This window comes from Psittacula echo (genome assembly GCF_963264785.1).
Source record: "Psittacula echo genome assembly, chromosome: Z".
NCBI lineage: Eukaryota > Metazoa > Chordata > Aves > Psittaciformes > Psittacidae > Psittacula > Psittacula echo.
This window is the reverse complement of record NC_137742.1, coordinates 29,534,242-29,678,420: the sequence shown is the minus strand read 5'-3', so window position 1 is coordinate 29,678,420 and position 144,179 is coordinate 29,534,242. Positions and strand designations below refer to the sequence as shown.

At 43.5% G+C, this 144,179-nt stretch overlaps 2 protein-coding genes across 3 annotated transcripts in view; both read right to left on the bottom strand.

The window, feature by feature from the left end:
* DMRT1 (doublesex and mab-3 related transcription factor 1) overlaps nt 1-54,230 on the bottom strand; it is a gene marked incomplete at both ends in the record, with an annotated part of 56,318 nt that extends 2,088 nt beyond the window's left edge. Inside the window, 4 exons of the mRNA XM_080637622.1 lie at nt 22,243-22,405; nt 31,883-32,166; nt 51,144-51,327; nt 53,946-54,230. Of these exons, the coding sequence (XP_080493748.1) occupies nt 22,243-22,405; nt 31,883-32,166; nt 51,144-51,327; nt 53,946-54,230 (916 nt within the window). The remainder of the gene's footprint in view (nt 1-22,242; nt 22,406-31,882; nt 32,167-51,143; nt 51,328-53,945) is intronic.
* Nucleotides 54,231-69,568: 15,338 nt separating this feature from the next.
* On the bottom strand, nt 69,569-124,651 carry KANK1 (KN motif and ankyrin repeat domains 1; the record flags this gene model as incomplete). Of its 2 annotated transcripts, XM_080637646.1 has the most annotated exons (11): nt 69,569-69,631; nt 70,283-70,381; nt 72,721-72,921; nt 73,460-73,602; nt 76,109-76,328; nt 81,929-82,016; nt 83,960-84,169; nt 85,072-85,180; nt 85,975-86,193; nt 95,759-98,413; nt 124,615-124,651. In XM_080637646.1, 11 exons carry the CDS (start codon nt 124,649-124,651, stop codon nt 69,569-69,571), a joined length of 4,044 nt encoding a protein of 1,347 aa, XP_080493772.1. The 2 variants fall into 2 exon arrangements, with proteins under 2 accessions (XP_080493772.1, XP_080493773.1); XM_080637647.1 differs by lacking the exons at nt 83,960-84,169; nt 85,975-86,193; nt 124,615-124,651 and having other exon boundaries at nt 85,072-85,220; nt 95,691-97,997.
* Nucleotides 124,652-144,179: the final 19,528 nt, after the last annotated feature.

The following is a 144,179-nucleotide window of genomic DNA, read 5'->3' as shown; positions in this document are numbered from 1 at the left end:
ATTACACAAACAGTAGTGTGCCTTCCATGGGGCTGGCTGGTTCAAGGGCTCAGCCCTCTTGACTCTGAAGCCTCATTCTGCTCTGATTTAGCAAAACCCAATGTGTTAAGATCTAGGACATGCTGTAAGGATTCAGGAATCTCGTGTTCCCACACTGTGGGGCAAAAGTATGAAGGAAGCGAATTGAGGTTGAAAGCGGATAAATTTTTGTTTACTCCTGAGTAGCCAAATGGGCAAGAGGCTTATTTATTCTAAAGGATTTGTTAATACTTTTAGTGTGCATGTGTCTGGAGTGATGGAGAGGTCCATTTTAAAATACTGAGATCTATAAATCTCTGTGACAAACTTACAGAAAGTTTTTTTCTTAAATGGAAAGAATACACCAGAAAACCCACCCAACATGCTAGAGCATGTATGTTAAAATCCTACCACAGCAAAACTGCCACTTCATTTTCATGATCTATTTTTCTAGCAGCTGTCTATTAATTCAGTTTAAACCTGGGGAATGACACAGAGGGCAACTCTTTTGATAGACACCCACATCTGTTTTTTAGCACCTCAAGAGCTGGCTCCAAAGCCTTCTGGACAAGTGGGCTCCACCAGTCTTCCAATATTTCTCATGGGGCATCAGACATCCTGGCTCAGCTTCAAATGGGAAGTGTCATTACCTGGAAATAGTTCCAGCCACCGACTGATTGGCCTCACAAACCACCTCAGGCTCTCCGGGTCTCTTACCTAACAACATGGGTTGTTTTTCTGCTGACTTCCAAATTAATTACAGCTTTAATACATAGGCAATTTGGGATATATATGCTGGTCTCTGAATGTGCAAAAGGGCATATAGTGACAGCCACATAGATTTTAAAAACGATCTGGCACTACTGACATACTACCTTTAGCAAATGAGTGCTACTCCTGTAGCTAAACCTGCACTGCTTACTTGGATAGACTTTCACTGCAGTCACTGAAGTCAAGGAGCAGTGAGCAGGTGCGATGCTGATAATAAGAGCAAGATACTCAGACTGGGACTTGTAGCTATAAAAAGGCAGCAAAAAGGAAATGAGCAATTCTGTTCCAGCGTCTTAATCACACAGCAATAAAATGTAGAAGTTCCAAGTTCAAAGAAACAAAAATCATGTTCTTTTTGATTTAAATGTATGAGTTTCATCTGCTTGAGGCTTGTGGCTGATCCTCCCACTGTTGTTACACAACCCTTACAAGTGTAAATAACAGTACCAGAATTGGGTCTGTGACAGTTTTTAAAGACCATTTCTTGATCTAATTACCTTTACCCTTGGGAAAGCACCTGAATACTTTTGAGCTGCATGAATCTGAAAAATTTTCAGCTAATATCACACAGGAAAAGAAGCGAGAAGGGATTCCAACCATAAATACAAAACCTTACATCTTCTGACACTGGAAACCACATTGACTTTTAACGTGAGTGATCCCTGGAATTCAATGGTCTGAAAAGAATAATACACTTTCAGTGATGTGAGAAAGCAGAACGATATTCATGCTTGAAAAGTAAATATTTTCCCAAGTTTACATTTAAGAAACTATTAAATTCTCAATAAGAGGCAATTTTTAAAGATTTAAAGTTGAAAGGTACAATCAATTTTTTAAAACTCCTTCACCTTCTTTTCCAGGGAAAAAGAAAATAAGTAAGTATGCCAGTCACACATGCTGCTAAGGCCCATGCACTTCTTCCCAGTGTGCACACGTATGTGTGCGAGCACAGCCATGCGTGCAGGATGGAGCGAAGCAGAACCAGACTGCCACTGGCAGCTCGAGGGCACCAGAGCATCCCTAAAGTGTGCCTGGGTTTTTGGTGTGAGGGTGAAAAGGAACTGCTCTTCATGTCACCTTCTCCTCTGTAGCCAAAGCATTTTCCTTTGGCAAATGCCACTGGAAATGGATGCTGGCTAAGCAAGCAGTTAACCTGCACTCCAGACTCCATAGGTACCATATGAAGTGTCTCAAAAACCAAAAAGGCCTGGGAAACTGGTGACAGTCAAACCAAGAAGCCAGCCATGGTACCTGTGTGAATAGTAGAGTGAGAGGGAACACTGTTGGTGCTCTCTCCACATTACCATCTCAAGGACTGGTACCTGCCTTCTTGGTGCCACTATCGGACACAGTGTGGTGATCAGCAATACTCTGAAGGCAGGGTGGCTCAGTGGTGTGGGAACACTACGGGTCAAATTCAGTCTGAAAACGCTGTCCAGTTTCCACCCAAGTTAATGGTACCCTGCTACCTCACTGACTCTACCACCCTCTACCAGCAAACTGCCTGCCAAGCTACAGCAACTACTGTAACATATGTGGCAACTGCATGACAAAGCATTAGGTCAGAAAAACCCAAATCAAATACAACAAACAAACAAGCAAACCACTCCTGCTGCAAAACCAGGCACTAAGAACCAGAGAACCATCAGAATCAGCTCAGTTGCTGGCTAAACAACTCAGAAGAAGAAACACAAAAAGAGAGGGTGAGAGAAACCCACAATTTTCCTACTGTCGAGAAAGCACTGGAGTGGCAACAGGAGTGTCAGAATCTGTCCTGACTTTGCTGTAGGTTGTGGCAAGATGGACAAGATGAAATCTTGATGCAAACACATGCAGAAAGGTCAAGTTAAGTTATCTTAAGCAATCTCCATTCAGCTGTCTCTCATATTTGGAAGTGCTTAACCCTATGTTCCCAGATGTTTGGTCAACTCCTTAAGCACAGAGTTACTTAACAAAAGCTCAAAAAGAAAATCTATCTCCACTGAGTCTCTTGTGCAATTCAGTCCTGTGTGAACGCACTATTAGAAAAGATGGAGGACTACTGACTTTTAACTAGGGCCAAGAAACAAGTGTTAGTGGCAGGCTGTTTGTTCTTCATATACTAGCTATGCAAGGGGATCAGTCTCATACTCTGGTATCCTGCTCTGTGCAGATCTAAGACACCAGCAGTCAGGAGCCTATGGCTCGATGGGTTCCTGCTAGAAGGTCACAGAGAATCTGCAAAACCGTAAGGAAATGAAGAGACAAACTTTCATCAGCTGTGTTTTCAGTATTCCCTTTGAAGACAAAGATTTGTGCTTTGTAAAGCTGCAGTAACTCACGTTTCTGAAGGATGTTCACACTCGGTTAATCCCAAATATCTTTTAGTTCCTTTGCTTCTACTCTGTGTGAATGAACCTAAAAAAACTAAACCCATTTCTCACTCCTTCCTGTTGCTCAAGATGTATGTTGGGACGAAATGGTTCCTACTCACTGAGATTCTGTATTAGAATCACAGAATCATAGAATAGTCAGGGTTGGAAAGGACCTTAAGATCATCTAGTTCCAACCCCCCTGCCATGGGCAGGGACACCCCACACTAAACCATGTCACCCAAGGCCTCATCCAACCTGGCCTTGAACACCGCCAGGGATGGAGCATTCACAACTTCCCTGGGCAACCCATTCCAGTGCCTCACCACCCTCTCAGTAAAGAACTTCTTTATATCCAATCCAAGCTGTCTTGCTCCTATTCCTCAGGCCCTATCACAGACCTGGACCAGGTGATGGCTTCCATGGGAATGAATTCTGGAAGCCCACCTGTAGCCAAGGATTTCTGCTTGCTGCAGTTGGTCACCACAGCATAGCACAGGCGCAAGCTTCTTTGAAGCAGTGTTATGCACAGCAAAGAGTAGGATGAGACATTAGTCTAAGAGAAGGCTAATGCCAAATAGTTATAAGGGGCTAATGAAAACTCTGTTATGGATCTGCCTTAAAACTGAACTCCATGTATTACATACGCCAGCTGAGATGTCTTGTGATTTTTGCTTTGATCAACATGTTGTGAACTGTTCTGTGCTGACTGTAATGTGGAGCAACATAGGAGAAAATGGGAGTAGTGCTCCTTTTCTGCTTTGCATGTTACTAACACAAGGACAACCAATCCAGTTCTAGAAACATACATTCAAAGGTACCTTCCCACTGAAAGCAGTCTGAATAGTAACAAGCTTCTTTTCGATGCAAAAATAAAAACAAGACTAGTAACTGAAAATACGCCCCATCTGTGTCTCCTAACACAGATATACTATTTCATAGCTGAGTCCCTTCCCCCTTCTCAAATGCCTATCCTTCTCAGTAACATTTAAAGCAATTAGGATTATCTTGGATGCCCACAGTAGGGCTCATTCATTGTGCATTTACAAACAGCATTAATTCTTGGCATTAAGAACTTGGGATAAAAGGTAAAGACGTGAATGGAGATCTTTATTCAGCGTGCTTTACCTAAGATGATCTCATTCTTTTCCAGTTCATGCTTGCATTTTTAGCAACTAAGAAAGCAGGACTGTAACTGATGTAATTAGAAACCAGAAGCTTAAGAAAAAATCCTCCTGCTGACTCTCTCACCTCTGGCTTTAAATTCTCTTACAATAATATGTGAAACAATCAAACAAGGCTTTCCTCTTCTCACCCACCACCAGTCAGACAGGGAGGATACAAAGACGACATTTGGGAAGCAAAGGCTTTTTTTCTGAGACTCCAAAACCTACCTTGAAACTATACCAATTCATTACAAGGGATCACCCTACACGCTTGCAGAAGCAATTCAGAGCACAACAGTACTGGTGGACCAACACTCTCTGCTATCACCAGTGTTACATTCTGTGGCTAACTTGATTGATGTCTCTAAGCCACTGCTGCAGGATAGGAAAGGCAGAAAGTGAACCATCTCAGAAAAAGAGGATCAGGTGTGTTGATATGAGTACCCTTGTTTTGAATGATCAAAAGGCAACATGTGGAATTGAGATGGTAAAAGCTTGCTTCTGGGTGGGCACAAATGAATGGTTACCCACCTCGTGTGCATGGCATTCATCAGAAATGCTCACTCTGCTCAAGCTCAACAAGGTATAAATCAGCAGAAAGTTTCCCAGTTTATATTCCACCACTAGAACCCTGATGGCTAGTCCTCTCAAAAAGGAGATGTGAATGGTTTCACACAGATGTTTTCTGTTTTCAAAGGCACGAAGTGAAACGTTCTCCTGGAATGGGACAGCTCAATGTAAAGCAGACACTTTCCACTGCTGGGCGAAAAGGAAAATGTGCACTTCTGTTGAGGATTTTTTGGGTCATCTCTTAAGTGTACACATTCTGTACAATTACCCAAGAAGCCTGGTAACTTCAGTACCACAAAAGAGCTGAGCTGAGGTCACAGATTTGAAGTATTTTTAACCTGGCATTAATACTATGAAGAAAAGGCATCCTGATAAAACACTACAGGTATCTCCTTTTTCCCTCCCTACTGTTTTCCAGTCACTTATTTAAAGCTGCGTTGTCCTATGCACACATTTGCACAGCAACAAAGGGAATTATACTGGAGAACCAATTTTGCTGCTGAACCTGCAGTCCCTTTGGTTTTGTATTACCAGTACTGGAAAGATGCACATGCCTCTCCTTTGAGCTGTGACTCTGTGTTATGACTACCAGCAGAACTACTTTTGAATATCCTTACTTCCCACAGACATTCACAGTCCACTATGGCAAGGAAAACCCCATGGTTTGCATGGCTGTGCCCTTAACCAGAGGCCAACAACGAGACAATGTTGGGTGGGGGGGGGAATAAGAAGGAAAACAAAATCCCAACAAACCATTTTAAGCTTAGACAGCAGATACGGACACATATGAGGAGGCATCAATTTCCAGAAAAGGCATATAAAAACGTGGCTGTGAGGGACAGGGGTATTTGGAGATCTGCCATTAGCTGAGGAGCAGCAAGGAATCTCAGAGGAATGAAGCAATTTGCTTTATCACATAACAAGGCTGTGACAAAGCTGGGACCTTTCATCTCTTTATTCCTGGAAGTCATATACTACTTCTCTGTTCTACACACAACACTGGAGACTGATTCTCCTTTGAAAAAAAGATGTCCTCGGTGTGCAGCACTCAGAAGACTGGCAGCTATGAGAAGAAACTGACTTCAAAACCACTTTTTGGACTATTTGTCTTATTCCTACAGTAATTAAAAACTGTTCTAACAAGATTAAAACACACATGTATCAGTAATTTCTCATTATAAAAATCTGATCTTGCCACCTACCAGTGTGCATGCCCAAACATCTATTCTGGGCATTGTATCTTGCCAGGACTGGTTTTGCAAAAAATTGCTGTGTGATGGGCCAGGAGGCTTGAGACTCCCTAGGCTATCCCATTGCTGGGCACAGCAGCAAGGCAGGGATCTCCGAAAACAAACCATTCAACACATCCAGGTCAGGAGAGGCCATGCAGCCATGTGAGCACACAACAACCTCTGGTGGCAAAACAAAACCAGCAACAGTCTGCCTACAACTCCAATCTACAGACAGGAGTCACAGAATAGTTTGGGTTGGAAGGGAACTTCAAAGGTGAAGATCTCACAGGCTGCATATACATCCACTGCAACACAGGAGATAGCTAAAGAAACCTGACTCCTCATATGCTTCTGGGCATTCACTACAACGTAGTTGCCTTTGTTTTGCTTGGTATATGTATTTGAAACCTGTCTGAATGAGAAGTTCTTCGTGAATAACTACCTCTGGAAGAATCAGTTGTCCTATGTAGAAAATGCATTGCCATTTGCAGTAGCTGTGGCAAAGAAATGTGTTTTGAAAAACAATGGTAATTTTAAAGGAAAAAGTGCGCTCAAGGCTCAAGATAATGTTATCAAGCAGCAGAGTATGCGGAGAGACAAAAAAAGGCTCTAGGTTTCTTCCTTGTGTAGCTATACTAAAGGAAGGAAATAGGATCGTAACAGCTTTAATAATCAAGTATAACTTTTTGGTGTTCAGCACAGAAATCCAAACATAACACTGTTTTGGCTGAATGTCTCTTTTGGGTCATTTGGCTGAATGTTCTTGGGTCAGAAAGGCTATCTTCACCAGCATATCACAAAAAAAAGTATACCACAGTTTGTGTAACACCAGGACTAGCCATATGAATGCTAGTTTTGGTCTCCCCTCTTCTCATTTTTGTTGTTGCCAATGTCACTTTCAATCTATAGAACAAGGATGAAATCCATGCCCCCTGGTATCAGTCCTAATGCGCAAAGACTAACCAAACAGCTAATAATGATGGCCTCAGCTCTTTCAGGTTTAATGATGGTTTTAAATTTAGAAAACACTGGCTAAGTGCAAAAGTGTCATACTATACAGCTTAAAATATCTTTTTGGACACAATTCGCAAGCTTTTGGAAATCAAGAAATTACTAAACAATCAGAGAAAATGCTAACTCTAATGCAAGTGATCTGTTACAGTAGATAAACAGATTTTTCACTTGCAAATAATAGATTCCACCACCCCCCCCCCAACTGTTTCTGTAATGCAAGCTTCTCTGCTGGCAAGGGACAAAACAAGAGCCTGCAACTCATATCACACTAGCAAAAGCAGCAGCAGGTTTGAGCATGAGCGAGACACCAACCGCTGTGCTCAGAATTCAACAAGAGGGAAGAAAGAAGTGGCCTTACCATTTAAGCTTACAATTTAAGTGAATCTGCAGTTCAAAAAGCCCGTTTAAGTGACTTAGTATTACCATGGCATTACCATTTTTTAATATTAGCTTTAATTCGGAAGCAAGTCAAGCAGATTTGCAGTAAAATGGTTCAACAAGTATTGACGAAATATGCAGCACGAGATAGGTTTATGCATGAACAGAGTGAAAATGTTGCCACTTATTTTAAAGTGAGATTTATGCCCTCTGAAGTTTAGAAATCTCACTGCAATAAGTCACAATACTTGAGGAAATAGGGACAAAAACTGAACACAAAACATTTTTGAGGTAGTCAAATAAGTTAAATGAAGTTTCACACAACATTAGGCTTGAGACAGACCCGCTGCATTCTATTTATATTTATTTCCACCAACACAATAGGAGTATTAAATGCAGACTGTGAAAGGCTGGTGCAGCACAGAGGCTTGGTCCTGCTCCGAGGTGAAGGGCCACCCTCTGGCTGACCACGTGCCATCAGCTGGAGGGCAAGGGCTGCACCCAGTGATGCTGCCAGCAGCACTGCCTCAGACTAAGGAGGTCCTGCTGACTTCCTACAGCCATGGTGATGCAGACCTGCTGGGATGGTCAAGCCACCAGTGTCCAGTGCTTTCTTCAAGATCCTGACAGCAGCAGCCTTGCCAGGAAGGGCCAAACTCCCAAGATCACAGTTAACCATCTGCAGCCCGTGCGTCAACAGGGCCTTAAACCTTTGGTTGGTTCAGTTTCCCGCAAGGGTACTGGGTCACTTCAGTGCTCTTGTGCCATCCTTCCTTACCAAGGTTACTGGAATCTGACCAGTTTTCAACATGTACTTCCCTTGCCCTTGCTCACCATGGTCTCCAGTCAGGAAGGTGAACCTTAAATCATGTTTTTCAAGTGGCAGAAAAGTTCTAAAATAAACACATAAAAAATAGAAAAACAGAATTCTCTTATTGTCATCTGTCGCAGTGAAAATTTTACGACAGGTTCCTCAGGTCTAGTGGGCCAATCCAGCTACTGGTGGCTGGTTTGAAGGCTGCCTGCCTTCGAAAGGACCACTCCAATGCTATGCCTCAATTAATTTGAATGGGGCTGAATGCAACTCTTGTCAATACAAAACTGATTCAACACCATAAGGGCAAGAGAGAGAAGGGAAGCAAAAAGTGGAGCTCATCCTCTGCTGCATCATACAGCCCTGATGCAAACCAGCACAGACAAGGGGTGATGAAGGAGGGGAGAGCAGGGGCTGCAAGGAACCTGCACTGTGCAGAATGACTGAGTACCTGTCAAGGCAGGCTTTTTCACTCGCTTGGAGGACAGGGCAGGCAGTGTTCCTTCACACACGTAGCTGACAGACACAGCAATTGAATGCAGCAAGAAAAGCAGACGAAGTGATCCAAGCTGGACAGTTGAGAGTCAGAGGCAGAGGTCAGCCCCACGGTTGAGGAGCGGCAATTACCTTCAAGCTAGGGGCCAGGCCAATGCACATTCCTGTCTCCTTGCTCCCTCTTAACCACTTAGGTTAGGCAGTTTCAACTTCATTTGGGTAAGTCCCTGCAAAAGTATCCACGTAACAGAATACAGCAAGTCAGAGTTGGTTCACTCTGAATTCAGACTCTGTTTGCAAAAACCTACATACACTATTTATGCTTTGGAAAAACTGGAGATTAAATCCACAAAATTAAAGTCCCTGGGAACACTTGGAACTCAGGTAAGAGTTGGGGCAGGAAGTGTTTGACACAGCTGGTAGAGACAGCTTTATGAACTATAAGTTTGTATTTATCCAAGAGAGGGGACAGCAAAAACTGAGATGAGCAGAGTCCTGATTTAGAGTATTTAAGAAATTTTAAACTGTATTTAAGGATACACAGCTAGCTCAAATCCGTCTCAGACGAAAATTTATTGAAATATATCATTTTATATAGCCAAAAGCCAATGCAAAAAATTGCTAAAACAATCTAGCATAATCAGTTGTTCCAAGGTGGGAAAATAAAACACTCCCTGCAGTGTTTGCAACTGCTCTGAGACAGAACCTGAAAGGGAAAATGATTTATAAACAAACAGGAGAGAGAGCTCATTGGTTTTTCTTTTTCTTTCACATTCAGAAAAGAAACAAAACCAGTGACAAACTGGACTAAAAACATTCTTTCACTTTCAGCAGTCTTAAGACATGATTGGTGCCATGCTTGGGGTTAATAAACATGCTAGCCACAGCATATCGGGTGTGATTCAGGCCTTATGCGAACCTTCTACTTGTGAAACTTAACCAATTTAACAGATACTGCAAGACAAGTATCAGGCACAGAGTTTTAAAACTGACAGCGTAAAATTACAAAAAAGCAGGAAATAAACACAACGATGTAAATGCGAGCATTAAAGAACAAACAAAATCACAATCGTTTGCTTTATTTCAAAATGAAGTACAGGGAGTCCTATGTGGCTAACTTGGCTCCCACTCTTTACGGACCACATACTAAAATGAATCCCAACAAATGAAGTATTAAATTCTGAAGATACTTCACAACCAACCTCCAGGTATTTTTGGACTTTTAAGACAATCATATTTCAGAAATAAATGCTCCCCCTGCAATCCCTTTCAAATATTTTAAAGCGAGCTGTAACGCACCCATCTGAGCACAGATGCTTCCTTCCTGCTTTTCTCACTTCTTGTCCAACCTGCAGGTGCCAAGCTGGGTAGACCCTTTTGCAGCAGAGGTGGGGGTACACTGCAGGGATCTAAGTGTTAGGGAGGTGCTGTCATTTGCTTGTGGAAATCAGCAGGCAACCTCCCTGGCAGAAACCACTGAGACACTTCAGGTCTTCTTAAAAACCCAAGAGCAGTAAATGAAAATGATGACACCTTCCTAATTACAGAGGGGAAAGCAGAATCCCCTTCCTATTCTGATCATGCACAGCAAGCGTGAATATGCATTTGGATATGAATTTACTTACATGTGTGGAAGCAAATACTTTTATAGCATGCATAACAAGTTCATTGGCTTTGCATCAGTGTAGCAAGCTGAGTCTGTGAGTCTGGTATTTTTCCATTTTTTAAATAGCTCTTTGTGTGTTCTCGGCATGGCAGACTAACAAAATGTCACTTACAACCAGAAAGCAGCTATAACGCATGTCTGATCTACTTCAACAGGTTTGGAAGAAATGAAATATAATTTATTACAGCCTATTTAGTTCTGCAACAATTGCCCTTCAAAACCCGAAGCAGAACAGTGTAATTGAAGGTACATGCCTTCTGCAGGAACCTCCAACAGCCTCAGGCAAGAGCTAATACAGATGTAGTACAAGGCATTAAAAGAGTGCTGGATGCTGTAGCTAGCAATTATCCTGGTATTTAAACAAATCTATCGCTCATCAGGAAAGCGTTTAGTGCAGTAGTCAGAGCGAGACAGGCTGACAGGGAGCGCAGCTACTTAACTGTCCCCTCCAGCGATTACACTTTCTCAGCCTGAGAGTCATGTCAAATTAAACAACTACACATTGACTTTTCACTTCTATAAACATTAAGGTATGACTGACAACCCCTGGATGCTATAAGACAGTGATTATAATCAGCCAACATACTGCTAGCTTACTTGGGGTGTGGGTTTTTTTTCCTCTATTCCGAGCATTTCCTTCTGGACAATTTTTACAGCACTCTACAGATAAGTTTGCTGTGATTCCTTGCACGGCCACCGTAACAAAATGCTACTTCCCCCACCCTTAGACCTTTGTAAGTATGTGAGAAAACAACATAAATTGTGTAATTTGGCATACTAAGTACTTTTTTTTTTTTCCCTTAATCCAGGCCAGCACTTACCCATTTATCTCCGATTTGGAGATGTCTGGACAGCAACAACAGGATGCTAGCACTGCACTAAATAATAGTGTTAATGTGGCACCCTTCTGGATTATTTTTCCCAATTCCTGCCCTAACACCTGACAGTCTCTTTCAATCTATGTCTGGCAGACACTGCAAGAGGAGTAAGTCACCTGCAAGAACAAGCAATTAAATGACAAGCTCTACAACAGTATTCTGAGTACACATTCATTAAGACCTCAAGCTTCCTAAGGCTATTATAGCATCCCTATGTCAAGGCACTGCTTGCTATATACATATATATATGTATGAAGACTGCAGCTTAGTAAAGAAATTGAACAGATACATAAAGCAGTCAAGGTTGTGAAGAAATACATCCCACTGATTTTATATGCAACATTCTGGTGCCTGAAACCACTACATTATAAGTGATAGCTTTACTCTCCACCCCTCTAATTCAAGCCACAAGAGTAAGATAAAAGATGTCCAAATTTTCCCCTCTCAAAATAGAAGGATAAAGTTAAAAACAAAAAAAATATCGTAAATAATGCTTAACATTTCTACCCTCTCACCCTGCCATCATCCCTAAGAAACCGCAGCGGATACTTTAAGGCTTCTGGTACAGAAGCAAGAAAGATGAATACTGTATCATTAAGCTAATTATGAATACAAACAGTGTAGAATGCTATTGGTATGCCTGGAAGCCTCTGTATTTACATGATTAGTGGATCTGAAGCTTTACTTTTATACTGGCTGCAGCAGACTGAAAAGTAAACTTTACAGTGTTGGATTTTTTTAGAAAAACAGAGTAAATCAACTAAATAAAATCAGTAACATAAGCACATTAATGGAAACTGTTCTGAGCTACAAAACGATGATTTCTTTGCAGGATTAGCACTCAAAGCAAAAACAACTATCGGAGATGAAAACAGCTGAGGAGGACAAATGAAGTATAGCTATCTCTCCTCTCTGCTAGTATCAACTGCAGTCTTAGTCCTTTTCCACTTCTGAACTATATTTAATATGTGAGCATTGGTCTCAGAAATCTAAAAGCAAATATAACAGTATTTCAAACATCCCACATCTCCCTCTGGTTGAAAAGCCAGGCAACGATAAAACCAACAGACTCCAGCCCAGTGCATGCCAGCTTTGTTTCAAACACAGAAGACAAAGCAGTCACAGCACTACAGACAGTGACATATAACTTAATTTCCAGGTTTTGCAGTACAGCACTGAAATAACATCACAGGAAGCATGTAAAAACTTTGCTGGTCTATCCTGGATCTTTTCTTTCATTTCTTTTTAACCACTTAACTGCCACTGAAGTATGTAACATTCACTAAAGCAAGTTACTGTCCTGTGTAGGCCCATCAACACAGCGTGCTTTCCACTTCATGTGGCTATTGCTGTTTAGCTCCAGGGATATTTCTTAGACTACCAACTAGCCAGGACAGCAGGTTTTTCTCCCAAAGAGTCAGCCTCAATTTACTCATGGACAAAATGTAGTTATACTCTGCACCAACTTCCTACTTACGTAATTGGACAAAGGCACCTACTATTTTATCCTATTCTCAATGACTCCGTGTCCATGCTGCAGTTGCAGGGACCAAAACAAACAGAGAAAACATCAGCACACAGCCAGATGAACCAGCAGCTTCTCTAGCGTCTGTATTTTAAGGTTTATGGGTAAATTTCCCCCAGATTTTCAGCTCAGAGTTTCATGTTTCAAGCTCTGGGAGACGTTCACAGGAAAAGAAAAAAACCCAACAAAATCCCACCCAACCCAAACCCCAGCAATGGGCCTTAGCTCTGGTTTCAGTGGTTACCAGCAGGCTGTATCAGCTCTGCATCTCAGAAGTGACCTCCTCCAGCTGAGCTGCTTCCACAGCACCCTGCCTCACCGCAGCTTGTCTGCCCACAGGATGCACCCACATGCACACCCCTTCTCCCAAAGGCAGCACACTGGCTGTATGTAACACTCGCCTCAGGTCCTCTGGGTTTGCTACTGAGAAATCCAGTGTTAGGATCTGCCATAACAACCCTACAAAAAAAAAGAAAAACAAACAAACCCCAAAACAATTAACCTAAACCAAAAATCACTTAGGAAAATTCTCATTTTGTATTGCTAGCCTGAAATTGTAAAACTATGATATCCAAAGAACTGTATTTTCAAGAGTATGTTTTGAAAATAAAAGGCTACTTTGCTGAAAAGCTAATGTTAAAATGCCGCTCTTCAACAAAATAGTGAAATACTTCTTAAGAAAGAGCACAAAAATAAGACAAGAGTCCCACCACAGAAATCTGTATTTGAACATACGCAGTGTTTGTATACAGAATGTCTGCATAGCATGTGTGTATCCATATATCCATGTATATGTATCTCTATATCGATATAGGCACCCCCACACAAGTACAGGTATGTGTAGATTATATATATTATATATATAAAGCTAACTTTCAGTCCTCAGAAAACAAAAGCTATCCCCATATAACAGCCAAATTCCTACATAACTCAATTTCGACATCTCATCTGGTGTGAACTGCACTCATTCCTAGTGTAAACCCCAGCGCGCTCTGCAATGATATACTGTAATGTCACATCGCAATCTGGATTTACTATAAAGGGCTGCTGACGAGTTTCAGAGCAGTAAACATTGCTGCGAGGTGTATTTCACACTGAGCTGGTTTTTATGAAGAACACTTCACCGCCCAGCCACGGCACCCAGATGATGAATGGTGAAAGATGCATGACAAGCTTCATCATTGTTTGTAAATCTTAACTGTTCCTGCTCACTAACTCTGCAGGCAATTTTCAAAGACAGCGGCCAAGAGAAGGACAGCACAGCTTTCCTGAAGGTTATTCAACTTGTACTTGGCCTAAGCTATGTCTGCGAGGAGCACTGAAAATAAACTCATTGGTTATACTGAAGCATAGAATTAAAAACATTTGACGGGCAGGTACGCTAATGGTTGCTAAATTAAGAAAGCCCATTAAGTAGCCTTGGTATACGTCCCCTACCCTGCCCTACAGGGTTACACACATCACGTGCAGGCAATGTGTGCTGGTATTATTTACACATGCAATATAAATACGTGTATTTATAAAATGGGCAGAATGAGTGATGAGCTGTTGGCTCACACACCATGATTCCCCTGTATCCTTTGCAGTTACACACAGCTCTTGACTATCCCCTAGCTCCTCTACCCACAGCCTGTGGGAAAGCTACTTCTCTTCTGCGGAAGCTTACCCTTGAGACAGGGTATAATGCACAGAGAAAGGAAACTACCCATGGCATGCAAGCATGGCAGTGGGGAGACATGCTACCCTTCTCTGTTTTCCCTGCGATCATCCTGATGTGGGAGCAGTGCCACAGACTGCAATAACCTCTTGCAAAGTGTCACAGTTCAGCTCATTGCCTCCTTGCTAGAGGTGAAGCAAGTCTTCACTGCTCTACAGTACAGAGCCTTAGTAATGACTCTTTTCCTTTTTCTTTGTCAGCAGCAATTCTTCTTTTGCTGGAGTTTCTCAGAATCTGCAGAGGGTTGCTTTGGAAGCAGAAGAAGCTGCAGAAGAATTAACCCAATTGGAGACTCTCACCTGAGCTGCAAAGCTGGCATTAACTTTGAAGTGCCCTACAGAGACCCTCACACACACAAAAGATGACAGCTGAATAGAGTTCTCCTCTTAACAAGTCAAGTTATGAGGATGCACATCATCTGCACATCATTAAAGCAAAGCGAAGAGGCAAGCAGTATCACTGTTTGTTACAATTACAAAATCACGCCTGGGTAAGCACACTGTTATCCCTACCACCCTGACAAGAAGTCTTCATTTGTTTTAGCACTTTATGGTAAAGTCAGTTTTAATAGTGATTATTGCTAACAATTTCTGCTTCCAGTGAGAAAAATTCTGTGTCCAGAGGTAGCAAAATCAGAGTGTCAAAGCCACACTGGGTGTAAGAGGAAGCAGCGCAACTGACGGTGTGGATCTTTGCAGTGAAATATCCAACAACTTTTAAGGTGTGAGGAAAAATCCCCTACCTCCTCCATCAGCTATAGTAACATCCTCAATCCCACACAAACTGGTAGTGGTACAGGGGGTAAAAACCCCGTGTCTCTGACATGTGGCTCTAAAATGCTGATAACTGCAAGACGGACTGTTCTCCATTAGAGAACATAATGGAGAAGATGGAAGGTGTCTGGGGAAGGCAAACGGAGCTCTTACTTACCGATGGCACTGCATCCTGACAGAGTCTTGCAGAGAGATGCTGACACCCAGTAAGGGACCCAGCACTGCCACGTGCACTCTGCAGTGTGCTGTCAAGGTGGCATCACTTGCCCCACTTGCCTGCTCTCTGCTGCACCATCAGCGAGAGCCGGCAAGAGTCAATGAAGGCTGCACGTCACAACCAGTCATTTTCAAACTGGGACAGCTTGCACACCAGGAACTTCTTTTCACAGAAGACAACTCAGAAACATAGGGATTTTTGGCAGTATATGTACATTTATTGCTTTGGATCTGCACCTCTCATGGCCCACTATATTGCTGATTTGATTTCCCTCAAAATAGAAGGACTTTCCTTAAACTCCTGTTTTACCAACCCTATGCCTGCATTGCTTACCAAAACACAGGCTTGAATTTCAAAAGTCCTACATCTTTGATCCACACAAAATATTACAGCATGGATAAATGAAAAAAACCCTAACCCTTTCTTTGACTGCTTCATAACAGTCCAGGCTGACCTCCTTCTGGGTGGATGCGGTTTTGCTGGTGTGGGTGTATGGGGTCCCACTGCATCTCCTGAGGGTTCAGGCTGTCTCACTCTCTCTTGCTAGGGCACTGACAAATGAAAACATTCACACATAGTTTCATGACAGCTTAGCATTCCTCCTGGAAGATGCTAAGGCCTCAATCCAGAAATATCTGGACATCAATAATACAGCTTGTCCAGCTGCTCCTGCCGCAGGACCAGCAGCTTCCCCTACAACAAATGGCAAGGGCTCATCAGCCACCCTGGCATGAATCAGCAAAACTTATGAATGAAACCTGTAATTCTGCAACTGTTCAATGCAAAGTTGCTTTGCTGCACGTTTTAGTACGGTGTGCTTTTGAGTGAGCATAACATAAAAGTTACATTTAGAGAAGAAAATACTAACATAGGCCTTTTAATCAGGAACAAACTGCAGCAGAATGGGATGTAAGCAAATACTTACATTAATTTCTTTTCAGAAACTCCCTGCAGACCGTATAAATTTATTTTAGTTTCGGTCAAATCTTCACCAACCCAACCTCAGTTACAATACAGACCAATGAAGTACAGGAAGGCTTCAATATAGAGAAAAATGAGTTATCAGAGCTTATACTGAATATGCTTTCCATTCTCAAATGTATTTTGATAGCTACGGTTACATGATGAAATATGTAACATGAAATGATGAAGTATTAATAAGAATGTCACAAATCAGGGTTATCAACTTTCTTGTTTAAAAGATAAAAAGTGCTCAAGCCCAACAACTATCTAGTCAGGTAAGCCCAAAATTAAACTTTTTCTAGGAAATGAAAATGATATGTTAAAAGGGCACCTGCCTACAGATACCTGTAAAATGTTGCAATGCACAGGCTCAACAAGCAATGTAAACCACGTCTTGCAGAAGTGCAGTATAAAATCGGCTTGCCATCCTTGCAATGAGTGCCTAAGGGAAGCCACATACGGCACAGCCATCAGGACTTCAAGTGTATAAGGGACAATGTGAATACACCAAAAAACAGGAAACGGTTGTGCAAAGCCCAAGTGACCCCCTTGAACTGACTGTAAAAACCCTGCAGATTTAGATTACCCCTTCCTTTTTTTTTGTCTTACTTCAAAATTTACTTCTAGAAGTTCGGTATAAGGTGGAGAGTTAGTGGGAAATATAGTCTCAAGTATTCATCAAACACTGCTTGTTCCTTCTCCACTAAGGACAGCATACTCTTGAATACAGGTCAATTTTTAAACAAAAGATGCACAGATAGACACATATACAAAACACACTGACTAAATATTGCTTCACTGTATCAGTTCTGTGAGCAAAATGTTGTCCTCCCCACATACTCTGTGGCAGAAACCCCTCCAAATTCAAGATATATATCTGCTGGTGCTCCACTGAAGAAGTGTGCAAAAAGGAGTAGAAGTGCTACCTCTCACACTTCAACACCACTTGGACCTCTTGGGACTGAAACAGATACTCTATAGCTTACACAGACTGTTTCTAGCCCTCTGATGGAGGAGAATTTGGGCTGTTTTCTACTATTCTGTCTCAATTCCTAGTTGCTTTATTAGCATAGTTCTGTCAGTACATCTTCTCAGCTGGCTGCAAATAAAGTGCAGATAGGCACAAGGCTACCCTGCTCTACGGGGTTATTTCTTAGCCACACCAAAACAGGCTGCTCTGTTGAAGTGCCACCTGTATAACTTGAATGTTTGCAGAAAGCAGCTCAGGTTCAAAGACATGGTCTCAAAAACTTGTTGCAAACCAGGGCTCCTTGACCTCTCTGATCCTACAACTAGGTGCCATCTGTGGCCCTGAAGCATCTCATGTGGCATTTCAAGGATACAGGCTCATGCGAAAATACTCTATCTAGGAAACCTCAGAAAGCGGTGTAACTATGGTGCATGTTAACCTGGTCTGAAAGAAACATCAACCTCTCCTGTATGTTCCTGGCACACATGGCATTCCTTGCATTCCAGTGATGCTTTTGCCAAAATTAAACTTTTTGTCTTAAGCAGAGAGACAGGAGGCTGAGTCTTTAAATGCCGACCCTGGAAAAGTCTGTGCCATCCTGACTTCCACAACAGTAAAGCTGGGGATACCTGTTATTCACCTTCTAGAAAGGACAGTGAAAGTGTTTTGGAAGTGTTGGAAGCTGTTCTGCTGACAAAAATCCTGTTACCAGAAATGTTCTCCTTCATAAGATGATTTACACAAAACTGCTGCTTTTTCCGTATCAAAATGAACGCTTTTTTATCAGTTTTTCTTATTTGTGTTGGGAGGAGCTTCAGGCTCCAGCTTTATGTTCAAGCTGCAAACACAGCACGGCTATAGTGCTTTATTAGTAGTGTTTCCAACCATCCTCACACTTAAGACAAGAAAACAAAAATTCAAATCCATTCAGTAGCTACAGCAACATTTTCAATGCAAGCCATCTCCTTCACCACTGACACGGACACACAGAATAATTACCTCAACATTTCACATAATAATGACAAAGCGGAACTTTATTCCACGCCAACTTTAAGACAAGGTAACTACTTTAAAATCAAAGGTGTCTGCAAATACAGGGATATTCCTCTTTTGCATCCTTCCATTTGAATGTTAAATTTAGTGCCACTGTTCCAAACCTGGAAAACACTCCCACACACATAAGTGAATGCTCAACTTTTACTCAATGGAAAAAGTGGACCAGGAATGAGTGACCTAGTCCTTAGCTCTCTAAAGCTAAGGTCTTCTGCAGGTATTTCAAAAACCTAACTGCAGGATGGGCTGATCCAAAATCACTGGAAGGTGCTATCCAATTCAGGGCTGTGAGCAAATCCTGAAAAGGCCCCTTAAAAAACCCAAGCAAACAAACAACAACAAGAAAACCCCACAAAAACCCCAAAACCAAACAAACAAAACCTCCCCACACACAAAAAAACCAAACAAAAAACCCCCCCCACATAACCCCCAAAAAGCCAACAACAAAACACCCAAACAAAAAAAAGCCCTGTCCCACAGCAATCAAATCTTGGCTTTTGGAGATTAAATACTCTCTTGTGACCCCATTCTAATCCCTCCAGTTTTTGCACAAGGATCTCTCACCTTGGCTTCTTCCAAAAGAAAGACATGTTTTAAAGCATGCTTTTCATGCACAGGGATTGATAACAATGTCTCATACATCTTCTCCTCTCACTGGTTTTGCAGAAAAAGGGAGAGGAAAAACCTTTTCCAAGTAGAGAGTACAAAATCCCTCTCCTACCTAGAAATTACTATATAAAACTTACAATCTGGTGAATTAAGAGAGCCCTCTGAAAACATTGTTTTGCCATTTGTCATTGGTTTATCTTCTTTTTCTCCTCATTTTTTTCCAGTTTCAGCTGGAAGGGCAGCAGCTGTGCATAGTTGGAAGCAAAACCACTTTACTTAGAACCACTTCAGATTCCAAGGAGGTTGAATGATGGTGTTTTACCATTCAGAAAATGTAGCCTGTGGTACACTCTACCAGCTATGGGAGCAACACACTGTGACATGGTATGACCTCACGTACAAATGTCAGAAGCTTCATGAGAACTTTGCTTCATTCATAAAAACCAAGAGAGTGTACATCAGTGTTCTGCTAGCACATCTCCCCTTCAATATGACTGGTCTAAGCAAGCAGCTAAATTAACAGAACAAAACTAATGAAAGAGTCTGACTGGAATACTAACTGAGACAATACATAAGCTGACAAAACCTCTGCAAAGCTTAAGTTACAACTGAAGCATGGATAACAGACTGCATGTGTTGTCAGAGCATCCCAGATGTGTGCCTGGGAATTTAGTAACCATTTTTGTTAGAGATACACATTTCTAATGTTTTGAAAAGTTGACTGCGAAATGAACTTTTTATTCTGACCAGTTGCTCTCCTATACCTTCCTGTAAAATTTCTGGATTAACAATACGTAAGTCTTCACACAGATCTTCCTTAAAAAAACAATCAGTTATGGGCTTGCTACAGGTGTTGTCAGGTGAAGTTTTACAGTCTGCACTATACAGCAAGATCAGATGATCCTAATGTTCCCTCTGGACTTAAAATCTATGAACATAGAAGAGAAAAGGAAACAAGTGTCTAAGAATGGTTGCCACCTCAACCACAGAAAAGGAAGAAGTAGAATACATTTATTTAAAACATGCTAAACTCGTCTTCAGCAAGTAGCAACCACTAATCCTGCAGAAACATGTCACCAGGCTTCATACTAAGCAGTCTTTGTGTTACAGAGAAACTTCTGCCCAGCAATCAATGGAGAAATGCGTAAGATGTGTCTTTTGCAAGAGACATCACATGCAGCATGGACAGTCAGGACTTCGGGGAAATGGGCCACCCTCAAGACACAGGATCCACTGCTCACAGCCTGCTGGCTGACTCAGCCCTCACACCAATGACAACAAAGGGGTAAAAAACCTCAAACCCTCTGAGGATTGTGAAAAGCACCCAGAAAGAAAAATGTTATGGGAGTGTAAATCATTGACTAACAGCCTGAGAATATTGTTCTGTCTGTAGGTGGAAAAAGTAAAAGCAGCCATCTCCTTCAAGAATGTGCATAAGGAAAAAGAAGCTTCTAAGAAACCTATTAAATGGGTTCAGTTCTGCTCCCATGTTCAAGTTTCTCACAAAAATATTGGTGCCTCTTTCACCCACTAGCTCCCTGCTATGGAAAAACACTTCTTTAGAGTCTGGAAAATGCTGTTTGATCTCAGTAAATTACATCTCACTGCTTGTCGGTTTCTGATTGATGGTGTAACTTAGGGAACAATATCTGTGTGTGGAATACTGTCTGGAGAAGCAGTCAGGGATTATTGAAAATACAGTATTTATGCAGTTTAAAAATCAGTGGCACATTGCACACAACGTTTTCTAGAGTGATGAAAAATCACTGGAGTGCATTTGGGAACAAAGGGTATAAGGTCTTTTGTCTATTTGTAAGAACACTCAACTGGTAAGACTTCTTAGTGAGTTAGTAGTGATGGATGCAAGAAAAAGTGTCAAACACAGTTGAGCATAAAGCCAACTGCTTCTCTGACCAATGGGCAGAAAGAAAGACGTCATTGTTCAATGGTGGTCAGAGAAGAGGGAAAAAAATAAAACTGAAGAAAAGAGAAGGAAAATGAACCAAGGATCACTGATTTCTCCAAGCCATTTAGAACTACTGGAGAAGGAGGAAAAGTGTAAGGTTTCATCACACCACGAGTTGTTTCTTCATCTATCTGATATGTCACAGGTAGCTGGAAGACTTTCAGAAAAGAGGCATTCTGAAAGAGCAGCCACCTCCTCAACATAAATGGTTGGAGTTACCGAATTCAAGAACTCAGTGCCACAGGTATGACTTTATACACACCTAACCGTCCAAAACATATGAACATATGAAGTAGTATCCTTCTACTCTTCCTCTGTTTTTCTTCTTATTTCTCTAGCGTCAATTACTGTTCGGTTCCAGGGAAGCAGCTCAATGGAGCTGGTCTACTCCAGCAGGCCATGTTAACGCCTGCGGTACACTCTACCAGCTATTGGAGCAACGGAACAAGGTAGCAAGCGAACCATTCTCAAAACCAGAGGGTAAATTCACCTGGAAATTACTGCAGACTATAGTAATCCTTAGGAGAGCCAAAAAGCCCTGAACATGAAAGAAAAATTTATCTGCAGTAGTTTTAAATTAAGTAACACAGTGTGATGAGTTGGAAAGTGAACAAGAAAGCAAGCCTGCAAAGGGCTTCACGACATGGTTGAGGTGCAGGAATAGTTCCCATTCATGGCTCAGAAAGGACAGCAGAGGCTCGGCGGGAGCCTTTGTGGAAAAATCGTGGACAGCATTTTTGAGGAGAGAGAAAAGATAATTCTGTGGTTGGGGCAAAGACAATTCTTTGTTTCTGTGAGGCAGCCAGCTGGTGAGCACCAAAGGCAGCACCTCAAGTGACTCTTCATACAGCTTAGAGACATACACAGGAGCAGAAAGGTACAACTAACTACACTCCTGAACCACAAGACTTCTTAAGCAGAAAGTCTCACTACTGTACAGTAACAGCCCTACGTTGTCACAAACCTCCCAGCAAACAGCTACCACCTTGTAAACGTCTGCTCTCTGATGCCCTGCTTCCTTCCCAGCACAACCCACACCTCCTGGAAGGCTGCCCAAAGGCAAAGTGATCCCAGATGCCCTGGTGCGTGCACTTACCTCTCACTTTTGACTCCGAGTAGGAGGGTATGTCCTCAGAGGTCAGGATCTGGGGGAGGCATGTGGGAGCACCAACACCCTGCCCCAGGTAGGAGGCGGGCGGGTAGTAGGAGCACATGCGGTACTGGGAGCTGACAGCGTGGCGGCCCTCCATACCCTTCACCTGTAGAGAGAAGCCAACAGCAGCCTGTGAAAGCTGAGCCCCAGCACCAGGCAAGCACCTCACTGCCCCACAAATATACAGGGTGTAAATGGAAGTAAAAACCTGACATACTGGCTTTGAGTTTTCACTTTGGTTGTCTGACAGCGTGCCCACACTGCTGAGATACAGGCAAGCTGGTGTGGAGTGGGATGTGACCTAGCAACGACAGCAGCAGCACTGGCATACCTCTGCCTCGTTCACCCTACCTCAGCAGGAGCTGCACCTAGCACACTTCACTGCAAGGAGCCTTGTGACAAGTCCTCTGCTTATGGCACAGACAACACAACAAGAAGCTTTCTAGACCTGTTCAACTGCAGGTACCTGGCCAGCATCAGAGGTAAAGTGCCCATCAAATCCCTATATCTCCCCAGGGAACAACTCCTCTAAGAGTGATGGTAACTGCTCTGCTAGAGACCTACGGGGTGCCTAAGGACAGCCCTACCAACTGGCTCCCTCGGCACATGCTCCACAGCACCCAAGCAGTGACACATATACACAGATGCATCACTTGTTGCGATCCAGTAAGATGGAAAAATACTTTCCTGATTTACCCAGAGAAACCAAGCTGTGGACAGACTACATGAGAAGCCTTTAACAGAGCCAAAGCTGGAGACCAGGCAGCAGGACCGCTGTGTCACCACAGCGTCCACCAGACCAAACCTGCAGCAAAGCTGGCAGCACTCAGAAATCAAGGTTTATCCTACTCCAACACTCTGATATAATCCAACCTTATCTCCTTAGATTTTTGCTTTATGAAAGAACTACCATCTACTATTATTAGTTCCAAAGCCCTACAGTGTAATGTGGCTATAGCACTCTGAAAAAATGCAGTCAAACACTTCAAAAGATTAAGATTTTCAACAGGAAAGGTAACACTACCTGTTCTCCCTACGTCTCTTTGGCAGTGAATGACTGCAATACGGAAAGCTTCCAGGCAGAGAAAAAATCACAGGTATAAAGGCAGCAGTGCCAACAGTAATGTACATCCAGCTATGCCATTAGACATCATCTTCACAAGCAGAAGTGCCTCATAGCCTCTCCAGCCACATCACACCTCAGCCAGAGGAGCTCTGCCTGCTGTGGTGGGTAACAGCCAGCTGTTCATGAAGCCCTGCTTCTCAGGCCTTCCCAGGCTGGGAAGCTCAGAACCAGGGAGCAGTGAAGGCAGGGAGTGAACCTGCTATCCTGTGATGGTTGCCCCACTCCAGCAGACACCCAGGATCTGTCCTGGCAGAAGGAGCCACCAGCACCTCCAGTGAGAAGCCAGAATGCAGTCACCTCTTGTTTTCCTAGGGCCCTCTGAATAACAATATTCATTTTATTATGCCTAGCTGGAAATAATGTGGCTCGAGTCACATTAAATCCTGCTGGTGCTGAGACAGAGGGCAACATCCCACTTTCCATGTGGAGCCAGGTTTACAGCAAGATGAAGTGGCAAGAGAGAGGGGTGGCTGTTTACAAGGAAGCAAAGTACACCCCTGCCTGTCTTCTGACAGCAGCACAGTCACGTGTATTTGCACACGACTGAGGGATTGGCAGGACATGCTTTTTCAGCCTGTGAAAGTGCAAGTTTTTCTATTGTAATTTAAAGCAATAATTAAAATGTAATTTTTGTACCACCTGTACTCTATGCATACAGAGAAAGCTGAACATGCACTAAAGTTCCATTCATGATAGACAGTAAATTGCTTTTAAAAAAATGTCACAGATCATCCCAAGGAAGCCTGAAATTGAAAAAGCCACTGACATCCCTCTGCTGTTCTGAAAACGGCAGCCTTCTCTTGGAAACAGATATTCGTGCTTTGCGCAGACTTCTTCAACAAAACCCAGGCTGCCTCTACCCTGAAATTATGGACTAGCAACATGAACTGCCCAAAAACTCGGTCCAAAGGGCATTTTGCATCTGCACATCCACAAAGCTCAACAGCTCTAGAAGTACCTGGGGGAAAAAGGGTTAGCAAACTCCTCTCCGCCTGCTGTTCCCCACGCACTGTCTCCTCTCCCTCAGTGGGGCAGGGCTGCAGACAGCAGTCATGGTCCTTACATCCCCACCTCTCCCTTGTGCAAGTGCATGTGTGCACACGTACAATGGAGAGCTTTCCTACAGGAGACAGCATTATTTCTAGCTGTAACAAAATGGAGGGATCACTCCCTAGGATTTAAATGATCACATCCACATTTCCTCCCCTTGGAGTAGATGCAGTGCCCTGTGTCCTTTCAAACATTTTCTTAGGGTTTTTCTCAATTTCTTAAAAAAACAACCTACCTAAAATCTCTGGATGCAATGAATTATCACTACTATTATTATTAGTGTGTGGTAGCTGGCTAGCAAGAGACATGTTTTATAATCTTATTACCCACACCAAGCCTATGAACCACAGTTCGACCAACAGCCACAGACTTGGCTCTGCAAAGAATATGCTGTGTATTAATCGCTGAAGAAATCTAAAAGCTTTTGGTTTTGTTTTATTAAACTGTTTAGAATACACACTGCAGTAAATCTGAAACATAAGGTTTCCTTTTTATAGAGCTCAGCAGTTCTATTTTACAGTAACAATAAAAAAACAACCAGTTGTAAAAATTCTTGACCTTAGCACTGCATTAAAAAGGGGTCTTAGGAGATCACTACCCCAAGAGAAGGGGCATTTCCTCTGTATTAACTCCTGCAGCTCTGGACAGTCCTTGCACATTTTTGGGTGCCAGAAAGGGAGATAAAACAGCCATTGCGAGGCCATGAAATATTTGTATTATTTCTAAATCAGGGCAAATCAGCTTTCCAAATGTTGCAGCCAGGTGCCAGGTCCTTCCCTGGGTCTTGTCCTGGAGGAACACTGCAGTCATGCAGGGATCACAGGAGGAGATGCCTGGCCCTCTGGTGTCTCCTCCTGCTTCCCTTGCCCTTTCCAGCCCTACAGCAAGGCCAAGACAGGTAGGGGATGGGATGGTCCCACAAACCTCTCTGGTTTGTATCACTGCAAGCTACACACCAGAAGAACAAGGCATATTTTAGGTAAGGAAGTGCTGTGGAGGGGAAGGGCATGCACTTGCTCTTTGCAGACAGCAAGTTGAGCTCCGGAGTTGAACTCTGAACTGCTTACTTACAGTGCATCCCTGTCCAGCCACACATCGCTCGTGCCCTGCCCCAGGAGCAGGACTGATTCACCAAGTACCTCACTGACTTCAGTGGGAGAAACACATGTGGCCTATACAACATTTACAGGTTCCCCTAAACTTTACAACACAGTGCACACTCAGTAACTTCTTACAGGATGTACTTCAAGCAACAGTGGCATGCGTAGAACTCATCAGCAAATTAACATGGCTTGATTAAAAGACCATGCATGCAGCAAAAATTCTTTCTCCGTTCCCTTGAAAAGCCAATACGAGGAATCATAGAGGCAGCTACAGCTTGTCTGCAAACATGCAAGCTGGGAGCAGCATTTTCCCATCACTACAGCAGTGCCCAACAGTGACAAAATACATAGCAAAAGACAGGGAAGTACAAAGAAAAGAGAATGCTCTTGCATCAGTTCAGACCATTCCCACAAAAAAGCTTTCTCAAGAGGTGGTGGAAAAGCAACGTAAAGCTCCTCCTCTCCAAGCTCCTGGCAGCATCTGCATAACCTCTACATACCTTCTTCATGGAGGAAGAGCCGGGGAGGCAGGCACAAAGCTCTCCTTCCAGCTCTGAAGACTAGAAAACAGTCCTGCCCTTCCCAGGTGATTTAGTCAGACAAAATACCTCCCAGGTAGTTCTTTCATTTTCAGAAGCTGCCAGCTGCAATCTCCTTGCAAGCAAGCCAGCGTTACTCTTAGCAGTACATTCACATTTTGCAGTAGATCCGGACCATGTGGTGAATTCCCAAACACGACAAGTAGGAGGAGGTTGCAGATGCTAATCCTGGGTGAAAACGGCTGCGAAGAATTCAAAGCAAAGAAGAGATCAAAGTACTATCCTATGACTCTGCCACTGGGGTGCCCTATGGTCTGGGCCAAACCACTTCACCCAGGCTTTCCATCCTTCTGTCTCACCCATGACTCACCAACAGATGCTTAAACCAATACCAGTAACTATGGAAACATCAGAGAAACTCTGTTAAAAGTTTTAACAAAGCCTGCTCCTTCTGCCTTGATCTTAACAATAAAGCCAGCTTTAGGGGGCATAAAATTACATTTTGCATTTATGTGTCACTGACTGCAAACAACAGAATTCACAGGTCATTTTTTTTTGACATGAGGTGATAAGGCATCCACTGGGCACCAGAGTGTGAATCCACACATCAGAAATCTCCACTGTCATCTGCAGGCAGTGTGATGGTGGGCAAGTTATTTAACACTTCCCTGCCTCAGTTTCCCCAGCTGTAAACCAGGGTTGCCACTACTTTCCCACCTTGCGATGCTGCTGCCCATGAGCTGACCCCGTACAACTACTGCTGCACTCACGCTGCCCAAGGTGGCTTTGTTTCATTCCTAAAACCAGCTAAGCACATTTTCTACCATGAGCTGAAAATGAGTCTATAACACCCTGCCTTGACTTACTTTGATTCTAGCACAGAAAATACAAGAGACATCTATATCTGTCCCTCCTTGATAGACAAACTTAATTAACCTTTGCTATTCTGTTCCAACCTATTCTTTTAGACAAAGGCAGTGACCCATAAACAATATGTTACCATCAGAATCTCAACTGCGGTGACACCTAGAGATATAGCCCTATCAGCAGTATCGGAAAATAAACAGCTTAGATTAGCTCCTCCAAGAAATATGGATTGCATTCATGTCACACATGAGCTGTCAGAAACATTAGGATACTTTTAGCATAAATCTGTAGTGTGAAGGGTATGTTATGAATACAGTATATAATACACTACTTACACATAAAATTGGGATTGTGTCAGGTGACTTGTGTATATATGTATGTGTATATATTTACACAAACAAACATTTTACACCTATTTCTGGAGAGTTACACCACACAACAGATCTGTAAGAAGTCCAGGCTTATTGGAGGCAAAAATATGCCCAAAGCTAGAAATAGGTTGTGGAAGTTGAAAAAATTAATCTTTTTTTACTAGCAAACGGCTATTCCTAAGAATTCAAACTGCTAGCTGCCTATCACAGCCACACTCTTCCGGATCTAGTAAAAGACAGGTTTTTATGTTTGCTGCTTTTAAAGAAATCCTTCAAAAAAAGAGTTTTCTACCCCAGCAATGCTAACTCTTTCACTGCTAAATGGTGAAGAAAATTCTCGTATTAGAAAATATGTTAAAATTTTTCAAAATTTCTCAGTCTGACTCTCACAAATACTTATTTCAGTTGTTTGCTCTAAATTGGTTTAGGAACGAGAATACTGGTTTGTCAGGCTGCATTAAAAAAAAAAAAAAAAAAAAGTAAAAAACCCACCTCAGAGCATGAAACAGAAATCTCATGAAATTCTGAAATTCAAAACCTTTTGGCCAGCCTTAATCTTTCTCCGAAGCAGGATGCCTGGAGTTACCAAACTAACAAAGAAAACACAGATACTGGTCCCCAGGTGTGGGGCACATTCTGTATCTTGCAGGTTTTTAATGGTCATAAGAGTTTTAACATTTTTTGGGTAGGTCACGGGACTCACAAGGAGTCACAGTAATCCTTATGCTGTGAGTCACATGCCAGCAGTTTCATGGCCAGCTTGGAGAATGAAACCTGATTAGACTCGGGTATGTGCATCCAGGTTTCACTTCTGTTGTGGTAGAAAAGACTGCAGTCATCCCATCATTTTGCAGTTGCTGCCCCTAAAGTGGGTTGCAGTGAGACTGATTTCAGAAGACTGTATACCACAGTGCTCTGAGACTTGCAGTACTAATGTTGGTGAACCCATTTAACTGTTAATTGGACTGAATGCACAATTATGAAAGCTTCAAGGGAGGGTCCAGACACTCACACAGAACTTGAGTGAAAGGAGATGCAGAGTAATCACCACATCTGCTGCATTTCCTCTGCGACAGAGGATTGCCTTTTCTTCAGGTGTTAACACTAGATGTATCTGATTACCTGCTTTACAGCTGGCAAAAGCAGCAGGATATAAATGACTGAAGGGTTCTTGACCAAAAGTATTGTCTTCATTATGCTTACAAATCACAATGGATAGAATTTCCAGGATAATTGTATACCAATGAACAAAACTTACACACAAATGAAGTTGCACCTCTATGAATCTACTCAAATACACAAGCCTCAGCAAAGAACAAAGACTAATGAAATCTGACATTAATCTACATTAAAGATTAAGTGATTCCGTTTATTTGCCAAGGCTCAATGATGTATTAATCCTCATTCCATCCTTCACACACACACACATTTCCTCTCTCTCTCCCTTGCTCCCTGAGTTCTGAAACAGCAGACAGCTGGGTTGATTAAGGCCTCTGTCTGCATCCCCAAGTTATCTTACTTTATGCAATTCTCCTTGTCTGCTTAAAGTTACTCCAGGACAAGTGAACCTCTACCAAAAGAGCCTGGAAAAGGCAGAGGTCTTGTCTACCTGCCTTCAACTAGGATACCTTCCAGTGAGCACATGGGTAGCTTATGCAAAGAAACCCTCCTGTGACTCACAGCTTAGCCAACTACCCTGATTTGGTTATAGCAAACATTGTACAGCTACAATTTTGGTAAAGAAGCAAAAATCAAAAACCTCAATGAAAACAGTTACAGCACTACTGCTCACATGAGGAGATTCTCTTGTCCTGGAAGACTGGTTAAGAAATCCCATGCATATAAAAAAAAATAAACCCAGCCAGTACAAGCACTCCAACAAAAATCCCTGTGTAGATACACCTACATGTTTCCTTTGGAGAATCAGCCTGCATGGGTTTGCCACTAAAGCCCCCTGAAGGTGTAAGCAAGGTCTGATTCCTCTTTGTGGATCATTCTCTGTAACTACTTACTGTGCTTGACAGACAAACTGATTCATCCTTCTCCATTTAACACTCTATTTCTGTGATCATCTGTTGCTGGTAAACTTCCATGTGCAGAATTCATGTTTAACCACGTGCAGCAGCTAAGAGCTCGTTCCCCTTACAACACACCATCTTCAGTGCCACTCTGGTTTTACAACCTCGGCACCATTGCATCTTCAAACATTATCTAGCCTGGCTCTCACTAGAACTTTTTACGATTACTTGTGCAATGTAATGCTGTCATAATAATACGCAAACCCCATGATTTGTAACTCTTCCAACAACAACGATCTTTCTTGCCCATCAGCATGTGAGAAACAGTCTAGTTACACAACACCTTGAGCTACACTCTCTCTCTGAACAGGAGAGGCACATCCTGGTTTTAGGCTATTTAGAACCTTGGGGAGATATCACACTGAAGCCAGAAAGCCCTACCCTTAGTCTCTCTGCACAAACACCTCATCAGAACAGCACTGAGAGATGCCAAAAGGTTTGGCCAGGAGAAATTAAAATCTCAGGTGAGGCAAATCACTACATTCACTCAGAGGTGAATACTCTGTGATACATTCCACAAGGTATGACAGAACAAACAGCACTTGGAGCCTGATGGTGCAAGGGAAATGGTCCTTTTTGAGAACATTTTTTCCCTTAATTACCTTTTTGGTATCCCACTAATTTGAGTGGCACTTAAGCAGAAGATTCTGCCAGATTCTTACAGATTCTGCAGGGACTGAAGAGAAAAAATCCATGGAAAACAGACTATAGCTTTTATTTCTTTAATGCCTGTCAAAGGTCCCACAAGAAACAGGCGATCTCACAGTGAAACAATGGACCCTCTAGCCCCAAACTTCATACATATACAGTCTAGTTTCAAAACACAGACAGGAGATGACAACAGAACTGAGAGGACACCATCTTCATTCCAAGGTTTAACATCTTTTTAACATACCCTCACATCTCTCTTCCTCAAACACTATGTTCTAGGATAGTAATACCTTCAATTTACTTTTCTTTTTCTCAAGCAAGTAAAATCACAGACATCTCTACTGGCTGGAGGAATGGTGAAGTGTGGGACTACACGCCCACAAGAACATCAATTTCACAAGACAAATGTTGCTGCCCCTCATTTGTGTTGTGACAGTGTCTCCAAGCATCAGCTCTGCAGTAGTGCTTTCCAAGTTAGGTACCGCAAAAACTGCAGAAATAACTTCTCATCTGAAACACTCTGCTATGACGTGCCAAGTTAACCCAAACAGCCAAAACGAAAAAGCTGAAACAGCACTGGCACCTCACCTTATTATCACACACAAAATCCCATCTCAAGCTTGCCTTGACTAACTCTCACCCTGGTCTAATGATCAAATTCAGCAGCTACAGAGGATGCCTCTGCATTTTCAGAAGGACCTTTCCATGAAAAAAGTGTCTAATGATATGAAAACCTCACTGAAGGTGATGTGGACTGCTGCAGTACTTGTAATCACCCTGGTCTTAGTTCCAGCTCCTTGGTATCAGAAGTTAAAATGCTCTTTCAGTGTTGGTCCCTGTGCCAGAACTGCTAGAGGAATGCTCTGTCAGCAAAGGGGCCATCCCATCTGTTCCCTTCAGAAAGGACGTTTTGGTGGACATTTAATCTTTCATTGTTGAGTGATTTCGTAACAGCCTTTGTAGAAGGCAGCCTGCCTTCTCCTGCCCTGGACAAGGGATATGGGGCATACAGATTCTCAGACAGTGCACCCTCCCTGAGCTCAATCTCAGACAAAGAAGCAGCACCACTGCAGCCCAAGACCAACCAGCCTTAGGGTGATGGGAAATGGCTCCAGTTACTTTGACAAGAATCCCATTTCTTGGCAGATTTCCACTTTTTCCAGTCTCCAACTAGTAATAAGTTGGAAGCTACAATTATCAAGTGTTAGAGTAAGACAGCTCAGTTGGTTTTATACCCTAACTAATGAAGTTAGTTACAGGCACAGCCTGTAAACTGAGCTCCCCAAGTTGAAATCACAAGCCCTTGAGCTGACACTATCACAACACAACATGCCATGTCACATTCAACTGACAATGACCAGCCCACTGCACAACAGCATAGACTCCTGGCTCACTTCAGGACTTGGATAAGAATGACAGAAAAGAACAGGTTCCTGAAGAGGAAAGTCTCTCAGAAATGACACCTGAAGCTTCCAGGATGCTATTTTGGGTAATTCAGTTGGACTCCTTCTCCAGAAAACAGCTCATAATCTCCCATGTCATAACTCGAAAGACAAAATTAAGTGGGTGGCCTTTATCTGTGCTTGTGGCAACCTATCCATACCTGTATCATTGCTTTCATTGTGCTCCATCATAATTGCCACAGCTAATTCTCCTAACATGGGTCCTAATCCCACCCAGAAATCTGGTTTTGGTTTTGCACTGCCATTAAACCAGCAAACAGGAGGTTAGAATCAGGTCCGAGAAAGAGGTTATCATCCACCTCACTCTTCCCCGTAACACCTCTGTAACATCATACCTGCCACTGTTTTCCCGACTGGCTTGGCATGTAAGTTGCTGGGAGGCTTCGAAGGCTGTTTTTCATGGCCGACCCTACAATTGTACCCCCATTCTCACTTGAGGAAGGCTCACTGGCCACTGCCATTTGGTACTGGGAGTAGTTGTACAGGTTGTTATAGTAAGGATACAGGGACGGCTGGTAAAAACTGCTGTAGTAGGTGGAGTCCACAACCAAATCAGACGTGCTCTCCAAGTGCCCTCTGCTGGGGATGGAAGGGATGTCCTGAATGAGCATCCGCCCCTCTGGAAAAGAAAAGAAGAAGCCATTATGAGACAAGAGGCTCCATGTAGACCATTACATTTCACCTGCTGATGAGCTACTACTCCTGAAGGCTGGACAGAGAGTAGTAAATAGGAAGAGGTGGGAGCGGAAAGGGAAACACGGCTGGATGTTTCATAGAAACCCACATGGACTGACTTCCACACAAAGCCTGATACCACCACCTATATACACCAGGGACGGCAAAACAGGACACAAAGCCAACTGCAGGTTAAGATGACGTTGTGAGTCCTCAAGCGGCATCAGGTGACCTGGTGATGATTCACACCAGCTAAGGCTGCAGCCCCTATTATTCTTATATTGTAACAGTGTGCCAACTCTCTTTTAACCTCCTGGAAGTAGAAAGACTCTAGCTACAAAACCCCTCTCCAGCCAGCTTCCTGCAGGTGCGAAGACACTTTCTGAACATGCCTCTGGAAAAGGACAAACAGCCACAAAGCCAAAAGAAGCTGCAGTAGGGAAAGCAACCCATGATCAGCCAAGGTGTCTCAAAAACCCACATGCTACCTCTGAGTGAGCAGAGCAAGGCCCTGCCCAGCCTTCATACCCAAATTTAGCTTCTGTTTACCTACAGAAGCACAGAGCAGAACAAGTTCCCACACCACTGGCAAAAGAGGAGGAGGAGGGGATTGCTCACGACTTGCTGCCTGCCCTCTGGAGTGCCTCCAGACTGCAGGCCAGCCGTCTGCACTCCCCACAGGCTGTCCCCACAAATGTCTGTTTCTGTGCTGTTCCCTAGGGGGAGGGGGCTTCTCAGTGGATGTTTTAAGTCCGATTTTCCTCACTCTAGTGTCTAGAGCGACACTTGTGAGGATGAAAAAGGAAGATGCTTGTCGGTACCGCGTCACAGCCAAGCTCTCTCTGGCATGCTGCATCAGCTGCCTGGCTGAGCCAGCCACAGCAATAAACGGCCACAACCTCGGAAAGTCTAACTACATGGTGAATACACATTTACATATTTAACATGGGAGCAACTGTAAATCCTGCCATCCTTGCAGCTCTGGTTCTACCTCACATCCCTGTTACCCTGCCCTGCACCAACCCTCACACAGTGTTCGCAGCATAATGATCCCTTCTGCAAGGAGCTCCTGCTCTTCCTATGTTGTTGTTTAACTCTACCATGGAGAAGTAGAGGATGTGGCCTAAAGCATACTTGTTAGTTCTCAAAGGTTATCATGTGGAGATGAAGCAGCATGGACAATAGGCACATATGAAATAACACACCCCTAACAGGGATGCCAGGCAGGCATTGCCTGGTTTGTCTTGCATCTTTTGGTTTATCTGTACCTTGGTTACATACCTGAAAAATGAATACAGGCATTTACCAGCTTCTCAAGAGTCATGGTAACAGCTTCCAGTGTACTACACACTAGATCAAATGATCGGTTTTACCAGTTACTACCATTTACAATGCAATTCTGTTTCACTTCTGCAGCTGTAATGAAAGCTGCCTGCAATCACGGATCCTTCCAGGTCACTAAATTATGCAGTGCCCCCATTCAGCTCTTGCTGACATTTTGTTGACATCAATGAACTATACCCATTTATTATTAGCAGAATGTTTTAGGCCTCCTGCATCTGATTTTTCTGCCCCACAGCCCTATCTGAACGAGAAACAATCCAGCTGGCCTTTTTCATTGGGAGCACCTCTTAGATTTGTACATAGGAGTCCACAATGCCACAAAAAAACCTTCACAGTTTTTGAACTTCCATATTTTTACGAGATTTTATGATTGCTATTATTCTGCTTCTGGGCAGGCCTCTCTTCAAATCCTTTTGTCAGTGTCTTTGATAAAACCAGAACGTAGACCACTGGCACTGAAAAGCCAGCAGTTCTGATAAATCATAGCCCAAGCCTGACCCATCCCCAGACTTAGCTCCCAAATAAAGCTGCAGTCTAATTGTTCTGCTTTTCATAATGTAAAATAGAAGCGAAATGCAAAATACTCCAGCACAGATTTCACATGAGACAGAAATACACAAGACAGCCAGCCACAGAACTTTTGCAAGGACTGTGTTATGCTGCACAGATGTGCAATTTCTTCTGAAACCTCTGCAGTGTCTTTCCACTTGCAGTGCATCATAAGAAGTGGTAACACTTTCCGCTAAGAATGCTAGCACCAGGAACATCTACACACAAAAAGTGAGCCACCTTGAGGTGCGAGCAGCTCAGCTGAAGAGGAGAATGTAGCAGGTTCTGCTGCAACTTTTGGAAAGGTCTCATGCACTACACTTCCTAACATGGGACAAGATGGGCTAGGATGTAACAGAGACCTGCCCATAGCTACCCACAAAATCGTGAAAACATCCTTGATGTGTCTGTGATGTTCCAGTGGCTGGTAGTCCCACAGCTCCTTCCCAAAGAGCAAGCAGCAGCGACAGTCTTCTGCTGCATTAAATAGGTGCAAAAAAAAAAACCAACCAAAAACAAAAAACCTTTTTGCTCTTTCTTTTCCACTTCTACCTCTTATCTGTGGCTGGGGCTACCATGATTTGCCATGGATGTGCAAAGCAGTTGACCTGTTGCAACCCACTTCTCCTTTATCTAGCTACACAACAGCTACCAGCAGTTCAGTGATCAATGTTGTTATGAATCCACCAGAATGGTCCTCTGCTTTCCTTCTGCTGTCTCTCCGCTCTCCAATACCTTCTACAGTACTATCAGCTGCCCTCTCAAAACTCAACATTGAGTTTGTAGCGCCATTCACCTGTTCATTCAGACACCCATGCAGCCATACACATAAATCTCCAGGTGTCAGCAGGCTTGGGCATTTTCCTCTTACATACACAGAATTATGGAATCCATGGTCCTCGTAACATCCCTGTCACACAGTCCTCTGAGCTGCAGCCACACCACAGGGATGTGCCCCAGCAGATTAGCAATAAAAACAGGAGCCATGGGAAAAGGGAAAGTTCAAGTGAAAGGATAGACACAACCAACTCCATACAGAACAAGGACTCTTGCCACAGTGATAAAAAGACAGCCAGAAGAGTTAATCTTCCCTAAATCTCAAGCCACATCATGCTTCTGAAGATGGAAGGACTGGCAGCACCTGACAAAGAACAGGAGAAAGCTGCCACATGCTTCAACTCACACTTTCCCCTGCATTTAGAGGATGAGATTTTCTTTGATGTCACAGTTTGGGACAAGTCTCTGCTATTTTTCTGTGGCATCTGGAGATTTGGTGCTTCACTCGGGAGAAGACAGACGCCTCACACAAGACATACCCTTGTGCCATCTGGACTTTGGGCAGATGTCAGGTCAGACCAGGTCAAAGCACCTCAAAGGTTACTCTAAACTCCTTGCAGTCTTTCACCAGCCAGCCTGAGGGAAGGATGCCTCTGGAGAGCTGAGCAAGTCTTTGGTGATTCCAGCACACAACGGGTCAAGGGCAGGTCTGCAGACCTGCAGCTCTTACGCCATCCAGCCTGGCTTATCGTGTCACCTCTTACTACTAATGCATACACCATACCTATACAACACACATAAAATATACACAACTGTAAATACATGAAGGGCAAAGAGTTTTGCTATTAATGGAGAAAGCCCTGAAAGTCTTGACTTTTTTTTCTGAGCAATGAAAGCTGAGGAAGAAAAACATGTCCGACCAGCCAGTACCTACACAGAGTACCTTCAAAGAAGTGCTAACTGCCAATGGGAGCAGAATTAAAGGCCAAAGAACATGGATAAACTCTCCTAGCAATAAAGCAAGGCACTTGGAGATCTGCCCAGAGAAGACTTCATGTTTACTGTATGCCCAGGGGAATTTTTGCCCTATCTATGCCAGCTCTCTCCAGATGAAGTGTGACAGTCAGGTGATGTGCAAGCACACCACTCCTAGGCAGCAGCATCCTCAGGCACGATCACCATTTGCAGAACACGGCAGATCTATTGAAAGCTGTGGCTGTAACTAAATTTTAATTAGCTGGGGTTCCTCTCACCTCCTTTTGGAGTAATTCTTGACTCCTTCCTACAGGCTGAACCTTTCCACAGCCTCACCCCTGGTCACTCAGCAAGCAAGGTGTCCTCCTTAACGGAGGCTGTCAGTCTTTTTCAACCGCCAAAGAGAGAACACCAAGGTTAAGAAAGCAGCTTTCAGCTGCTGCTGTGGTTTGTTGCTTGGGTTGGTTGGTTGGTTGGTTTTCCCGTTAAGAAAGCAGCTTTCAGCTGTTGCTGTGGTTTGTTGCTTGGGTTGGTTGGTTGGTTGGTTTTCCCAAATGTAATTCAACACAGCTACATGGCTCTCCTGGCAAGGAGAGGGTCCTCCCCTGCCTCAGAACTTGCCAAGTTACAACACCTGCACATGGCAGGCAGCCCTGAGGTTCACTGCTCTAAGGGAAGCAATTTCCGAGAGGAATTAAGCTGTCAACAAGGCAACTGCTGCTGTACCATCAGGCTCCCACTCTGTCCCTCCACCTGCCTTTTAAAACCAGAGGGCTGCTGCAGGAGCCGGCTCATGCCTTAACTGTCTTGACCCTTTACATGGAAAAACTGGGAAAAGCTCCTGGGTCCTTCCCCTGCCACTACACACAAACTTTAACATTCTGCAAGTTGCAAACAGGACACAAAAATATGGGACTGAATATGTACAAGAAGGAACAGAATTAGAAGTGCAAAAAAAAAAAAGAACCGTTAAAATTCTCACTTGGTTTCTCTAACACCCGATCTACAATCTAGGGCCATCAGAGGCTCTCCATGTGTGAGCAATGCTCTTGCAGTGAAACAGTTGTGCCCTTGGATCTCTAAGCTCTTTCCTATGTCTTTACCAACTCCTGTAGAGAACCGATGCTACTTTTTTTGCACTATGTACATAGTGTGAAATATGTCCCACTCTTTCATAGAAGATCAATATGATGCACGACAAATACTGTTATTGATCTTGCAGTGTTGTAGATGACTCTCCAGCTCTATGGCATATTAATAGTAGTTAACCAGTAATTCGTTTCAGGATGGCTGGGATTTTCTTCTAAGGTGAGTTCTTGGGGTCAGTTACACACATAGGTCTTACACATTCAGTAACCTATGAGGAGCTCCTGTCTTCACTTAGCAGAACATGGTGAAAAACAAGTGGTCCAGTCCTCACTTAATGTAAACCAGTCTCAGACCATTTACTTCAATAAAGCTACAGCGATTTACATGAATTGCAGATACGCATGGCAAAATCAGTGCAGAAGCCAGTATATAGATCATTCTTTCCCTTCCTAGTTTTTGGGAGGAGAGGGGAAATGTCAGGGAATTTACAGGAATTTCCATCATCATCTCCATTTCACGATGCAAATGTGTTTTTAAGCATACGCACTAAGAAATGCAAACACTGAAGTCCTGTCTCTAACATTCACTCGCTCTGTATATAAGCATGTAGTATTTTCTATTCCTACTGGTACTGTTAAGGGCCAGTTACACATTTTATTATTTGTTGGTAACAGTAATTTAAACATTTAAATATCCCTGGGCAAGCCTCTAGTGCTAAGGTCCAATGGTACAGAGTCCGCATTATCAGACCTTCTCAGCATCTAAAACAGGGTGGTAGCATGCAACTGCCTACTCAGAATGCTTACTGGACCCCACTTGGCAATCTGGGGGAGAGTATTAGTCAGCTTAGGATGCACACACACCAGGAACAGTTGTAAGAATCAGGATAGCACATACAATCATGTATCAATGTCTGGGAGTATGCAGTGGCACAGCTCTATTTACTTGTGTGCCCGTAACAACTGATTAGTCTCCATGTGATTGTATATTTTAGGAAAGGAATTGTATATGCAGTGTGGCAATTAGGAGAATTTCACTGCCTGCATATACTGACTTGAGTTCTTATATGCACCTATGATTAGCAGTTTCCATTTCTTCTATGCCTACAGAGACTCTACATGTACACAGACAGACCATTGAAAATGCAGGAGAACTGTAACTATTTGAAGTAACACGTTTTCTCAAGGAGCAGGAAGGCATAGCCATTGCCCAGTGAGCAGTGTTCAGCTCCTGGTAGTTTACATTTCCTGTAGTTTTCAATTCAGAGTGACTGTTTTTATCACTGTAGTGTTAATATTTTCCTGCAAGCCAGCCTCTGTGGCAGGAGACATTAAAAATTAATTAATCAGTCAGGAAACACTTGTCTTCAGACCTCAAGAGTTTTGGATCTGTACCTGACAATTTCCCCTTGCTCAGTATGTAAAGCATCAGTACACTCGCATTAACTGGTCTGGCAATACTAAGTCTCACAATGTGTTAGTTCAATTTGTAGCTGGCTTCGACGCTGGACAATAGCCTTGAATGAGGCTGGTGTGAAATCACTCCCTAACACCATAATCAGAAACACTGGAACAATACGTTTCTCCCACCAGACAATCATGACAGAGCTATTTAAGATGTCAAAGAAAGCTGGCACCATTACTTACTTTCTGCTGAGACACTTTGCCTCCCAAGGAACAAAACCTGAATGCTTGCTCTGCCTTTGAGAGGAGTATTTCTGTTCTCTTCCTGTTAGAAGTTGCAGGTTATCTTCAGTTCCAGCATTGAACTTTTAGCTTGCTATAAAGTTAATGTGCTAGACAATGTTCATTCCAGGCAAGACTGTAGGGCTGTGTATTTTCTGCCACCCCCAAAAAAGGCCATTATCTGTAATTACCCATTACCATGCATAATTATTTCTTCTATTCTGGTCTACGGTCCCCAGGACTTTATGCTGTTACAGCTCACTGCACTATCTTATCAAATTTGTTAAGGAAGCTTTTTTGACCTTTTGAGCACTTGTCACCACACATACAAAAGCCAGCAGTAAATTGTCTAAGCATGTAGTGTTCGATTTATTTTTTGCACCCTGCATAGTGATACTGCACAAAATATTACACACTAGCACCTTCCTAATTCCTTCCCCAGAGGGTGGTCAGGCATTGGAACAGGCTGTCCAGGGCAGTAGTGGAGTCACAGTCCCTGGAAGTGTTCACAAACAGTGTAGATGAGGACCTCAGTGACATAGTTTAGTGGTGGCCCTGGCAGTGCTGGGGAACTGTTGGATTTGATGATCTGAAAGGTCTTTTCCAACCTGGTTGATTCTATGATTCTGTTCCCACTTCCTGCTTTAGCTAAAATGAGAAAAGGAAGGAAACCTCTTTAGTGAAAGAACAAAGGGAATGGGAAGAGGTTGGAGAATCTCAACAGTAATTTGAGGAACAGGACAGCAACACTTGGCTGAGCCTGAACATCAGGCTCTGGAGAAGGTCTCAGCTGCTCTTCTCTCCAATGCCACCTTTCATCTTTCTTCTCTCCCTCTCCAGAGTCTGATTCCACCATTTCAGCCGATTCCACCATTTTGTACCTGTGTAACTCTGCTGGAACATACTCTTTCACACAGAAGCCCAGTTACTGCTCCTTCAGAAAGCAGAGAGCGAGCTTTAAACACCTTCCCCTATCAATTTACAGCTTCTGCCACTGCAGTGCAAGTTCCTAAAAGGCACATTTGGTCCAATATGAGATTCACAGGGATTGCGCTTTATGGATACAGATGCGAGTGCACAAAGGACCAGGTTTTCATTTACGCTGCTCTCTGTCCCTCTGTGAAGGACCAGACACTGACTCTGCATCCCAGTACTATTTGTTTCAGCCTCACCGTACTACAAGTCCACACACTTATGTCCCTCTTCTTCAAACAGACATGTGATGTGTCAGACAGTAGCTGTAGCATCTGATTCCTTCTCAAGAAAACAAGAGCTGACTCCCTGAATCCTGATTTTCATTTTCTCCTTAGTCCTCTTTTTATCAATATTCTCCCAAAGGTGCTTTATCTTAAAACCTCTCTTTTGGACGTTTCTGTGTACAAAACTCTTAACCCACATCACTACCTGAAGAAATGTAAGATGTTACTGTTTACCAAATTCAATTAAAATTAAATTTTAATGCTTTTGAACTGTGTGATTAAAAAACTTTCCCAAACACAAGAAAATCTGAGATAACTTTCTTGCCATCATGACAAATAAAGGTACTCACTTTGGACTACAAGTGCGCAGTATAAATTACTATAGCACAAGGTATGCAGAATCAGGCCTTTCAGATCTGCCAGTAAAAGCCTTCTCCCTAAAAGCAGAGTGAAAAAACATGGACCCTATATTCCTGAAAGCATCCCTGAATTCAGACCCTAAGAGATGGCTACCTGAGCCACTGCTGTGAAGACAAACCCTTCCTCCATGTTTCTCTATTTTGCAGACCTTGGGCCATCAGTCCGGGGACAGCGGGGAGGTGGAAACCTTAACAGTGGTACAAGGAAGAGTCAGTCTGCAATTAGTCAGCTGAACCAGCAAGTAAAAGTGAAGAGCAGAGTCTGCAGAGAAGGGAAGCTTGCATTCATACCCCTGTCCCAGAGCCCCATTTCTGAGACATAACGGGGATGTCCTACTTGAACTCACCTATGGAAAACCATCTCTGCAGTCCTTTCAATTGTTTTGACTAGAAAGTTTTTGAGAAACGTATGTTTCTTCCTCCCTTCCCCAGCTGCCAACAACCCCATCTCAAGCTCAAAAACCAAATCCAGCAGTTCTTTTTCTTCCTTGTTTGAGACTGCCTGAACAACCTTGGATGCCCAGCTGTGCTCTGACTAACATCTATTAGAGGGAGAGGTCGAAAAATCTGTTATCAGCCATATCAATGCGTGGGCTAAAAGCAGCTGTGTCTCCAGGCTAAAGAGAATAAATCATAGCCAAAACAGCTTACTGCTACCACAGTCCACAAGTATGTCTCTGACCACACCCAGGGAACACAGCTGCTCAGCAGATATATGCCTTTCTTTTCAAAGCAGAAAGACATTTCTTTTTTCTAAAAAAAAAAAAAAAAAAAAAAAGGAAATAAAAAAGGAAAAACATGGAGTGCAGCAACTCTGATCCTCTTGCAGGCTCCTGGCCTCTTCCTTGCAGCTGAAGTGCACAAAGACTGATCTACCCCTCACCTTATCACAGCTAAGCCTCACCCAGGCACCTGCCATGTGCCAACTCTTACAACTCTTCCCACCTCTTCTCAGCACCTCAAGACAAAACAAGCAGTCATTGCACCTTTCCTGCAGCAGCTCTCTGACAGCCAGGGCAGAGTCCCCGTGCCTCCAACACCCCTCACCTGACACAGCTGCTGGACCATGAGTTCAGCTGGCATCATCGGGAAGGAGCAGGCATAATGGCAGCAGTGTCTGCAGGCACATGGCATGTGTCCTGGGGCAGAAGATGGCTTGTATCCACCAAGACACCAATGGCTGTGCTGTCCTGCTTCTTAGGGATTACTCCACTGCCAGAACAATACCCATTTTTACCCCAAAGGAACAGTATTACTCTTTTCTCCCCTCTAGGAATAACTCTGGAGTGGTCATGTGAGCAAAGCGGAAAAAGCCTTTCTAGTTCCACCTGCGAAGGGCTAAACTAGTCCTATGTGGGACAGCACGTGTTACCAAGAACAACATGTGACAGAAGGAGGCACTCTAGGATAAAAGTTACGCAGCACGGACTTCACATTTCAAGAAAATCTGTGAGACACTGGAATTAAAGTTATTGTTACCATCTTGCTTGAGCTCCACAGTGGATGCACCCAACACCCAAGCTTTCCACAGGATTCTGCATCTGCATGCCGCTTCTGCTCACATCAGAACCTATCCCACAAAATGACACAGAAAATTCAACTTGAGCTGACAGAAGCACAATCAATCATACTGGGCATTAATTAAATCTTAGATAAGCAGGTCACTAAAGGACAAAATAAACTGCTGTCTCTCACTCCAGGACATGTTTTCTGGTTTTCTAATAATTCGTGTGTCTCCTGCCTGAGCCCTTCAAAGATAAAGCCTAGGTGTGCAGGTCCAGACCATGGCTAAAGCCCCACCACTAGCTATAAAGAGAAACGTAGGGAATAGTATGAATGGGGCAAACAGATGCAATGCCTCCTTTGTCCCCTCTCCCAGCCTTCAATTGCTTTTTGGTTCAGTGATGCTCCAGAGCCTGGTGTGGCATGCCTACTTAATAACCACCAAGTCTCCTGTCCAATATCCATTTTGAGCCCACTCTCTGGTATGCACAATGTTCCCAGGGAAGAAGTCCCACAAGCACCTCAGCAGTTTCAGCCACAGACACCAAACCTCTTTCCCATCACCATAGATCTGCATGGAAGGGCTGTACCAGTCCTTGGTCATCCTATTCCACAGTCAGCATAGTGCCCTCCATGGATACCAGCTTCTCTGCAGTGACAGCGTTTCCTGGGGACAGACTCCTCTGTTTTTCACTTCTGGTATGCATTAAAGTGGCTCTTGTTTGCCCATGAGTGATCCTCCAACCAAACCTTCCTGCAGTGTACTTTTGTTTTCTGCACTGCTTGCCAGTCCATGCACCTTTCTATCACCTAGCAAGATGATCTGTGCCAATTCCAGGCTTGCTTCCAAGATACCAGTGGGAAGACCACACAGTTTACAGCCAAAAGCAGGTCCCTGTGAGATGTCTCCAAAAACACCATGTTGATTCTCCACTCAGACAGATAGGATCATCCTTCTTAAAACCATGTAACACATATCATATTGATTTTCTGTCAGTTCAGTTTCCTAAGCAAGATGTCAAGGGATACAAAAATCAAATGCTTCACGTAATCTGACTGCATCAATATGTCACTTTGTCAAGCAATTTTTGTAATGATTACTAACTTGGCAGAATCTTTTACCAATAAACTTCCATTAATTCACATTGTATGAGCATCCTTTAACAGCTGCATTTCTCCCCCTCCTGCACATTTCAGTTTGCTGTGCACTGTTCCACTGTTTTCATGAAAGCTGATGTCAGGCTGATGGATTTATAGCCACCCATCCTACCACACTCACTTTTCTTAAATACTGGCATACATTAGCTTTCCAGGCCTTGGGAATTTCTCCAGTGTTAAATGACTTAGTGGAAATCAGCATTAATGGACCAGAGAGATTCTCAGCCAGTTCTTCTGTTGGGTTTGGTTTGGGTTGGGTTTTGTTGGTTTTTTAATACTGCATTAACCGCATAAGTGCAAGTTATCCAATCCTGCTGATTTCAGTTAATGCTGGAAATGAAAGCAGAATGTCATCATCCCCTTTTTTTTCAAAGTAAAGGAAAAAAAAAACTAAGCATTTCTCCCTTTTCCTCACGTATAATTTTTTCCACATGAGGTCAAATTACTGTTAACTCTGTGTATATGTGCTTCCTAATAAAATTCCAAACCCTCCCAATTTTAAGATTTTTAGTTAATTATAAGCTTCATACAAAACACTATTTTTTTAAAGAAAAAATGTGATTTGGAAGGAAAAAAAAAAAGGAAGGAGAAAGCCCATCCCGAAGACTGAAGCTTGGCATAGTAAGTTTCACAGTTATACACACAATCCCAATCCAGCTCTAGCTAAGAAGCACTGAAAAACCACCCATTTCAGTGGAACTGGAGAAGGCGTATTTTGTTCACATTTAGCATACACTTAATAAAAATGATCTGCTGCAAACATCTAGCATGCAACTTAAAAATCGTCCTAATATGTCTGAAGAATAAAACTTGCAGAAAGTAATTTTTATTTCCACAATTACTGCAAGCTTCAGGCCCTCAATAACATGTCTACAGCAGCAAATTCCACTTTCAACATCTTCTGCCAGTGACTAGGGCAAAGTAGTTGATCCTTTTATATGAGCTGGGGAGTAATGCTTATTCTTTCCTTGCTTGCACTTTTGGTCTTTATTATACAGCTTTAGAGAACATACAAAAATATCAGCAAAAAAAGAATGGCTTTAGTAAAGAAAAAGCACTCAAAATCTTTGAACATGGCTTTGTATCTGTGAAGATGCAAGGTACTATTTCAGTGCTCTCGCATATGTTTGTCCATGCTGAACGGAGACAGCAGGATTATTTACATATCTAAAATTATTAGCATGCATTAACAGTTAATGGAATCAGAACCAATAAAATTAGTGCTTCAGAAAATTATAAGCATGAGAAACAAGTGCCATTTTCAATCTTCAGTATAACAGCTGGGAGTATGTCTACTATGTGTGCACATATATATACGTATACAAGTTATCTTTCATCTTGAGATAGAAATTTACAAACATTTAACTCCCTGCATTCAGACATCCAACATGCTACTCAAATGTGCAATGGGAGCAAAACTCAAAATCAACTTTGAACAAAAAAGTGGAAGAAATTAAAAGAGAAAGGAAATTACGAAAGGAACCAAATTTCTAGACAGTGATGGAAAACAGCTCAGACACCTGCAGGCGCAAGGAAGCAAACTGAGAGGAGGAGAAAGAAACTCAGTGTGGATTAAATGTAAGGAGTTTTAAGTCATTAACAAGAGATCAAAGAGAACACTACAAGGGAGGGAAGGCTTTACAAGTGTCTGAGATAGGAGACCTTGAAGGAAATATGACTGGGTTAAAATCAGTATGGCTTACACTAAAAATAATAGAGGGAGTAGGATGATGGTTGGAATTAGCTGGAGTCCCTGCTTGGTTATAAGCTCTATGATGACAGAAATCCAAAAGGTTTCTAAAAAAGACCAACTAGAAATAACAGGAGGGCTTTTCACTCATCTAACACATGATGGAAAAATGAGTATCAGGAGTGGTAAAGAACTGCTGCAGACATCCACTGGGTCTTGGCAAGTAAGCAAAAATTACATGCATTTGCATCACTTTTGTACACAATAGCCAGTGCTGCACGGATGCAACAGTATTTGCACTCATAAAATCTGCTTCCATGCAAATGCAAATTGATCACTAATGTATTTTTTTTCATGCACAGCTGACAGAAATGCACAGCAACCAGAAAAACAGTGGCTTACGTCAGCTGAGGTTCAGTTGTGACCAGAACTATAGGCATCCAAGTCAGCAAATTGTGGCCTATCCTGTAAACAATAGAAATAGTATGAATAATGACTACCGGCAGGAACTGAGAAAATATTAAATCATAAAAGTAATTAAGCATCCAGTCTCACCACAAACGAAGAGAAGCTCAGTGCTTAACTGACTCCACAAGCTCTTCAACAAAACACAGGAGAGAAGTGCATGAACGATGTTTGCACTTAAGTAACTGAGCTATTCACAACTATGACTTAGACTAGCAGTTACTAAAACTAAGGAGAAAGTTTAGCAAAGAAAGAAAAATAACAAAAAAAAAAACAAAAAAAACAAAAAAAAAAAAAAAAAAGAGGAATTAGAAGCAGCACGTGATAAGCATTCCTACAAAACAAACCTTCAAAACTGCACTTTAGCTACCACGTCATTAAGTGACAAATCTACTGAAAATGGAAAATGGGCCAACAGGCTGAATTAGGAAGTTATTTGATGGATAAAGTGAATGAAAGCAATATTCAAGGTATAAGAAAGCATGTGAAAAAAAGAAAACCCAAGAAATCATGTTAGTTAAGGAAGCATGCAGTACTCCTTCACTCCCCACACATCTTTTCTAAAAACAAAAAGAAAGCCCCACACATTCAGATAAGTCATAATAACTGTTTCAAGGACACAGAAGGAACAAGAGTTTAGCCGCAGATAGTGTAATAATGTGCCCACGGAGAGAAAATTCTTAGTACATCTTCTGTTCCTGCTCCATTCCTTATCTCAGTGTTCATAATGACAAATGGAAAGCACAATCCAGCACAGATAGCTCTCCAAACTTGAATGCCCATAGGCAAATGTCAGTGTGACGGAAGAAGAGCTTCCAAGGCACAAAGAACAATGGGGGCTGCCCACCAACTCCACTGGCCTTTGGTGGGAAGAGAAGCCCAAGCAGCTGGGTGCCAGGACAGTGTACACTGTGAAGTCCAGTCAGCACACAGCAAACACCACTCAGCAGGAACCTTGCTTAACCATTAGCTGTATGTCTGGAAATCAAACCTGGTGTGAAAAAAGTTGCACAGAATGATGCTGCGATCATGCAAAGCCCCAGGGTGGTTTTTTTTTTTTGAGGGGGGAACAAAATCTATTCTCAATTCTTTAGGAGAAAAAAGCTCTTCTGAAATGTGAATGGAGATACCTGCTGAGCTACCCGTGGGTTTTCACCTCCACCCCTCTGGCCAAAAGGTGGTCAGAGAAGCGCTGGGGCTGAGCAGCCCTTCTCTCTCACAGTATGCAGGTCTAAGTAGGTCACAGCTGGTCCCACAGCACCCCTGCTTCCCTGGTAACACTGCAGAAAGCTCTCCCCAGACACTGCATGAGCCTCGCACACTGCTTGCACAGAAAAAGAAAAGCAATCTTCTCTGAAGTTTTCCAAATCTCTTTTACACTAGGATTTTATTTTTAAAGTTCCACTGAAGCTCCAGACAGAACTGAAATCCTGAAAGGGAGAAAAACCACCTTCTTCATTAACTCTGGACTTAACTCTGAAAACTGCCACCAGTCCTACCTGCTTCACCAGCACAACAGAAATACCACACTTTTGGCAGAGTCTGTGCCCCACTGAATAAACACCTACAGCACTTCAGACATTAGTTCAGTTAGAACACAAACACCTACACACACACATACACACACATACATACACACATGAAGCTGCCAAGACAATGGATGAATATTGCCTGAAAGGAGGAGTAGGAAAATTGCAAGCTTTGCAAGCTGCAGGCCCCAGAACTACTGAAGAATTAACTGGAAACATTTAGCCAGGGATGCAGAACCCTGTAACATTATGATTTATTTAACAGTCCAACAATGGCCAAATGCAATGAATCACAGAGGAGATGACAAAGCTGCAGGAGATTTCTGTCATCTAGTTTAATCTGCACATTGATCAGAGTTTACCCCCATATTAATCACTCGAGATCATAATCTAACACACTCTTAAACACCTCTCCTGATTATGCTTCACTCACCCCCTTGTCCTTATACAGGTCACTCCATTGCTAATTGCACTTCTAGTTAGGAGAAAAAGTGTCTACTGTCTAATTTAATTTTGTATTTTAGTTTCAAGCCGTTGCTCCTTGTTATGCTGTCTCAAGCACTGTAAATAATCCCTCCCCCTCCTCCATATTATTACCTCTCAAATATTTATAGACTGTTATATCCACCCTTAGTCTCCTTTTCTACAAGCCGTACATCATTTTTGTCACCCTTCCCTCTATCCTTTCAGATTTATCTATGTCCTTTTATAATGAGATGCTCAAAACTCCTTTGCAGCGTTCCCAAGTACGGCAAAACCAAAGCAGCAGAGAGAGGCAGAAACAGCCTCTTTGCTTCTCAAGCAATGCCTTTTTAAACACCTCTGAGCAAAACTCAGGTGATTTCAGTAGGAACTGAAAATGACAAAGCCATGGCCGTTACACTGCAGAGTGCTTTGTTCATCACATAGCTATTACAGTTCAGAAATTAAAAAAGCCTGTTAGGAGAGAGTTTTATTCTAAACCAAGGAAGAACAGTTCAAAACGAAACACTCCCTGAATATTTACTTAGTCCAGCTGGAACAGATTTAACAACGGAGAAACCTGCCATACAGGCAGAAGACCATCTCCAGCAATGACTTCCCAATACAAAGTCTAACTTGTGCTGTGGAAATAGTGACAATGCAAGGGAAGTGAGGTTGCTCACAAACTCTTACAAGAAGCATATGCAAATGTGATTCTTCTGTCATTTTAACTGCAACCAACTGAAGAAAAACAGAGGATCATGAATGGAAAGGCATTATTCATTCACAGGTGAAGGATACAAAACTTGTTCCTTTGTCAGCTCTATAATCCAGTAAAGAAACCATGTTTGACTATGCTCTTTATTTTGAACAGAGATTTGTTGGCTGTGGATGAAGCTCGGGAAAAGTACCACGAAGCAATGGATGGGGCTGCTTGGCTCTTGGTATTGGAGGAGAGCTGGCAGGATGAGGAGGCAGCCAGCAACTTAAATCTGGTGAAGAAGCAGCAGTGGCACAGCAAAACAAAATCATCATTAGAAAGTAACAAGGAGACAAAGACAAAACGAATAAGCAGGATAATGGACTAGTAGCCACTGCAGACCCACCAAGAGCTCCAAGGACATGCAGCCTTCATGTTACTCCTGGCACAGGCAGGTAAAGCAGTTACCTTACTTGTTCTTACAAGTTCTCCTTACTTGTGCTCAGGCCTTCTGAAGCTGCTGCCACCTGAACTAGCAATCCTCTCCACCACCTGTTAACCCCCACGATGCTAATTTTCTGTTGAAATCTACTGCAGATGTAGCCATCAAGTGCTTTTAGACAAAAGAGTCAGGATTCCTTTCCCAGGCTTGCAAATACTGAGCAGCACTGAGTCTGGCTGAACTTCAAATTTCAATCTGCTGACTTAGTATCAATACAAAAATGCAGGAATTTCACAGATTCTCAGAAAAGTTTAGTTTGGAAAAGACCTCTGGAAGCTAGCTGGCCTGAACTCCTCACAGCAGGGTTGGGTCATGTTGCTTCCCAGTTGGGTCATCTTGCTTGGGGACCATCCGGCTGAAGTTTTGAGTCTCCCCAGCCTCTCTGGGCACACCATTCCAATGCTAAAGCACTCTCACACCAAAACGTCCATGGCAGATTCCTCATGTTGTCTATCAGTTGACTAAAATTAGACTTTTCTGACAAAACTGAGATTCTCATAGGACGTAACAGTATACTGTAAAGATTTAAAAGGGCTTCCTTTCAAAAAGAAAATTTATCCCCTTCTGAAAAACAGGTCATAGTTTATTCCAGTTATAGCAACTTTCTTTTTTGTACCTCATTAGCTATGCAGCATAACATCTACAAGGTCATGGCATCCATTTCTGAAATCACAATACAGTGTCACAGAAAAGGTCAATGCAAAAGGTTAACACCAAAAAAGCAAAGAAGAGTAAAGAAGGCAAGGTATAGTTTTCAGAGGCATCCAGGGCATTGCAAGTTCAAAGGGATCTCAGTACCATCACTCGTTAGGCATAGTTATTACTGCTTACCCCCGTATAGTCTGTATTTATAAGCAGATTAAAACCCCATCTGTTCCTCAAGGAGTTTCAAAGTGAAAGCAGCATCCACTTAAAGAAATGTAAGAAGAACACTATTTTGTTTCCATCACACATAATAAATGTAGCAAAGGGAAATAACAAGTGCAAGCTTATTACTCACAACTGCTGACAATGGTATGTTTACTTTGTCAACCAGTGTTACTACAAAGGCACTTTAATAACACCATTACTAATGGTCATTTCAAAGCCAATGGGAAATTGACCACTGCAGAGCATAGGAGCAGGAGCTGGCATTTAGCATCAAACAGTAATCCTGCCTATATGGGATGCTTCTAAATTAGGCCAACATGAGTGCAGAGCAGCAAGAAGACATTGAGGTGCTGGAGCGGGTCCAGAAACAGGCAACGAAGCTGGTGTTGGGTCTGGAGAACAAGTCTTACGAGGAACAGAGAAGAACCCAGGTTTTATAAACCTCGTATGTCTGAAAGGCATGTTTTAAATGCCTCACCATAGTCTTTTTCTGAGTTTTACACACTAGTTAACCTAACAAGATGTACTTACCCTACAAAAGGAAAAGCAATTACTTTAGATGCCCTGGGATCATGATTTTTTGCTGCTCTGTACAATTAAATGGCCTTTGTTCTCAGTAACCCACAAACTTTTACAAGCGTAAATGTGCAGGAACTGCAAAATCTGATTGGAAGAGTTTTTCTGGTAATGCCCTGTGATCATGATCTGCTCCCTTCCAAACAGCTTGCAAACTCCCAATTTGCTTTTGAGCATGGAAGATACGCTCCATCCAAAGTACAGATAGTTTCCAAGTTTTACATGGTAAATGCACAAACCCCTACACTGTGACAATGATAATTCACTTTTCCCCTTTTCGAAAACAGCATGTCATGAAGGGATCTGAAAAATTGTCTCTGGCTTCTCCAGGTGTCACAGTATTTCTGATCTGCCAATAAAAAGGATACAGTGAGGAAAGACTCTGTCTGGCACTATGTCTGATTTGTGTGACTCCTTCACACATTACTCCTCTGCTGGCAAACAATGCTCTGCATGATGGGAGTCCAAAAGAAAAACTGCTCTTGTGAAGCTAAAAGCTTACAGGAGGAACAGAATTACCACTGTCAAAACCATCTCTTGCACAGTTTAATGCATGTTGTACAAGAGATGCTGCACTCCCAGGAGCCACCAGTTCCCCTGGGGCTTGCAGGGAGCTGCTGACCTCCCTACCACAAAGGGTTTTGCTCTCTGCCTGCCTTAATGATTACTGTGAACTCTTGCAAAATCAGCACCTCTGCCTAACAAACTGAGACACTGTGATATTTGCTCCCATAGGGTCTCTTGCTTTGCTTGCTGAGGGTACCAGTAAAATGATAAAAACAATGATACAAGAATCCTTTGAGTACCTGGTCCTGAAACAACTTGACACCTAAACCAAGAACTTCATGTCACATCACACCCGGCAGTTTCCTATCTAACAAAGACCTTTATATGATAAATAAACCAAAAGCATCAGAATACTTAAGTAGTATTCCTCACTGAAAAATCAGACTTTCCAGCATTTTCTGTAGTTCATTACACCTGGACAGAACACACAGAAGTACCACATAAAGTCATGTAAGGTAGGCAGATCTCTGCTGCCGGGGTCAATCCTATTACCTACATACTTGGCTCCTGTACAGCGCTGAAAACTCCAGTTTTCAAGAGGATACACAGCCAGACGACTGTGGAAGGAGCACATGTTTTGGGAGAAAGGAGAAAAGCTCCTCATAAATCTCCACCTGCAAGTACACACCTTATTAAAGTCACTTACAGTGCCAGTCTGTACCAAACTAATTTTTAAGTAATCAGTTAAGATATGAAAGACTTATCCTGCATTATACCCTTTGGCTAACCCTACCAACACTGCAACACCACTTTTGGAGAGGGACTCTCCATAACATCAATGCTGCAGAGAGGGAAAAAAAGCAGGCATAAGCAGCATCAACCCTTGCCTGCAGCAGTGACCATCGCTCTCCCAGCACTTTACCTGATGGTGTGCTAGCTGCCGTCATGGATGTACTTGTGGAGTGCGCAGGGTTGCTGCTTTCCAACAAGAGACAAGAGCTGCCTCCACTGTTCTTCTTCACGAATGTCTCAGGAGCACTGGGCAGGGGCACTGGGTGGCTGATGCCCAGTTCCTCTTCCTGAGCTTGCTGCCTTCTCAACGCAACCTGAGAACAAGAAGATAAGACATAGCGCATGTTCTATGGCTTGAGCACAATTTATAATGACAACAACACATGACTCAAACTCAAGGCTGTTTTTAACTCTTGGTACTCTGTATGGTGTTAATGTTATTGCCAGTGGGTAGAGGAAGATATAAGGAGGTTAAAATCACCTGTTTTGGTTCCCAAACATACATGAACAAACCTATGAAATGTTAGTGTCATATACATTTTCCTCCAGTGACACCACATGAAGATGTATTAAAGCTGATTGCACTCATGCAATGCAAGTTGCTCTTGGGCAAAGCATACTGTGAAAAATGCAGAATTCACCAGCTTTCAGCACTCCACTGTGCCTCCTCACCAATATAAAGCAGCTCTTCGTGAGAGCTTACACCTGCAATCTACTGCTCTGTACAAGCCTGCTTGTCTTCCTCACTGGCCCTCTGCTAGAAATCTATGTGCATAGACAGACACCATGGAAGAAGCACAGCAAACATGGGGAACCATTCTGCAAGCATCTCAGCCAGCGTCACACATATTGCAGTTAATTGGCTGGTCCTGGAGCAGCGGGAGCTCCTCATTTCTTTCTTTCTCAGCACTGGTGATGTTCCAAAGCCTAGCAAGCACTGGCCAAGCTCACAGGCACCATGCAGCCTGGACACGGGTGCAGAGAAACCATATTGGTTGCTTACTGAATATGCAGAGGACCCCTTCTGCCTCATGTGAACTGGCAGATTAGTTTTGCACACCTGCAAGTTGTGATACATGTCCAGGGGGTGTACAGACTATGATAAGGGCCTTACAGCTACCTAACCTGCAACTTGCCAGGTGACTGATTTGCATGAGTATCTGAACATTGGAAATCTGTCCCAGATTACAGACTGGGATCATGTGCTTTTCTTGCTCGAAATTCTCCTGGGTAACTTGGACTTTCCTGCATTTCTGTGTTCAACAGCAACATCCTTCTAATACACATGTGCAATAAATACCATTACAAAAATTAATAATAGCTCTTGCAATAGAGACATCCCAAACACGAGGTGTAGACTTGCAAATACCATGGGTAACTTTGACTTCACAAGCCAATAACCTTGACCTGTAAAATTCCACCAGTGCCAAGGGGCTTACTGCAGAAATATATCAGAAGGGGGAAGACAGACTTTCAGTGTGTAACTCCTACAAAGATAAGGTTTAGCTAGGGAGGTTTTCAAAGACACTTTCAAATACAAGGCAGGGAAGAGAAACCCCCCAGTAGGTCCACCTCCAGAACCCACTAGCAGGAGGCAGTCACCACCTGACAGAAGCCGCTGGGCAGCAGCAGAACAGTCTGTGCAGAAGAGGGCACTTGTGTGGTGAACACCCCATTTTGTGCTCCCTCCCCCAATGCAGGCAGCAGAAGGATCCATGTTTATTATTCCCTGGTTTGCAGCAGGCAGAGAAGGTGCATGTAACTTGGGATATAATATCAGTTTCTGGGCTGCCATGAAACCGTCAAGGAGGAATTATTTAAATGAATGAAAGCTCCCAGTGGGTTCAGAGGACATTTAGCATACCTGCACTGAATAACTAAATAAAAAAGTACGGGAGGATTTAATGCAACGTTTCTAAAGGTTTTAAAGTCTGCCAGTGGGACACTGATTTTATGTGGGATCTCAAACTCTGAGCACACATTAACTGCAAACTGGTGGTGGGTCTGATACCACGCTTTCGCTCGCACAAGCAGTCCTAACGCCTTGCACTTCGTTTGCAAGGGGACTGACTATTCGCACGAACGAGAACGCCCAACCCCACTCCCAGAAGTCAAGCACACTGGTAGCCATTACAGTCCCGGGACTCCTCCTAATGAAGATTTCCAGATAAGGATCGTGAGGATTAATACAGCCGTCTTCTACCCTGCCCGGAAGAGTTGTGGCTTCAGCGGGACTACCTAACAAAAAAGTTATTCCTACACAGAACTGGATGCAGCTTGGTTTCTTGGCGAATGCTATTACGTCCTGAGTTGTAAGACCACCCAGCTACACAGCTGTTTACAGAGCCGCTCTATGCAAAACAAGAACAACGCCGTTAAAAGTAAAAAACAAAAACAAAACCAGCCAACCAACCAAACAAAAAAAACCCAAACAGTAATTTTATAGACGTATTCAACTAACGGATCACGAAAAAGCAGGTACACCGAATCTGAAACCACCACTGGAAAACACTCTGGCTAACCAATTATTTGGCTAGATTGTTCGTTATCTACTTAAGTTGAAAACCGGCAATTTAACGTTAGCACCAAGTTTTGCATGGCAGGAGCGCGGACACGCGGCCAGGCGTGCTCCCAGGTGAGCCTCACACGCCCGCCGCGGCCGCTATTAGCTCACCGTGACTTAACCCTACCCGCCTTCACCGCACCTCCTGTTTTTATTTAAAAACCCAATAAATACATGAACATTTTACTCCAATAACTGAGGAAGGCGGCAGTGTACCTCCGCCCGGCCGCGCCGCCCCGCCGCCGGTCTCCTGCGGGCGCCAGACCCCGCCGGCCGCGGAAGAGTCGACCCGCCACCGGCACCCTCCGGGCGTACAGCCCACCCCGGCCCGGGCAGACCTTGCCGAGGCGGCCGCCCCGCCGGGCTCACCTGCGCTGCCATCACCCGCTGCCGCTCGGCGATCAGGCTGCACTTCTTGCACTGGCAGTCCCGCCACATGCAGAACCGCTTGTGCCCCTTCAGCGGCGAGGAGTAGCCGTGGTTGCGGCAGCGGGCACACTTGGGCAGACGCGGCGGCTTCTTCCCCACCGCGGTGGCGACCCTATCCGCTGGGGCGGCCGCCATGAGGGCCGCCGACTTCCCGAAGCCACCCGCCTTGTCCCCCGGCCCCGCGGCGTCCGAGGGCTTGCTGAAGGACGGGGAGTCACTGGACATCGCGGCGGGCTCGGGGTCGGCGCGCCTCTCCCCTGCCTCGTCCCTTCCCGCCACCCCGCGCGTTTCGACGGGCGGCAGTAGCCCGGCGTTTCCCCTCCCGCCGCGCCCCCCACCCCACTGCTGATCGGTGCGGCCGCGAAGCCCTCTCTCCCCCGCGGGGCAGGCGCTGGGGTGGGGGAGCGGCCACCCGCATCTCCCCGCTCCTCCCTCCGGCCAGACCGGCCTGCGCGGCCCCACGGCGGGAACAGGCAGCTCGTGGCCTAGCCGGGCGGTGCACAGCGGGACGGTGCAGGTGCCCGCGGGGCCCGGCTCAGCCGCGCTGCTCCGCATGACGAATCGTCACCGGTTGGAAGCGGCTCCCCGGCCGCCCTGCGGCCCCACAGCCGTCCTCCCGCCTTGCCGGGGCAGGGGTAGACCTGGGCCCTGTCTATGGCGGTGGCAGAGCAAGCCGGGGTCCGTAGCGGCCACGTTTAAACCCTGTGTTGGCCTGGGTTGGGCAGGCTGCGTTCACATGGCGTGGCTCGGGGAGAGGTGTGACCCCCAAGTGAAACACCCGAGTCGCCGCAGCTCAGCTGCTGTCCTTCGTGCGACATCTGCCTCCTCGCTGAAGCGGGTTACCGTGCACTCGTGCCCCTATTCGGGTTTAACACACTGCGATAGATAACCTGGGTGGGCAGGTGATCCCAGCAAATACAGGCAGTGACACCGCGGTGACAACTCGGTAACCAGCTCCTCTGGAGCAGGCCTGGGTGGCTGGAGCAGCCATGATCTGCAGAGGAAGACAGGGGAAGATGCTTTTTCTTTTCTTGCTTATGTAGGCTCTCTTTCCAACTTAGCACTGTGTGATTTATAGACCCATGCAGCTCTACAGATATTATTTACAGTATTAATATTTTCTCTGTTACACCTTTAAATCTTTCCAGGCTCAACTTCAGATGATGCTATCTTCATGCTGAAATGAAACTATTAAATTACATCGCAATCTAAGATGAATGACAACTGTCAAATGAGTGACTCAACAGAGATGAAGCAGAAAGCGCCTGAGATTATGTGAGGCTGATTTATAAAGATTGCATAAAGATTTCTATAAGCCTAGCTTCATGACTCAGCATATCAGATGGTAATAAGTTACAGTAGGTAGAAATTTATTTCTGCTGGAAAAAGCCAAGGAAAGCTTCTCCCTTCTTGAGATCAGCTATCTCCCAGCTAATTCTGCTCAGACTGAGCCTCCTTGCCAGAAACAATCAGCGCCTATCCCAGCCTGAAGAAAGCTCCAGGTCCTTGCTGCCTGATGCTTTGTGTTAGCATTCAGTAAGTTACATTTAAAGAACTTTTTCCTTCATTACAGCTTTGGAGACATTTGTGGCACTTTCCATCCTCCAGAGAGACTGCATTAAAATTCTCCTGTTAAAGCCCAGTCTCAAGCTGTCAGATGGTCCTCAAGTGAGGTTTGGCACAGTGTTACAACAATCATTCAACTCGCAGAAACTGAAAATCTTCCTTTGCATTGCTTTGCTGGGATTGACATTTCTGCTGTCCATGCCTGCACGTTTATCTGCAGAAGGGGAGAAGATGAATACAGTATTTAGTGGGGGAAAAAAAATGTGATTTGCGTATACACTTAACGGTGCATATCACTGATACGTAAGGTAGTGAACAATGCAGACTGGCATGCTTATCTTCCTCTATAGAAACATGAAATCCCTCACTGAATGAAACCAGTTGAGATTCTTGCAACTCAGAGGGGCGTTGATCAGGTGCTGAAGTTGTCTAGGAGTGAGTCTTGAAAGTGAAACTCTAGTTTGTGCAGTTCTGTGTGTGGTTGAGCACACACACAGGGATGTTTTCAAGTGCTCGCATGCAAAATGTCTTGAAGACAACTGAAAATGCAAATTAAAATGGAAGTGAAAGGAAGCTAAATGGAAAGAGTAAGAAGGGGAAAGTAAAATAAAAACCAACAAACAGGTATGAAAAAGTGAAAGAGAAAGCACATCAGAAATGGCTTGAGGAGGAGGAAGAGAAAAACTGGAAGGAGTGAAAAAAGAGAGAAGAGAAACACAGTGCATAAAGCAGGCAGAGACAGACAGAGGAGAAACAGTAGCAGTCACCAGCTGGTTATATGGTTTTTCACTAGAAACTAAATGGGACAGGCAAGCTCAGAGATGAAGCACAAGGTGCAAAAAATGCAACGTTTCTGAGAAGAACATTAATTCAGCTCTCTTTTACATAACTAGTATTTTCTACTTCTACTTTTCAGGCTAACTGCACCGACCCGCATTATCCATAATGCAGGGAACCTGTTGGTGAGGAACACAATATTAATGTTGTTAGTACCTATCTAGTATTTTGTGTTGTGGATGAATACCACCAAAATACCTAAATGCCTAATGAATACAAGTACATGATCAATCCTTTAATAATTAATTGCTTTGGTTTTGCTAGCTTAAGTTGTACTTCAGGTGTGCTTTTAGTGTGTAATGTTTGTCTCATTTTTTTTAATGGATATTTTGTGAGGATAGCAACACATTACTGGATTTGACATCCACTGGAGTCACAAAGGGATAGGAGATGGTTATAAACTTCCAGCAATTCTAACAGGAATCAGAGCAATCTCACTGCAAGTCTTCAGGAAATCATAGTAATTAATTTAATGTAAATCTGGGCATCTCTGAGTTGAATCCAGTGACGATGTCAGTGAAAACTGTACTGCAGTTTGCTGACGCCTTTGGAAATAACTGTAATTAATGTTTCTGATTAAAAAAAAAAAAAGAATAATATTTTTACTTTCTTCCTGGGTAGCTGATACTTATTCTTTACCTTTGGCTTTTTGCACGACTCTTTAAAGTACACAATGTCATCCGTTAGTGACAGTCTGTTCTTTGCCAATGCATGCCTGTGGCTCATCCCTTGAACCTTGCAAAGATGTTTTGTTGGCTAAAGAGATCATTGTTTTGAGGGACAGATGTGAGCAAGCTGTGTCCCCACCACGTTTGGCATGACTGAGCATCTCAGTAGAGAGGTCACATAATAAAGAGGGTTTGGTTCTGACACCATTGCCTGGAAAGCAAAGACCTTTAGCTTCACAGAAGTCCGCAGGGTTGAGTGCATTTAGTAAGTCCGTTTTAGAGATCTGTTATGTATGATTCTGGTTTGTTGGCTTTTTTTTTTTTTTTTTTTTTTTTGGGGGGGTGGAGTGTTTTGGGTTTGTGTTTTGTTTTTGTGGTTTTCCTGTTTGTTTTTTGTTTGTTTGGGTTTTTCGGGGAGTTGTTTGGGTTTGTGAGTTTTTTTGGTTTGGTTTGTTTTCTGTTTGGTTTGGGTTGCTTTTTTTTCTGTCAGTGGGTAAAGCTGGAGGGTTTTTTGCCCCTCTGTTCACAGAAGATTTTTTTTACTCTCCCAGGTGATTTTACAGACTGTATCACCAAGGCTGGTTGTGGATTCCCAGCAGAGCCTCAGCTGCAGGAGTAGTGAGGGACAGAAAATAAAGCATTCACACTGCAAGCCTGCATTGTTTGAAAACATCAACATGTCCATAAACACTCTGGACATTTAGAACTAAATATCAAATACAGCCAGAGGAAGTCAAGCAGAAGAGGGAAACGGTGCCAGCATGTTCCCCTGAGGTACTGACAGGGGCTGGGAGACTCCTCTGTGCTGGTCTTGAGTGCTTGCCTGCAGCTTTGGGTGTCTTGGCTGCCCTACAGCCAGCAAGTTAGCAGAATAAACAGGTATGCAGCTGACCCCATCTACCCCATCTCCAGTCCTGGAGCTACGTTAGTCCGCACATGTCATTTACTGATGTTAAGTCATCAGACTGATAATCAGCTAGTCTGGTTGTGCTAGTAGCCTCCCATGCGAACGTAGGTGTTTACTGGAGTGACAGGCATGATCGTGACAGCTAAAGGGATTGAACGATACTTCAGGAAAAATCCAGTAGGTGGCATAAATAAGCCGTGCATTTTTTGCAGTTTCACTTGTGCAGTTCTCTTTCATTCCTTCCTTATTTTAAACTTCCTTTAATTTACATGAAAGCTGAAGCTTTGTCCACTGACTCTTAAAACAGCTCCACAGGCAAAAATCTGTATCACAGAATGAGAATTTTTCTCAACATTTTTTGGCAGCATATAGTTAGGATGGTTTTTGTTTGTTGGTTGTGGTGGGGTTTTTTGGGGTTTTTTTGGGTTTTTTTTTCTTTTTGTGTGTGTGTGTGTGTGTTTCTCGTTCAATATTAACGTTTTTACACTTTGCGTTTCCAGGTTATACCTCTAGAACTGCCTGCACCGCAACAAAAGTTAAGGGTTTCTTCTTAGGACAGATAGATTTGAACCCAAACCTTGCCTTGAAATGCCCAATATTTGCAAGAGTTTAAAGTCAGTCCTAGAGTTGCTGTCTCAGTCACTTCTCTTTGATACTATAATAGAGTATTGGCACCAGCGGCATTATTCAAGATCAATAAAATCTGATAAGCTACTCATGACTTTTGCTAAAAGGCCATTCAATCAAGCTGAATCTTTCATTCAGACATAAGATTTCAAGTGCTTTATTCTTCCTTACTCAAAAATATGTTTCCAGGGCATGGTACCTTCAGGTGTAGGGAGCCTTGATATGCTACTTGGTTCTCTTCTCCTCAAACTCCTTTTTCCTTTGCTGTCTTGGGCTCAGGGGCTCATTTTCATTAAACAACCGAACAACTGAACAACTGAAGCGGTTTATAGTGCTGCCACCACTTGGCTGTTTGCTGGTTTTCCTCGGTAAGTGTTAGGAAGGGGGACTCACAGCCTCTCACCAGTGGGCTCCGAGATGTCTTTCTCTGTTAGCCTGCAAAGATCCTGTGCCCAGCTCTGCTTGCAAAGACCACTGATTGTTTGCAAGATGGGTTAAAACGTGTATCCTCTTCAGCACCCTCAGTACAGGTTCTCTTGATGCAAATCCACACCCACTGGGAAAATAAGGTGTGACACTCCATCCAGGGGACCCTTCAAAGGATGTGAGAAGGGATGTTGTCAGGAGTGGAGAGAAGCGTCAGCTGTACACCAAACTAGAGAACAGGCTGCCACAGCAGGTAACATGCCTTAATGACCATTGAAATAGGAGTTTCATTCACACTCTGCTTGCTGGTGTTCTCCTAATAAAAGCAAAGGAAGAATGGGAGCCTCCACATCGGTTAACTGCAGATGACCTACAGCTGAGAAAAGCCACCAGAGATTCCTGCCTGAGCAAATGCACGTAACACCCTAGTCAGATACGCTTAGCAAGATGCGCACTAGTCAGAATCTAGAGTTTAATGGTCCAAATGTCCAGGTTATGGTAAAAATTATTTATGTAAAACTCAAGGAAAGCCTCCCTGTGACAACAGGCAGCTCTTCCTCTTCAGAGTTGTGAGCTAGCCAGTATGAACCCAACCCACAGTGCTCAATAAACCCATGATTCACCAGAAACAAAATTCATTCTGTTACATCGTGCCAAGTACAGTACAAAACCAAAGCAGTTTTCAAGTACAATGATGCAAATAGAATGGAGATATTTAAACCAAATGCATATATTTGCCTTATCACCACTGTAACTGTTTTTACTAGTGAAAGACATAAACAAAACAATAAATTGCCATTTTTATCACTAACACCTATGTTCTCTTTTTCCCCATTGGTTCATCCAAGTTGTAGTCATTTCATTGCACATTCAAAGGCCTAAGAGAAAACACTATCAGCCCCTTGGAAATTTCAATCATAGTTAGTAATTTACTTGAATAGCTATTTGGAAGCATTATTAGGTCTGACTTATAAAATAGAAGTAACAAAGTGGCTATGGGGAAAACCACTGGACTGCTTCTTCTCAGTCTTCATTGTTCATTTTAGGCACACTTACAAATTAATTGGATCCAGTGACTTAGAACATTGAAGACTCTTGCATGACTCATTAAGCTGACATTTCCAACATTTGTAAGAATAATAGAATCACATCAGCCATCTATATGTTCGAGCTCCTTCATCAGTGTAGGACTAGTGAAGAGAATGCCCTCAGTTTTGAATATCCTCATCAATTGAGCTCTGAGACATCTGTAATGGAGCTGAGTTTGATAAACTATCAGAGTGTGAAAAACTAAGCTCCAACCTCTTAAAAATAGGCAACACAAGTAATTGCTACTTTTTTGTTTATAGTATTTAATCTTTTAATGAATACAGTTAAATTTCCACCTCATTGAGCAAGCTGATTGGTATTTAAAGGAACAAACGGATCACTTCAAATTATGAAGCACTTGCTTTATTACCTACACTTTCTTTTAAATTGTGCAAGTTTTCATCGTTTTGCATTCTTGAACTTCAGTAACTTAAAACTGCTGGAGGTCCATGATTGTGAGGCATGTTTCAACTGAGGTTAACAGAAGGGGCAGGTTTTGTTGTGGAAATTTATTGGCTGCCCAATTTATTTAATTATTTGTGCATTATTATTTGTTGGTCCTAATCCCAGTGCTTGACAGAATCAAAGGTATTGTTACAACAGCTCCTTCTGGCTTTATTTCCTTATTTTTTGTCTTTAGGCCTATGTAAATAGGAAGCAGTTTTTCACATAATATTCTGCTGTCAAGTGAGCACATTTCATCCTGTGGGATTTCCATCAAAATCAGTCAATGTAGCACCTGTATTTAGGAGCAAAGTGTTGTGCTGCTGGTTCTGTATTTTTTCCTGTTTCCCGCATGAAGTCTTTCAAATCCACTGAGGAGCTGCAGGGCAAAGGGGACAGGGATGTTAGAATTGCCTCCAGCCACAGCTGAGCTCTTCCAAATATTTTAATTGAAGTCAAATGACTGTTATTTAATCAGCCATGCTGTGAAATGACTTGATGTGAGCCGCTGACCTTTCTCATATCCCAAGCTGAGAAAGAGCATTTCTTCTTCCCTGTCGATCTGATTCTTTTCCTGCAGCCTCTATCTCCACTCAGTGCCTCAAAGCAATTGGGCAGTTTAGAGGCAGTTCCCAAATGCTGCTGACAGTGTATTGAGTCCCCCCATTTTCAAGGGCTCATGGGCTCTTCCTTTCTCCATGCCAGGAATCCAATTCAAAGGAAGGGCCTGGAGATCTGAGTCTCAGGAGACCTATACCTCTTAAGTAAGGCTTTGCTTAGTGCTATCAAGATATGGATAATCAGATCACTTAGTTGGCTTCCTTAGATAAGAATTTTCTTCTATCACTTTTGTGTCGGTCAGCAGTGTTGGGGTTGATGATCTCGGTACACCTTATATGCACATTGTATATATATGCACATATGCACTAATTAGGAGTAATTGAATTTCTCTAATTCTATTGGCTAGAAGGTGCTAAGGAAGATGACACATTATTACAAATAATTTCAACTGTCAGGCTATTAATTCTGATTAGGTTGGCTTTGTCTATACACAGAGATGCCTTGTCAGATGATGGGAACATTGTATGGAAATTAATTAGTCAGACATCTTAATTTTCTGTCATCTGTATGCAAACAGTGTATCTCACAGATGCCAGAAAAAAAGTGTTCTGAGCCCACCTTAGCCATTCCAGCTAAGTGCATGCAGATACTCAAATTGCCTGAGTAAAATATATAAATACCCTCAGATTTTGAAGTTATAACAGATAACACGCAGTAAGGTTGAGAATGAAAACTAGATTTGCTTCATAGTTGTTTAAGTTATTATTTTCTCTTACCTGTCTTTAAGAAACTAAGGCATGGAGATTGTCTTTTTACTACTGAAAGGCAGCTTCTGTGAATTCACAGTAGCAGTGTCTTAGGAGATTGTTCATTAGGCATGTGAAAATAAGTAGGGCACACATCTAAAATTGCTCAAGTATCTATTTAAACAATAGGCCATAATTCTTCTTTGTAGGATTCACAGTGTTCCACCAGCTGAATTGTACATACCTTGAACACCTGCCCAGATGTTCACTTTACTTGATAGCCCATCAGCCTGTTGATGTTTTGGTCCACTGGATGAAGAACACATGCCTTAAACAACTTCCAGTAGCTATTTATTCAATGAGATTCCCTCCTATCATTTTTTCAAAGCATACGTTAGGAATAAAATGAAAATTACACACACACAACCTTTTTTTAAAAAATATAATTGTACTCATCTGGTCACATCATGACACCCCTTTTGTTAAAATAGGAGTTGTTATGGAGCCTGGCAGTGATGTTACAAGGAATGTCTTGCACTTACCTTTTCTCCCTATTCGAAGAAGATGTCTAAAATCATTGCTGTTATCATTGCTACAAAGTTCTAAGGGGCACCGCTTGGCCACTCATGAAAGATAGTAAAAATAACTGAAGTACCAGACTAAGCCATATGAGTTTGCACTGTTAATTATAGTTTGTAAGTGGGCCAGTGAAGGTGATGGTGGGTAGAGGAAGACAGTGTTAGTTCTAGGACTTGATCCTCAGCTGTTGCAAGTTAGGGCAAGTGTCCCTTTTGGTCTTGCTGCTGGCCGGGGGCAGGGGTTGACATATTTGTGTGTTTATCGCACTTTAGCCGTAAAAGGCACTCCTGGACACCAGAAACAGCAGGTTGCATGACAGGTAATTTTTCTGTTAGCATCCTCAAGAAAATCATCCTGTAATTTGAGGGAAGCCTTAAATTCTGGAGCAGAGGCGGATCTCAGAGGCTGAGTGGCCATCCTCACACCTCTTGCTCCTGGGTAGACCAGTTCCTCACAAGCCAAAAAATGCCACCTCTAGAGATTTCCTAGAAGGTTCCGTGCTGACCTTGTAGAAGAGCTGTTGTGGTTTTGCAGTTTAGCACAGGGTGACATGGCAAGGTTCTTTTCTGTCTGTGGAGCTTACATTTCTGTTAGTAGTTGTTTTGCAGCACTTGCCACTCCTTCTGAAGGCAGTGCAGGTGTACAGACCACAGCATTTTTCTGTCTTCTGACCCCAGATCTCAGGAGAATGCTGCTGGACCTCCTTGCACTCACAAAACTTGTGTAGGAAGCAGTGGTCTACTGAGTGATGTTAGAGAAAATGATTATCAAAGATGAAGACTAGCATATGTTGGCTTGTATGTCAGCAGTTGAAAGGGAGTTATTAAAAGGGGAAGAAAATGAGTGAAACAATACCAGAACAAATACCAGAACACTAAAAACCCCAAACCAAACCAACCAAACACAAAAAACCCCAACCCACCAACCCAGCAAACCCCAGTAACTAACTGCTCTGTCAGAGTCTGGTTATTTTCCTCTGCATGCTTGCAGCAGTGCTGGGTTCATTCTGGCTGTAGAGGTCTCCCAGCTCCACAGAGAAGCCACCGGGAAGGCCTGGGTGATGAAAGAAGGATGGCCACCGTGCTGCTGCGGTGCTGCTGGGCTCTCCACCAGATCAATGGGGCACATCAGCAGGGCACAGGGGGAAGGCACTGGGTGATTTTCTTCACACAGCTTCAAGGAGAGATTGACAGTCTTATCTGTGGCATGTCTGCAGAAACTCACACACATGCTTTCCATTTCATATATCTACATGTGTCTCCTTTCCCACCAATTCTTGACACAATTCTGACCAAATAGGAATTGTTGTAGAAAGGCTAGAGTGGGCAGTTATCTTGTGACACAGTGGATGGAAATGGTGACCAACTCATGTTCACTTAAAAACTCACCCAGGCTTCCCAAGAACTAAAACTTTGTTTTCTGCAGAGCTAACCTGGAGGACTTTCTCACCTACAGCGTCTCTTTTTCTGCCCCTTTGCAAATCATTTGTGCAGCTTATTATTTGTCACATACTGTGGGATGTTTTAAGTTCCTTATTTACAGGATTTGTCTCTTAGCAAAACAAAACTATCCTCTTAAACTTACTATTTTCAACTTCCAATTTGTTAACAGATGTTGTTTAACAGGGTTGATGGTCGCAGCCTTTGGAGCTGTGTGCCTGGGGACACATTGACCGTCAGTGGTGTCAAGTTGTATTATGTCTTCCAGTTTCGAGTGCCTCTCTTCCATCTGAAGTGGACAAAAACCCACACAGACCATTTTTGCTCTCATCACACTTCCAACCTTGATCTGGTTTTTCTCTCCTTGCACTGCCAACTCTTATTTGCTCAGTCTCTGGCAACTTCTCTTTCAGCATTACAGATTTCTAACTTCCACTCCCACAAACATGTATAATTTTTCTCCAGTTGTTTCAGTCTAATTTGCCTAAACCAAATCCCATTTTATTATCATACCATGTTTCTAATCTCTCTCAGTCTCTTTGTACAGCTGTTCTGCTCACACTTCTCCGAGATCAGCTTATACTGCAGAAGGCATTAACATGCTTCTTGCTCCTCCTGCCATGCCAGTGATGCAGATTAAACCACCACAATAAAGGGCCTATGAGCAGATATTTGTGGTTTTGCTGGAAAATTCCTATGACAGATTTGCAAGAATAAGTGCACAGTGAGGGGGAAGCCTTTTCCTGGGCCAGACCCTGCCCGTTCACACCTCCCCACTACCAAGGGGTTATAACTGGCTGGCTCTAAGTATCACTCACCCCTAGGATGGGAGAAAAGTTGCTCTTCTGGCCCCAGAAAATGCCCAAGAGCACCACAGGGACACTGCAGGATGGCTGCCAGAGACAGGAGGTGGCTTTTCATGCCTCAAAGAAAGGTGTGATACCATGGCCAGGAAGTGCAGAAGGATGTTTATTAATCTTGGTCTTCACCATGGTATGCAAATGAAATGGCATATCTCCATCTCTGTGATGTTAATGTGGCTGAATGAGAAAGGACAGTATTACTGGGGGAGCATGAGCTACCCTTTCACACAAAGTCTGTTTCTGCAACAGCAGCTAACGCCATTAAGTGAAAAGCTGAAGAAAAAGATTACCAAAATATCTCCTAGAAATATCTTTTTGCTACTTCATTCAGATAAGCACAAAAATACATGCACTGCTTTGAAGAAATGTTACCCCTTATGTTTCTAAGTCATAATCCTGCAAATGGCAGTAGTGGTGTTCAGAGGACATGGAGATTGATGTCTGCAAATCATAGCTGAATGTATTTAATAATACCCTGCTAAGAGTATAATGACGCCTTTATTTACAGGTCTCTACTGTAGAGGTCTTTGAAGGGCAGTTTTGTATAGCAAGAGTTATTTAAAAGGCAATTTATCTTTGCTGGTGCTGGCTGTGTTGGCTAACCAAACAGAAAATAGACAGGCATGCTTACCAGTGAGAACTGGCCAACGGGAAGGACTACCATTCACCCAGTGGCACCAGGTGAAGGAAGAAAGCACAGGTTAGTAGAATAGTAGAGGGGAAAAAGAATCTGCACTAAGCTTGTCTCCTGTGCCCCTTGCCACTTCCTTTAAGGCTCCTAAAGCTGAAGTGCACACAGCAGGTACCAAACGCCTGAATGCTCCCATTTTCCCTGACAGTGTGATTCCTGAGATCTCTTTAAGGATTGTGCATGGTGTGGGTGCATGGAAACATGCTTAACTTTTTCTTTCAATAGGAAAACTTAACGTGTGTATCATTAAGGAAGCAGAACACTTACATCAGAGGTTTTGGAGCACTGATTTGTATTGGGTTTGCATGGCACTTCTGTTCAGTGTGTGCAGTCACAGAGACGCAACAACCAAAGTGAAATGGGCAGGAATTTTTTAATTGGCTTCCCTAGACATTGCATTGGGCTGTGAGTAGGGAAGGCTAATACTCCTGCAGTTCCCAAGTGAAATATGAAACAAACCAGAGCCTGGGTACCCCTTTCCTCCAGTCTCATGGTGGCTATTTCTATGAGTGTTTAATGCAAAATCCAACTTGTGTGTCTTCCAGCATCACTTCTTAAGCTCCTGCCTCAGTCCCTTGCACCACACTGGGCTCTCAGTGGCAGCCTCAAGCATCCCCATGTGAACGGAACATCTGAAAGCATCTTTTTTTTAGCGAGGAGATGCTTGTGGTTAAGCTTTCAGTTGATGTACCTGGATGCAGGCACAAGAGCAAAAAGAGATGAAATTTACAGACCTGCGTGCACACAGAGCCCACTGAAGAGGGTTGCTTGCAGCTGCAGTAAGAGCGTGAGCACTGTTTTGGCCAGATCTACTTTCAAAGGCAGGAGAATGTCTGTCGCATTTGGGCCGCTTCCATCACAGCAAACAGAGCCAGTCCTGTGTGTCAGGGATTGATGCCAAGGCTTGCATTATGCACACCATGGCTGAAATGGACTTTGCAACCGGACTTTGCAGCCAGTCTTTGCAGCCAGAAGTATGAGACACCAGGAGAAACAGATATAAAAGCTATTTCTGGCATAACTTGAGTTCTTCCAGCTGTATCAAGATGAAACCTCTGAAAGTGCATCTTGCAAGAATGACTTCGTCAGTCATTGTTGTTCAGATTAATATTGTGTTAGTTAATTTCCATCATTTTAAAATGTGCCACGAAGGTTACCAGTAACACTTGCCTTCTATCTCTTCAGGTGATTCTAAGTGGCAGCTTCACTTAATGTATGACGGTGTAACTGGAAAAAGACAGTGTTATATTTTACAGTCTTGAAAAGGTGCCAGAGCTTTTATATATTCACTGACAGTCAGAGTTCAAAGGTGATGACAACATTTACCTGCTTGAACATACTGAGTCAATCAGCATCTGATCTGAACTGAAAAACAAATGCCGGGGAGTGAGTAGGGGGAAGCTCAGTTCAAAGCTGGTATGCATGGTATACCTCTTAATCCCAGCACCTGTGATAAATCCTATCCAGCATTAGCAGATGGAATTAAACTTGGCTTGCAGGGGGCATCAGTGGATACAAATGCTTTTGAGAACCTCTTAAGTATTTCCTAAGGAAGGGCCTGATTTCCAATGAATAAACTGCTACAGGTGTCAGCCTCTTGGAAACAGAAAGGCCATCCAAGATAATAAAATGCCAAGGGGAGTAATTTATGTTTCTCCTTTTCTTTTACATTTTTTTTTTTTTTTTTTTTTTACAGCTCAATCCACGAAATCTCTAATAAGATTTTAGGCCAGAAATTACATTGACGGACTCCAGTAAAGTAGTCAGTTTCTGTACTTTTCATCTATATCCACCAACACATCCAAGGATTTGGTTGCTTTTGGCAATCTTCCTGACTTGGCATACCACAATGCCCTACTTTACCATACAGCTAAAACTGGGGGCACTTTGCTTGAGCATTTTAACGGAAGACAATGAGCCTTCAGGAATAAACTGAACCTTGCACAAAAATGCAGAATCCATAGCTTCATATAACATTTTGTAAAGCTCTAGGAGGTGAGTTCTGGGCCAAGCCTTTTGCTTACCAGGAAAGCAGCACCTAAATAAATCCAGGAACTTCAAGTTGCGTAACCTGACTCTTGCATGCTTTTGGAAACGTCAGATTCCTCCCCAGAATTGTGCCAGTCAGAGCTGTTAGAAATCAGTGCAATCACATAGAAAAGTTTAACCCCTTATGTGCTGGGGTTTGATATACCAATTCTCTATAGGGGGGAGGGAAAAAAAGAAGTATTAAAGTACATCTTTACCTAACTCTTCTTGTGTTGTTAGTCACCTTAACCACTGGACCACTTTTTAAACCCTTCTATGATGGTTGTGTGCCCAGGCCTTCCATCACACCCAGAGCTCCCATTGACTTGTGGAGGGAGAGACAGGGTCCTGTACTAACCCAAAAAATACCAGTCACGGCTCTCTGACCTCAAGATGGAGGAATGCTTGTGTGCAACTATGCTAAGACATGTGCCACCCAGCAGTTAGACTTCACCTGCCCTTTGCTTTGGGACACTCCCAAGCACTGTCAGAGCTCACGGAAACTTCATGCAGTACAAGCCATCAAGTCCATGTAGGCCAAATGGGATGGGGATGGCTTCAGTGGCCCCCTATTTCAAAGGGACTATGTAGGAAAAACTGTTTGGTAAGGACATAGAGAGGGAAAGAAAAAGGACATAAAAGAACAGAAGTGTTTTGGTCCCTTGAAGGAAGGCATTGCGGTGTGTTTCTCTGTCTAGTCTGGTAGGTCTGAACTGACAAGGATACAGACTAGCTTAGGACTTGCTCTAATGCCATGTAAAAAGCATCCCCTTCACCAAGCTGCCATGATTGTTTGCAAGGTAAAGCTCAAAGGTTTTTACTGCAATTCAAGCAAGCTGCCTGAACACAATCCTTCAGTGGCTTCCTATGATCCTCACAGCCAAGAGAGAAGCCACTTCTCTCCCAAACAGGAAAGGGTCCAACCTTTGCATCACGTGCAAGACTAGCGAATGCAGATCATCTTGGGCAAAGCTTTTTACTCTGCCAGTCAGCAGGAAAAACCTAGTTTGGGCACTGATGCTGCTCATATCAGCAGCCCCGAAGGCTTGAACCGCCCGGTCCTCCCTTCCCTGCCTTAGCAATCTACCTCGTTTTGCTGCTGTAGTTGTTAATTTGCAGCATTTCTGGATGGTGACAAATCACATGTAAAACAGGAGAGGAGTAAAACAGCATAATGAAATTTTATTCTGAAAATATGGCAAGAGTCTAAGGCACTTCAAACATTTCAATACACATGACTAAAGTGAATGTGACAAGGTAATAGCATTCCATAAATACGCACCAAGAACTACACTCAGTTCAACTCAAGGGGAATATACAGCTGGTACCTCTAATTTTACTTCCCAATAAACATGTATGGAGCTTATAGACTGACACAGTTAATAAAAATATGGTAACAGGACATGTAATTCTTCATGTAGTTTTTAATTATTAAGGAATATAAAATGTTGAAAATACTGTGTGAGTTAATTTTATAGATACTAGTATCTTTCATATAAAAAGTTATACATTATCCCCAATTAGCAACAACTTATTTAATGAACTTCAGACCTGATGAAGGGCGCTATCCCCAACACCTACCCACTCACCCACCAGCTCAAGATCAATGGAGCTGACTATATAAGCAAATGCAACTTCTGAATTTCAGAGTAACTGAAAACATCAAAATAGTGTTGGAATGAAATTTATGAACAGGGTACTGTAATAAAATCTAGGCACAGTAAATACATTTTAGAATGATTAAAAACAAGCCACCGGAACACCCCTGCATGGATAGCTTTAGAAGTCTTAGGTTGCACATAACACAGGAAAGGATAATCTATAGCAAAGAAAACCAGGATTTATGCCAGTGTATAGAAAGACAAGTAGGTGAGCAAAACAACAGTTCTGGCTAAGGTTCTCAGCTGAGCACTACTTAACTTATATGCTTGCTTCAAGTTTACAGTTTTCTACCTTTAGCACTAGATCTCTGCTTTCACTTTGCTGGTGAGTTCAGGCACAAGACAATTACATTCAGTATCTGTCTCAGTAAAACAGTAACATTTAGCAGCTTAAAGACGGCATAGAGATTTTTACAGATACTCATGCACTACTACTCAAACGTGGCTCTGTGGGTGGGACCAGGAGATGTCCTTCTGCTAAGCCTAGGAGTGCCCTAGAAAAGAGGAATGAACAATTAATCAAAGGGAAATTATTTCGGACAGCCAAATAAGTACACTCGCAAGAACTCTGTTCAGTCCCTTGCCTTTAATTGCACAGATTAAGCTTGCTTTCTTTCTTTTTTTCCTTTTTTTCTTTTTTCATTTTAGGACGAACAGTACCAGCTATCATACAGCCTACTAACTGAGACTCGTATGTTGTTTAGACAGTGACATTTAGCAGCAGTTTACAGGAGAGTGATTCAGGGCTCAGAGAGCAGGTAGATAGTTGCCAGAATACCTAGGACAGCTTTACCTCCAGAAACAGCTGTGTTTTGGTGACCAGGTCAATCATTAGCTTTACAGAGATGCAACAGCACCTATGCGTAACAGCCAGAGTCAGTGAACCCTGATAGTGAGCTATATATACCCCCAGATAAAGGGGAGGAGGAGGTATCCTTCAGCCAGGGTTCAGCCTTCTGCAGTGACGTGTATTTAAAAATACACATTTTCACTTACCAGCATAAAAATAATCCTGTGAATAAACTTGAAATTTCACATGCTGTGCTGCTGTACAGCTGCTGAAGGGTTAATTTTTTGTTTATATTTTACTATTATGTTCAGGAGTAGCAAGTTAATACATAAACCGTAGGAGGCTGTGTACTAACCGGTGACTGGGTTTTGGAGAAGTTGACATGGGCGTAAAGGAGAACAGCTATGTCCTTATGTCCAGCTTCCAGGGCTATTGAAAGTGCTGTGCTGCCATCCTGAGAGAAGAAAGGAAGAAGTGAGAGAATTAGTGCACGTGTGCATTAACAGATCTCTTAAAAGCCCCATCAGCCCACAGAGAAGGGAAGTTATGGAGACCCTACTACTCCAACAGAGTTGGGTTAGTTCAGAGTCTTGATTGATTTCTTTTATTAAAATTAAGTGACAGTAAGCCTTGCACTGCTGTTTTATGAGGCAGTCCAAGTGTCAGAGGCCTCATAATTTCTCTTAGCGAGAGAAATGATCTCTCGATCATTGCTGAGAAAGAATGAGAATGCCATTATGACAATACCGATACATGTAGAGATGTGTAAAACCAGTGATATCAGAAGACTAGGCTGTATGAAAGAAACTGCAATGTCAATGAGCAGTGGAAGAGAAGATAAGGGAGGGATAAATACTAATCAAAAATCATTATAATTGCTGTTTTACAATGATAATTGTTGTGTTATAGCTTCCATTAACACTAAGAACGGTTGCATTCATAGTTCCAAATGCTCCTTGATGGAAGTCTCACTACAAACAAATGGACATTCCTTATCAAGTACTGACACTTTTGTTTCTCAAAAGATATTATTGCTTTCAGAAACCATAGTTGTTGAGGCTGCTAGAAACAAAGAGTGTTTTTGCTGAAAGGGTAATTTATTGACCTGTTGTTTTCCCATTATACCATGTTTGGTCCAGGAAGAAGTAGATGTGATAACCTGTGATATGATAACCTGTGATGTGGATCCCTGGCTTGCTGGTCCACAGCCTGACTTTTGCCTCTTACTCACAGAAGTTTCCACAATAATGCCAGTATTTGAAATGCCCTTTCATAGGGATCACCTCTTACATTGTTTGTCTGAATGGAGCACATTTTCTTGCACTGCTGTAGCACTGGTACTGGAGAAGGCAGCACTAGTTTAAGGAAACTGAAAATCCTTTTTCCAGTGCAGGACATGATGGACAGCACTGAAGTGGAAAGTCTTCTTACGAGACTACAGGCACAATTATACATAGTCTCTACTAACCATCCTGAGCAGACAGGGATCTAGAAGAGTTGTTCACTCCAGTGCAATATAATGCACACACAACAAATGCTCCACAGTCAGCACCAGGAAAAGCCAACTTCTTAAAGACAGGTGCTGAATCACTATCAGAGTGGCATACATCAGTAGAACTAAGCTCAGCTTACTACTGATCATGCTGACTGGAAAAGCATCACTGTCACATTCAGAATAGCTAGAGGAATGCTAAAAATCTCATAATCTCACTGCACAGACAAACCCATTATAAAATAAATAAGCAGCAGAGAAGCTGTGCTTGGGAAACAGTATCAAACTGCCTGTAGGAATAATTAAGTGTCACTTCCCATAAAGACTTTAATTATTGACTTGGTGAGTAACAGTGCTAACAGCATCCAGGCTGCAGTAACCTAGAGTGCCCCTAAAAGTATTTGTTATACTGAGGCCTCCTTACATTCAAGCTAGCAGTTACACACTGCTAGAACCACCAGGCAATTGAGCCTCCTCCTGCAGCAGATGATTGAATGAACAGAAATGATGTCTCTGCCCCTCTGCAACAGCTTCAACAAATAACCACCCTCTGCTCTCCCAAATCCCAAACGCAGACTCCATTTCAGTGCTCAGTGAGTAAAGCAGTAGGAAGATGTACCTGAGAAGTCATGTTGTTAATGAGAACATACTACTGGAAGAAATAGGCTAAGTCAGTATTTTGCAGCTTAAGAAGTCTACAGATCAAATTGTCTGCTGGCAGTGTCTGCAAACAAGAAATGTGAGCGTCGCATGTGCCACTGAAGTTACAGCCTGTATCTGTTTACTGTCAGAACAATGTGGCTTCACGACTGAGACCAAACCAGTACTCTAAATAAGTCATGATGAAGATGTTGTGTGAACATCCTATGAAGAGAACTGTAGGGTTGATGTTTGCCATGGACAAGGAAGAGCAACATAGCAAGGTTGTGAAGTCACCAGATAAGGTCCTAACTGAAAATTGGAAGACTTCGGAGAACAGGGGAAGGAATATGAGAAGAAAAGGTGTTTCACCGTGAGCTAGAGAATGTTATTTTCTGTTCCAGTTCCTGCACACCTAGAGCTAACCATAGAAATTGCTACTGGGTAGGTCTGTTAGCAAAGCAAAAATACTAGCCAAATAATCACACCTTTTGCTACCACTAAGCAGACCATTCATGCACTTGGTCCTTTGGCACTGTGAGTCAGAGATTCATGTAACTAGATTTCAGCAATTCTCCACTGAATAAAGAAAACCTGAATTAGAAACACATTCTGGAATGGAGAAGCTGTCTGATGAAGCACCAGCTGGAAAGGTGACTCACATTGTCCTCCAGGGTGCCATTACACCCAGGCTGAGCCAGCAGAAGTTTGACAATCTCTACGTGTCCATGTTCACTAGCACACATCAGAGCTGTCGAGCCCTCGTCGTCCTGGATATTGACGTCTGCACCACAGGCCAGTAAAGCTCTAACCATGTCTATCCGCCCATGACTTACAGCTAGCATCAGTGCAGTCTGACCAGCCTGCGTGGAAAGAAGAGAATGAAATAACTACATAGATAATCAGTGGCAAAGCATGCACACTTATTTTTCGGCAGTGCTTCTTCTGGGGGGAAAAAAAAAAAGATTGTTATTTTATACAGCACAGTCAAGGCCCTGCTTGCTATTATTTAAATACTTTTTATGCACAATCTATCCCATATTCACACAGCTATTTATTAAATTAGTGGAAGATAGCGTATCCTTTTCCAAACATCTGGAGTTCCCTTGAAGAAGCTAAACGGTGCAGAATTTGTAAATGCATCCCAAAACTCAATAATGTTTCTTTCACATAATATTCAATCTTCATTTTTAGAAGAGATCCAGGTCTGAAGCTCAACTGTTTTTCCAAGGCTCCATTTTGTAAACAGGAATCAAAACCATATACACAAACATCAAAGACTGCAGAGGATAAAAGTCGACAAGTACGAAAGCTGAACCAATGGAGCAGGGATGAGAGCATGGAAGGAAAGATATAAAGACACCGGAGTGCGAATGGTGTCTTGTGAACCATTTGACTGACCTGGCTGGCTTTAGCATTCACATCCCCGCAGCTGAACAGTTCCTCCACTATCCTCATGTCCTTCTCCGCTTCCACAGCTGCAAGTGCGGCAAGCATGATGGGGGTATAGCCAGCCTTGTTCTGATGATTTACATTACAGACATCTGCAGAGGGATGAGATAATTTTTTTGGAAAGCAGAAACCCAAAAAGCAGCAATTGTGCTAACAAACTGAATAAACTGTTAGTAGAGAGCCTATAAAAAGAAAAAGGAGCGATTGCTCTCATAATGGAAGCAATTCAAGGGAAAGTGGGGAAGAGAAAATATAAACAGGGGTGCTCTTCAGCCTGAGAAAGAAAAGGGTTCTCTTCTATGCATACAACACAAAGGAGAGCACATAGCCATTTTATACATCATCATTTAGGGCTTTCTTTGTGCATTTTTTTCCTTTCGTATGAGCAAGCGGTCTGAAATTTGACATGAGCAATGGGGTCCCAGGAATACCATCAGGAGAGTCTTAAGCTCCTCTCCTGAGGGGATCCACACTGCAAAACCAAAATGGTCCAGCAACATGGTCAGTGGAAAAAGTTGCTTTTCCTCAGGACAAACATTTTCCTGTCATTGGTGTTGTTTTAAAGATCTACAAATGTACTTCAACACGTTTTAGAGCTGCAGAAAAAACCTTTCAATTAAAGACTGTTTTCAGCTGTACAGAGTATCTGTGAACAAAAGTGCTCCGGGAACAACTACAGTCAAGTCCTCTGACTAGTGCAAGCAACTGACAAGAGTTCTCCTTTTCATTCGAGTCTAACTCCCAGTATGTCTCTGTTCCTAATATTCTGCAGAAATCCAGCAGGGCTTATTAGTTTACCAGGCAGCAGGGCTTTCAGTGTGCTCATCATATTTGAAAGCAAAGACTCAGAACTAAATCAGCATTACCTCTAGACTTGGAGTTAAACTGGACCAGAGATATCTTAACAAGCAAAAATGTTTCAGGAAACTCTTCAAATTTATTGCCAACCACTAGACCAACTTTACTTTCAGAAGTTACTACTGTGAAGCCACTGAAGCCACCAAACATGACACTGCTACATGCATTACTTCATGAGTAATGAGCATTTATTGAAAGTGATTCTCTCCTACCCTGACTAGACTACTTCATCAGAGCTGTGTTTTCTGAGGTCACATTGTGACTCCTTTTCTGTATGGCTAATGAGTGAAGCTGTTTTTCTATATGTCCTCTTGGTAACACTGCATGGTGATACAGAGGAGCATTTTGTTCTTCTCAGTGGACACACAGACACAGAGACCTTGGACCAAGAATCTGCCTGTGATATAACCACACTGCAAACAGTGACTGACCACTTAGACATGGTTCAGAGGAAGACTGTTAAAACCTGAAGGAATTTGCCTGTTCATAAATATTTCCCAAGTACTGTTATGTGCAATGTGCTCCTGCATACCTGGCACTAGTCATGGTTTTGGATTTTACAGTCAAACCCCACTGTGTACATAGGCATATACCAGCTGCTGTAAGCTACAGGCGTCCTGATTTGAAGCAACAGATGAGCATACTCCTGCTACCCTGAGATAGCCAGGGAAGCCCTCCCACCACTGTGCTGCAGAGCCAGCCTGCTGCATTTCACTGCGTTCCTGACATTCCCTGCATTCCCCCGCCATGACTCACTCTTCCCAACTGGCTGCCTTCAAACAGGACCAGAGATTTCAAAGTGCTTGCTTTCCTGCACAGAAGTCTCGGCATGTGCTGGGTTATCAAACTTGAGATTTGTATCATTAATATCCTTGTTTACCTGATGCTACCCTTCTGGATTTATAAATATTGCTAGGCTTACCACTCCAGACATGTCCTTTGCCTAAAGCTTCACGACCTTAGATTAGAGAAAGAGACTTCTGTTAGTGAGCAAAACTAGGCCCACACAGAGCACATCCTGCCTGGGACCAGCTCCGAAGTGTGACACCTTCTGTCTTAGTGCATGTGGGAAAGAGCAGAGACTCTGGAGACTCCCCTCTGCCACTACCCTCTCTGCACCTGTATGGCAAGGTGATTGACAGAAAGATCAACGACAAAAGCAACCACATGAAACATCACCACGTTGCTCATGGATCAGGAAAATGCTCCTATGTGGCAGAATGCCATATTGCTCCAGTTTCAGGAAAGCAGCAGAGACATGTCAAGATGGTGGCCAGAAAAAGCTTCTGTATTGCTTTAGTAAGATAAAGCTAGTCTAGTTTGAGTGTTTAACATGGACGTTTATACCTCAGTGTGTCTTCCTCCACCAGTATCCTCCTACCTTTGGCTCAGCAGCAGCTCTGCTGCCTCCAGAGAAAACTGCTGGACACTAGTGCTGCTGAATTTGGACTACAGTGCAAGAATCAGGATCCACCCATCTGTCCCAAACACTGGTCAACTCTGTATATAATTTACGTGAGTGGTTTTGGAAGTTCTTCAAGAGCCATCACCACCACCACCTCCAAAGCTGGCACTAAAACAAGGATTCTAGAGTACACAAGTGAGCCACCATGTAACTGTTAACAGAACAGCTGCTGGAGGAAGCCAAGACTTGACCTCTTGCTTATCAAGAATTTCACCCACGAGGATTGAAAACCCCAAAAATAATAATAAAAAACCTATGCAAACGAGTCAACCTACTTGCATCCAGAAGCAACTTTACAACTTCAAAGTTAGAATGTGAGACGCTGTAATGCAGAGCTGTGTTTCCATTTCCATCTGCCATATTGATAATATGTCTGAGGACAGCAGGAGAAATCTCTTCAAAAGCGGTTATGTAGTCTCCAACCATTTCAGGGACAGCTGACTTCTGACTTGAGACACGAAACCACTCATGCTGGATAGTATTTAAACAAAACCTCTGCCAAAACCAAGACAGAAAAATTTACATATGGGCAATCTATTTAAAGGATTTTCCATCCCACAAGTCGGCCATACAGCAGGTCAAGCCTTTTTTAGTCAAATGTGGGAAGAAAGCATTCAGCTCACAAACAAGTTGTACAGATTGAAGCTAAACCCTCTGACTAAACCCCTCTTTTAAAACACCAGTTGTTTAACTCCTCTCATTTAATCTCATTTTCAAGAATGGTTCACCTCTGAGGACACAGTATTTTAGGATGAGATTACTCCCAGGGCACCAAATACTGGTGAACTATCTCCATGAAATACTTGACTAAGTTTATAAATCACTGATAAACCAAGGCTAATAGCAGTGGGAATGCATATTTCTTGGGGTCTTAAACCAGCACCATGCTAAGTCAATTAGGACCAATTCCAAAGCATGAATTATCAAATGCATGAAGAACTATCTGGACTGCAGTTCCGAAGAAGAGCTGGGCAATACAGAAGATCACAAGCTGAAGCAGAGCCAACATCACGTTGTAGTGAAAAAGGCAAATACTGTTTTAAGCTGAATAAACAGATCTGTAAGTTCCATTGCATGTGATGCAGTCCCTTCTCACTGCCCAGCACCATGAAGGAAAGAGCTGGACAAGGTTGTCTGGCCTAATACTGAATGACATGAAAGACTGGGCTGAAATTGTTTCAAACATGAGCAGTGAGAACAATTACAAGTCAAGGAAATCTGACCTATGGGACATACAGGAAGGACTGGAGATGCTCTGCTGAAAGAACAGCTGTGGAAAGGAACCCCATAGCATTTTCACAGGGCAAAAGGCTGTTGCAGTAAGAAAAGAAATAACCTGTTCTTCAACTGCAGGAGGGATGGCTGTAATAGTGAGGGATTTCAGCTGCAATGAGAAGATGCAGGCTAGACATTCAGGAAAAACTTTCCCATTGGTATGGACAGGAGAACTGGCTACCCTGGATTTGGAGAAGGCTGAGGTTCTTAATGACTTCTTTGCCTCAGTTTTCACTGGCAAATGCTCTGCCCATGCCACTCAAGTCTTGGAAGGCAGAGGCAGGGACTGTGAGGATGGAGATCTTAGGCCCACTGTAGGAGAGGATCAGGTTCGAGACTATCTTAAGAACCTGAACATGCACAAGTCCATGGGATCTGATGAAATCCATCCGCAGGGCCTGAAGGAGCTGGCAAATGAAGTTGCTAAGCCACTGGCGGTCATATTTGAAAAATCATGGCAGTCATGACTTTTTCCCCGATGACTGGAAAAAGGGAACTTCCATTTTCAAGAAGGGGGAAATGGATGACCCGGGGAATTACAGACCAGTCAGTCTCACCTCTGTGCCTGGCAAAATCTTGGAGCAGATTCTCCTCGAAATCATGTCAGGGCACATAAAAAACAATGAGGTGGTTGGTGGCAGCCAGCATGGCTTCACTAAGGGGAAAGCCTGCCTGACCAATTTGGTGGCCTTCAGTGATGGGGCCACAGAACTGATGGACAGGCGCAAAGCCTCAATGTCATCTTCCTGGACTTGTGCAAAGCGTTCAACACTGTCACAGTATCACAGTATGCTAGAGATTGGAAGGTACCTCAAAGATCATCTAGTCCAGTCCCCCTGCTGGAGCAGGAACACCTAGATGAGGTTACATAGGAATGTGTCCAGGCGGGTTTTGAATGTCTCCAGAGAAGGAGACTCCACAACCCCCCTGGGCAGCCTGTTCCAGTGTTCCGTCACCCTCACTGAGAAGAAGTTTCTTCTCAAGTTTAAGTGGAACCTCTTGTGTTCCAGTTTGTGCCCATTACCCCTTGTCCTATCATTGTTTGCCACTGAGAAGAGCCTGGCTCCATCCTCGTGACACTCCCCCTTTACATATTTAGATACACTAATAAGGTCACCCCTCAGTCTCCTCCAAACTATAAAGACCCAGCTCCCTCAGCCTTTCCTCATAAGGGAGATGCTCCACTCCCTTAATCATCTTTGTCGCCCTGCGCTGGACTCTCTCCAGCAGGTCCCTGTCCTTCTTGAACTGAGGGGCCCAGAACTGGACACAATATTCCAGATGCGGTCTCACCAGGGCAGAGTAGAGGGGAAGGAGGACCTCTCTCGACCTACTGACCACCCCCCTTCTAATACACCCCAGGATGCCATTGGCCTTCTTGGCCACAAGGGCACAGTGTTGGCTCATGGTCATCCTGCCGTCCACTAGGACCCCCAGGTCCCTCTCCCCTACACTGCTCTCTAACAGGTCGTTCCCCAACCTATACTGGAACCTGGGGTTGTTCCTGCCCAGATGCAGGACTCTACACTTTCCCTTGTTATATTTCATCAAGTTTCTCCCTGCCCAACTCTCCAGCCTGTCCAGGTCCCGCTGGATGGCAGCACAGCCTTCTGGCGTGTCAGCCACTCCTCCCAGCTTAGTGTCATCAGCGAACTTGCTGACAGTACACTCAATTCCCTCAGCTAAATCATTGATGAATATATTAAACAATACTGGTCCCAGTACTGACCCTTGAGGCACTCCACTAGATACAGGCCTCCAACTAGACTCTGCCCCATAGACTACAACTCTCTGGCTTCTCTCCTTCAGCCAGTTCACAGTCCACCTCACTACCTGATCATCCAGACCACACTTCCTCAGTTTAGCTATAAGGATGCTGTGGGAGACTGTCCTGCATGACATCCTTGTCTCTAAACTGGAGAGACATGGATTTGATGGATGGCCCACTCGATGGATTAAGAATTAGCTGGATGGCTGCAGAGAGTTGTCCCCATGGAGACTGGTGATGAGTGGTGTCTCTCAGTGGTCAGTGTTGGGACAGATCCTGTTCAACATCTTTGTCGGTGACTTGGACAGTGGGATTGATGCTCCCTCAGCAAGTCTGCCAATGACACCAAGCTGTGTGGTGCAGTTGACACACTGGAGGGAAGGGATGTCATCCAGAGGGACCTCGACACGCTTGTGAGGTCATGCCAATGACAATCTCATGAAGTTCAACAATGTGAAGTGCAAGGTCCTACACCTGGGTCGGAGCAATCCCAGGCACAGCTACAGGTAGGGCAGAAGTGATTCAGAGCAGCCCTGTGGGGAAGGACTTGGGGGTGCTGGTCAATGAGAAATTTAACATGAGCCAGCTACAGTGTGTACTGGCAGCCCAGAAAGCCAACTGTATCCTGGGCTGCATCAAGAGGAGCGTGACCAGCAGGTCAAAGGAGGTGATCCTGCCCCTCTGCTCTGCTCTCCTGAGACCTCACTTGGAGTATTGTGTGCAGTTCTGGTGTTCTCAACATGAAAAGGACATGGAACTGTTGGAACAAGTCCAGAGGAGGGCCACGAGGATGATCAGGGGACTGGAGCACCTCCCGTATGAAGACAGGCTGAGAAAGTTGGGGCTGTTCAGCCTGGAGAAGAGAAGGCTGCGTGGAGACCTCATAGCAGCCTTCCAGTGTCTGAAGGGGGCATACAAGGATACCAGAGTGGGACTCTTCATTAGGGACTGTAGTGACAAGACAAGAGATAATGGGTTTAAACTTAAATAAGGGAAGTTCAGGTTAGATATAAGGAAGAAGTTCTTTTCTTCAAACTTAAACAGGGGAAGTTTAGATTGGGTATAAGGAGGAATTTCTTTACTGTAAGGGTGGTGAGGCACTGGAATGGGTTGCACAAAAAAGTGGTAAATGCTCCATCCCTGGCAGGTTGGACAAAGCCTTGGGTGGCATGGATTAGTGTGAGGTGTCCCTGCCCACGGCAGGGGGGGTTGGAAATTGATGATCTTAAGGTCCTTTCCAAACCTAACTATTCTATGATTCTGTGATTCTATCACTGAGTGTGAACGGGTAAGAGCCTCTTTGGCCAGGTAACTGCCTGTTGGGAGTGGATTTAGCTGTGAGCCAAGGAAGCTCCTGCAGTCACTGTTAGTTCTGACCTTCTGAGACAATTTCTCTAACCTGGAGGGACCACCATGTCTGCCTTCTCTTCTCATAAACCCCTACCTGCAAAGTGGCTAGTAAGTTCAACGACAATTTTGCAAAGAAGACAGCACATTTCTCTAGCCTTTGGGGAAAGCATAGAGGACCTGTACCAGTAGCTCTAGAGGGGGCCCATGTCTGCTAAAAGAAGAATATACTACATACGTCAGTACTACATATATATCTGTACTATATACATATACAGAGAATAGTCTACATCAGTACTACTATAATAAAAACTCACAAGGTCCGACCATTTGAGTTAAGAGACCACGTGTCTTGCAATCATACAGAGTTGAAACACGAAAGTGGTCATAAAATGGCACAGTATAAATATAGTTTTTATTTTAGGCACTACTAAGTGCCTAAGAAATTATTTACCAAGAAATTATTTTTACAGTCACAGCATCACATGTGTTATTAAGTAAATGGTACACTTTTTTAATCCAAGAAATCCATCACATCCCAAAAAAAGCAGTCTGCAGCCCCTTCTGATGTAAACAGCAGCTACAAGAGCTGAGTATGTTGGAAGAAGTTGGGACAATTTATACAGATCCCTAGCTTTTTTGGACAAGACTTGTTTATCACAGACAGAGAACAAGAGGTGATTAGTCTGCAGTTTCCAGTTACAAAGCACCACTTGCGCTAGCAAACATTTTAAGCACAAGAAAGAAAAATGTATATTCAAATTACACTTCCAAGTCAGAGATTATCAGATGGTTATACCATTTTTGACACTATCAACTCCAACTGGACCTGAAGTGTTAGTTGTTTAAATGCCTAAACTACACTCCCAAAGCACTGAAACAGGATTAAAACTACCTATCACAACCGTATTAAACAACCTTTCAAAACATTCCCTGGACCACAAATGTCAGAACTGGACTCAGACAATATTATTGTCTGTGTGTTACAGACAATATTATTGTCTTTAAGAAGCTGCAGATGCTTATGGTAAAGGAGACTGGCGCTGGATTGTTGCCACATCACCACACAACTGTAACAAATACAGAATCCAATTTCATATCAATAAGCAGTGTTCCTTTGATTTCAGATTGCCCTCACAAAGTAGCACAGGTAAGTCCTATATGAGGTATACAGGCAACTCCTACATGAAGCAAACCCAACCTTATTTCTTGAGACTGAATATAACACCTAATCCTCCTTACTCCCTGCTGCACTGATAAAAGCTGCCAGTGTAGTGAGACAGAAACAGTATTCCTGTGCTCAGGAGACAGAGCACTTTCAGTTTAAGAACAGACTCTTGAGCTTTTGTCATAGGAATAAACAGGCTCTTCACCCCCATACAGTCTCTTAATGAGAGCTGCCCAGACCCGTGCTAAAGCAGCACTTACAAAAATAACACAGGAATGCACAGATGTTTTGAAACTGCACTTCTATGTTATTATTTTTACATGTGTGCCGCAGGATGACAACACCCCAGCACACAAAGCACAAGTATGCTTTTGGGAAAGAAGTCTCCTGACAGAAAAAGCACTTTATGACTTTTCCAGGAAAGATGAAATGCTCTTCTGCCTAGACACTGCAGTGCTGGTCCTGCAAAACCACAAGTTAAGCTCCTTGAAGTCTTCCTGTTAAAGCTCAGAGAGAATTTTGCCTTGCATTGCTTACCACATCTTTGTTGGTCAATGCCTTGGGGTCGTCAATGTTGTTTCTCAGCAGGTGACAGGCAGAAAGCATCTTTTCACTTAGTTCGTATCTGAGAAAGACAGCAAAATACATGTCACGTTTCAATTTTTCTCTTGATGTTTCAGCATAGAAACATTCACTCTTCTGAAAGTTGTGTGGGAATGAATGTTTCCAGGCAAGCCATCAGCTGCTGCAATGCAGAAGCTGCTCTGGCAGCTCTTCACAGGGACTAATTCCACAGTGAGCAGAGATGTACCCAAGAGCAGCAGTGGGAATGGAGAGAAGGCGACACATCACTTCTATGCTTTAGACTTGGCAACGCTTCTAGTGGAAATTCTCACCTACTGCTGTATGACTGCAGAGCATGTATTACATACCCAGTGCTTTGATTATCTGATTAACTTCAGGAAATAATGATAGTTCTGATGGAAACTAACTGGTGGGAAAGGGCACAGTCAGTGCCTCCTGCCAGCTCCTGCTCACCAGAACCAGCCTTTTTCATCCCTTCCACTCTGGAAATTCAATCTCTTTCCTCAGTCCTCTTTCATGTTTTCACTTCTGCCCCCTTTCTATCACAAATTTGAAAACTCAAGGAAAAGCTGAAAATGAGAAGGCCCATGCCCATGCCAGTACCAGGCTGCGGCCAACCATTTCTGCCTACAACCAGCCATAAATAATGGCAACCTTCCTGGAAAAATCTCCCAAGAAACAGAGAGGCTAACATACTCATGTGTGGATGGCAGGCATTTTAGCCCTCCAGCGTTACAAGCCAGCTGCTAGTGCTTCCAGAGCAATGAAATGCTCCACTGTTTCATGGATCACACTCAGTCCCACGTGGCCATGCGCCCTGCCTCCTCCCCTTGGAAGGCAATGCCGGGGCAGCCAGCTTGCAAAGAACATGCTCCCCAGGTATACATGGCTATCTAAGCTGTCCTGCTGCTCCTCCTCACACTCACCTCTTTCTAAGATAAATACAGAGAGCTCCTCTGAGAAATTGACCATCTTTTTATGTCACCTGTAAAATAACAGGCCATCCTACAGTACTGTACAAATAAAGCTCAGAGCACTTCAAAACTCAGAGCTCCAAGGCCTATGAATGGCTCTTAATTATTAATTTCTGCGTCTCTTTTATTTAGCAGTTGATAATTACAGATAAGTTTGATAAGTTTATGTCCAGTGAAACATGACATATTAATTTTGTCCTAGCTATTTTACTGCTATAATTCCACTTACATAATTTTCTAAGCTAACACACTTGTAAACATTTAGCAAACCCAGTATAATATCCCTTCATTATCTTTCTTCATACTTTCTTTAGTCCGTTCTCTAATCAAGAATCAGTAAAAACTCACCACACTACTGCTTTCCATGCACAAAAAGGAAAATGCCTGTCATATGCTACCCTACACAGATCATTACCATCAATGTGAAAAGTAACTTAGACATGAAAAGCTGAACCAGTGGTAGGACAGCAGCCCCAAAGTGTACCATAGTATATGATCTTGTATGAAGTATATGACCTCAAGTGTTGGATGAGCTCCTTGCGACTGGTACCCCACTGTCTTATCGAGCAGCACCAGCCATGTGGAAGGTGCAAATGCAAGATGCACTTTCAGCAGGCTGCTGACCTGGTGTGCATGGTTCAAGGCCCATTTGCTTACTTGTTGTTTTACAGACCAGGCATTGCCTGCTTCCAGACGAGTGCTGTTCGTGATCTGTGACAGCCTCTGCTGGAGGGAGCCATCTGGATCTCCCTATAAATGGGCCATTTAAAGCTGCTAGGGCCAGCCACTGGAAAGGACACGCTTTGACACCTTCTCCCTGCTCACACATGGTTGTTCTAGCACGAAACTACATCTGGTTACCTGTCTAAGGAGGAGGGAAGCAGGCAGCAGACAAGCAGTGATGGGGCTGGTGCTTTCTCAGCCAGTATTGGCACACCCCATGGTTTGCCCCAAGCAATGAGGCATCGTAACAGCCTCAGAGGCACTCGGGAGATGGTTAGCAGCCTACCTCTCTCTGATTTCCACCTCTTCGGGCTCACACTCTTGGGAGGTGCTCTCCTCCTCTGGCCCCATGGTGCAAACCTCGGGAGCACGGGGCGCAAGCTGCCCCTCCTCTGTGTGCTGGCTGTGTGGATACTCGTGGCCCTCGCACTCCTCCTCTGAATCTGAGGAGGAGCTCTCCTCGGAGCTGGAGTCATCGCTGGACGTCGTCTCGTACCTGGGGGGAGATTGGGTAGGGGCAGGGTGTTTGCTCAGTGGCATTCAGCAGTGGTTGGTACCCACTTGCGCTGGTGCAAGTTGAAAAACATCTTGCCAAGGCTTAGTCCTGCTATTTTCTACTCAAGAGACCTTTTCTACTTACTGAACTCAGTGTCAGTGCCAGCTAACACTGATTTTTACGTGCACAGTGTGTAGTGAGAGAACAACCTTTTTTAAACAGAACTCTGAACATTCTGTACCACCTTGCCTTAGCTCCAAAATAATATTACTTTGTTCAGAGTAATTGTGTTTTGCCTTACTAGGCAGATAAAAGCAGGGAAGCTAGCAGACCTATCTAAAGGTAACAGCCACAATTTTAACATGTTTTCCTGCGACCATCCAAATCACGTTGGTATTTTAGGTCAATGTAAGTGATCTGGACAATGCTGATTCTAACGAATTGTCTTACATCACCAACCTCAGCAGCTGATGAATTAATGAACTAAGCTTATTCTTCTCATATACAACTGTGATTTATATGAATGATAACATTCCCCCATTGTAAGTAATAATACTTTTAGTCACTATGTATGAAATGAAGTAATTGTGGTATTTAGGCTATATACTGCACAATGCATTTGTACTAAAGACAATCTAATCTGAGTAAAGGGCTTGAAAAGCTATGTAAAAACAATTTGGTGACACCATTTTTGAGTTACGTGCAACATTCCTTAAAGGTAAGTAACATTTTAAATAAGATAATTTTCCCTACTGTTTTCTGTATTTGTGTAGCAAAGTTTCTGTATTTATCTAGCGGAAATCTAGAAAAGGCAGAAGCTATCCATACGATCCTGGGTTCCTCCTATCCTTCCCACTGTGAAAAGGCTACTGCAACAGATATTCTGGAAGCATGACTCTTACCCGCCATTAATGCCAACGAACTGGAGGTTCTTCTTGGTGTTGCTCAAATCCTTCTTCCCATCCCTTTTCTTCATGATAGATTTGAGTGTGTTTTCAGTATTAGTACATACTGTTAAAAAGGGAGACAAAGCACATATACCAGTAGAAATCTGTAGCTGGCTTTGACTGCAGCAGCATTAGACAAACAAGCAGGTTTCTGTTTAATTTATGCACTGAAGCTGGGATTTCCGACCTTTTTATACATGCAGTCACGTTATGAGATGCACATTAGAAACACAGAAGAACACTTCCAAAACCAACTCCAGAAACAGAAAACTAGTCTTTCAACATGCTGCTAATCTTTATGCTTTAGAAAACTCTAAGAAAACACATGTTCATTTGTTTTGTGGGTTTGGGGTTTTTTCTTTGTTATTTGTGAAAAGCTTCTAATGTTGAAATGGGTTACTCTGCTCTGTTAAAATCTTAATTCTTGGTGTTAGATGACAGCAGCTCATTGCCAGAACTAACGCATTAGTACAGACGGTGTATTTAACAATAACCTACTCAACAGCATGGGAAGGTTCAATCAATGCTGGTCTTTTAGACTTTAGTATTCACTGAAACAACTGTTAAACCAATCTTTAAGCATCAGAAATGTATAACATTCATATGAATTTAAGTTTTAAAAAATTATTAACCCTTTCTCTCTCAGTACAGTTTTCTCATGAAGACACTAAATGGCACTTCACTGATGCGCTACAATCTGCCATTTAAAAACTAATCATGGTCTTGCACTGTGAATTTCCTCATAGCCACATCTTTCCCTGATTTCACAATTTTGAGAACCCCGAAAACCTCTTTTAACTGTATTTCATACTCAAACTCCATCAGCATGATGAAAGGTGAATGCGAGCCAGTTATTACCATAGAGGCCAGAGGCAAGCTGGTCATCTGTCAGGTTAATTGGAGTGAGAGTTTTATCCTGAGAAGAAAAGGACTTCCTCCCACGAACAGCCTCCACCAGGGGAGTCTTCTTTTCCTCCTGTGCGAGCACAGTGTCCTGCTCCAGCTTCAGTGTTCTCAAACTGGAAGTTAAGTGGGAGTTTGCAAGTTGGCCGTGAGGGATGTACTCCAAAGTAGCACCTGCCAGAGAAGGCATCACGGAAGAGTCAGACCAAAACACATCCGTCAATGGTGTAATACCAGGGCTAATAAACAAACTGGAAAGAAAAGGGCTACACTTGTGCTTTACAATACTCTTTTCTAAGGATCCAATAGGAAAAGGGTGTGATCGCCTTCAGAAAATAAGAAAAAACCCCTGTGAGTTTTTCTTTCCATGAAAACATACAATACAAGGAAAAACCATAACGATATTTGCTTTAAAATGGATGAAATGAATGGTCTTTCCTTTTCCTTCTCTTTTGGTTTGTTCAGTGACCCCAGGTCCTGCCACCCTGGCTCAGTGCGGACTCACTGACGTGCTTGAAGAGCACGTTCATGGGCTCCACAGGTTCCTTCTGCCAAGCACTTTTTATCTCTAATTGTTTTTACGAAACTGCATTTCCTGAGAGCAGAAACTTTTCAGGAAACTTTCCTTTTTGTCAGCATTCCACTAATTTTGCAAGTTACACACTTTATGCAGTTACTGAGACAACTGCAATAAACTACCACTCACTTTAGTTCTTTTTATTTTCTTCTCTCCTTTTTCCCTTTTTTACAGGATTGTACTGAGCTAGTAGTTGTTTTTAAATCAAATTCCAATGTTTGGGTTATTTTTTTTTTTTCTCCTTTACTGGCGTCCACTCATTTCTTCCCATTTTATGTTTAAAACGCAGTGCTAATTACGCACAGACTTGTACACATTCCCCTGGAGTTCCTCCAGCTGTGCTATTACAACTGCTCTACAAAGCTGCACGAATGCTTTTGTTTGTGGAACACAGTGGGGATTTTTTTCACACACACATCTTCCTCAAGTGCTAGCATTTCAAGGATAAAAAAAGATAATGTCTAAATTTAAACACTATCACTTCTTTCTTTCAAAGCTGGCTTCAATCACTTGTCCCTCCATAGGTTGGGTTTTTTTTTCCCTTTGTATTTATCAAGAACTAAGCCACACATATTCAAATAGACGAGTGGCACTGCACAGGATGCTAACACAGCGTAGTAAGGTAAATTGCAAATATTCACATTTAGAAATACAGCTGACATCTTTACTGCTCTTGCTAGACTGCCTTTCTCCCTTCTTGCTTCACCTCAGTACTTCTTTTTTCCTATAATAGGACATGATGAAGCTGATTTTTCCAAATGTTGCCACTTCCCAGCAGCTTCCTCCTCTTTCCTCCTGTTCCCACCCAAGTATCCAAGTTTCCACCTGCGTCTCACCCCACATCCATTTCCAAGTCGCTTTCTCCAGCAATGAGACCTATTGCTCACTTCCACCATTACTTATAGCTTCTCCAAGCTACAGGGGGAAGCTGCCTGCTGGGAAAGGCACACAGCAGGGTACTGACAGACATGTCACTGTAGATACAGCCAAAACCTTCCTCTCAGAGAAGCAGAGGGTGAAGGCAGCAGCCACCCCAGTGCCTCCCATGCAGAAGCAACCCCTCTAGAGAAAACCTGGGATGAAACATGCACCCCTGGAAATCAAGAGAGAAGTCCTGCCCTTGCTCCCCCATCTCTCCTTGCTTCACAGCAGTGACCGATTTCAGTCGGTCTCTTCCCAACTGCGAGTGCCCTCCCTCATCCGCCAGCCAAGGAGTAGAGGGCTGCCAAGGTGATGGAGTGCCGAGCCAAGAACAATGATTTTTAAACTCCCTTAGCTGAAAAACAAGGAAACCGCCTCTCCCTCCACTTGCGTGAAGTGGTGACAGCTACAATTAAGGAGTACCAAATGGAGTAACTGCTTCCAACTGCAGCTGGTGGTGCCTGCCTCAGCTGGTTTTACCAGGTCACCTCTTCTATTCCTGCCTTGCCACTGTGGACATGGGGAGAGAGCAGAGGAAACCTGCTCTGGAGGAGCAGAGACATACCAAGCCACCAAAGCTGCCTGGGTTTATGGTCAGCTTTACAGTCTGTCTGTCCTCTGCCAGGTATCACAGCCCTCCTCTGAAGGAGCTGCAATAACCACAGTGTGCCCTGGGGACAGGAATGGCGTTGTGTGAGGCAGCAGGGCAGAGTGCCGGTCCTGCCTCACTTGAACTGACAGTACCATCATCCCCTGCCTTCAGCAATGCTCAGCCACCCAGAGCCAGAGTCTGAAACTCCTCAGGTGTCTCCCTTTTGCCCTGGGACACAGCTGGGGAAGGAGCTGCAAGGCAGGACAAAGGAAAGAGCAGCACTTTTCTTCCCTGCCTCACACCTCTCTCCTAGCTAAACCTGCCACCAATGTGAGAAGATGCCATCTCAACAGGTTATCTCTCCGGGTTCATCCAACACACTGAGTTCAGGGTCTGGGGCATGTGGTCCCTGCCTTCAAAGAAAGAAAAGGTGTGCCTTCCTCAGCCCCCAGAACCTGACAGAAGAGGATAACTCCTCTTGTCAGGGCTTGAGAACCAGCACGCAACAAACAACTGTGCCTTAGACAAACTGGCCAGTACTCTCATTCTCCCAGTACAGCTGTTAGATACTCCCATTTGCTGTGTCTACAGCACCTGAGGTTCAAGGAAAGACAGCTTTGATCCCAATACAGCTTGTGGCATTAATGCTGTGATTAGCATTTAACATCAGTTCTCAGGCATTCCCTTTTACAAGACAGTCAACATAAAGATGCTTGGGGAGCAGCAACCTACTGCAAATCACTTGGAAAAGCGGATGAAGGAAGCAGCTGTGCTACCCAACACTATGTTCAGTGATTGAGCAGGTACATCAGCTGCTGCCCAATCCAAAACCCTGGAGGAGCCAAGTCCTCACATCCTTCAACAAGGCTGCAAGGCTGCTGTCAGGGCTGAGGTGCTGCATGCTTCTCAAGTGTGGAAATGAAACCCTGGCTGAAGATCACCACCAGTCTACACAGACCTTAAAATAGTCTCTTCATCTCACTTCACACAGATCTCAAGTATGCTTGCACAGGATCCTTCTCAGTGACACCAGGTTATGGGGCACAACACCAACACTAAATCAGCCAACAGGTTCAGCACTTAGCCAGCCACTGCCTCCAAACAGATCCACTTGGGTAGACTCACCCTGCTGATTTTTGTTAGTTTACTCCTGCAGGCAAATAATGCAGGCTTCTAAGTATTGATACAGTGTAGTTTAGCACAAGGTGGAGCTGCAGAATTTCTACATGTGTTTTGCAATATAGAAGGGGATCTTGGAAAAGTTTATTAGTAATTTAGAAGCAGGAGTACGGTAAGACAAAACAAAAAACTTACAGGCTTAACTGTTCATAAATCCTTATGCAGAAGGCTACTTTCCTCAATTTCAGAGTGAAACAAGTGACTGGAGCATCTTCAGTAGCTTAGCCCCAGTGGCTTGAGGGAAGGAGAGCATCTGGTTTTAATTTTTTAGAAGGAAGCTCCTCTCCTAAATCGCTTGTGTTTCTTTTGAAATCTCACCAGTTTAAAACGGTGACAGCAAAGCTAGTGTACACCAGCAGCAGATTACCCATGCCATTTGTGGCACCTATTAAATCCATTCATTGCTATTAAGATGCTATTACTCTTCCCAACCGCAAACTTTCCCTCCCATTTATGAGTGCATGAGTAGTCATGTAAATTCACTGGGCAAGTTTTAAGCAGTATTTTCTTCCCTCGAATTTCTGCTGAACTCGTGATAACAGAAGCCTGGCGTTTTTTACCTGCTTTTGAAAAATGCCATTAATCTGATAGAAGCAAACCTAAGCATACTCTAAAAATTATTTAGCTTGACAATACTTTTAAACCACTGGAAACAGAGAAGTGAAAACAATGTCAGAGGAATTAAATACCATCAGGATGAGAACCTAGCTCTCTGGCTGGAACATCACAGGCTTCTAGCTAAAAAAAGGGCACAAGATCGCTGCCCACGTGCTAGCTACACAAAGATTTTATTTTTAACCTCTTGATCAATGCAAGCATTTATTTGCACAATATGTTCATAACAGCGAACGATACAGTTTATACACTCCTTATTAAAGACAGTGCATCAATGTTGTCTGGAGCATATACAGCAAGGAAATACTTCTTTCACATTGAATGGTAGCAACAAGCTCCCTAGAAATTGCTGTAATTGAAAAACACAAACTGTTCTTCAGTGGTCTTAAATCTTGCTAAGTTGCTTTACCCTTAAAAACTTATCTTCTTCATCTAGATAATTTTTAGTCCACTTTCCATTTGGTCTACACATCAGAAGTATTAAAGGAAAAAAAAAAACCACATTCTACCAAGGTAAATAAAAAGGCAGCGATGAGCAAACATGTTAAGTTTAAACATTTACAACAATTGATATTAACCCATCCACCTGACAAATGTGTCACTTGCAAAAGACTAAGCATAGTTTCATTTTCAAACGTACTTTTGAACAATTCCAGGTCAGAAGACAGTGAATTTAAAATTTCAGAAAAAAAACCTGCCACACACAAACCCTTTATATGATAAGCTGACAGAAGCCAGATTCACTTGGCTGTTTGGCTCCAGGGAAAATGCTCCTTCTAGCAGGACGGCTCCTTTAATCGGATTGCAAGAATAATCTCAATTTGATTTTCACTCTTTCTTTAACCGATTTCTTTGTGTTGAGAAGCTGCTTTCAATCCCCAAACTAGCTTCTGAAGCCAGTTTATTGAAACTGGAAGTCAAAACTAATTCCTCCAATTGAACAAGACTGAATAAAAAAAATTACATTTCTGTGAAGCACTTATTCATCTTATTTATGAAATGTTCTCCTTTCCAAGACAACTGCGTGTGAAGCTCAGTGAAAGCCATCCTTAATTTCCCTGATGAGTGATGGATCAAAGCAACTCATGGTGCTGGGCAGAGCAGGAAGGTCATCTCAGAGCTTTTCTTTCTTTCTCATTTACGAGGAGTTGATCTCAACTGATGCTTCGTTGTTGCTGCAATACGACAACACTTCCATTGAAAAATGGGAATCTCCTGACATTAAATATTCATAGATGTGCCTATTACCATGGGAGCTGAACTCTGAACAAAGCTCAGTGCCTGAACGTCATGTCTCTGTGCCATAGCACTGGGAAAGAACTGGGGTTTTACTAAAGCCACTCTAACAGAGAGGCTAGCAGGCTGCAGCTCACCATCCTAAGCACCAATAGATTTGAAACAAAAAATGATTTAAACTGTGGCAAACAATGCTCTTTATTAACCTAAGTAGAAGTGAGAAGATAGGTGGCATTCCATACAGTGCTGCCACAAAATGAAAGCAGCATATATTCCAATGATAATAGTGATAATAGTAATAAGCTTGTGTTAACATATGGAAGGTATGTCAAACTTTTTTGAATAGGTTTATTGAGTTTCACTTCAATAATGTCTTTATAGAACAATTACTGATGAGGATTCTGCTTCTCTTTTGATATAACTGGATGGGTATTTAAAACTGAACACCCTCTTCTCCCCCAAACACCTCAGCTCCTAATACAGAGGTTGCTGCCATTTTTGAATGACATAAGCGTTTGAGATTTGTAAGATGTCACAAATAGCAGGTCAACAAATACCACCTGCCATTAGAAAAACAGAGATGAGGCACTGTATTCTTTGATGCCAGCCAGTCATGTGCATGAACAAAATCTGGCACACAGATGGGACCATCTGCATGACCGTTCTGCATCAGGCACTACCTTCCAGGAAGTATGAAAAATGCTTCACATATGCCAGCCACTAACGGATCCTGTTTGTTACACAAACGAGCACATCTGTACAGAAACTTAACCTGGTGATTAAAGCATACATCTGGGGCAGAGCTGAAGCTGAGGGCTTCATTCACGCGCCTGGATGTAGACAACCAGTGTGATTTCTAGCAGCCCAGAGCTCTACAGGGTCCACCACCTCAAACAGCACTGGCACTGAACATCAGGCAAGCCTCAACTCTGAAGAGGCACTAACATGGTCCACGTTGCCAGGTGAGGGGCCAACCCACCAAGCAAACAGTCTTTGAGAGAAGAGGCTACAAATTTCATAACATAGAAGAGCTCTAAAGAAAAAAAGAGCTTTCTCCAATTCCCTGCTAGTTTTGCATTATGAGTGACAACACAGAGAGAGACAACCATGGCCACAATATCTCATTAGTCTCACACACCACCAGTGGACAACCAGGGGCTCCTGGGATGACCATGATTCCTTCGGTCAGTCCATTGTCCCTCAGCCTGCCATCCCAGATTGAAAATTGAAAACCTTGAAAGATCTTTCCACCACATCGCACATCATGTTTTTCTAACCCATGAGACTTTCCTACACCACTTGCTTCCCACTTCCTTTCACTTCCTCAAGTCTTAATTCAGTAAGTTGCCTCCTTCCTCATGATGATTAGTGTAATGCTTCCACTGGGGTGCTCAGTCAGGATTGCTCCAAAAGTGGCTGTAAAACTGATACTCCAAAGATCCCTGAGGCCAAATAACCATGAGTTTTCAGGTCAAACATGCTCAGGTAATTTTTCAGGGCAACAGCAGAGGAATTGCTTCTAAATACCACCCTTGCAAACTCCTTGCCTATGAAAGGCATCCATCTACAAGACTCGTGAAAAGTCCATGTAAGGAAAACCCCTACCAGTGACATTAGGCCTCTGGCTGATACTTTGCAAAACATATCACACGTGCACTCAGCTGTAACTTTATGAAACTTCCCAAAAATTCTGTGATGATAAATGAAGAATCTGAATACACTTGCCTCTCTTAGTCCTCCTATATGCTGTCTGGTCTGAAAATAAGGATTGGTTAGCATCTAGGTTTGTTGCCCACATCCATACAATCCAGCTGGACACAGACAGGGTGCCAGTGCTGGCAAACATGACTTTGCAGATCGGAAACTGGCCTGTCTGACAAGCAGAGTTGATTTCCCTGACATCACTAGGGCTTCTGAAAGACAGTGCTTATGTAAATAGGAGTTGCTTAGTTACCTAAGTGAAAGTGTTTATTTTTCAACAAGCAATATACTCATTGCTGACGGACCCAGTAGAGAGATCATCTCAGAGGTCCACTTGGCTTGCACCTAGGGATGTCAGCGGCAGAGCCTGTCCACATCCTATGCAGCAGGCTCCAGCTCTCATGCCTGTGTTTCCATCGCCTGACACAAGCTGCACTGGGGCTGTGAGATACCCCTGCAGCATGCCTCCATCTCCTCAGCATAGGCAGGGATTTCAACCTGTAAAGCTGAGAATGTGACTGATGCGCTACCTCAAGTACCAGAAGCAGCATGGACCACTAACCTTTTAACACAGCAAACTGGTACCCCAATCACACGCCTCCAAGCCAACTCAGGTATTTTTGCTCTAAAATGACCTGACCTATAAGAGGCACTTCCTAAGGGTGCTGTTTGAATAAAATATTAAAGACAACACTACTGCTGCCAACCTGAAACCAGACACTTCTGCATCTATTTTCAGCCTGTTTTTCTAAGAAATCGAGGGCTGTGCGAGGTCATGTTTCTTTCAATAACTTAAACCCAATTGTTCATTTTAACCATACCAGAGCTATCATGAGGCACTGATCCATGGAATAAAAGCTCTTTATTAGTTCCAGTGCTTACAGACTTATTTAAGTTAGTGCTTCATTCAGCAAACATCTTTCTACAGAATAAAAGTAACACATCATCTGTAAAACCACAGGAACAGTCAGCACGACCAGCAGATAAATGCAGTAAAGACAATAATTTTGAGATTAACAGAAAAAGAAGGAGAAACATTTCATGCTTATGACCTCCTTCCCACTCCAGTTCTCTATGGGTCTAAACTGTCATAGCCTAGAGCTTGATTTATGCACACAGTCCTGGCATGCAGTTCTCACCAGGGCCTAAAAATAAAGAGATTTTACACTCAGCATCCACAGCTAAAGAGAATGGCATTACAAGTTAAAATAAAATTATTCTAGAATAATTTTATCAAGAATGTGAAATCTGAATCCAAGTAAGAATGTTTTTATAAAATATGATCCGCTGCTCCACCTGTGTCTAAATACTTTAAGATCTCTAGACTACACATTTGATACTGTGTAGTAAAAGCAGGGAAAGGAATTGAGAATTTACAGCTAGTAAAATATCTGATTGACTGTTTTTAAGGACATTTCTGGTGTCAGCTAGATACTCTTTATTATTATAGTACCATTACTTGTAAGGAGCCCAAAACACAAAGTGCATACCAGAAAGATAATAATATTGCATAAATAGTATCACACTGCATGTATGCAGACAGGACGTCATCTGTTTTCTTTATCACTACATAAATGTTGCTTATTGCTTTACTATGGGAAGCTAAACTTTTTACTTCAGCTTATTTAACGGATGGTTCCATTTAGGGCATGAACATTGAAAAGAATCAGATTTACCAAGCTGCCTTTTAACAAAACCAGGTAAAATTTAAGACCGTAAACAATCTGCAAGAGCTTTCATATAGCAGCTCATTAGCAAATAATATTATAATGACATTAAATGGTATTTACTCAGGATTTTTTTTTCCCAATTCAGCACCCATGACACAGATGAATTTGCACAAGTTTTTCACATTTCCTTAATCTCTTGTTTCAGTCACTGTATGGCAGGACCAAGAAGCCAGTATCTAACATTCACGGCTCGAGCATTATATATTGGTGTCCACTAAGCCAACATTTCTACATTTAACAGTAATGTGCTTGGATTCACCAATAAGGTATTAGAAAACATTGCTAAGTTTTGAACTAGACCATCAGACACCCAAAATTAGTAGTAATTAAAAAAAAAAAAAAAGTAAGCAACTTTACCCCAGGGAATAAAGAAATCCCTCAAATTAATTGTATTAAAAAAAATTAAAGTTAATAAATAAATGCAAGGAGTACTTAAATCTCAATTCTTGCCTTTTCTGACTGTCACCAAAACCTCCAGTAGTAATTACAGCTCATGCCTTTCAAACATAAGGCTGTAATTAGGCATTAGGACAGTTATTGGAACAGAGAAGATGCAAGATGTGGTTTCTGTGAAGTGCTCTGGAGTTGCCCATTATAAAGCAATCAGACCTGCTGGAATGGGGAAAGCACTCCACAGGTCTCTGGCACAAAGAACGAAGGTAGTGGAAGAAACATTACAAGACCCAGGGAAATGTCTGTGGAAACAAGTCAGTTTGATAGAGATGCTGCATGCGACTTTCAACTCTGTCAAATCTGACACTGTAGATTTAAAAATTGCATGCCAAGTTTAAAGGAAGGACAAAATTCCAAACCAACAGGCATTAACCTTGAATATTCTTGAAGTTATAAGTGAAGTCAACATCTTACACAGTGGTCAGACCCTGCATACTTTTAGATACCTCTCTTGCACAGTCAGAGCCACCATCATCATCATCATCATCATCATCATCATCAGGTCACTCAGAGTCTGCTGGACTGGGAGAGATTAAACCACTTGTGTTTTCCTCAGTTACCAGTGGTGGGCTGGACACAATACCCAAACAGACACATCCAGCAATGACGTTATGTTCTGCATTTCACTAGGGATGATCACACACCTGCTTCTATTTCAAGCGAGAGCCGAGGAGGCGACTGATCTGTGGCTCTGGCAAGGAGCTGACCGAATGCCTGCCCAGACGCTGAGCTTACCTGACGTGGTGCTTCTCTCCATGCACTGCTTCTGAAGGTCCAGGCTCCGCAGCTCCTCTGTGCTGGCGTATTTCATGACGGAGTTGATGGAGCTGAGGGTGCTGATGAGCTGCGAATTGAGAGATCCAATCTGGGAGTGGGGCTCGCCAAAGGCTTCTGCCAATTCACTGTAATTTTCAGCAAGCAGCATCTGCTGTTCCTGCAGCAACTTCTGCACACGCTCGATGTAGTGATCCAAGCCTGTCCTCAGCTCAGGTGGAGGCAGAGGGCTTTCCAACAGACCACTCACCGGCTCGCACACAGACTCCCCACCAACTCCAATGCTCCTGGTGCCAGCCGGCACAACTGGCAATGGAGGGGGTCCGCAGGCAATGCTCCTCATCTTAAGGCCAACCAAGTAGTTCTCATGAATGTTTATCTGCCCAACGCCACAGTCTTTGGTTTTTACTGTACAGGGTTTTTCAGAGCCAGGGTAGCTAGAGAGCAAGGTGCCCACTCCGACCGAACGTGTTTTAGCAGATGTGTGTATGTCCTTCACCCGGCCATCTCCTACTGCCACGCTCCGTGTCTCCATGCTGTCTGTGTTGGTCTGTTTATCACAGCTGCTCAGAGCAGTGTTTGTCCCACAGTCCGCCAAGGAGGCTACCTCTGTGCTGGTGCACTGGCTCACCATCTCCAAAGCAGTGCTGGTTTCTTGGCTAGCCATAGAAGGCACGGCCATCACTGTTGCCTCCATGCTGAGCACAGCCTCTGTGGCCGTTTCACGGGACACGTGCTCCTTGGGGGTGCAAACCACCACGTCCACCGAGCAATCCCCGCAGCCCACAGACGTCACCGCTGCGGCTGCCTCTGCCACCCAGTGGGGACTCGGCATGCCTGCTGGCTCCTCTGTGTTGATGCCGATCTCACAGACACTTGTCTCTACTCCCACCGCCTTATGGCACAGCTCAGTGGAGTTCCCTGTGCCCTGGTCTCTCACCTCTGCCCTCTCTCTCACCAGCCACCGGCTCATCAGGAGCTCGGGGCCCGCAGCCACACTCTGCATGGCAGGTCTGCAGGAGGTGCCAATGCTGCTCATCTGAAGGTGGTCTCCCACTGATGAATTGGCAAAGTCCACATGGTCTCCCACCATTTGGTCTCTTGTTTGTACAACGGCCTCCACCATCCTGCTGATGACATGGGGCTGAGCCGTCACGGCTTTATCTACTTTTTTCCTAGACCCGGCCGCCTGCAGCTCCTGTTTCAATTTGGTCATTTCTCTGTCATGGGTTGTTTCCTTTAACTGAACCTCTAGCCTGTATATCTTCTCCTTAAGGGCTTCGATGGTCTGCTGCTGAAGCTCTATCTCCTTCTCGACCTCCGTAGACAAGCCAAGCATAGCCTCCGTCACCCCAACCCCACACTCTCTCATTTCTTTCTCTGTCCCCACAGCTATGTCTTTGTGTTGCCTTGCAGATCTGTTGTATATAACCACATCATTCATGTTCTCATCAGCACCTACAGCAACAGATCGGGCTTCTTTTGTCAGGCTTTCTCTGTTAACCTGAAAGGTTGCTGGACTTTCATAGTTGCTATCCTGTATTTTTTTCTGCAGAGCTTGCATCTCAGCAGTCAGCTGTCTGAACTCCTCTATTCTTTGAGAGCTCTGCTCCACACTCTCCACCTCTTCCTCACAATCTATATACAGTTCTCCACCTCTTCTCACCTGAGACATGTGTTCCCACTGCTCTGCATTTCCTGCGCTGTAGGATCGCTTTCTGAAACCATACGTGTCATTCTGAGTGGCTTTCCTGTGGTTTTTGAGCTCAGCCATCATGTGCCTCTTCTCTTCCTGTAACACTGAAATTTTGACCTGCAGCACAGGAATGGTCTTGACTTGCTCCTCAAGCTCCTTGAGACGCTTGAGGGCAACTGCCATTTGCTCCCTGATGTGCTGCAGATGCACTGGGCTCACGTTGGTGACCGGCGTGGATATTCCCGAGCTCATGGGGCTGTGACGAATGGAACTGCCCAAGGAGGAGCTGAAGCAGGCACCGTAGTCACCATTCCCCTGATACCCATTCTGCAACTGCTGAGATACGTGACTGTACCCGCTGGATCCCACAAAAGAGGGGAGGGAGCTTGTGGAGCCCATGCCTCCAAAGCTGGAAAGCCGGGGCCTGCGGACATCTCCAGGTATGACCTGCATCATCCTCTCCTGTTCAAGTCTCCTCCGCGTCTCCATGAGCGTTTTTGTTACAAGGAGGTTATGCCGAGGAGGCTGGGGGGAGGGAGGAGGAAGCTGCTTAATGTCGGGAACAGTTAAGTAGGAAGGAGATGCTTCAAAGGAAACTGAGGGTCTTGCAGAGACAGATAAGGTTACTTGACGCTTCGTTGTCAAACAAGACTGCTTATTCTCATCACTATTTGATGAAGAAAGAGACTCTGTGGAGGTCCAGCCACTGCACTGGCTACCAGAGTTCTTGGTACCTGCCAAGGCTGGTATGGCTTTCCTCTTCTTCCGGATGTTTAGTTTCTTAATGGTATTCCCCTTTTGTATATCATCCACATACTTCAGAAAATCCAAGTCTAGCTGGTAACCGTAAGGTGTTTCCACAAAATAGGGGTCCTTCCGTTCTTTTTCATCTTCTCCATTAATAACAACTTCCTCTTTTTCTGGAAAAGAAGAAACAAAAATCATCATTGGGAAAGAAACTATGTACCAGTAAACTGCACGGTGAAACAGGGCAGAAAGATGGGCGCTCACAGCCAACTGGAGGCAGAAACTGCTGCTGCAGCTCAGCAAGCAGACCAGCTTTCTGCTGACATTAAATCCCGACCAACTTAAAAAGTTAATCAGTAGGTTTTCAAATGCTGAAAAGCGCATACACACATAGATGTGTCCACAAGAATACACAGAGAACTGTTAGCAAAAGGGCACAAAAGTGGCACAGCTAGTAGCTCAAAGCTGTCCTTCCCCGAGTATTTCCACTCTTCTGTGTCATACCAAGCTTTCATACACACTATGCTGGCACACAACGACCACAGGATTACAACGAACCTCAACAAATCACCAGGAGACCAAGTTCTCTAGAGGGTGCATTGGAGCAGTCGAGGGGAACTCCTACTCTGCTTCTTATGCAACCAGTGCCCTTAGACTGTATACAGCTCTGCAACTGGTTTATGGCGCAGGGAACTGCTGCTTCAGGAGCAGCGATGCCAGTTCGCTCTCACCCGAGCTCACGTTACTTCCACCAGTGCCTCTGCCTCTGTCATTTTGAACTGCAGGAAACCCCCAGCCCCAAGACAAGCAGCGGGATCCCCTTCCAGCGGGGTCCCAAATCCCCCCCTGCGGAAGGAGACTGTTGCCACACACCTGAGGAACACCCGCCTGCCCTCCAGAAGCGGCACTCGCCTCTCCGCACAGCAATCTGAACAAAACTCCACCGGATCCGCTGGGCTCCCTTGGGCTGAGTATTTATATACAACGCTGCTATACAACCTGCTCCTACCGTCCCACTTAAAGGAAGGAAAAGAAGCCCAACTGTTGCGAGTTATGAGCTGGAAGAATAATAAAAGCCAGCTTTCCGGTTACCTGAATTAGCCACAAGCCTCTGCCCCCACACTGCAAATTTTCCAGCCACGTATGGCTGCCCCAGCTTCATGTGTCACACGCCTCCCGCCCGGCTTTCTCCTTCTTCACCCCATAACGAAGAGCTGCCCGCACCCGCGCAGCCCCGGCCGGCAGCGCACCTCCGACACACTGACCGACCGACCGACCGCCGTCAGTCCGTCCGCTCCCCCCGGCCCGGCCGAGCCCACCGACCGTGCCCGGAGCGTGGCCCGCCTCGCCAGCCGGGCGCTGCCGGCTGCTGCCGTGGCTGGAAGTGAACTTAGCTCTCCGTTTCGTTTTTCAAAGGCGAGTCTGGAACCCGCTCCTCTTAAAGGAATATAAGCCTCGGGAGAGCCGGGAAAGGGAGGGGGCGGGGGCGAGGAGGGGGGAAAGAGAAAAGAGAAACTCTCGATTTACTGCAACTACAGGAAGTGACTTAACGTTGTTCTGAAAAGTTTTAGGAGAAGGGGGACAAATAGCTCCTGTTTTTCCAGTTTCCTTGGCACGCTTAAGAAAAGCTTTGTCTACAGACAGTGTAACTGCTTTCATGGTGATCCTTTATGCTTTTGGCTACCACAGGACACCCGGAGCAGTAGGTAGCAGGAGGATGCTGCCGAGTGAAAACCCACCTTCCCCAGCACGGGAAAGGAATAGGATGGAGACACAGACACAGGCAGATGCATGTGAGAGCCACAGAAGTGGGACCGACCTAAGCACATTGGTATTTTGGTTCTGCAGCATGGACAGTCTGTTGGGCAGACACAAACATAACCCACACGCACCCCTCCCCAACCACATGTTTCTGCTGAAAGACCAGAGTCTCAGTATGCTGTGGTATTTACTTATAGATGTATCCAAAATAGCCATCTAAATGCCGCTGTGGAAGCAAAAATACATGCATACACACACACATATTTAAGCACATAAGCACACAGCTCCTTCCAGCGAGACTGCCTCAATGTCAGGCAGAAAAAATCTCCAGGACTCCCACTGACAGGGAGAGAATGACACAGAGCATGCTGTCTGAATTACTTCTCTTCCTTCCCAAATTCAGTATTCTGTTCCCAGATTCTCATCCTGGCTCCGTTCCCTGCAGGCAGAGAACTCCCTCCCTCACCCCACAGCTCTTTGCCCTAACTTGGTCACTTTCCTGCCCACACCCTAGGTTTGTCCCCACTCTCACACTGGCCCTCTTTCACTGTAGTCTTCTAGTCTCTCTTGGCCTTCTTCCCACATTTTGGATTTCTCACCCATTTTCTATACCTAAATCCATTTTCTTGCTCCACCGATTCTAATCCAAAATCTGGTTATACTCTTGCCCCTCACCTCGGGCTTGCTTTTAGTCACTTCACCTTGTAAATTCAAGGTACATCAATTTTACCTGTTCTCCTCTTTTTCCCAGTTCCTTTCCTTTGCTTCTCTTGGTCCTTCTCTTCTACCCAGCAACATCTCTGATTCTCCCATCACTACACCAGTGAAGTCAGGCAGCTCCTCTAAGCTGTCCTTGGGCACAATGCACAGAAGTTGGATGGGGGAGGGAGGAACAGACTGTTTGGAAGCCCCAGGACTTAGGAATTAATGCATCATTGGAAAAATATTCATAAAACCTCTAAGAAGACATGCAAATCTCATGTTAAGTCATGAGAGCCAAACTGGAAGCTCAGGCATATTTTATTTCTTTTTCATGGGGGAGCATTAAGATTGCTCAACACAAACCTATAAAAAATAAATAATGGTAATAAAATAATCACACTGGCAGTGAATCCCTCACTAAACCTCTCCATAAACACCTGCAGGCAGCTCAGTGTCTTCACAATGAAATCCCTTTGCTCCTCAGCTGAAGCTGGCAGCACTACCACAGAACAGTTCCTATCTGCCACTCCACAAGCATGAGACTGTGTGCGGAGCTGGCTGCCTGCAACTTCCCCTACACCAACACAATCCCAGCATTATGAGTTGCTCTCCGGAGACGTTTCTTGATACGTTAAGACAAACGAGGGTCAGGCATGCAATTTACCAACAACCACACAACACCGATGCAGCGTGTAGGAGCTGCGCCAAGCCTTTGTGCATTTTGCTGTCTCAGAGAAAGGGCCAAAATGGGTGTGCCTGTTGAGCATGGAACAAAGCAAAATGAATCGCTGTTTTCAAGCAGTAAAAATGGTTTTAGTGGTTCCAAAAGGAAAAAAGAAATATATATAATAAAAAGGAAATGAATAAACCCCTGATAAAAGTGTGGCCTTTCTTCTTTTCAAGCCTTAGGTCCTGGATGAACCATGGATGCCTTACTCCCTAGCACTGGTGGGTGAGTACGAAGTGCTACACAAGCAAGTACCTCAGATTAACCTCAGAGGAAGCTGTATCAGTTTACCTGTCAGCCAGAAAGGCAGGCCTTCATCTCCAGAGACCTCAAGTGCGCCAAAGATTCCTACTCCATTCACCCCGGCACACACAGAAGTACTGCAGCAAATCCTGAGCAGTACAAACACTCCCATTGGGCTTCTTGTCTCATCCTTGGCCAGCTGATCATGGGCACTGCTAAAATTAGGAGAATTATTCCCCAGTGTCTGCTGTAGCTCAGGCAAATACTAACCATGGCATTGTGTTGCACCGAAACAGTATATGCAGATGTACAAACACATACACTTTTGCCTGTGAAAATGCTGCAGACACTTCAGTTTTCTTTAAATGTGATGAGACACAAACACATCATGCTTTTAAGCCGGTACGTGTGAAGTAAAACACTCTTGTGAAGCGCAGAGGCCTCGTTGCGGTACTGTCGCTATTAATGAATTTCTCCAGAAGTATAGAAAGACTTAATTTCCCTCTCCCTGCTGCAGGATCACCACGGGCAGGACACAAGCAGCATTTAAAAGATGCACTCTTCAGTTCTCACCTCCTGCGCTGGAGGACCGGCTCTGTCCAAACAATCCAGTCTTGCCAACTTCTACTAAATTATATCCTATCCAATGCACTACACAAGAACATCAGCATATTAACATTTTGAGTCAGTCCTACCTGAGTCCACACTAATCATGTCTGCTCCCAGACCAGGAGAACTGGAAAAAATAGGACATTTAGTTTATGTGCTTCAAGACTTCTGAGTGAGTGAAAAGCAGTGGAAATGTGGGCAGACACAGAGTTGTGGTGCTGCAAGCCAGGACAACTGTATTGTAAAGCTGCTTTGGAGAGTCCAGGAAGCACAGAGAGAAAAAAGTGAAGAGGTATTTCTAAAGCTAGATGTCTAAGGTGCCTTGAAAAATACAGACATCACATCTAAAGCCTTATCTCCCCATCTGGTTATGATATCTGCTCAGAAGCATTTTTATGTTGGATCTGACTGCTATTAAAGAAGTCTTTTGCGCTGAAACAATGGTATGAGTAACAGTCTCCTTCCAGAGTTATGGCACAAGACAATTCATAAAGAATGCTGCAGAGGAAAAACACAGAGGCAATAGCTAGCATAAATGGTGTCAAACCAGTATTTTTATATGCTCAACTTCAGTTTGAAAGGTTTCTGGGGCAGCAAAAGAAGGGATTAAAAAAAAAACCATCAAACCAAACCAACCAAAAGAGAGTACTGGGTTTTGATATTCTACTACAACAGAAGAAATTAATGCTTTTCCCCTTCTCCTTCCACTCCAATACTACTTTTGTTCTTTCCTCTTTCTGTTCTTCAGAACATACAAATGAGAATCACAACCAAAATACATGAGGCTGAGCACTCATTTGAAAAGAAAAAGCAGAATGAAATAATTAACCATTTTTCTTTCATTTTCCTTTTCAGGTGTTGGGAGTTGGATGTAAATTAAAAAAAAAAACAAAAACCAACCACAACAAGACCATTTGGAAAACAGACGTTACCCTTGCAGCACACTCATTTGATCAGCCTTCTTTCAGCTAGCGATATACAGAAGGTGCCATGAAATTACTAGCTCCTCAACAATTCAGCTTGGCTCTCCACTATTTTCAAAGGTGGGGGAAAGCCCAAAATACAGTCAATCAACCTACCAGATTTTTATTTTATTTTTCTCCAAGAACTGAGAGGGGGAAACTTACAGAAACAGAAAGTTGTTTCTGTACTTTGCCAGACCCAGCAAGAGCATCGAGTGTGTTGTTTTTGTATAAGTAATGGCACAACTGCCCAGCACACACTATAGTGTAGACATGGCTGATAACCCTTCCTCTCTTTCTCTGCTATGGAAAAACAACCACTAAATACCACCTTCTAAGAAAGGCCATCTCTTTTGCTATTACTCAGCTACAGCTATGCCTGCAGCTAAACAGGATTTAAGTCTTGATGCACCTAAGGCGGTTGGGTATGGAGTACTACAGTCTAAACCAAAATGCCCTAGCCAGAGAGACAGACCCTGCTACCAACTCTGCATTTACAGGTGTGGAGGATTCTCCTCTTAAAGAGGAATTCCATTTGCTACAGGTTTTACTACATAAATAAATCTCCGATGTTTGCTGCAAATTTAATCTCAAAGAAAAATGAGCAGCAGAAGAATGGTTAAATATCTGTATAAGGTTTTTAGATTCTTTTTAACATTCATATGTCAATACCGCAGCTGGGGAGCTCACTTTTAAACCTGACATCTAAATACTCAGTGCTTTGGGATAGGGGTTGTACTAAAGAAATAGAGGATGGCAACTTCCCTGATATTAATAACAGAGAAAGGCTGAAGCTACAACACTGTGTAATAAATAGGTTTTATTTCAAGATGTAGAAGCTCCCGCTCAGATACCTGTAGTGGTAAACCTCACAGAATTGAATTAAGGACACCACCTTAAGCCAATGAACGTAAGCAGCAGCAGTGTTGAAGAAAGATGGTTCAGAGGGCTGCTGTCCTTTTGTTGCACTTGAGCACAAACACTAGGGCACTAGACTACAACACCACATTTACCAGACAACACTGGTAAAAGAAGGCATTTTAAGAGTGGATCTGCAATCTTAGTACCATGCTCTTTCTAGAAGAAGTAGGACCATTACAGCGATAGAAGAAAACCTCAAAACAACCACAGCCACAATGCAGTTGCCATTGAAAGCATCAAAAGTCTTTCCATTGACTTGATCAATCCACAGTGAAAACAGTCTCTCTAACAGCTATGTTACTCTGAACCTGAAAAATCCTAGTTGCTTTGCACCATGTTAGAATTATCATTATAATAAAAAACATAATAAAAATTTTAATTGTTTAGCATTATAGCAAAACCAATGAACCAGCTCTCACCTTGGTACTGGTGATCAGATGCATGCACTAGTCTGCATGTCCCACTCTCACCTCCTCCTCAAAGGTCAATTCATAAACCACAGAGCCATTTCTTAACCTTATAGACAAGACTGGCTTTTCTTATTCTTTTCCCTTTGCTGCATATTTATTAACTACACACTGACTACTGTTCATAGATACAAAAACCAGAGCATTTTGGTATCACACAGAAAATACTCAGAATGCTTCCCAGCCTGTACCCAAAGGCATATATATAGTAAACAGTCTTTTTGATGTCTGGAAGAGGGTTTTTCAAGGTCACTTTATCTTTTTTTACACCATTAAAGGTCTTCTTTCATATGGTAAAAAAGCTACCTACAGAATTAATCTGAACTTCATATAACCACAACTAAAAATTACTTCTGTGAGCTGAAAGTGAAAACCACATTTCAAAAACCACACCTCCTAACCCTCTGCAGTCTTTTTAGTATCTAAAACTTTTACTTCTAGAATCTCTGAGTGGAAAACTTGCAGCTCAAACAGAAGTTCATTTAAAAGATAAAATACAGACTACAAGCAAGTCATGCAAATTAATTAGCCCTGAATAAAGGATTAATCTTGTTTATGAGAAATACATTCCTGGGGAAAAACAAAAAAAGCACAACCAGCTGTCCTGAGAGTGATTGCAATATGCCCCCTTATCAAAATGCACAAAATCTGCTTTATATTCTTCACACCTCCCTTATTTGAGGCAAACAATAAAGCTCATTTTAAACTGCTCTCATTTTCTGGGAATAGCTCTAGATGTGGAAGTTCCGTGGTGGAGCAGCTTGTATGTGCACCACCCCAAGGCCACTAACCACGGAAACTCAAAACTAGGAGACTAGTCTGTTTTGCCTCCATCCCAGTTTCTGACTCACAGGTCCCAGGGGAAATCAAACTACAGCTGGCAGGAAGCAGGGCATGGGTGGGAAAGGATACAGTCATTACCTTATTCTGCCAACTGCCTCACCAACAGCAAGCAAGAGCAGAGCAGAAACCATAGTGGGGGCTGCTGCTGTTGTCAACAGCGCTGCCACCTCTGGGTAGAAACTACTCTAAAAACAGCGGCCACTTGGGCAGACTGTTGTCACAAGTCAACCTGCGAGTACACTGTGGCTTTAAGTGTGACCAGCAGGTCCACCATCAAGCAAGTCAGAAGCAAGTGGCAGCACTGGTTGCATTGCACTGATGCATTTCCCAAACATCCCATGCCACTTTAACCAATGTGCCACATCAAGAAATGTAACTCAGAAAGAGCAAGCTTGCCCTGCATTGAAAGAAAAGCACTGAAATAGTGATGGGGGCTTAGCAGGCTCAGCCACAGAAAATCCTCTCCGCTGAAAGATGTTCATTTACTCATGGTAAAGTTAGTCTGCTCTCTCAGGTATCCCCAGAAGAGTGACATGATGTCCTTGACTTCTGAACTTGAAATGGGGGGCAGCTCAGTCCTGTTCACTTACATTTGAAAACCAGGTGCCAACAAGGCAAATCCAAATCAGAATGAATTTATTCTTTCCAAGAACCTCATTCCATGTGCATTTTTTATATCTTACAGTATCTGTCCACTTGGGAACTGCCCTTCATCATTCCCTGAAACATGCATTTCATTCACTTTCTACTGTGTGCACACATCCTGGCTCAGGGCACGTTTGTGATAAATTAGGATAAAGATAAATTAATTTAAAGATACTTTCCAAATCAGACTAACTTAAGGCCTGGCAAAATAAGTAATGGCAAACAGTAGATACCAATCACAATCTCGTTGCAGCTGAGGAGAAAGCCATGTGATGCCATTTACTCAACACTATTGTAGAGCAGCTGAGTTTCGAACCACTACAGCCCAACAGATCTGTGCTAACAATGTTGATGACTATGAGGTTGAGCCCCAGCGTGGGTAAGGCACCTTGCTAACCTCTGCTTTGTAGGAGAAACCCTGAAGCTCCCCTACCTCCCTTAACCTTTGAAAATGTGGGATACCTGCCCCACTCTTCCAACAATACGTCACCCCCTGTTACTTTACACCACTGCACTGTCACAAGAAAAATTACAAAGAAAATAAATACAAAGACCAAGGCTTGCATCCACATAGAAGGATGGGCTTCACAACACCCAGACAGAGGGCTAGCAAAGCAGAAGAGGAGTAAATCCACAAATACTTACCTTTTTTCCTCACTCATTTAGATCATCTCCCCACTTCCCATGTGGGCCAAAGGAGTCACGGATGCAAACCTGGTGTTTGCCTGAAAATGCCTTTTAACGCAACTGTGCATCAGAGTTACTTGCTGAAGCCCAAGCAAAGAAGGATATGTTTGCTTTCTAGCCAAGAAAAACTGAATCACAAACCCAAAATATTTAAATTTATTATGTCATTACCCTTCTGTGACTATAAATCTCTGAAGAGGTGAGAAGTGGAGAACAGATACATAGGGCTATTGTAACAGAGGTAACCATCAGGAAAGAACCTGGGCTCCTGGGATATAAACCTGCCATGGAGTATTAAAACTGATTTACACTTTGCTCTTACAGCTGTGCACAGGGTGGAAAAAATGGAAGAATTGTCTTCTGCAAGAACGACTCTACAAATATTTGTATTTATGAATTCTGTAAGGACATTATTTTGTCACACGCTTACCTCCATGAAGAATATGGCTTATGCTGCATAATCAGTATAATATTTCAAATACCAGGAATTGTTGCCTCCTACCCTTTTTTATATTAATTTAGTACTGATTCCTTCTGTGAGATAAGATGTGTGTTGCCTCCAAACTACAAAAGCATAAGCAATTTGCATTATCCAAAAACACTGAAAGCTTTTTCTCAGCACTTAAAAAGAGTTCAGACTGCTGAACTGTTTTCCTTCAGAAAGTTAAAAAAGCAATCATTAAGAGAAAATATGGAAAAGGTCGTTATTAGAATTACCTCTACATGCACATTCTAAATAGCTAAAACCAGTGGTTTATAATTGAAAGTGTATGAAAAATATTCAAAATCAGCAACTTTAAGAATAACAGCTACCTTTCTGCCGTTGAAACGATGCCTTAAAATAAATAGGTGCAGCGCTCCCTTCATTTGAGTGTTCACAACACCGATCTCCCACTAGAAGACCTGCGTTTGTTGAAGGAAGGAAGCTACTCTGTGTGTAACAACAAAACCAAAGAGGCTGCCAGAGGTGCGTGAAGCTGCAAGTGCAAACTCCCGTCGGAAAGCAGCACTTGTGAGGCAGCCCAGCTAACCAGGCACTGCTAAAAAAATAACTAAAACATTAAAAAAATTCCAGCTTAATATCCTGTAAGAACATCGATGGCTGGTTTCAGCTCTGCTACCCCAGGGTGCCCCCATCCCTCTTGACTGGCCTGCAGAGCTAGCAGAGCCAGCCACTTGCATTTCACCTCTCCCCCCAGCCTGTTCAAGGGTGTCACTCACCAATCCACCCAGGAGCAAACCCTCAGATGTCGCTGCATTTAGTTTTTCAGGAAATTAAGTCTGAAGCACACTTTCCTTTGCCTTAAAGGGAGTGCGTATTCCTGACACATCAGCAGGCAGGGAGCCCAGAGGTTGCTACAGAGCATTTATTTATACTCATTCGGAATTTCCTGAGACTGGCCAGCCCAGCACAGTGCCAGCAGTTTCTTTCACAGCACTTCGCATGCTGCCCAACACCTCTAGCTCCCCAAGGGTTAATATGCATTAAATGGGCAGCAGGACAGAAGGAACTGCACCAAATGACACACTAAGAAGGTGTTGGTTTTTTTTTTTTTTCTCTGATGAAGACAGATTTAATTCCCAAAAGTGAATTAAAAGTTCAGGTCACTTCTCTTCCGCCTGCTCCCCCTTCCTCCCCAGCCTCTCTCATTTCTCACTCCCACGTGTGGACTGAGAGTACAGAAAGGTTCATTGATATAATTTGGGCAGAACAATTACCTCTGTTGTAACCACCACCGCTTGCAATTCTGCCTCTGTTACATTCAATCTTGTTTTGTTTACGCTTCTCAAATGCACCTTATAATTTGAAGGATAAAATTAAAAACTTTTAGTATAAAGTTACAGACACAAAGATTTCTTTCTTTCTGAAACACAGCCAAAATACACAAGATATCCTTTATGCTATTATAAGCACTTCCAAACTGATGCACAAACATATTTGACTTTTCCATAATCAACTTTCTGGTTTCCACATAACATCAAGTCTTAACTTATGTAAAGATAACTGGGATTCCAGATACAAAAAGGGTCATTTCTAAGCATCATAAAGAGACCCTCAAAAGCCTGAGCTCCATCTCTCTTCATCTCTGCTTACAGTAACTGTTGCTGTAGTATAGCCAAACAGGGACCCTAAAAAAGAAAATGGGCAAGGGGACAGGCTACGTGAAGAAGGATAATGGTCATTAAGACTTAGCAGGATTGAAGGAAAAGAGTTTTATTACCATGCCTTCCACCCAAATTCCAAAGAGCAGCTAAAAGGATAGAAAAAAAGAGACATGAATTGTTAAAATAATTTCCAAGGTCATTGCAGATCAGAGGAGTTGTGTTTCAAACAGAAGGGGAATCTTGTACTTGAATGACAGGAGAGAGCTCCAAGTCCTCCACAGCGCCTTCAGCTAAAATGGCACAGACTTGCAGTAAGTGTTTCCTGAATGTGTCTAGTGGCTTCAGTGGTATAAGATAACGCAAAATAATATTTCATACTTACAGGCATCAGCTCTTGGACTATAGACTATGTCCTGCCCTCTAGGTAATTTTACATTTATTTCCTTGAATTACAAGTCATTGATGTGTAACACTATAAAACATGAGCTCACAAAAAAACCCTAAAAAGGTTTCTAGATGTAGCCAACTCATTGCATCTATGGACCATGAAGGTACTGAATTTTAAGTGAACTTAATTTGTTTTGATCTCTGCTCTAATCACCCCATCCATAAAATAAAGCAGCTCTCCATTGAAAACACTTTGGGAACAGCTTCTAACTGTATTTTGAAGTTTCTTCTAGAAGACGGAAAAACTTTAGGGCAACTGAAACCCAACCCACTCTTTCTTTTCAGGGAAACAAAAGCAAAAATTCGGTCCTTGAAAAGGCCCATGGAGCCTGAAGCCACTGCTCTGCGGCCCATCTTTCAACCTGCAGAGCAAGTGACCAGCAAGGGAAGGACAAGCAGTGCACAGCAGCACTGGGTGTTACTAGTGGGCATCTCTAACTCCATCAGTAGAGTCTTCACATACCCTTCTAGTTTTCTGCTGTGAAAATGACTGTGACATCTGGAATGAAGTATTAGGATAGAAAGTATGGCCAAAACATCCTTCTCAAGAGTTAGGATTCTACTCAGAGAAAAAGAAAAAACCTCTAACATTGTAAGATACTAGTCTTCTTCAAAAGACAGCATGATATCCTGTTTAGAGAACAAAAAGTTTTAGCAGCTGTCTCCACATGCTCCATCTGTTTATCATTACTCTAAGGTTTCAAGCACTTGACATCTGAATGAGCCCTGAATCAAGTCACGCACCTTTAGTGGACTCAAAGCTTGGTCAGCTCAGCAGGCTGAAAAAGACCTGCCATGGATGCAAGCAATAACCCATAACATGTACCAGTACTTTGTCCCTTGCCCAGCGAAGCAAACATGGAGGCACACGTCTGGGTTGGCACCAGTAAAACCAAAAGGCAAAGAGCACATGCATATTTGTTCTCTTGGCCTTTGAAACCATTATGGTGCCAAATAAACTCACTCAGCTACTGTTTACAGTAGAAACAAAACTGTGGTCAGAGCACAGCTCCACAGGGACCAGAAAACCTGACTTGTTCCAAAGCAGAGCAAATGTAAGATTTGGTGCATGGGCAGCCATCCAGCAGATAAATTCTTATCTAAAAAGGAGGTTATTTCACACCCCTTTTGAAAACAAAAGGCAGAGAGGGCACAATGGATCTGTGAAGGGTGATGGATGAAACACAGCTCTTTAAAACACATGCCTTCACCATACCATTTCCTCAGCACTGGAGTGGATGTGCTTGGAAAGAATGAAATAAACTGCCCAACTACAGCAGTCTGGTCCAGGGAATCTTGGCCTGACCTACCACTGTCAGGTTTATATTCCTATCCCAAAAACACAGCTCCTGCATTTTGGTGAAGGCTGGATATGGTATTCTTCTTGGGTTTATTTTTGTGTATTTTATTTTGGGAGAAATGGGTTACATTGCTATGGGCTTGTTTTGTTTTGCTTTCTTTAATGTCCCTCAGAATTCGGCAGCCATTTTCTTTCCACAGAATGATTTAAAACCCATATAAAACACAATCAAAAACTAGCCATTCAGGTCAAACCTGAGACTGATCTGGCCTACCCACCTTCTCCTCCCTAGCAGGTGCCTCTGGAAAGGCAGAAGAAAGCAAACATACAGCAACATTACTCCTCTCAGCTCCCAGAAACCTGCAACTCAGAGACTTCCTGATCCAGGGGTGGTCCAGGGTGAAATCACAGTGTCAAATGTATATTTTCAGGGTAATGGGGATGTATTCAATAACTGCATTTAAAATGTAAGACCACAGCTGACGTGATAGTATTGTAAGGAAATCTTTTGGTCAAATGCCTGCAGATACACTTATGGATGATTAATCTGACCAATGACTACGTAACACTCCAAAACCCCATATGAGAGACTTTGCATGTTACAGTTTGGTCCCTCATTAGTTAACATCTCCATGGAGAAAGGATGCAACTGAAAAATGTACCTCCTATTTGTCCAACTAGTTTAGCTTCACATAGAATGAACTTCAACTGCTTGGTATTTCGTGTATCGTGAGGCAAATCATGATCTCTAGTGTTCGGGTTGGAAGGGACCTTAAACCTCATCCAGTTCCAACCCCTTGCTATGGGCAGGCACACCTTCCACTAGACCAGGTTGCTCAAAGCCCCATCCAACCTGGCCGTGAACACTTCCAGGGATGGGGCATGTCTGCTTGGAAAAGCTTATAGTACAAAGTCTTGCTGTGAGAGTGAGTAGGCCATTCAAGCCTTCACATTTGGTGATTTTTTTTTTTTTTTTCTTAGAATCACAGAATCATTTAGGGCTGAAAAGACCTTTAAGATCACTTAGTTCAAACGCTGAACTCAACAGTTAAACTCACTGCCAAGCCCACCACTGAACCATGTCCCTAAGTGCCACATCTACACATCTTTTAAATACCTCCAGGGATGGTGACTCAACCACTTCCCCGGGCAGCCTGTTCCAATGCTGGACAGCCCTTTTGGTGAAGACATTTTTCCCAAGATTCAATCTTAACATCCCTTGGCACAATTTGAAGCCATTTCCTCTTGTCCTATCACTTGTTACTTGGGAGAAGAGACCAGCCACCTTGCTCCATCCTCCTATCAGGTAGTTGTAGAAAGTGATAAGGTCCCTCCAGAGCTTCCTTTTATTCCAGACTAAACAGACCCAGTTCTCTCAGCTGCTCTTCGTAAGATTTATGTTCTAGACCCTTTACCAGCTTTGCTGCCCTTCTCTGGACCCCTGCCAGCACCTCAATGTCTCTCTTGCAGTGAGGGGCCCAGAACTGAACACAGGATTTGAGGTGCAGCCTCACCACTGCCCAGTACAGGGGGATGATCACTGCCCTGGCCCTGCTGGCCACACTACTGCTGATACAGGCCAGGGTGTCGTTGCCTTTCTTGGCTGTGGGGGCACAAACTGGCTCATGTTCAGCTCCATCAATCATCACCCCCAGTTCCTTTTCCACCGAGCAGCTTTCCAGCCACTCTTCCCCAAGTCTGGAGCGTTGCATGGGGGTGTTGTGGTCCAAGTGCTGCACTCAGCACTTCACCTTGTTGAACCTCATATCATTGGCCACAGCCCATTGGTCCAGCCTGTCCATATCCCTCTACAGAGCCTTCATACCCTCCAGCAGATCAACACTCCCACCAAACTTGGTGTTTTCTCCAAATTTACTGGGGGTGCACTTGATCCCCTCATCCCTATCACTAATAAAGATATTAAACAGAAGTGGCCCCAGTGCTGAGCCCTGGCATACACCACTAGTGACCAGCTGCCAACTGGATTTACTCCATTCAGCACCACTCTTTGTGCCCTGCCATCCAGCCAGTTTTATACCCAAGGAAGAGTACATCCAATCCATGAGCAGCCAGTTTCTCCAGAACACTGTGGGAAATGGTGTCAAAGTCTGTACTGAAGTCTAGATAGACAACATCCACAGCCTTTTCCTCATCCACTGCCTGGGTCACCTTGTCATAGAAGGAGATCAGGTTGGTCAAGCAGAACCTGCCTTTCATAAACCCATGCTGACAAGGCCTGATCCCCTGGTTGTCCTGTACATGCCACATGATGGCACACAAGGTGATCTGCTCCATTACCTTCCCTGGCACAGAGGTCAACCTGACAGGCTTTTAGTTTCCCAGGTTCTCCTTTCAGCCCTTCTTGTACAGGGGGGTCACGATTGCCAATCTTCAGTCAACTGGGACCTCCCTGGTTAGCCAGGACTGCTGATAAATGTTGGAAAGTGGCTTGGTGAGCATTTCTGACAGCTCCTTCTGTACCCATCCAGCCCCATAGACTTGTATGTGTGTTAGTGGCGTAGCAGGTTGCTGTCCATTTCCCCTTGGATTCTGGGCTCTTCGTTTTGATCCCTGTCTTTCAGCTCAGGGGACTGGATACCTGGAGAGCTTACTGTTAAAGACTGAGGCAAAGGCATTAAGTACCTCAGCCTTTTCCGAATCCTTTGTCCCTGTGTTTTTCCCCGCATTCAAGAAAGGATCTAGTCTCTCCTTAGCCCTCCTTTTGTGCTAATGTATTTATAGGAACATTTTTTATTGTCTTTTAAGGCAGTAGACAGATTAAGTTCTGGTTGAGCGTTGGCCATTCTAATTTTGTTCCTGTATAACCTCATGACATTTTTCTAGTTCTCCTGAGCTGGCTGTCCCTTCATCCAAAGGTAGTAAACTCTTTTTTTAACCCTGAGTTCCAGCCAAGGCTCTCTGTTCATCTGGGCTGTTCTTCGTAGCCTCCAGCTCATCTTCTAGCACATGGGGATGGCCTGCTCCTGTGCCTGTAGGATTTCCTCTTGATGAATGTCCAGCCTTCCTAAGCCCCTTTGCCCTTCAGGACTGCCTCCCAGGGGACTCTGTCAACCAGTCTCTTAAAAAGGCCAAAGCCTGCCCTCCACAAGTCCAAGGCAGCAGTTCTGCTGATCCCCTCTCCGTACCTCCTGAAGAATTAAAACTCTATCATTTAGTGATCACTATGCCCAAAACAGCCTCCGGCCGTAACATCGCCCACAAGTGCTCCTCTGTTCACAAGCAACAGGTCCAGTGGGGCACCTTCTCTGGGTGGCTCTCTCGCCAGATGAGTTAGGAATTTATCTTCCATACGCTCCAGGAACCTCTCAGACTGTCTCCTGTCTGATGAGTTGTATCTCCAGCAGACATCTGGTAAGTTGAAGGCCCTCACGAGAACAAGGGCTGGTGATTGTGAGAATTCTCCCAGAATTCTCACAATTCATACTTACAGAATGTTCTGTCTGCCTCTTCATCCTGGTTGGGTGGTCTATGAAACACAGAATCACAGAATGGTTTGGGCTGGAAGGGACCATTGCTGCTGAAGTGAGTCAAGTCTGCATATTGGGCCTTCTGTTCCTTTTGCAAGGGAGTCTCCTATGGCAATGACCCATCTTTTTTTCTTTATGGAAGCATTTTTGACGCCGGGCGTAGGCTGACTCAACTTCGGAGATGAACCATCATCCTAATTATTGTTCAGTTCCACTTGCAGAGCCTTGTACCTGTTGTGCATGGGCACCTGGGCAAGTGGGGTAGTAACAGAGGAGACATGCCCACTGTACTGGGCAGGAACTTGTTGCCACTGCTCCCTATTCCATAAGTCATGGCGTTCAGCCAGGTGGAGAGACGATAAGGAATTCTCCATGTCATGCATCCTGTCTGCTTGTTGCGTCTGTCTCAGGGAAGGTAGGGTGCAATTGCAGTAGTCTGTCTCTCACTCCCTGACACTCCTCAACCTATTCAACAGCCCCCAGAGCTCTGTCAGTAAGCGGAGGAGCTCCTCTATCTGAGCACACCTCCCTCAGGTGTGCTCACTGCTGCTGTCCACTACTGGCATAAGAGCAGCTTTTATTTTCCTTACACAGATGCCTAGGCATACTTGCTTGTTTCTGTTCGGGTGTTAGAACTGAATAAGCTGGCTCACAGCAGGATTTTATGGGCCAGCTTCTCTCTCCTGTTTTGCAGAGATGAAAAGCGACACTGAACACAAGAGTGAGGAAAAATTCATGGCTGTAAAAGAAAGATATGCATCCTCAAAGCTGGAAATACATGTATGCCACAGACAAGGATGCAAAGTGAGTATCTGTTTGTTGGGAGCTCAGGTGGAAGTGTCAGCCTAGTGACTGTCTTCTGGTGCACTTGAAAAAACCTGACTGAATCATTTGGGGTCAGGTGGCAAATCCTGCCAGCCTGGAAGGCATCCCGTGTCCTTCAGTCATCACCCCAGCTGGGCAGAGGCAGGGGATGCAGGAAGGAACTCGCAGCTTTCCAAGGAGAGCATACAGGCTGCAGATTTAGGCATCTCTTTCCTCCTTGGATCAAGATTCTGCAATCAAACACCACGGATTTCTAGTAGTAATTACTAATCCAGAGATACTGCAGTTCTACCCACAATAACATAATGATTACGCAAAAGGCTGAGGCAAGGAGAAGTGCTACACAAACTGGATTAAAAAACCCAACTGCCATGCGTAACTAAAGGAACCCATGGGCAAGACTACACATCCATTTTTAATGTGCCATGTAACTGATAAACAGTGCGTGCAGTACATTATGCAGCAGCAGGACTGGAGAAAGATGGTAAAGCTGGAGCAGAGCAGGAGATGCTACACTCAGTTTTGCTCAGAAATGTCTCTCCCACTGCTGTGGTACTGGCTGTACCCAGTGTCTTGTCTCACAGGGATATGGACTCAGATGCCCTGGCTGAGCCATGCATGTGCCTCTAGAGTTGTAGCTTTACAACTGTTCCCTGCAAAGGGATAGGGAAGTAATTTTCCCAGAATGTCAACAGTGCATTTTCCATTGCACTGAAGATGAGTTGCGAGGAAGCCTCTGAGCGTTGAAGGCAGAACAGGGGGTGGAGGAGGGTTGGATAGCAGGGGAGAGGCACAGGCTGTGCTCCCCAGGGACTGCACCCAAGAAGAAGTCCCTGCACGTCCTCAGGGAGAGCTGGGATGAGACCAAGCACTGGAGAAGGGGGCCAAGAAGAATAGCAGGGAATCAAAAGGAAAGGCGAGCACCTTGGATGAAAAAATGTCTGAGAATGGAGAATGGGAGCAGGACTGCTAACTATGATAGCAAGGGAGAATGTTGAATGTTTGAAGGACAATGCAGTAGATGCACAGCCATGTGAGCACATTTGAGTACTGGCAAGCTTAAGCTGTCTCCCTCCACACAGAAAAACAGAGGACAGGAGCAGAATAGAATGATTCTAAAATACACTTTTTTTTTCTTTAATCCTTTACCATAAGATACAAAAAAACATGCCTAAAATTTAAGAATCACAATTTCTGCTGGAGGGAGGGAAGAGAGGAAAGGGCTTAGCCATGGACTTCTTGAAATGAAAAAACACAGCTGAACCTTGTAATCCCATAGAACATGAATACTCTGACCTTGTCGTTATGCTTCTATCATATGCAAATGTCAGTCTGTTTTTACAAACACAGCAATGTGTTTTACTGTATTTTCTTGCATTATACTTCTTTTTTAGAGCTGCATGCTTCAGATTTACCAAGCAGTGTACATAAAGTGTTAAAACTTGACCTATTTGCTAGGATTAGACCTGAAATTCCAGAAACAGCAGCTAAATTGCACAAGTGTTTTCTTTGTATTATTTGATCTTCTGCAACCCATATGACAGCACTCCAGGCAGAGAGGTTGGTTATGTGAAGAGAGGGTAGGAGAGGGGCTGGGAGTACATCAACAAACATGCCCCTCAGCAGTAAGAGACTACTCCAGACCAGTGATGTCTGGTTTAGATAGCAAAACAATCTGTTCCCAATTATCAGTTAATTTGATCCTCACCCTAACCTGACCAAACCTTCAAACCCAGCTATTAAAAACAGCTTCATCACAGATGGGTCCTGTATGTTGGAGGAAAGTAACATGTTGTTATGAAGAAAAAGATATACATGAATACATTAACAAAAAGATAAGACAATTACATAAAACACTTATTACAGTGTGAGATAACTAGGGAGGAGAAGAGCAAGAAAAAGGGATGAGCTGTGAGAGGGGTAAGGGTTGCATTACTTAATTCTACAGTGAAGAAGGCTTTACAAGCGGAGAAGGACTGACCAAAAGCATGAAAGAGTACGATGGGATGGCACACTCACCTACCTCTCTGACCATCTGAGCACTTAAGTCTTGTCAAAGTCTATGTGAAGAATAGGTGAAGAAAAATCTCAGGAGACTGTACTTTACACAGATCGAGTATATGCTACAAAGAGTTTTAAAGAGTTAGAGATGGGGGGGAGCCCTATTTGGAGCTGGTTGATGTGCTCCCCCCTCAGCACTGCACCCTGCAGTGTGCATCCCACAGCGAAGGTTAACCACTGCTTTCATCCAATATTGTAATTGTGATTTCCGGATGAAATCAGAGGAGGGAATGGGAGAAAGAAAGAGGAGGATGGCCATAAGCACACTTCTGTCTTGGAGCTCAGAGCTGGTCACATGGGGACATCCTGGCAGGAATCTGTACTCTGCCACCAAAGGGATTCGTGTTTCCAGAGGAAGGAAACGGAGATAGAGCAGCAATGCCAATGTGGGCAGCTCAAGCACTCCCTCAGCCCCTAAACCTGCTGTGAAAACATGATACGGGAAGGGCTGCCCTTCTGTCACCTTTAATCCAAAGCCTTACAAATGGCATGGAAGGGGGAAGGGCAGAGGTAGCCATTACAAGAAGCTTCCCAAGGACTTCTGCTCCAGGAGCAACCATTCTGCAAGGAACATGTCTAAATGCAGTCACTCAGTGTTCACAAACAGAAGACAACGAGCTGTAATAAGGCTATTTCCATCCAAGCTGTTTCCCTGGGGGACTGTATCCTTTTAAATGCAACAAAATACCATCCCTTCCCACAAGGAGGAGATTCATACACGTTATTCATAAACTCTTTTCTGCAGAAGAATCTGGGAAGGGACTCAGGAACACTGTAGAACAGTTTTTTTGGGAAAAATACACTCTTTTGAGTTACACAGCCACAGAAGATTTTGTGGAGTTGTGTATCTGAGAGTGGGGGCAAGGAAGAAGATGCAGAAGGTGTAATTTTTCAAGTCTGAACAATGTTTACTCTCAGTGTTTTTCCTGTGGCACATGCCAGCCCTGCTGCATTTCCTTGCCCCTCACCAGTCCCACAGGCTGCTCCTCCATACAGGCACCTCTCACCAGACTGCCACCAACTCAGTGCGAAGCAGTGAGTTCCATAGCAAGGTCTTGGGGGTTTAAGGTCTTCCACCACAAGACCATAGGGATTTAATCACAGTTAATTGCCACCAGTTCAGTGAGGTTGCAGGGTACCATAAGCAGCAAGGCATGCCTGTTTAGACCCTAGAGCATTACTGGTTTTAAAATACAAGATCAGCCTCCTCAGCTGCCTCCGAGGGCATAGAGGGAGCAGCAGCAGGCTACCTGAGAAGGTCTCGGTGCTGCCCATGGAAGTGCATCTCAACATCTCAGACAAGGAAAGCATGCATTACTCCATGAGCAAGCCTGTGTCCCAGAGGAATGAATGCAGTCCTCTGTCTAGGTGAGAAGTAAGAATTTCCTGGGGAGCTGCATAAGATAATCCAGAACAAGACACAACTGCAGCAATCTCTGAACAAAAGACAGACCAATTAAATCTGTTCCCTATCTCAGGGCACTTTGTCCTTCTGCAAAGTGACTGCACCTTACATGGCTTTGGGTCTTGGGCCATCTGCTTCCCACTGCATCCAATTTTCATTTTAAGGACTGGGCCATCTGGGCCCGTGCTGCTATGTCCTCAACTACTGATGACACTGTATTTACTGTATCCTTTCTAACTTCTTCCTGCCCCTTCCATTTCCAGCAGATTCCAAGATCAGACCTGAAGGGCATTCTTCAGGCAACAAGTGTGTAAAAGAAGGTGCATGATCCCTGTGATCCTCTTTGTTCTGATAAAGGCCTCTCACTTGGGCAAATGCAAATCAGTGTGTTTTCAGGCTTCCTGCTGCAGTGGCAAATGCACCCTTGGACTATAGGTATCAACAAACAACCGCAGCAGAAACAAGTATTAGTTCAAGCAGAAAGCTGCCATTGTCTGTGAGATCCTCCATCTCCAGCCATCTGTCCTTAAGGCAGATCTGGCATCACTGAGTGTACTACAGCATACTGATGGAAATTTGGATACGCCTTGTGATAGAGCTGATGTGAAATCACTGGAAACTCACTCACCCTTCGCCCTGCAGATTTCAGGGTCCCACCCTAGCTTGTTCTCATACAGTGGGCACCACCAGCATGACTCACTAGACCACTTACGGGTGAGGCAGGAGCAAGATCCCAGTGACAGCCCTGAATGCCATCTGCCCATCCAGAAAGCACAGGACTATGTGGCAATTCAGCAAGCTCTCCCAATGGCAAGAGTCTCCCACTACCTGCCAGAGCACACCTTTGGCATACACCCATCCCCATTAACTCTGACGGTTATTGGATGGAGGCTCGGAGCAGGGAGCACCATAAGGAAGCAAGCCCAGGCTTAAATAGCCTCTCATCACACAGCCCTGACTCAACCAAATTACCCTTGCTTGCATGGCTGATTCGATAAAAACACAAGCTCACCTGAGCCCTGGTCATTTGCATTTGCAAAGCTAAGCAAACTCAGTGCATTTAAGGCTGCTAAGCTCAGAGCGCCGGGTGTCGGTAGCACCACAGTGGTACCTCAATGGCACCTACCCTGCAGGAAAACAGCAGAGAGCAGATGTTTGTTGGGCTCTTGTGGCAGGCACTTGCAACACTCAAGGCGTAAAGGCTCTATGGGACTGACTACTACCTAGCAATCAAATACTTCCAATTGCTAACTTCTTCATGTCTGTGAATTTCCCTCTACTGACTGAGGGTCTGTAATGATATTTTCCTGTAATGATATTTTCCTAAAATAACAATGGTGGTAATATTCTGGAGCTCAGCACTTTCTTCTTTAGGCTACACTTCAGATCATTAGGCTGGAAATCATGCAAAACTCCATGAATATTGCTTAAGACTGTATGCATCAGGAAAATGAAATCATAGGAGAAAGTCTAGCTCAGATAATCCAGTAACAGAAAGGAAAGCGTGTCTACAAATGGTTGGTACATTTCAATAGTTGTTACAAATCAGTGCAAAAGACATGTATGATAAAAACCTTTTGCTCTAAGTAAACGTGTGTTCTATTTTATTGGCTTCAATAAAAAGGGTTAATAAGTCAGCACGGGTTTTCATAATACTTTACAACAGTTGCTTAAGCATTTACATACCAGCAGATGGAAAACACATTTATTTAACATTTGGTCTTTAAATCATGCTGATGTTAATATCTCAGACAACATTAATTCAGGCTACAGCTTCTTGTAATGGCCTCATTCTCTAACTTGTTGCATAGTTGTAACTTTACTTAGGAGTCAAGAACACTGCTCAGATACAAAGAAAGTCTAAGGAGAGGCCCATGGGGTACTGCAGAGTAACTGTGCATATATAGAATAACCAGAGGGACATCAGGCTGCTGCAGAGGACTCAGTGCTCCAACACTATTTGTATCTGCCATCAAACGCCCCACTGTCCCTCAGCCCTGGCTCGCTCTACAGGGCAGATGCAGATGCTCAGGTCTGCTGGCGGTGACATCTCCCTGTCCTGGGAGGCTGAAAGTGAAAGGAGTAAACTGCAAGCAACAACCCTTGATGAGGGCACACTGGCTATTACAGCAGCAGTTCCTTGCTTTAAGGGTGCAAAGATGCCAACAGTAAAACCAATGGTGACTCCCTAGGATGCCACTGCTCTAAGAACAGTGTAGAACTCTGAAGGAGGTAAAGCATATAGCAGAGTTAAACACTCAGGGAAATAGTCCAAATCAATCTGTATAAGATGTAGTGCTCCTGTAAGTAGAAGCATGTTAGAAATGAGATGGGAAGGCAGGAAAACACAATTCTTCAAACAAAAGCGAGGGGGGAATGTGCAGACAGAAGGAAGAAAACATCAACGATCATAAGGAAGAAAACAGAAAGGATCAGGGAAATCTCAAACACCATGTATAGAAAACTACGCATCTGTGCTACAGCAAAGGAAAAGAATTGTGCAACAGCCTTGCTATACTGACCCCTGCAGCCCATCCTACTCAGGAAAACTGGAAAAGCTTTACTTCTGTTAAAAAACTTTATGTCCCTGTTAAAAGAGATGACTGACAACTGCGATCTCTGGATACAGAGCATGAGGTGCATAGGAAAGTCAAATAAAACACATGTTTTCATTATGGTTAGAAACAAATGCAGTTTTTCACCCTTTATCTTTTTTAATCAGACTCCTATGTTTGTTTTGCTGCTTCCTTGTTTACTACATCAGAATAAAGCGCACTGGAATTTCACACCGTTCAGTGCCTTTTCAGAACATGTGTTTTGAAAAGAAAGTTTCAGCAGATCAGGTGTTAGTGAAAGGAATGAAAACCCAGCCAGAAGCATTTCCAAACTGCCTGCTAAGTTTTAGGCTGGAGTGCACTGTGGTTTTTGTAGCTGACAGGAGGACGTTTCTGCACATATCACTAAAGCAATGTTTGCAGAGCCTCATCAAATAGATTATTTATGCCTCAGTCGTAGCAAGCGCAGAAACTAACAATTACTGGAAGTTTCACCCAGCAGTTAATGGAGACGCTAATACTATTTCAAGAAACAGTCACCTCTCTTTTTTTAATTGTACCATGCAAAGAGAAATTAATTTGTATCATGCACCAAACCAACTCCAGTCTCCTAATAGCTCCCCACAGACAAAGGGCATTTTCCAGCTCCTGCTGCAGCTTCTTGGACGAGTGCTCCACATGCTCTGCACTTCCACTGCACTCCTTAACCCTGCTGAGTTTACCAGACTGAGCAGTAAGCTCACATGCCACAGCAAACAGTTCTGACTATTCAGTACCCAACTGATAAAATAAAGCAAATTTTTTCTGCGAGACCAATTATAGTCTATCACAAGCATTAGAGAGACTTCAGCTACTTTCTGAGCCCAGTCCAAAATCAGTACCAAGTCTCTAAACCAATTTCCAAAATGTCTAAAACTGAACAAATAAGCTTGCAGCTCACAGACCTCTGTGTGATGAAACTGGGAACAGAGTGATAAAACTTTAAGTCAGTAACAAATGAAACTATTGACAAACAGTACTGAAATCTAAATCACAGTCTTTGCTATTTATTCACCACATGTGAAGTTCATGACTTTAACAAGATAATGCAAGAGGCACAGAAATTTATGATAGGTACTTTCATGATAAAAGTCATCACTTGCTTTGTAGGTTATCTTGCATACACACTCACTGAAAATATTTACAGCAAATATACTTCTAAAAAAACCCTCTATAAAAATGCAAAATCGCTTGATCCTTTCCTGGAAACAAGTTCTGAATTCAAGCATTCCTCTACAGATTTTATCACAGCAGCAGGAGTCCATATAGGCTTGTATACTGAGAAAAACTACCGAAATGGCGCATAGGCATAATCATTTAATAGTGCAAGTACTTACATTCTTGAGTTAACCAAAGCAAACCACTGCTCCTTAGTCACCTCATACTTGAGTGCAGCTGATGTGGTCACTCTTGCCAAAATATTCAAGTAACATAAATGCAGCTTACTAGTCCATAACAAGTCTTTCTAGTTCTTTTTCCTGTTGCTGATTGATTCAGAGGGTGCAGAAAACACCACCCCTGAAGTTTGTCTTTCCACTGTTAGAGCTCCATGCAATTAAGAAACTTGCTTCAATTCCACCAACGCCCAAATCAGTTCCTGCTCATCCAAGCGCAGGATAACAAATCACAGATCTCTGCAGCCCAATACTCTGTCCATTATGAACTGCTGAGGATTTGGAGACACAGGCACACATAGCTGCATGTTAGAACGCCAGCCTCAAGGATTTGCAAAGCCAACAAGTCCTGACAGTCTCAGCAAAATGTTGTCCAATTTAGTTTTGAATTAAATACTTGCAATTCATTATAGTGTCTTTCTACGAATAAGGTAACAAACAGCTTCTACCCTGCAAGAAGCCTTGTTTGCATAACAATCCTGAAGCTAAAACTGCATCTTGCATTAACACATCCCCAGTACAAGCATTTAGCTTCTTTTAGACTTGCACGTCAGCCTACCACCTTTTTCAGTAGACAGTCCTACTGGGAGAGGGAGGGAGGGGGGAGAAATTAGTAAACCAATCAGTAACAGTCCACACATATTTTTTCTTTCCTTGTAAGAAGAGGGAATTGTTCTGCATGACTGAAGACCATATTACTAAAAAACGTCAAGGTACGTGGGGAGGTGTTAGGCAATAAACAGCAACAGTTAAGTCACACAGCAGAGGTTTTGAAGTCTGCCTTCTCAAAAGGATTACAAAAAGTTACAAAAGGGTATGGTCTCTTTCTTAGAGAATGCATTTCTAATTGTATAAAAATGGGTGGAGGAGGAAGAAGAGAAAACACCATTTTTCAGAGGTCTCAGGATTTAGCAACATTGGAAAATTTAACTTTAAATCATCAACACATAATAGTAACTCCAATGTCTTCATGTAACTTCCACTAGCTTTAGAAAACACTGTTTTGCATAAATGGCAGATAACGACACTCCGTATTTCTAATTCCTGGCACACAAAATGCTTTGCACTAATTGGAACAATTCTACAGTGAGCACAGGGAATAATTAAGGATTTGTTTCTATACCAGAATATACTTGCAAAGGAAGTTGGTGCTAAAATCCACCAGACAAGCCAACTCTCAGTATATGTACGTCATTGATATAGCAAGCAGCATTTCAACGTGAGTGCATGAACATTGCTGGGGGGGGGGCGTGGACCGGAGAGCTGAAATTTCTGTTTACGTAGGCAACAAAAAAGATATTTAACATTGCTTCCCAGGATATTCAAAGTGCTCCCAGCCACCCCAGCCTTAACTGATAAATCCATTTCCCATCATACCTACATTAGGACGTCTCAAAAGAACACCCACAAGATCCTGCTGCACACTTGAAGTTTTCTGTATAATCTCATTGTAGCAGCCTCAGCTTTAGTGGGCTAAAGTTATGTTTGTGCAGCGATGAGAACAGGAAAATATTGACACAACCAAAGGAGGAGCGCTGCTGCTGTGCTGTTATCAATCATTCTGCAATCTCTGCCCCCTCCTGACCCATCAGCTCTATTCAGCAACCTTTGAACATGCCTAGCAATCTAGTTCAGAGAGTATCACCCAAACAAAATAGACATCTCATCGGGAGCTTCTTAAAAAAATGGTAACATTAAGTGAACTGAACACCTTCTCTTGATGTTTCTTGAGAAATGCTGCTACGTTTTGTTAAAGAGCAACAACAGCCGGGCCAGTAAAGATGACCAAGAGGGGCTGCAGATTCGATGTGCAAGAGCTGGTTAATTTACCAGTTAATTACAGACACAGGATAACAACCACATGACTTCTGCAGCAAAGCCCTAGGCCTCTCAGAGTCTGGTGTAAGGCAGCATGGGTCCTTGAACACCTAAGTTCATGCTCATGCTGAACAACTGAGTGCCAACCCTTACATCTTTGCAAACAACTTTCCACACTTCAAGTATTTAAAAGATTATCAGGGGTGGGGAAGGGGGAGCAGACAGGCTTTGCTCTACCAGTAAATCAGTTTTCAGTATTTAGTCTTCACTGGTGGTACTTTTCCTTTGCTGCTGCTTTCACAGTTTAAGAACAAAGCTTTTTAAAAAAATTATAATCCAAAAGTGGGAAAAGTGTTCCCGATCAGTTACCTGTGGCACTGCCGTTAGTATTTGCTGGGTAGGCCATGTTTGCTCAGTGACACATCCAGAGCTAGGCTGTTAGGTATCATGCAAATGCCATGCATCAAGTCCAACCTGACATGCAATCTGGAACAGACAAGAAAAAGTCAGTTAAAACCATTTAGTTTTAAGAAGTTAGGTACATTAAGCAGTAGGCATTTCTGAGTGTTTCAAGTCTCATCTTCAGTGCAAGCCTCACATAGCAGTAACTTATATTCCTCTTAATCAGTGCTGCAGCTATCACAAAACCCAAGGCTGTCCTGGTGTCTGAAGGTGAATTGTGGCGCTCTGACAAAGTCCAAGGAGGACCGTTACTCCAGATCTGTCCTCAGTGAGGACGTAGCCAGATGAATTTGCAGTTGGCCTTGGATTTGGTTTTCTTTGGCCTGTCTGCAGCTTTTCTGCAGTTTGTCCCCAGCCTCCCTTGCACCAGGGCAGGTTCCTCACGTTTGCTGGCACATATGTAAAATTTTAGACTACTGAACAGTTTACACAGGCAGGGTTAGAGGATTTTAGGTGAAGAGCACCTATAGAAGAGCTGTACCAGCGAGCAAGGGACCTGTTGCAATTTCTAAGCTCAGATGTCCCCCAAGAAGGTGAGGGCAGAAGGACCCCACCGCAGACACAGCCAAAACAAGCATGTGCATCCCCACTGTTCGGAAGACCTGTCCCCTGCAGGTCCCTGCAGCAACAGGCTTTCAGGGTATAAGGTTTTCTTTCAACCCACATGTGGCAGATTCAGTGGAGAAGCAGCACTTGCCTGAAGCTCAGGCTGCAGGAACAGAAAAAGGGTGCTGTTGCCCTGGGCAAGTGGCTGCCCAGCAGAAGCCAAGTGAGAGGCAGAAGCAAAACCAGCAGCAGTTTTGTGGCCAGTTGGCTGCTGCCTGGCTCTGCAAAGCCAGCCTTGCTGGCCCTGCCACCAGGCTCCTGTTCTGCCAACCATGGGCGCACCCTGATCGCAACCCTCATTCTCAGAGCAACAGATTTGACTCATCTGGGGCTGCAGAGATGCCTCCTCTTGGCTCTGCTTCAAGTTTTCTACAATCCAAACAGCATTTCATTTTGTTGACTCAGATAGGTGGAGCTTAGGTGCGTGAAGAACACCCTGCCACACCGACCCTAGTCGACTCAGGCTGACAGCTCCTCAACAAAGCAGTCACATTTTTCCAGTTACATTTGATTTGGCTCTGACAGTAAGTGCGTGGAGGCATTTAAAAGCTAAGCAGATTAGCAAAGAAAAAGAAAATCCAGAAATGAACTGGTGCAACCACCATATGAATCTGAGTCAAAGGTACACAAACTGACGGAGAAGCTGGCTGTCTCTTAAAGCCGACAGAGCTCCATCACAGAGTCTTTGATTTCCTCTTCAATGAACACACGCACGAATTGCTTCATTTTTAGCACAATCCTGGCATCAGTTTTCCAAGAATGCAAAAAGACCTCCATTGCAACTCCTCCTCCCCAGGCTCTGCCATACACCCTTAAATTTATGATCTCTTGTCGAATGGTGGGTAGGACATGAAGCTGTCATAAAGACGTACAAGCAGAAGGCTACAAACAACAAAATAAAGCAGGCATCCAACACAGACCATGACGGAGGGAGGCCCATCACAAGATTCCAGGCATAACAATAATGATCAGATTTCTGAAACAATGAAGCTTGGCAAAGCACAAAATAGAAGAGCATGTTGCTGGCTGAGTTTGCAGTCAGGACTGAAGTTTGAAATCTGTGAGCTTTTAGTAAAGTATTAACCACTTTGTTTCGAAGAGAGAAATTTTAAAGCATCACTCCCATCGCTGCCATTGCTATCAGGATGTATAAAGTTATGCTTTAAGAAAGGCAATTTCTACTGAGTCATAACAAATGCTTTCTGACAAATTATGTGTCTCCTTGTTAAGTTTCTCAGGACAGCCACTGTCTCAAGGCAGGCTGCACTTAGCTGGATGTCAGGCTCTACCAGCAGTGCCCCACAGGGTAAGCAGGATGAATCAATTTGCTTCAGTACTGCTCTCTGCTTCTCACTAGTCCTGCAACAGGTGTGCTGTCCTGCTTTCACTATATATGTTTGTTTTACGCTGCTGCAGCGTAAGTCTTGCACCACAATAAACCTAACCAGCAAGCACACTGTCTTACCGCAGCCCTTGCTTTATCAGACTACTCATCTTCTGCCCATCTTCAGCTTCCTATCCCACTAGAAGCAAGGCAAGCCCAGGGCGGGCTGCTTAGGAAATCTGACACAAGACTTGCCTTCACACTGAGGGCCCAAGTCCTTCAAGGTCTTGCCTTGGTGCTTCTGCAGGGCTGGATGTCAGCCTGCTGCCTGAGCTTGCTCTGCTCATACCACCAGCTGCACTGCAGCCAGTGCTGCACAACGGCAGATGTGAGAACAGGCACCAAGGGATGGCTACAGGCAGACAGATGGGAGGGGGCACTTTGGGGCACACACCTCTTCTAGGTGCAATGCAGTCCCATATGAGAGTGGGTCAGCCAGTGAACCCCAACTTAACATGTTGCGGCATGCCTGGAAACTCATCATGGATTTAATATCTGTTAAGATTCATCCTATCAATTTCAAAAGCACTAGTCACCATCATGGGCACAGATGAGGAGAGCTTCCCAATAACGAGAAGCAAATGCAGTTGAGGTAAGAACTGACATAAAATTAATAAAGACACTGCTGAAAGCCAAGACAGGGTCTCATTTCTATGTTTTGTTGTGGCTTAAAGAGATGCAGTTGGCCTGCTACAAACTCCCGTCTGGGTATTGGTTTCAAAGCTGTGCAGGCTTAAGTACCTCCATTAAGAAACAAACTCAACTTTAGTTAAAATAGCGATGCCTCTGAGCTTAAATTAATAAAATATTTCAGGAAGCAAATTTAGTTCTACACATAGAAATAAAGAAAAAGAAAAAGGATAAAAAAAATAAGGTCTAATAATTTTCTAGCTAAAATACGTGGAAGAATTGGGTTTTTTGGGTGGTCGGGGTTTTTTTGATGAAATGTAACTGCAGCTGACAACCTGCTTGTTAAACAGCTGTTAAAGTACATAAAAAATCTGATCTAGTTCATCAGACTCATGGAGGAAGGGAATTCATGCTGCTTTGAGCCATAGTACGTTGGGAAATGAATTTCTGAAGGTGCACCCACATGTACATGGACCATTTTTAGAAAGGCAGTGCATGCGATTCCCCAGCCACATACATCCCAGTAGCTGCACTTTGACAGAAGTCTCTTGTGTGGGCCAGGCGCAGGACAACACTGAAGGCCAGCTGGAATACACAGGAGGAAAACTTAGCCAGCTCTACAGCAAAGGATGTTCTCTAGCACAGACATCTCACAAAAGAAAATCAGCAGAGTAGATTATATGTTCCATTCCCAACTCTTCAACTTTCTGCCCATGTGTTTTTACATGCTCACGCCATGCCTGCCTGTGAATACTGTGATTTACAGGCCCTAGGGCAAATGCAAAACAAGCACGGACTAGCTATATTAAGTGTTATTGCTCAATGAAGCAGTTGTTTAAAGTGTTTTGAATTAGATATTCAAACTCTCTTCTGCCCTAAGGTTCAATAGCAGAAACCTTAAACACACATGATCTGCAGTTTCCACAAACTATCACGACATTGCAGCTTTTACAGGTTTTTCCAGAATGGTGATTCTTTAAGCAGAACATAAAGCATGTCCTAACCCTGTCCTAATCACAAGGGACAAGAACCTTGCTCCTTCTTTGTGTTGCATCTTGCCAAGTCACCTGCACCTATGCTACTGTTTCAGCACCAGAAATATCTGAATACATACATACCAGCTCTGGCATCCACACAGCAGAGCTGCAGACTCAAGAGGCACAGACCTTGCTGAGAGCCCAGGCTCCCATTTTAGTCTGATGTTTGCAAGAAAGACTTAAGACAGTAAACAGTTGAGGTTTAATCTAAGAGCGGCCGTGGAATGGCATGTTGGCAACACAGTAATTAGAAGAGAAAGATAACTTAGCTCTTAACCCAGAAAAGCAGTCACAAAAGTCCTCTTGTTCAAGGGCCACAGTCACATGTGGGAAACAGTGATGCATACACACTTCAGTCGAGAAGACAGGCCTTGGCTTCCCAGGCAACAGGGCTTTAGGCTAAGTAGGTATGCATATTACTTTCTTTTTTTCTCATGGCACACAGACTGTTAAGAGTCAATGGTCACGTCAACCATTCAACACAAGCTGCAGATCTGCAGATATCTTGAGCCACATGTCTGAGACACTAAGATGCTGTTGCTTAAGTTCTGGACTAAAAGTGGGAGCATTGTGGGCAGGGATGTGCAGGATTCAAAGACAGTAGCTCCCCACTGTTCAGATAGATGCAAAGGATGGTCCCAGGAGGAAAACCAGCCCTGCAATTCTGTCCAACAAGTGCAAAGCAGTGATTAAGTAGACCTGGGGCAGAGCGGTTTGACAGAGCAAGTTGACCTGCAAGATGAAGAACTCGAGGAAGAACTGGTACTGCTCCATTCCTGTTAGACATTAGTGCAACAAGACTTCTGCCTGACACTTCCCTCTCACATGTGGGTAGAACTCGCTCAGTTTCATTCTGCAAGATATGATAACATTTGCACACAAGAGACAAGATACATGCAAAGCCCATCTAAACACACAGTAATTTCTCTAGCTGCAAGAAGAAACCGGCACTGGAAATCCCTCCTCCTGCTCAGCCAGAGGGGCAAGCACTTTCCAGACTTGTGCAGCTCTACAGGAAACAGGAATGTCTGCAATCTAATTCGTACCCTCAACCAAATATGCCAGGTGCAATTTAAATGAAGCAAGGGCTGAAGCCAGCAACAGTAAAAGAGAAAGTATGTGGGGAGTTGCTCTGTGGTTGGTATCTACCCTGGGAGAATGTTGTGTATCTCACTGATATTTGCTTTCCAATCTCACCCCCTACTGTGGTTGTGTTCTTCTTATCCGTATGTTTATCAAAACAGGTGGCCAATAAACTGAGAGGCAAAGTTGGTAAGAGGGATTTTTTTTTTTTTTTTTTTTTTTTAATAATTAAAGCTAAGACCCAAGCAAGAACGCTGGCATATAAGGATATTTTTTTCCAGGTCAGATCCAGAGCAGTGAACTTTGGTGTAAGGGTAAACCGTGAACGATTTTGAATTTCACTTAATTATTTCACCATGTAACAATTCATCCATTTATATACTTTCTAGAGTGAGTGTCTTTTCAACGTTGCATCCACATCACAAGCAGAAATACGCAAGTTCTGTTGCTGCTTAAGTCTCAGTAACAGAACAAGATCAGTCGCTAGCACAGGCTGTTTGCCTAGGCCACCCTCAAATGCAAAACTAAAAACTCCCTGGAATCAGTATTTCCAGCAGCCACCCTCAGGCAGCAGCCTGTTGTGATTCAGCCTCTACCGTCAGCAGAGATGATCCAGAGGCTATTCTCACTGTATGGAATATGACAGGCAATTTGTTTGGAATATAAGCAGGCAACCGAAAAAAGCCACCTCTTGCTATGGTATGTTCCTTTCTGCAGGATCTGCAGTATGATGGGAGCAAAAGAAGCCTCGTAAATCCTTTCAACAGGCAAGTTAATTAGCAAGATATGGCTGTGGTCAGCATGATTTTACGTGCCTGCCTTCCTCACTCCCTCCACTTACAGCACTGGCCTGTAAGAAGTCTCTCTTTATAGCAGAGCTCCAGGCAAACGCTGAGCTAAGCTCTGTTAAGAGAGTGATGGCTCAGAAATTCTGGGACCTGAGTCAGGAAGCTGAAGAAAGAAAAGTCAGAGTGCTCGCAGCCAGGGCTCATGCTTTGCTTCTGCCACAAACCCCAAACCAATCAGATCCAACTGAGCTTTGTTGCTTTTGAACCACAAACTACCCACTACTGCAATGCCAGGCTGTAATTCTCAAGTTCTGATGGAGTTAACCATCAGTTACTTTCATGGGGATGCCTTAAGCTGTCTTGCCCCCATCTTAAGCAGACTTACATTAGCTGTCTGCCTGCCTTGTTATTTCTGCAAACAGAGAATAAATGCACAATCTTCAGTAATCTTCAGAGTCTGAGAGCTTTTCTTCTGCATACTTGAAAATGGTCTCTTTATCTCTTGAGCTAAGCTTATACAAAAGCTTCTACTTCCCTCTCCCAAGCCATGTATCTACTGCTGGGGTTTACTGGGCAGCTTTTGGTACAGATTATGTCTCAGGAAATGAACATATACAAAAATCTTTCAAAGTCATTGAATTCTTCTAGCTACTCTAAATAACCCAGCAATTTTCTGGATTTCCCCTGTTAGTGCTTGGTCGAGTTTGTTATTGATGGCCGCAATGCTCTACCATCAGCTGTTTTGTTTAGTTTCCCTTTCCCTTCATTCAGAGTTATCCCAAGGGAGTCTGGAGGATCCAGAAAAGAAATCAGCTGGTCTACACAAGCCATGCATTGAGTTGCTGGAACCAAGCAACAGGGGAAGGAGCTCAAATTACTACCCAGCGCATACAAACCAGCATCCAGTGGAGCCAGGTAAGTGGTCAATCTAGACTACCTTGTTTTCAATAGTGGCAACAAGAGATACTATTTAAGGACAGTACACGTGCCTGATGATGAATCCATGCTCCCATGCGCTTACAGCATCAAAAATAATTGGATTGGAAATATCTTAACGTATATCCTAAAGGTACATGGTATATAACCATGCCAAGTGCAAGGTCCTACACCTGGGTCGGAGCAATCCCAGGCACAGCTACAGGTTGGGCAGAGAAGAGATTCAGAGCAGCCCTGCAGAGAAGGACTTGGGGGTGTTGGTCAATGAGAGAATGAACATGAGCCGGCTTCAGTGTGCGTTTGCAGCCCAGAAAGCCAACCGTATCCTGGGCTGCATCAAGAGGAGCGTGACCAGCAGGTCGAAGGAGGTGATCCTGCCCCTCTACTCTGCTCTCCTGAGACCTCACTTAGAGTATTGTGTGCAGTTCTGGTGTCCTCAACATAAAAAGGACATGGAACTGTTGGAACAAGTCCAGAGGAGGGCCACGAGGATGATCAGGGGACTGGAGCACCTCCCGTATGAAGATAGGCTGAGAAAGTTGGGGCTGTTCAGCCTGGAGAAGAGAAGGCTGCGTGGAGACCTCATAGCAGCCTTCCAGTGTCTGAAGGGGGCCTGTAAGGATGCTGGGGATGGACTCTTCATTAGGGACTGTAGTGACAGGAGAAGGGGTAATGGGTTCAAACTTAAACAGGGGAAGTTTAGATTGCAGTTCTTTACTGTGAGGGTGGTGAGGCACTGGAATGGGTTGCCCAGGGAGGTTGTAAATGCTCCATCCCTGGCGGTGTTCAAGGCCACGCTGGACAGAGCCTTGGGTGACATGGTTTAGAGTGAGGTGTCCCTGCCCATGGCAGGGGGTTGGAACTAGATGATCTTAAGGTCCTTTCCAACCCTAACTGTTCTATGATCCTTACTGTGTCATTTTAATATTCACGTGAGTCCCCTTTGAATTTGACTGGCCCCTTTCTGACCCTGCTGATGCTGTCTGCATCTGCTGCCTTTTGGAAGTCGAGGGCTATCAATACCCGCTGTATACTTTTTTTCTGGTTTTAAAGTGAAGTACTACAATTTTACTAAGTGCCACTAAATTCTTGCATTGCAGGGCTTGGTGAACATCAGTGCACATTCAGCTTATCCACACCCCTCATGACTTTATAGAACTCAATCTTCTCCCCCAGCTCTTCAGCAATTTCATCCCCAGATCATTTTTCTTGCCCTATTTGTATCCTTTCATGTGCTGTGAGCCTGACCATGCAGAAAACCATTGTCATGAACAGCATCTTACTAAAAAAATGTCTGCAAGAACAATCTTCCAAAATGGTAAAGTAAATTCAACGCTTTTCTCAATGTAACTGAGCTTGGCTCTAACAACCAGCTAATACAAGGGAAGGAAACCCTCAGTTTTGAGAATTTTTGTCAATCAAGTGGAGAATTAAAACAGAACTTATGTGCAGCACACACACAGGTTTCCCTAGTATAGGCCAGAGGCTGGACACAGCCTTCCCAAGTATCCAGATGCACATCAGGTCAGCCTAATGGACTTGATGTAACCATACCTGTTCTCTGAGATCCAGCAGACTCACTGTCAGCCAGGAGTGGCAGCTCTTGCTTATTTTCTTACTATCAGGATCAGCGTTCACTGGTAAAAGGAAGTCTTTGTATGGATTCTGCACATCATAGGTGGCACACTTGACACTCCTCTTGACACTTGACACTCTTGACACCCCATCTATATAGAACTGGGCTAAAGTCTTTCTTTGTCCAGTGTGTTGACTTGGTGGCCTCTGTCTAATGTGCCAGAGGCATGATCTTTGCTCATATGCTGTGAACCTGAACACAGACAGATATGTTCAGATGACATCCATCACACAGTGCTGCAAGGCCCCCCACACTCTGCAATATTGTCAGACCACCCATCTCTTCTGCAAATCATTCCTGACAACATCACTGTCATCACATTACATTACAGAAGGAAAAAAACCAAACCACAACCCCAGCAATGTCAGGAGGCTGCACAGTGTTGTAACTCAGAAACTAATTTCTGTTTACATTAGAGAAAAAACATCAACTAGAAAAAGAAACACAAGGGTAGGAAAAAAAACTTATTTTATATACCTGAAATTCCTAATGGGTGATGTAGAAGACACTCCCTTTGGTTTGTGCCAGTGAATAAATGAGTCACATGAAAGTACATGAATTCAGGCCAGTATGATATTGCTATGTGTTGTAATGCTTGCTGTGACAGGGAGCCCAAAGGATGCAACTTGGCTATCCACATTTTTCTTGTAGAGAAGCGGGAGGGCTGAGACTTCCTTGGCTTGAAGGAGTTCAGTCTGATCACTCCCCAAGAGGGAAATGAAACAAGCGTGCTGAGCAGTGTTTTCACCTGCCATGACAAAGACCCAAATCCAGCACCAATAACAAATAGAGAGGCTTCCAAAACAGTTGTCAATTTAGGAGAGGATTGAATGCTTACTGGGGATGCACACACGCCAGCTGCAGTATACCTGTGGCCTCCCAGTGCTGACAACCCCGAAGCTGCTGTGCCTGGCACAAGAAGCAGTTCCACTTTCTCCTCTACAGCATATACCTAAACTATCCATCACATCTGTTCACCCAATGGGACAGGATGAAACACAGAATCCTTTTCGCTCTCTTTTAAACATTAAAAGTTGAACAGCAGTTGTGAAAACACATCTGCAGTTCCCAGTACTTTAAAATGAATTCACTTATTTAAAGTGAATTTAAAGGTAGGTAAACTTGGAAGGTTGAGATTAAAAAAACAACCAAAGAATTTTATAAAACAGTTTATGAAATGCACTATGATATCATTTAGACTTTGCATCTAAAAAACGCTGCAAGGATTTTAAGGCACAAACTTTGGTAAACAGAGAAATCTAACTCTTCTATAAAGCACCCAAGTATTTAGTTACTGATGACACTTTAAGAAACAGTGGCACAAGCATGAAACATATTTAGAGGTAGACAGCCAAATCTCAGTCTGTCTTGTCTTCTGATTTTAGGTCTGAGGTACTATACATAGTCAGAGGAACCATAAATCTGTTATGACAAAAGGGTGGCATGCATTGCAGCCGTGATGCTGTGGGATAGTTGGGAAGTTCAAAGACTTGTCTAGCAGCATTTGCCCATGTAGCTATTCCATGGTGGTGGAATGCACCAGCCAAAGGAGTATTTTTACAAGAGACAGCTCCAGCAATAGATCAGCTTTGTCCCCATCTAGCCCTAAATGCTGCATCCTGCCCCAAATCAACACCCAAATCCTGGTAGCTCTTTTCCTTTTTTAACTACTAATACAGGTACTGTGGACTCCAGTATCAACCAGTCCTTCCCACACAGAAACACAAAAATTATAGGGTTTTTCCACAGTGCAAATGGAAAACTGTAGGGGCAAGGAGACAATATTGCAAGGGCCAACATCACACTTTTCCTCTATCACAAACTTACAACAGAGGATTGTAAAGTCCTACCTTCCATGTGACTCTACAGCCCACACTGCCAATATCCATAACTACTAAGTGCCAGACTGGATCTACAGCCTTAATATTCATATGGGCCCATTTCTCTCAATTGCTGAAGGCCCTTCAGAAATGGGACCTCATCCCCTGCAACTTTTCCATTGTGCTGAGACCATAAGCAAAGAGCTTCATCTTGGCCAGTGAACACACTCAAGACATCCTCCAAGCTGCTCTCCCCTCCTATTCCATCACATGCGTCCCCCAGGAACAGCCAGCATGTGTGCATGATTTTTCTCGCCTCTTCCCCTGACCACAGACCATCTCTCTGAGCCTTTTTGCTTTCATTCCAGAGGTGAGCAGGTTTCTCTGCTCCCTCCTTCAAAGCCACTGTCTCCAAACCACAGTCTGTGGACTGCACGCCTGCACACTGTCATGGCAGGGACACGGGATTTCACGGCAGCAAGAACCCACCAGCCACCCCACCACATGCAAAAACTGCATGCGGAGTCACCAAACCCAATGAACATTTTGATCTGGAACTGGCATGAACCAACTGGAGACTGTCTAGCAGCGCCTGCAGTGGAGCACAGTGGAGCCAGGCTTGCTGGGTGTCCCCAAACTCTTCCTGCTCAACAGCTCATGGAGAAAGACTTGTCAGCTTTCTGCAAGTGTCATACTGCCTCTGCCTTGTGTGCAGCCAGAAACATCTTGCTGCATGTGGCCACCTGCAGGGAACTCACCCACCCAAAGGAGGGGACCACAAGTCAAGGCAACGCACTTGTTCTGTACAGGAGGTGTTCATCTCTGCTGGCTAGTCAAACCAACATTAAAACAACCTGTTCCTAATGCTCAGGGACTCTGTAATTTAATCCAAGTAATTTAAGTAAACATAGAGTTCACACAACCTGTCCTCCTCCTTCTCAGTGAGAGGGTGAGCCAACACTTGTATTAGTTACTCAAACCATGCTCATGCCCCTCTTCTTTTCCAAAAACCTGTACAGTGGCAAGTTCTGAGAGTGCCAGTGCACACAAAAGTGTGCTGATCGACTAATTGCACAAGGACTTTTCACCTGAGGGAGCCAGGCAGCTGAGAGAAGAGGGCTTAGCCCTGGAGAAGAGAAGGCTCAGGGAAGACCTTATAGAAGCCTTCCAGTACGTAAAGGGGGCCTAGAAGGAAGCTGGAGAGGGACATTTTCAAGGGCATGTAGTGACAGGACAAGAGGAAACGGCTGTAAGCAGAAAGAGGGGAGATTTAGGTTATATCCTACTATGAAAAAATTCTTCACTGAGAGAATGGTGAGGCACTGGCACAGGTTGCCCAGAGCAGCTGTGGCTGCCCCATCCCTGGCAGTGTTCAAGGCCAGGTTGGACAGGGCTTGGAGCAACCTGCTCTAGTGGAAGGTGTTCTTGCCAATGGGAGGGGGTTGGAACTGGATGAGCTTTAAGGTCCCTTCCAATCCAAACCATTCTGTTGTTCTATGAATTATGTCTCTCACCTACGAACTCTTATCTAAAGCCCTGCATCTGGTTGCTGGCATGAGGCACACACACTGCTCTGCCAAGGGTGCCTGGAACGAGAGGTGCTCACAAGCAAATGGGTGTCCAGCTGTTGGAACACATGTAGTCCTACTGCCACGTGCAGCATCAAGGCTCACAGCACTGACACTCATTTTGCACCAGTTAGTCACATCTCAATAAATTCGGCTTTCATTCAAATTGTCTATCAGCCAAAACTACATCTCGGTGCTGACACGAGCAGACATGCTCCATGAACAAGGGACCATCTATATCTTATAGCACACGTCAAGCTAGGATCAAGTTTTTTATTCCCCAAAATGTCCATATGTATCTGAAAGTTACCTTCCTATAACCCTGAGACAGTGGATCAACTCCAGCATAAAGTACAAAAACTGTACCTTTCTAGGGAGATCCATAAATGTTACCTTCAAGATATTTTTGGTTGATTTATTATTAGATAGCAGCACATGCCTAAAGAAACAGCAAAATAGGATGTATCTTTATCAGTCACCATATGAGCACACAGACATAAATAGAGAGAATGCATCTTTCACCACTAGCGAAAATCTGGGAAAAAAGCAATGAAGAACTTAAACCTTCCAAAAAGGAACACAGCAGGACAGCCAATGAAACAATGCATCTTCAATGTGATTCATGTGTTTCTTCACAGAAGACCACTCCTAGACAGGGAACTATGTGGCATGTATAAAATCAAAACTAAATCAGATGTTCTTAGGAACGGAAGAATGGCTGTCATATTCCCTCACATTATCCGGAGAGCAAAATAAACTACTGCACAGTTGCCAATGCCTGCCTGCCAGGCCCTAGCAGAAGGGCCCTTTCTTTATTGAGATTATTCCCATCCACATCCCACTTCCACAGGAAGCTAAGCTGTATTTTTAGCTCTTCCCAGCCACAGTGCCCATGGATTTGTGATAAACAGCCAGCCACAGTGAACAAACCAATACAGAGCTAAAATCAGACCCATCTGTCTTCTTGGAAGAACTGCAAAATGGGAAATACAAAATTTATTTATACCTTTCCCTCTCTCCTCTCACTCCGTGCATAATCAAGAACAGAGCAGCTCAATTTGGTCTGTCCCAGTCAGATTAAAATTAAAAGTTTTTAAAATTTACATTCTGTTTTCCCGAGTCACAGCAGAACTTAAAGGTCCCTTCTGCAGCCTGTGTAATTTCCCTACAAAGCCTAAAAATAACCTTTTTCAGCAATACAGATAACCTTTTACTAATTTTAATTACAAATTTGAGAAACATTTTTATAGAAGGGTGTTACAGGAGAAGTTCTCTCCCTGCCTTTGTTCGTAGATATGCTGAAGCTCTTTCTGCTCTGCCTTACTTGTTCAGGAACTGCCTGTTTTCGTATTTCTGTCACCAAGGATGCATGCACCTTACTCAAGGCTGACCAGCTCTAATTTTCACCTACTCCCATTCCCCAGAGCACCAGGTCCAGTGCTAAAAGCAAGCAATGGGAACTTCTACACTTCTGTTGAGAAGCAAGAGAATAAACAGCCAAAACCGTTACAAGGCAGCATGGCATGCTAGGATTAAAGACCTTTGCAAATCCTTTTCCTCCTCCTCTCTTTAATTTCTTAATTTTCTAAAGCTATGTAATCACCATATGAGGAAATACTGTTTTACTGTTTGCTCCTTTCCACTGCACTGGAATGACTTTTTCTTTTTTGCTTCTCACCATACAATAGCAAAAGCAAGCACAGAGGTTACAACTGAATTCTGTTGACACATTTCTTTCTAATTATTAACCCATGTTTTGCCCCTTGTTTCTCACAATGTATTTCCAGTAGGAAAACCTCCCCAGGAAAACGAACAAAAAGAAGGCAGCATGATGATGTTAGTCAGCAGTGAAGTTTCAAAAGCAAAAAGTGTATAAACTAGGCAAAAGTTTCGTTAAATAAACATTTCATTTTCCATTGTCTAACTGCCATTACAAATCTATACATACATACTTTCATGAGATTGGGTTTATGTCATGTTGTGCCATTAAGCAATGCAGTAAATAAAAGACTAAGGAAGTAGATTGCGTGGTATTTAGAAATATTCTACACTTGCCTACTCAAAAAAGCAGTTCTGCTTTCACTAAAGAAGGCTGCCACCAAGGTGGAAGCTCCCTGCAATCGTGTAAGCTGGGGAAACACCCTGTTGAGAAAAACATGATCTGATTTTCAAAGATGACAGAAGTACAGAGTACAAAAACTGCTAGAGATTACCTCTACCAGTACAGAATTACCAGTACAAGATACTAGATTGCAAACAGGGTAACAACTTTTCCAACAGTGAAAGGATATCTGCCTCACAAGAAAAATGTGAGAAGAAATATCAAGCAAACAATGTGAAGACAAAGCCTGTGGAAGAGAAACCTTAAAAACTGAAATGTTGAACGCTGTGTGCAAATCACTATTTTAAAGCTCTGATATAAGAAGTAGACAATATTTATGTATGTAACTTAATACTACAATTCAGGTGCTTGTTTTTGCTACATATCACTAATTCTACAGCACAGTCAGAATTGGAAAAAAAAAGATACGAAAAAGATTAAGGTTATCCTCAGTTATCTGAGGACATGAACAGATTTTGGTATGTTTCTTACCTGCTGCCATCACACTGAACGCTCACTGCTATGAAAATAGGACATTACCAAGAAAGGGAAAAGACTATCTAGGTCAGTTCTTAAACGGTGAAAGCCAGCATTAGTTCCCTTCTAAGTATAGCTAAAATTCATCATATGATAGCTCAGGCACATGAGCCTTTAAGGACACATAGACAAGCACTATTTTCATCAGCAACTGTCCAGAAAGGCATATGCTTCAAAGGCCAACTTTAAGAAAGGTAAAAGCCTTAAATAACAAAATTCCTATGGAAACTTCTTCAGTTTACATTGTCTCTATTCCCACCAAAATTAGGAATGCAGATGGTAAACACGGACAGATCTGAACTGTTGGTCAAGCCTTACATGGCATCATGCATCTCACAAGTTAATGAGCCAAGTCACACCATGTTTTTCATGCAAACTATGCTCATGGCAGAACACAGAACTGGATGACTGCAAACTTTATCCTTAACTGAAGTCCTATAGCTGCATAAACCCTCACAACTTTACAAGCATCTCTCTGCTCAAGTAAAACCAGCTCTCGGCTAGCTTTAAGAGTATTTGTCTCTTGCTGTGTAAATCACACAGCCACAGTTGCTTTAGAATAACTAGGTAGCTGTGATTACGACTGAGGTCTGTAGTGGGTAGCTTTAAGAAGAGGTGGGGGCCTTAACATGCTCGAGAGCATCAAAGCAAGTCACCAGCCACTACCTTGTATTGTGTCTCAGGTACCATAATACACTCTTGAGTAAGTGCGATAGGAATGGGAAAGGTTCACTTAGGAGTGAACACTGCAGCTACAAAAAGTAGAACACAGATCTTCAGAGCTATCTGGCACTTCATCTGCCTTAGGGAGTTCATGCAGGACTTGCAGAAGCAGCAGAGGACTTTCAAAGTGTACTCAGAGAACTGCTGATAATTACAGTAGGGAATCCCTGAGACAGAGGAGGTGGGAATATCCCTTTCCGTGATGTATCCTGCTCCCTCTGCAGGGAAAGGTGTAGCAAAAAAGCAGCCAAAACAAATTTCTTAGCACCAGAGTTAACAGCAACATTTCTTGCTCCATAACTACTTTCTCTCAAGTAGGAGTGGCCTTTCACGCAAGAGTTATAAAGATGCATCAGTATTTTCAAGGTGCCCCCGACCATCACCTCTCCATGGCTTAGTGACACCCTTGAACACATGGCTGTTCATGGCATTGACTTCTCCCTGCTGAGAGCTCAAGGCAGCTGTCCTTGCTGCAGGATGGGCACATAAACCCTCACTCCGTATGTGTGGTAGCCTACAGTGCTCTGGTGTTGCTCACTTACGACAGTGTATTTTGGAGCTGGGCAGTTTTTCTCTCATACTGAAATAAAGGCAGCTGTGAATGTGAACACCACTCTATCACGTCCCCTCCTGAAGCACTTGGTGTGCAGCTGCTGTGCTCCAAAAAGCTACAGACACAAACCTTCCCAAAAGTGCCAGTTAGCAAGTATGTGGGAAGGCGAAACCTGAAGAGGCATAGCGTTTGGCGGCAGCAGCTCCCTGATGGTAAAGCAGGAGCACAGGATCATTAAAGGTTTGGTTTTTTGGGGTTTTGTTTGTTTGTTTGTTTTGTTTTTGTTTTTGTTTTTGTTTTTTTAAAGAGCAGCTTTAAGAAATCCTACTTTGTTTTATTGACTGCAGCAATGAACAGTGGCGGAAGGAACACGACTGTTGGGAGAACATTCAGTTCCACACCGGTTGCTGAGGCAAGGTGGGACAGAACAACAGAAATTGCTTCCTATGCATTCTAGACCTGTAAAGACAACAGTCAGCCCCTCCCAGAATCTGAGAGATTAGTACCTGTTTACATTGCTGCAATAATAAAATAGCATTCAAAAGCAACAATGAAGATTACACACCTTTAAAAAAATATCTCTAGAAATCAGAGCTACTCTTTGCATATGAATATTATCTGTAAATATAAATTTCATCTTATTAAAAAGTGTTGATAAACACTGCAAGTTAGTGTTGACTCATGATGGATACAACTACTGTCTAAAAACTTGATTAATTTCTCCCTGTGAAGAGGAGAAAGGCCTTAGTTACAGTAAAAATAAACACTGCAGACTGCATTGCATAGTTAATTAGAAATTCTATGTTAATCAGTTTATCTGTTTCTGAAGGAAGGACAAAAGTAAAATCAGAGGGACAGCAAGCAGCATGAAGATATTCGGGCACTCCTTCAGAAACATTATTAGTTTCATCCACTCATCCTGCACAGCGAAATACTGTAGCAAAACATATTTCACAAGCCACTGTGCTCACCCATGTTATAGTGTGCTGTATGATAGATGCTTGAGCTCTTTGCTCTGCAGCACTGGGAAGTGCTGTTTGATACGAAATGATGCACAGCTGAGTACTGAATAGAGCTCATCTTATCAAAGTCCAGTCAGGGATACCCAACGTGATCGTCTCCATAGTGCACTTACAATTCTGCATGGTATCACTGAGAAGACTGTATTGCTTGTCTATGCATAAACAAGTTTTGAAAAATCTGATCATAAAGAAAAATAGCATGTCAGAGTAAGATTTCAAACTAAGACCTATTCTATTTCAGAGCAAAACAAGATAATTTCCCCAAGAAAAAATGTTATGTCTGATGCACCCAATGGTGATCATATTTTGTACAACAATTAGCAGCTTTTCTTTTTTTTTAATCCAAATTTCTTAATTCCAGAAAGTGACCCCATTAAAAAGCTAATGGTATCATCCTCTTTGGTGTCCAAACACTGATTAATGGCAATAAAAATTCACTTTAAACATTCAAACCACAACACTTAAAACCTGTTTGTGGGACATTATGAAGGAATTACATTTTCTTTTCAGCTTCTAGGGTCAAGGCTGGTGGCTTTTGAGCACCATCAGATGGAACCTACACATTTCATTCCCAGACTTGGCAGAATCCATCAGCGGACACAGCAATGCATACCTTTACAGAGCATCCACTGAGGAGAAGGGGGAACACAGACATCAGACTTCTCAATATCCCTCAGGGCCAGCTGTGTTTTGCACCAGCTTAGTTAGTAGTTACAGCATGGGTGGAAATTTGCATTAGTTAAACGTAGGAGGAATAAATAACAGGTATGAAAGATAACCAAATCTCCCAGTGAATGTGTTTCAATTATTTCCTGCCAACTCTCTCACACCAACCTTCAACCATAGATGAGATTATTTATTAATTTTATTGTCTTTTTTCTTTATGTCCTAATCAGTCCTATTCTTGACCTTACCAGATCTGTTGATTAAATGAAGGTTATTTATGTATATTATGAAATCAAAGTGTATCATGTTGACTTGTGGCAGACCTGTGCTAGTTTTAGCAAACTTTCTTCAGAAAATTTCTGAGTCTCTATATGGGTATAATCAGACAAACATCTCTGTTCTTGTGGAGACTTTAGCTCCTGCTCCTACCGCACAGGTGTTGCCTAATACTCCCAACCAATGCAATTCAAAGTAAAACAGGACAGGGGGACATGCTGCAAGCCAAGAGGCATGCAATTTTTACCAGGAATATTTTCTATATGGAGACTCCTCAGCTAATGAGGGGCAGATTTAAAGGAATTATGGGACACTGATTTTCAAAAGGCAGGAATCCACTACAGCAGTTGTATCCTATATAGAAAGGGAACTTACAAGAGTTAGGCTAGTAACATGCTAGGTGTGTATGCTACACATTTGCCCTCCTAAAAGCCTTTGAATTTTGACCCAAATCTACAAGATCTTTAAGCCTTCCCTCAGGGAGGGGAAGTTTTGCAGAAGACGGTAATAGGACATAGGCCAAGTAGTCACCACTAAGATCAGCCCCACTTTCAGCTTGCTGCTCCCATGCAGGTTGCTGGTGGTGTGCACCACTATTAATTTGCACTACCTTGCCCTCTTCACTCCTGTAAGACCGTAATATCCCACAGCAGGTACATCCAGAGTGAAAACAACAACAAAAAAATCCCACAAAGAGACACTGCTAATTTAGCAGTTTAGCTCCCAACCAGCCTGCAGCACTGGGACCTGCTGAAGTCAGCATGCTCACTGCTGCTTTCTCCACATACGCCACAAACTGAAGCCTGGGCAGCCTGTCCTGCCCTCCAGCCCAGCCATTTCTTTTAGCTGAAGCCAGAAGGTTCAGGAGCTGATAAACTAAAAGCTAATAGCAAGTGCCAAGGTATTATTCCCACCTATTTCACAGCATGTTGTGGGGAACATTAACAATGGGTAAGTACAGGATGCGCAAACATCCAACTTTCCCAGGCCATTAGCGGTAAAAATGTGCAAGCAGTGACCCATGCCAACTGATAAGCTGCTGTTTCAGGAAATTCACAGCAGGGTCAAGCCCAGGTTCAGAGCAGTCGCTGTGCACACGCTTTGCTGAGATCAGAGCTCCCACGTGAACAGCGTGGCTGACCTCATAAAGGCCCCTTTCTCAGTGTGTAACTCACTCTGCAGATGTCTTAACTGCCCCAAAATTCACCGATTGACTGAACTCCATTAAGTGAGGCCAAAATCTTCAGGCAAAATTTCTGTCAGCTGGAGAAGTTTTCCAAGTTGTAAACTCTAACTTTGCTACCCACTTCCTAAGCTTTGGCAGCCCCCCTGCATTCAAAGTGCTGACCAATCCATCCAGCTGCAGATGCCTCTGGTATTTCGCAAGGTGTGACCCACCATCTTCCACTGCGTAGTCCGAGTCTCAAGATTTACAAAAATAAGAGGAAATATGTATATGTGCACACATTTACATAGACACATTTTCTCTAATCAGCCTGAAAAATGGGAGGTTTTCTGCATAATTTCAACCATTGAGGGCAAATCTGGCTAAGGCAGTGTAAAACCTGGTGTTAGTATAAATCTTATTTACTGCAAAATGGTGAACAATCAACAGATAAGTAGAAGGACTACAAATTTAATTTCCCAGCATTGTGGCTACTCCTTCAGGAAACTGTATGCTCCTCTCAGTTCAAACTAATTCAACCACACCAAACAAAGACAATCCTCCAAAAATCTGTGCTGCGAGTACTGGGCAGAATATTATTTGGAATAACCCAGTCTTCCCCTACAGAAGCTTCACTTCTGCAGGAGACACCATATCAGCAAGACACAGCTGCACAACTCACCTTCCTTTTGCCCCTTTTTTCCTTTGCTGGTCAAAGCACTGGTGCTTAACAACTGTTCCTGAAAACAAACTCCTCCTCTCTTACTCACTGAAATATACTTGACTTTGAGCACACTCAGCCCAGTGGTTATGGCATAATGTAAACTGGTTATTACCCAATTTTCTGTAACTTTTATGTTATAGCATGTATGTATTTCCATTTATCTTTGGTAGACCACAACCTTTTCATTGGCACTGCTAGTTCTCTTTAAGGTCATCTG